The following is a 130135-nucleotide window of genomic DNA, read 5'->3' as shown; positions in this document are numbered from 1 at the left end:
GTGTGTGTGTGTGTGTGTGTGTGTGTGTGTGTGTGTGTATGCTACCTCTTCTTTATCCATTCGTTCGTCGATGCACATTTGGGCTCTTTCCATACTTTGGCTATTGTCGATAGTGCTGCTATAAACATTGGGATGCATGTATCCCTTCGAAACAGCACACCTGTATCCCTTGGATAAATACCTAGTAGTGCAATTGCTGGGTCATAGGGTAGTTCTATGAGGAACCTCCATACTGTTTTCCAGAGTGGCTGCACCCGCTTGAATTCCCAGGTTTTTGTTTTTGTTTTTTACATTACGTCATTTTTCTTTTTCTTGAAGGTAATGTTAATAGGCACTAACATTATTAATAAATATGCCATCTTTTCATAGAGTCTTTGTTTTACTGTGGGCTCAAATTCACATGCTCCAACTTGTTTTAGAAAAGAAATACACATACCATTGTGGGCATTTGCATAACTATAAACATGTAGCTCTAGAATTTACTCTTAAATTTGTGTCTAAATAAATGCATCTATAATGTAACCTACAATGTAACTTAAAAATCTGTGGATGAAAAATATTTACAACTAATATTCTATAAACAGGAATGAAAGATCATGGATCACTTTTGTTTTCACCTTATATTCTGTGGTCCTAAGATTTTGTTTCTCATAAAGGATACAGATGCCCTTAAATAAAGGATATTAACTCTGATGGTAATAATGCAACCTTGGGTAATTGCTCTTTACAGTTAAAAAGGAACTGAAAATACACACTGACATTTGTTCAATAGTTTCTTTTGTTTACTAGAATTTAGTACAATTCAAGGATTACTGCATACCGTCCAAGGAAACACACCCACTGTTGCAGGACTCAAGGGACTCCTTTCTGGGCCTTTAGGCAAATGGAGAAAGGACTACTACATTTTTCCCCCAATCAGCTGTCCTCATTCTGGAGTTGTTTTTCCTCCCCTCCCCTCCTTTAGAGAGAAAGCATGCACACAAGCAGGGGAGGGGCAGAGGGAGAGAGAGGGAGGGAATCTTGAGCAGGCTTCATGGTCAGCTGGTCAGTGTGGAGCCTGATGCAAGGCTTAATCTCATGGTTCATGAGATGAGGCTCATGACCTGAGCCAAAGTCAAGAGTTGGATGCTTAACTGAGCCACCCAGGTGCCCTGGAGTTCTGGCTTATAGAGCCAAGAGTGTGCTGCTCTCTGCATGGGAATATCTTGTCTGATATTCTGAAATCTGAAACTCCTCTGAAATCTGAAACATCCGCACTCATCACTGCCATTTGACCTTTCTTCTACTCTCTCGTTTCCTACTTTTCCCATTAACAACTTCAGCTATCCTCTGCCTCACCACGTCTTCCAGATGGGGGACACCTGCTGGCCTATTGCTTCAGTCTTTGTCCTCCACATCCAGTCATCAGCCCAGCTGAGTCCAACTCAGATCCTCATTCCCTCCGCCTACAGCCTCCATTAAATGCAACCACCTGCAATGCAGCGTTCTCACTATGGAATATTCCTCCAACTCCAAACTCAGTCTGGCCCCTCATGATAGCAAGGATGACACAGGTTTATGCCTGTCTTCTGTCCACCATAGTGCTCATGTCCTCGCTTATGATGACAGATACACAGCTTGGTGCTGTTCCCTGTCCTCTCCCATAGACTAAACCACAGTCTCTTTAAAGTAGAAAGCATTAAGGGAATAATAGCGGCAGGGACTGTGACAGGCACTTTGTATAGACCAGTGATGCTCAGCCAGGAGTCATTTGCCCCCAAGAGGAGAACTGGCAATTTCTGGAGATACTTTTGGTTGCCAGAACCGGAGGGATGGTACTGGTATCTACAATGCATGGAACAGGCCCCACCACGAAGAACTGTGAGGTCCGAATGTCAATAGTGCCAAGGTTGAGAAACCCTTATGGACCCTGTCTAATTTAGTCCTTACAGAAGCCCCAGAAGGATATTATCCTCCTTTTCCATATAAGGAGACTTTTCCTTGTCCTCAGCTCTCCTTTCGGGGAACTGAGGCTGAGAAGAGTTATTTGCCCTAGTTGCGCCCAGTGGTGGAATGAGAGTTTGCACTCTCAGCTTAGAAAAGCTATGGCCTTTTTCTACTCCCTCCTGCAGGGAGCAGGTCTCCACTGCCTGCCAATCAGGAACCGATGGGGCAGGACTGAGAGGGCTCAGGCCAGCGTTGTTCAAACTAATAGGTCCCATCTATTAGTGGGTTGTGCATGAAATCAGTGGTGGCCCGGGACCAGCAAAATAATAATAATTACCATAATAATAAAAGACAAAACAGATCAGAAGACATATATATTATTTTGTGACACTTCAGTTTCAGACGTGTGCAGGTGGGCGTATACAGTACTGTATCCTAATGTAAAATTTATTTCTTACTATGAAATGTTTGACCAACCTGCTCTATGGAGTTGCTGAGTTGTGGGTATAATCCATTAAGAAACCCTTAGCCGTGATCCCTGAGGACACATGATTTTGTGTATTCTGAGGCCAACTCAATCCAAGCCACGGAGGACAGGAAGGAAAAGATAAAACTGGGTTATGTACTGGAGACACTGTCTCCAGTTATCATTCATTAATCAAATATTTACTAAGAATCTGCTCTACCTGGGCCTATTCCAGACAGTCAAGGTTTCGTGGGGGAACAAAACAGTTAAGCTCAAATGGAGCTCACATTCTGGTGAGGTAAGGCCACAACAGTCAGGTAAGTAGACAGAGTGGAAAGTCCCTGCCTGTTGGAGACTGCGGCCACTGACAGGGCTACTGTCTTCATGGGTACTTCCTCCCCAACATTCCAGAGAGCCATCCCATTCACAGGCTACATGGGGTTTCTATTTCATATCTCCCTTCAGAATCAATGCAGCGATCAACCTCAGCACACACAGAACTTACAGACAGGAAAAAATAAAGAAAGAGGGCTGGGAATGAGACAGAGATAGATAATGTAATCCCCAAACCTTACTATTTACTAGAATTTTAAAAATACTGTTGAGATGCTTCAGAACTGCCGTCGGGAGATAAGTCAAAGACCTTTTAGCCCTCCAGCTAAAAATATAATAAATTCAAACAGTATGTCCTTTCTCCTGTTTTTGGATGAGTGGCTTTGTTTATAGCTTTTTGGGCATCCATCTCATGTTCATAGATGACTCTTCCTGAACAATGGATTCTGTATGTGGGAACAAATGAGCTACGAATTATTGATATGGGGTCAATAAATAGAGTAGTGCTTCCTTTGTTGCTATGATACAGTAACACTGTATGATATACATGTTATATTAGAGATATTATTTGGGATTTTACAAGATGTCATATACATACATGAACAAGATGTCATACACATACATCAGGCTAGGCCTGAAAGTGTGTTTTGTGAAGTAAGTCAAATTTCTGCCTAATGGCTGGCAAAGACTTTGCAAAGCATGAACCTATAAACTTAGGTGGAAATGGTCTTTAGGCTCTGGGAGCACACAGATGTGTATGGTGCTTGAATGGGTAACTGACTGAGATTTTATTCAGATTTTTGGCAAATGGTTCATCAGAACCAGGTGGGTGTATGACAGGAATAGAGGCTCAAACGGTGAACAAGACACAGTTCTTGCCCCCCTGGGGCTTGTCATAGGAAGACAGGAAAACGAACTAGCAAATAAAGTATTCTAAGAGGTAGGGGGTGTGATGGGGTAGAGGTAGGAAGCTCATGGCAGGAAGCTTAACTCATAAATGTATATTTGGGGGGGGGGATGTAAATTAGTAGATAGAGGACAACTGAAGGCAGAAAGAAGGAAGTAAGAAATGGGGGAGAGGTTAAGTAAAAGAGGTCACAGAATGGCGGGGCGTGTGCAGCCATTCTGTCAGACTTAAGTGGGGCTGTAGTTCTTTTAGCATCTCTAGCACCTTCTATGCTACAAGTCAGAGTACTGTGACAATCACAGTAACTTTTTTTCTTCTAAATTTAGTTGACCACTTTAGTACAAGGGTCCTTTCAGTGAGCATGAAACGGGGAGCTTTCAGGAAAATTTCTATCAAAGTTTAAGGACTTTTATGGCTTCCAGTCTGCTAACTGGAGCCTTTATTTGTTGCTGCAGAGGAACAAGCTGGTAGTGACTCTTCTTAAAATTCCCCAGCTTGTTTTAGTAATTTATGTCAGGATTTTTCTTTGGGGTACCTTAGATATTGCTTTGCATTTTGGTTTTGGGATTTGTTTTTTGGCAGGGAAGGAGAAAACCACAAAAATCAACCCATAAACAAATAGTGAAAAATGAGTTATTTTTAAATTTTCTGTGGGAAACTTGGCAAGTTTGCCGAAGTCTAGGAATTGTTTGGAAGGTGCAGTTCATCTTGATTTTATGTCTCTTGACTGGCACTCAGGTTTCCAGCCTGTAGGAAATCACTGGAGCCCCAGGATGGTCAGAACAATCTAAAGGGAGCCCCAAAAGATGTAACCTGGAAGTCGTGGTACTGAATACCAGAGTCAGTAGCCAAGGATGTGGTTGTGAATGGGAAACAAAATGGAGTCCTCTTGCTAGCAGCATATGTAACAGCATCTGGGTTCTCTGTGGTCTAGGCTGCCAGACAGCAGACCCTTCATCTTCCCAAGAGTTGACTAGGAAACCTGCCTGTAAGAATTTCCCTCATCCCCAGGTCAGCTTTGTGGAGCCGAGGGTATTCCAAGACTCACGTGTTTACTCCGTTCAGGTCACTGTTGCCAAACACTTTCATAATCATTTTGTTAACTCTGCAAGATGGAGAATATGTCCGTTTTATCATTTTGACATCATACAAGTGTGAGGATGGGACGACCTGGAGGCAAGAGTAGTAGAAGTGAACATTTCAAAGAGGTGACAGAAAATTATGGCATGATCAAATTGGAGAATTTCTGAAGAAGAAAAATAAGAGGCATGATTTTCTTTTTAAATGATTTTTTTTTCAGCTAAGAGCCTTTTGATGCCTCAGCTTTTTCTTTTTAAAAAAAAAATTTTGATTAAAGGGCACCTGGGTGGTTCATTGGGCCAAGCATCCGACTTCGGCTCTGGTCATGATCTCACGGGTTTGTGGGCTCGAGCCCATCAGGCTCTGTGCCGACAGCTTGGAGACTGGAGTCTGCTTTGGATTCTGTGTCTCCCTCTCTCTCAGCCCCTCCCCTGCTCACACTCTGTCTCTCTCAAAAAATAAAAAAAAGTTTTATTGAGATATAATTTACATACCATACAATTCAATCCAAAGTGTACAATTCAATGGCTTTGAATATATTCATAGGTTTGTGTAACCAGAGACATGCCTCTTAAATGTGGCATATTCTTTCTTTGGGCTGCCTGAACAAAGGATCACACAGTCAACCCTTATTGCATAATAATTTCACCATTTTCAATTTGAGCCTGTTTGTTACAAGGAATGGTGGTAATTTCCATCATGGATTTACAGTTCATCGCTGAAAATGAACATGTGTTCCCAATCTCTAGGTTCTTCTCACTTCTCCTCCCTTCCACTCCTTTCAGGTCAAAATAGCAAAACAGGATAATTCTACTACTCTACTTTTCTTGGAATGAATATATATACATATATATACATATATATATGTATATATATGTATATATATATAATTATAATACATATTCCATTATATATATATGTCAGATGGGGAACACATATTTGCTACTAAAGACAAATACATGTTTAGTAAGACAAATGAGAATGGAAGGAGAAATTATCAACAGTTTAGCAAACAAGGATAGGCACAGGGGGCTATTGCAAATTATATGCAGTAAGTTGGGGGTGCCTGGGTGGCTCAGTTGGTTAAGCATCCAACTCTTGATTTCAGCTCAGGTCATGATCTATGATCTCAGGGTCATCAGACCAAGCCCTGCATTAGGCTCTGTGCTGGTCATGGAGCCTGCTTAAGATTCTACTTCTGCCCCTCTCCCCTGGTTGCACGCTCTCTCTCTCTCAAAAAAAAAACAAAACAAAAAAAATTGATCCCCCATGATCCTAGTATCATGACCTGAGCCAAAATCGAGTCAGACACTCAACCGACTGATCCATCCAGGCACCCCCAAGCCCAAATTTAAATCCAGGGCTCTTTCCTTCCTCCATTGCTCTTGTCCTCAAATTGATACCAGGCCCTCTTGTAAGGTGCCAGGGATACACTACTGAAAAAGACAAATACTTGTTCCAATGACCCTTACATTTTAGAAGAGGGAGAAAACAAAGGTTAAGAGTCCTTTTCTGCCCTTATCTGCATCACAAGCACCTGCAGAGAGACGAGTATCCTATTTATTTATGATAAAATAAGAGTGCAGTGTAATTTAAGAATCCTCTCCGATTAGATGTAATGTCTGGTGCTAGAAACTTGCTAAGCCTGACTTTCAGCGGAGAACAAGTGGGATCTCAGGGTAAAACTGAGTTTTCCTTTGTGTCGCCACTCTAAAACTGCAAGAAAGTTAAGCATCCCCACAGCAAAATGTCCAAATGTTTATCCCTTTTCAAAAAGCACATCAGATACGTTTCTATTTCTGTATTCAGAACAATTTCCTAGTGCAGAGGAATCAGATATCTGTGAACAGGAAACAAAGCAACCCAAGGAGTGAGAAAGTATATTGTGACACTATGCTAGAAATGAATTCACTTTAAAGGGAGTCCATCTTGGAATCTATCCAAAGGTGTTCAGTTCCTGAACTACCAACGGGCCTTGTGAAGTGATGGCATGGATCCTGAATGTAATATGTATCTTCTTTGGTTTACTAATCTCACTCTTGAATTCCCCAATGCCCATTTGCATTTAGATTTTCCCCCTGGATATCGGCCCCTCATTTCTCTTCCCATGCTCTACCGTTCTCCATCAAAATGGCTTAGAGCTTTGAGACACCAAAATTGGCTTTGGAGCTCTAAAAATATCAGGTTACTATACCAGAAAAACCAATTCAGGATATCAATTAGGGCGTTGTCGGGATCCAATAAATGCATCAGGGGGAATAGGTAGGAGACGGTGGATACCATTGAGCTTGATCCTTACAGTGGACATTGAAATATGACAAGGAAAAAGGTTACTATGAAACGTCACTAAGTACTAGTTTCCGTGTCATTTTTCTTTTAGGAAGCTAATATGCAGAACTTCTGACTAAGGATAGGCTTCATTTTTAAAAAGTGAAAGTTCTCCTATGCATTCATGGTGGTACAAGAGCAGCTTTAAATATCAATGTCCTTGTTCTGCTCTCCCAAGTCATTATTTTCTCCAACACTCATTTAAGGAAAAGGGCAGATTTCAATCTTCATTTGAAAAAAATTAAAGTTGGTAGAAAGGTCTACGATGTTTCAGGACACCGATACAATTCACATTAGAAGTGTTCTTAAAAGCAAGGACAAAGGGTATTTTAAGGCGGCACTTTTGAGGGGCACCTGGGTGGCTCAGTCGGTTAAGTGCTGACTTTGGTTCAGGTCATGATCTCCTGGTCTGTGGGGTTGAGCTCCATGTCAGGCTCTGTGCTGACAGCTCAGAGCCTGGAGCCTGCCTTGGATCCTGTGTCTCCTCTCTCTGCCCCTCCCCACTTGCACTCTGTCTCTCTCTCAAAAATAAAATAAACATTAAATTTTTTTGTTTTTAAAAGTGCTTTCAGATTGGCTGAAATTCTTTGCATTAGTTACACATTTTGTTTAAATAGTATCCACTTTTTCTGGAAAGTTCCCTTCTGGTGATTGATCCATATTTCTCCACACATCTGGTTACAGTTGACAGTTCCAGGGAGGGCAGCTGACCCAAGCCAACTCAGGCAGATCCTGTAAAGGACTCTCGTTCAGCAGAGAGAAAACCTCAATGTTGCTTTAGAGGCAGGCTTGGGGATTAGGGTGCTGCCAGCCCTTCTGGTTTTTTTGTTTTTAATTTTATTTTTAAAGCTAATTTATTTTGAGAAAGAAAGAGCAGGGGAGGAGCAGGGAGACAGAAAGAATCCCAAGCAGGCTCCTCACTGTCAGCTTGGAGACTGATGTGGGGCTCGAACTCACAAACCATGAGATCATGATCTGAGCCGAAACCAAGAGTGGGACGCTTAACTGACTGAGCCACCCAGGTGCCCCAGCCTTCTGGTTTTGGTTCCAGAGGGGAGAGCCAACAACCAGAGATGGTGAGTCTTGGGATTGTGCCAGTCCAGGGTCCCAGTCATCCTGAGGCTTACATCACATTACATTACGGCTGGCAATGATTTAACTGGTTCTTATGAAGTACCAGACATTCAGCTCTAGGTATTTTTCATGTTTCTCTTTTAACCTGAAAATCCCTTGAGATAAATATCATCACGTCCTCTCAGCTTTATGGAACATTCTGAGGCATAAGGAGGTTAAGTAACTACAAAGCTGAGCTGGGATTCCAACCCATGGGGTCAAACTCTAGAGCCAGTGCTCTGAACTCCATTTTTACTCCATCTCTAAGCTAATAAGCAATTTCCCCCATCAAAGCAAGTTTCAGTTGGGTATCTTGCACTTTCAGCCAAATTATGTACTATGTATTGTAGGTATACTAAGTAATACACTAATGAAAGCAATCAAAGGAATACCTCAATCTGAGTATGTCCAAAGCCATGTTGTTATCTTTCTCAAACTTGTTTCTCTTCCCTTTCTCTCTAAATGACATTTTCATCCATACAAGATGAAATTAAATCTTGGGAATCATTCTGGATCCCTTCTCAGCTTCCACATGACCTCATTTTACATCCCAAGCCTCTTTATTCTACAAACAAAAATTGGGCAGTTGTAATGGACACAACCTGATCCTCAAGCCAGTCCCCTTTTATTTTTTTAATTTTTACTTTCACTTTTTAAAGTAGGCTACACACCCAGTGTAGAGCTTGAACTCACAACCCTGAGATCAGGACCTGAGTTGAGATCGAGTCGGACGCTAAACTGATTAAGTCACCCAGGCATGCCCCCCTTCTTTTCATTCCCACATTTGATGCCCTAATTCATACAAATGGTCTTAACCTTCTTTAACCTTTTAGTGCCCTAGGATCTTCACCAGTAAGAGGGGGTCAATCGTACCTATCCCCTGAGGCATTCGAGGATTAAATAAGATAAAGTGTGAGAACCACTTAGCACAGTATTTGACAACTGTTAAGGTATTTCTTTTAAGAACTAAAAAAGTTTTAATATGTGCTCATGGAGAATTCATTGTTTGCTTTTATAGCAAAAACATGAACTATAATAAATTCATCAAATGAATATGATTTCATATTTTTGCACTTCAAGTGACCTGTATGATTTCCTGCATTTTCCAACATAATATAAATTCTTAGAACACCCACACAAAACCCCACTCCCCAAAACCCAACAACATTCAATCCCCACTCCTTAACTATGCTCTATTAGCAGCTATGTTAGGGATTGCCATGTATCTGATGAGTACAGCACATTCATCAGATATACACATTCAGAATCAACTTCCTTGATTATGTTAAGTCAACTACTAGAGCTTTAAGTTGTTCCCCTTGTTTAGTGAACATTCAAAAAATAAAATATAAATTCACGCATTCACCCGAACACAGAAGGGCCTATGTATCATACAGGTTATATACAATACACATATTATTCATATTCTACTTCATATTAGATTCTTTGGCTTGATACCCAATTTTCATATTGGATTAATAAAGCATAAAAAAGCATACTGTAAGGATCAAATATTTGACACAGCCATTCAGCCTTATCCATTAACATACACACACACACACACACACACACACACACACACACACAGAAATTTTAAGTAAAATTAAGCACTTGTCTTTATTAGCTTTCTAATTAGCCAACATATGAACCCAACTTGGAGCCTATGGGTGGGGTGTTTAAAACAAACAAAACAAACATGAGTTGATTTTTGTGTAAGAGATAGAAAAGGAAAACATAATGATCAAGCTCAAACTTACGATTTCCTTACATTTTTCTCTCCAACATATATCTTCATTGCCTAGTTAAGATTCAAACTTGAAACAGAAGATAGTATTTTTAAATGTCTTTAAGTTACCCTAAAGGACTACTTCCCCTTACTGATTTTCATACCTTTCCATTACTGTCCATGTTGTTTACTACATTAACACCTGAGCAGTATCAGGTCCTGTTAGAATTACCAGGAACCAGATTTCTGGTTTATAAATGAGGGATATATAATTTGTCTTCAAACACAAAAGGAAAGCACTGGGTAGGGGAACGGTAGTGAGTAATCACAGTATTTTTTAAATTTCAGAGGTTTTAGAAGTAGCCTATTGGCAATAAACTCCAGGTCAAAGTTTTCCCTTCTGTTCTGAATGATATGAAACTTGGGAATCTTGCCACACCAATACTTGTTCAGGCATTTGAATAGATTCCAGGCCTTTTTATGAGAAAGAAAAACTTCAGTTGTAACTGTTAACTAACATTTTTGTAGTGGCATAAGGTCTTCTTTGATCCATAGGATTAGGCAAACTTTGTTACCCACACATCTCAGTTCTTCAAAGGTATTGATGTCCATCTTGGGGAGCAGAAAAACCTAAAACCTGCATCACAATATCCAACAAAATCTCGATTAAAAACCTTACTATAAAAATGACAATGTAAATGAGGAAAATTTAAAAGAATATCCACATAATGTCAACTTCAGGATGGGAGTAGTTTTAAACAAGACAGGAAATCCAGAAGACATAAAAACTGGTTAAGAGTGGACCACATTAAAAAAAAAAAAATGGTACAATCAAAATATACCATAAATCATGTCAAAATACAGACAATGGTGAAAAATATTTGCAATCCAAAAAACTTAAGTGTTAATATTCTTACTATTCCTACCAATCAAAAATTTTTGTAAAATTGGCAATTGATTTCAGATGAGGAAATGGAATTATCATTAAGCATGAAAAGAATACTCAAAAAAAAAATCATAGATATGCCAAATTAAAACATGAAGCCATTGGACTGGCTAAAAACACTATTATTAATTTGCAGTACAAGTGAGGATATAAGATAAAAGTGACTGATGGGAAGAGTAAATCACTGTAAGCTTGACTTCACCAATAAATGGGAATCCGTCTTTATCTACTTAAGTGCCACCATCATTTTGTCTAAGAATGTTCACTACAATAGCAAAAACTACAAATAACCTACCTGGGGCAGTTGGTTAAGTTGGGGAACCTTCATACAACAGCCTACTATGCTCCTATTAAAAATACGTAAAAGCCATTTTGATTAATAAGTACAAGGCACTCTTGTGACTCACAAGCATATATTTCTTCTTTACAGAAGCCCATGATTTATCTCTGTATTATAGAAGTAGTAACTGAGACACAGAGAGAAGTAACTCGTTGAGACTATGTCATACTGCTGGTTTTATAGATGGAGGGGGCCAGAAACCAAGAAGTGTAGATGGCTTCTAGAAACAGAAAAAGATAAGGAAAACAGATTTTGACATCAGAGCCTTGAGAAGGAAACAGCCCTGCTGACACCTTTCAGCTCAGTGAGACAAATTTCAGACTTCTGACCTCCCAAACTGGTAAGTTCGTGTTGCTTTAAGCCATTAAGATTGATGCAATTTTTTTACACCGATAAGAAACTAATACAATAAGGGATAATAAAAGTACTATGTGGACAACATTATTTCCAGAAATGCCTTTACTAAAGTTTAATGTAGGGGCCATCACTTTCTGGTATAAACAGTAAGTTCTGTATCATGTATGAACCTATGGCTGAGAACAGTGCTAGATCCATAAAGAGATATGTAATAAACATGAATAAATAACAGCTTAGTATAGATATGACTTTTTTATTGAGGTATAATTTGACATTGAACTAGCAGTTCCGGGTATATGACAGGATTAAATATTTGTATATATTGCAAAACGATTACCTTTTCTCTGTATGGATTTTGGAAATTAGTAGAAAATGTGTCCATCACAACAGGATCAGTCCTATCAGAGTAACTTTTTCAGATAGCAGTTTCAACGAACTACATTCTGAGTTATCAAAATTTCACGTTAATGGTGCAGATTCCTCTTAAGCATCACAAGAAACGAATATTCATTTTTGTGGAAATACATATTCTAGTATGTCTCTAACTCCTAAGCTCAAAAGATCTAAGACATGTACTCTAATGCTTTAATGTTATATTATAAATACACATAAAAGTGATTCAAAGGTATGTGAATGCTCTACTAGAAAAGACAATAAAAAAAAAAGTCTAACCACATAAAGGAATATAAAACTATTTATTGACCACTGTTTACCAGTATTTACAATAAAGTAAATAATATACAGTTGGATAACATTCTGACTACAAAGTTATTGTTTTTCCTGGTTTCTGCTGAACCAGTAACTCAAATACTGAGAAGATTGAGCCTACATGTAAGGAATGAGTTGGGGTAAAGAAAAAACATGCAGGTCAACAATTTAGATTACAGAGGTCTGTCCCCCCATTTATTCCAGCAGGTGCTAAATTGCCAACATCTCTAACCATCTGATTATGATCAGGTTTCCATGAACAAGTTTTAAACATTCCATGAATCATGACCTTTTAGTCAGTGCAGCACAGGGATTTCAACTTCTTCAAAGGGAATGGTTCACCAGAAGGAACCTTTAAATGTCCACTAAGTTTTGCTTACCTAATTAAAACATACCAGGACTTGTCTGGTTTTTTTCATTTGGGTGGGGAGGTTATTGGTAGTGATAAAATTTTCCTTTCAGGAATCTTGCAAACAAACTTGCATTTGTGTGACTGCAGACATGGATTCTGTTACGGCTGCTTTCAAATTGTCCAATTTAAATTGCTTACGTTATATGTAAGCCCAATTAATTACAAAATTTGAAAGGTTAAGGCTTCAGGAAAACTTTCAATTTAAGTGATTTCTTAGGTTGCTAAAAATGATGGCATCCCAGAAACGTGGGCTTATCCATGGTTATAAAATGCTGTTTTTATTTTGGGGAATGTTAAAAAAAAAAAAAAAGAAAGAAAACGATTTACGTATGTATTTTAAGTATATACACAAAAAAACCCCCAAATAAACAAAAAACCCAGAATGGTCCTTAGGCATATAGGAGTTAAACACAAATTCTGATTGAAGAACAACTATGAAGATTTCCCCCAACATTTAGAAAAGGTGTTCTCTAAAGCAGGGGAATAATATACCATGGTCTCAAATATTCTTCTTTGATAAAGGAAGCAACTACAGAAAGCTTTTATTTGTTCAAAGTAACCAGTGCTATAGATGCAAAAAACCCCAACAACTCCCCCAATACTACTTCAAAACAAACATATCAAACTTGATTTTCATTAGAATGTTATTTTTTCACACTAATAAACCAAAAAACCAAGACCCAGATTTTATATATATATATAAATATATATAAAAAGCAACACAAACAATTATTGAGCTTCATCTTCCGGACAAGAATGCCAAGTTAGTCTCTCTTCATAAAAAGCAATTACAATCTGAGGACACTTCATATTTGCCTCTTTTGCCAGCACCAAGTCTGCCTCATCTGAATCTTTCCTGTTGTGAGGAAAAAAAATGTTCAGTCAAAAGTCTCAATGGTTTTTGTCAACTGCAAGTCTTTCACTCAAGTCGTAATTCAATCAAAAGGTGTTTAAGTGCTTCTGAAGGATTATGTGGTACATGTGACTATGTTCCAATACAACCTCATCTTCCAAAACAAGCCACAGTTTGCCAAATTTTGTTTTAAAACATCATAGCAAAAGAAACTAGAATCATCCTTTCAGCAGATAATTACTACCTCATAATGATGAAAACTATAAAACCTTTTCTAGTTAAGGCTTCACAAATTTAAAAAAATCTATTCCTACTTTAAAATAAAACAGCAATCATCTGCACACTTACCATTTCATGAGAAACATTAATTCTCCACTGCTGTCTGTGGCACCAATTATTCGTTCAGGATCAAGACCTCTGGCAAAGCCTCTTGGTTTATCAGCCTGATTAAAAAGATATTGACTATTAAAAAGATATTGACTTTTCATATAGCAAACTAATATTAACTTCCAATGTGTTTACATGAAATATAGCTTTCAAATAAAAATCATCCCATAGTGAAAAAGAAATAGCAAGAGAAAAAACCCTTATTTAGTACTAAAACATAATTTCTGTTAACTTTTCAAGAAGCTACAACAAATGTGGGTATCTAAAAGTATTCTAAATCGCAAGTCAAGGTAACAAATACCTTTCTGTATCCTAATATGTCAAAAGACAGAACTGTATGGGCACACAAAAAAATTAATCCCTTTATTTTGCTAACTCATCCATTAATAATCGTAAATTCTTGGAAGATTTCACTTGTAGGTATTAGTCTAAATTACCCACATATTTTAAAAGCACACACAAAACACAAATAGAAAATAGTAAAAACTTCAAAACTCACACTCATCAGTAATGTAATCAATGTGAATTACAGGAAACCTTATAAAATACTTAGCATAAACCACTGCTTCTAAAAGTGTGGTTTGAGGACCCCTGGATATTCTAGAGACCATTGGTATGTGTCTGTTTATCTGCAAGGTCCCCTCTTTTCATGTATCTCTGACTTCAGATTATCTTCGTATTATCTCCAAACATTGAGAGCAAATCAGATGCAGAAGTAGAACTATCTTAAGCCAGACATCGAAAAGATTTGCAAAGATGTAAAATGACACTCTTCTCGTTTATTTTTCATGAAAAGTTATGAACATGCAATAGGTTCTATCACTGTTAACTGAATACAAGGATTTTAGGAATTTGTTTTATTTCTCATATAGTTAGTATTGATAGTCATAACACACATGAACAAAAGTTTTTGGGGATTCTCAGTAATTTTCTCAAGTATTAAAGGGGTTCTGAGGCAAAAAACGTTTGAGAACTGCCTACGTCAACAAATCCCTTCTCCCTACCAGACTTTATCTATATCCTAGGCTCTGGAGTCACATTACCTGGGTTAGTTAGAATGAAGACTCTAACCTTTACTGTGTGGCTTTGGGCAAGTTAACCTCTGTGGTTCAGGTTTTCTATAAAACAGGAATAATACTATCTGTCTCAGACGTTTTGTAGTATGCAAAGTGCAAATTAAGTTACATAGAACACTGCTGGGCACATTGTAAGAGCTCAAAGTAGGGTTAAGTATTGTTATTAAACAGTGTTTATCAGTATATGGTTGACTTTCTATCTATGCCTATAAATTCTTAACGTGTTACCTTTTTGCTTTGGCTGCTGAAGCATTCAGAACCAAATATGTCGTCAACCTCTGTGTTTCTCATCTGGGAAATGGGGATAATACCTATAATCTTAATAAACTTGCCATGAAGATTTAACAGATTATCTGTGAAGCACTTGGCATCTAGTTCAAATGATAAAATTTTAAATCCAAAGACCTTATCAATGCATCTGTATTTTATGTTTAGTTCCCAAACCTAAATACTAATTCAGAATCAAGACCTTTTCTCAAATTGATGTTAGGTCAGTAGGCACGGTCAGTATGTTTTGGAGTTGAGGGTATAAGCAAGTAGTTACGTGTTTTGCCCGAAGCCACAGAAACATTAGAGAAGCAAAGACTGGATCAAAATATCCATGTAATGAATGAACCAACTATCTCATTTCACACCCTCCCCCCAACCAAACCCCAAAAAACCATAAAAATAACTTCCATCACCAATGATTATATACTTCAAAATCAAAGTGTTATTTGCCAATATCCTTGACAAACAAGGATCTCATGCAGAAGTACTTTCTGGTGGTCAATGCCACTAACAGTCCCTAATCAGGATGTGCCATGTGGATTGTGTTTACTACATTGTAAAGGACAGCAATGATCTAATCTTTGTGTTCGTTCTATTTAAGACTGCCAGTCCCGGATCACAGGAAATGGTTTTACTAAGGCTCAAATCCACGAATCTACTCATAATAACACTAGCATAACAATTTAAGTAGTATAAGCACTTACTGCACATTTATATGAGGCAGGCTAAATCATGTTTATCCTTTTTTGTCCTAAATATTAAGCATTTTAAAAAAGCTTTTCAATGATTTCTAAAGCATTTCAATTTTAAGTATTTTAAATGTACTTTAAAAATCAAGCCATCAACCTTTTACAAAGTTAGTCCAGTGGGCAATATTTTACACTTACAGCATCTCTTTTCTTCTTGGATTTGCTATCATCAGATTCACTGTCAGATAAAGATTTTCTTTTTGTGCCATCTTTTTCTTTACCAGCTTTTTGAGAATTAAGAAACGCTTCAATTAACTCTGGACAATCTAAATTTTCTTCAGGTTCCCAAGTATTGTCAGCACTAGGTTCAGTTAAAAAAAAAAAAAACAGAAAAGAAAAAAATTCAATTAAATACAATTCATCACCATCATCCACATCCATTTAATATTTATCTGAAAAAAGTCTGCTGTACTGCAGATGCTTCTTCCCCATCTCCACATTCTCGAGAAAATCTGCTTATATTTCCTGTGTCTTTCTCAGCCCCCTATTAATCTGCTGTATTACCTCCAAGTTAACTATACCTGACTCTAGCAGAATTAGAGCTAATATTTTTCTAAGTTACACCAATAACCCACTTCAGAATTTCTCTGAAAAGGCTTTAAAAATGTGGATTCCTTATTCCCACCCCAAGTTACTTCACCAGATCAATCAGACTATGCCTCAATTTGGGATCTCCAATACGGTGTTTGAAAACACAATTCCAAGGCATTCTTAAATGTGAGACAGAATTGTCAATTTCTGCTGGGTCCTCAAATTGGGTAATGAAGAACAGAGGTTGGCAACCCAAAAGTCAAATCCAGCTTTTTGTATGTTGGGCAAACTAAGAATGGTTTTCACATTTTTAATTTGTTGGGAAAAAATTTCAAAATGACATTTACGTGAAATTCGAACTTTAGGGCCATACAGTGTCATTAGAACACAGCCATGCTCATTTGTTTAATGTAGTGTCTGCTGCTCCTTTTGTATTATATTTGCAGAGATGAGTAATCATGAGAGACCTATGGTCCACAATGCCTAAAGTATTTACCATATGATTCTTTAAGGAAAAAGTTTGGCAACCCCTGATACAAGGCTGAGATGAGCATTTTCATGTTTTTCAGAAGGACTAGAAGAAAAATGAATAGCAATTACCAATATGAAAAATAATCCTAGTGATAGGCTTGCAACCTTTTTTTTTTTTTGGTAAACGCTATGCCCAATGTGGAGCCAGAACTCAAAACTGCGAGATCATTAGTATGCTTTACAAACGGAACCAGCCAGGCACCCCCTAGTCTTGTTAACTTTGTGTGCTCTGATCCAAAAAGACTTTACAGAACAAGACAGAAAGAAATTAATTTTAGAGATGTTGGAAAACAAAGGTAATGTTAACCTCTGATTGTAACCTGCGTCTTTTGATATGCTGAGACTCTAAAATTGGAAAACCTGAATCTGAGAACAGAGGAGCACAAAAGAGTTGAAGCAGAGCCTCCGTCTAATATAACATAGATCTATGTAACCCTAACCCTTTCTATATGTGGATAATATAGACTTGTGTATTACCTAATACACTGCACAGTTAGTTATCTAGCAGGTCTCAATCATAATAATGGCCTTAAGTTTCGGAGAAAGAGGGAGAAAAGGAGTTAAGTTTCTTAACATTTTGATGGGCTGGGTAGAAACAAACAGCATTTAATGTTTTGAGATTCCAAAACAACAAAAAACCTACCATACGAAGGTAATCAATTCTTTGACACATTGGTTAAATCTAACTTTAAAATAGTTCGGACTTGAGGCACCTGAGTGGCTCAGTCAGTTAAGCCTTCGACTCTGGAGTTCAGTTCAGGTCACGAACTCACGCTTTGTGAGAGCGAGCCCTGTAGCAGACAGCTCCCTCTCTCTCTGCACCTCATCCCCACCCTGCACACATTCTCTCAAAAATGAAAATAAAGTAAAATAAAATATGATAAAATAAAAGTTCAGACTTATTTTGCTTTGTTCTCCTACCTGTTGGAAATTTTTCTAGTGGCAAATTACGAATTTATGATGTACACTTTCGCTCAACTAAGAATACTGAAAAGATAAAATAAGAAACCTTCAATCTTCCATTTAACTCGTAATTCCCAAATTGCTTACGGAGGCAGCTTTAAAGGTAAACGGTGGGGCATGTAGTAGGTATCAGATATCTGAAGCCTAATTATTTAACTAGCACACTTCCCCATGTCCACCCCGTTCAGAAAACTGTTGACTATCTTCACTATCCATTTTTTATAAGTCACTGGCCATGGAACCTTGCTGTTTTTGTGGTATTAGGCAAAAGATTCCAAGGAGATTTAGCACAAGATAAATATAAGAGTAGAATTTCTGCACGAGTTATTCGCAATACGTTATAAAAATTAGGACAACAATTAGCAACGAGGAATATAAAGAACTAAGGAGCTTGAAAAATGCCCTGACTGCTTCTTAGAGATTAGGATACAGTAAACCTAGTATATGGCACAGGTCCTGGATTATGATAAGCACTTCTGTTCAACACCCACCAGTCTACCTTATATAGCTTCACTATAGCACACCCTCCCTATATAAGGAAACGTCAATTAGATACTCTAATTGGTGCAATACTTAACTACCTTAAAATGCATTATACGGTGAACTGCACTCTGTAAATGTGACTCTTCAAGGCAATCGACTAGTTTCAAATATGCTTGGTTACAACTGTAGGCTAAAGACTTGGCTCTTTTTAAACAGCTCTCAATCAAGGTACCCTAGATTAAAGGTATCTTTACATTTTAAGAAATCTATGGAGAAACTGATTTTAAAAACTTCAGACTAAAAGCAAACTTTAAATGTCACTTAACTGCAGTTAAACATCTAATAAAAGCACCAGGTTTCTTACTCTGTAAATCCCTTCCACTTCAGGAAATACTCCACCTTCCCATTCACTACACGTCGGTCCAGTACTTTTTCCACCACAAATTCTTCAGGCTCTGCCTCTTCTACTTTTTTACTCTTTCCATTCTGTTTCTTTCCCATTTTTTGCTAAAATAAAACAAAAAAGAGATTTAAGAGACATTTTTTAAAAATTTTGAGTACATTTTAAAGACTAAAGACTGCATTCGACACCTGTGTTTTTACTTCTATATCCCAGGGGAGACCCTTCTGAAAAGATTAAAGTCAACAAAAGGAATACTTAATTCCATTTTAGCTCAAACCTATCATTTAGCTCAAACCTATCACCCACCCCCTTTCACTGAAATAATACAATCAAAAACACTGGAAAATACTGTTATCTTCTCCGAATCCAATCTCTCATCTAGTCTACAGGACCAAGTTTACTAGAGTTTGCACTCATTTTAACTGCAAAAAGCAACAGACAACTAGAAAAGTACCAGAAGATGACACAAAGAAGAGAGTACTAGTAACAGGTCTTACTGAGCCACAGTCCCATTAAACTATAGCCCCCAAACACTAAAACCCCCTGTATCAATGCAAACACCAACGTTAAGCCTTGATTATACAGAAAAGAGGTAAATGCAGAATGAAAACATGGTTCAGAATCCTGATATCAATTGCAGAGTCAACTAAGGAGACCACGAAGAGGCTAAAAAGGACGCTAGTATTGTTCTGTAATTTCTGTAGATAGTAGTACAGATCACGTGGAACAAAGCTATAATGTTGTCACACGAAGATGCCAAAACGCTGGATCATTTTAATCTCCAATGTGAAAAAATCTTCTTGGTTTCTCAAGAGTCCAAACTGGTAGCCAACAAAATTTACGTAGAGAAGTTTTTAGGTTAGTTTTTTTCTTTACATAATGCTACAAGAGAAGCCAAAAGACCATGCTAAACCCCACATTATTTTCCAATAAGTCAGATGTTATGAGGATTGATAAGAGATAAAACAAAAAACTTAAATGGTTAATTAGAAGAAACTAAGGGAGGGAAACCTCAAATGTTAATTCTAAATTCATTTCAGTGGTGCTATTAAAAAAAAAAATCTTAATTGCTAACACTGAAGTCACCCCTAATACAGCATACAGGCAAAAAAGTTAACCAGCAATACTTCAAGATGGCAAAAAAACATTAAAATTATGGAATTATTCACAAATGTACACACATAGAAGTAATAAAACTCCTCTGGAATTTACAATAACCCAGCAAACACCTGATTTTGTTGGATATCTTCTCTAAGTCAGGCCTTATAATTTTCATTAATTCAGACACTGGGTATCACAACCAGTCAGACAGCTTTTTGTTTCTGTACAGTACAAGGAATGGTAGTGAGAGAAATGAAGAACTGGTGTAGACAAAAGTCTATCAGTGATCCTAAATGATAAAATAGCCATCTTCATGAAGATGAGGTTAACAGAATAAAGAGGAAAGCAAAAATAAGCACAAAAAGTGAGAAGAATAAACACTAATAAAACTTGGCACAAAAAATGAAGTATTTACTTCTATGGCACCCATAAGCTACTTACAAATGTTCATTTTTTTCTTTTCAAACAAAATTCACCCACTTTCCCACATAAATTAAAAGCACACCTCATCTCTTGAAAAGAATTTTCAAGGCTGTCAATTTATGATCCCTTGTCAAAGGATAAAATGCTTCAGTATCATTAAGTTACGGACATTGAAGACTATCAAAACTGTGCCAAAGCAATAGAGGCATCTATGTGTGCTTTCATCCTCCAAGCCTCAGGGATAGCTAGTTCCTTCTCCTTCCAATACTTGAAGGTCACAGGCAACCATACAGCCAATTCAATTATCTATACACTTTGGTTTACTGGTTATGGAAGTTGAAGGGCAGTTCAATCCTGAGGGGGCATGGGAGATGCTTTGTGCTTTTTTCCACTGAGGGCTTTGATGTGAATCTTTTGTGCCACACTTTATATTTCAACATTTGCCAGGATTTGAGTTAAACGTGCAACCTAATGATGGTAAAAATTAAAAATCAGCAACTTGCCTTTTTAGTGTGAAACCCAAGAGAGCAATATACAAACCAAAACCAAATGTTTTACCTTATTTTCGTGTTAGCACTCACCTTTAATATGACTGCAATTATTAATGCAATGTGTTAGAATTACTGTGAGAATCATAACGTTCAATTTTGTGATTTGTATATGAATATTTCAATGTTTTAAAAAACCTGTAACAATATAGCTGAGCATACTACGTCTTTACACATTCATAGAACTTTTAACGAAGTATAGGAATGAATGCAAACTCTGGATTTAAGAAAGCGAAAAAATTTAATTGCTCCAAATTTAATTGCTGCAGATCTAGTCTTCTCTCTTCCCAGGACATATGTATGGTTTTGTTCATTTTGTATTTAAAAAACCACATGGCAATGATGTGATTTTAAGGCCTTAATGTATTTTAGAATAATTAAGCTTGAAATAGGACAGTATGACTAAAGTAATTCCCAAGATCAAATGACTTTTGTCCCAACCTAGGTGTATGAGGAACAACTTCTTTAACCAACACTGAAAATACCTGCTCTCTCTAGAATTCAATATAGGGAGATTTAGGGACCCTTATGCCAACACCTAAGAGCTTTACAGCACTGCCTGTCAATATTCTTCCATGTTGCAAAAGTTTATTTTTATTTCAAGATAAAAATACTCTGTAAAATTCATGTTGCTATCCTCCCAAGATTAGTAGGTTTCTTTAAATGGATTAAGACACTATTAAGCCAAGCCTGTATCTTAATGTAATGATTTCGTTTTTGCCCCTAATTCTCCCCATAACAACACTGCAGGGAGAGGGGACTGGGAAATACATGTGGATGTAAATATCTCAACCACAGAGATGCAAAGTTATAATTTTTGGGGGAAAAAAAATTTGAGTTAGATCCTTACGTATTTTAGGTTTTCATTAACTTACCAATGTAGTTTTATTGGAGGCCATTTTTTATTGCAGACTTGAAGAGCTATTACTAGAAAAATGCATGACAGTTAAAAAGAAGTTTGCACGACACAAAAAAGGTAGGTAAACACAAGTTTTGTTTGGATTCCAACCCCCACTTATGTATCGTATATTTAAAATTTGTACTCAAATCCAGAGATGCAGATTTGAGCTCCTGCCTGAGTTATTAGTGACCTATGCTTGCTGAGTATATCAGTGTTGTAACCAAGTGGATTGAGAAATCCTTATTGGGTACCCTGGTATCTGAGACAGTTTTACAAAGGAAAAAATAGTAGACAAATACTTTTTCCCCAATCTAAATCCCGCTGATATCAATCCTATCCAGAATTTTAAAAAAAGTCAAATAACTTGTTTCAAAATTCGATGTGATAACCCAAACAATCACAATTATTAAACTACCTTCAATTTTCCACTAGACCTTGTAACAGTCCAAAGAGGCACCTACATAACCCCAACTTGGTTTCTTTTTAGAACCCCGGCATTCTAATCACTAGTTTTAAAAGCTGAAGACAGAAAAAAAACATACTGAGATGCGTGAGTCCCATTTCGTGCCACTTTTAAGACAAACCACCTCTTCTGTCTATCCGCCCCCCATAAGCCCCACCCTGCTTAACCAGGCCCAAACACCCGGCCCCCGCCCCCCACCCGGGAGCGCGGGCCTCGTGGTCAGCGCATCCGCGGGGAGAAACAAAGGCCGCGGCCCGGGGGCTCAAGGGCACTGCACCACTGGGCCCGCGTTCGTCCCCACCCGGCGGCAGCCACGTAACGGAACGCCCGCCGCAGCCTCAGGACAGCGAGCCGTGCTGATGCGGGAGAACGCACCGCCCTCACGGGAGGCCCAAGTCGCCGACCGAGGCCGCGAAGGGGAGGAGGGCCCCTCATCTTGATCGCGGGTGGGGGAGGGGGGAAAGGAAATGCGCTTTGTCTAGAAATAAGGCGGCTGTCGCCACGGCTCTCGACCCTCTCGAGGTCTGTCTCGTTCTCCCCCTCCCCCACAACTAACTCCAGGCAGCGGCCCAGCGCCAGGCCAGCCGCTGGGTCTCCGCTCGACTCTCCGCTGCTTCCCGCCAGCTCCTGACTCGGGGTCGGGCGGGGAAGGGCGGGAAGCAAGGAACTGGGGTGCGGGGCGAGAATCCCTGGGGCGCAGGTGGTATCTTAAGCACCACCACCGCGTAGAGAAAGAGAAAGAAAGACACCGACTTCACCGCCTCCGAGCTGCTCCGCGTCCCGGGTCTGCGGCGTCTCCGGCCCTGCGCGCCTCAAGCTCCAGCCACATCCGAGGGGGAGGGGGCTGGGGAGCTGCGCGCCGGGCAGCCGCTGGGGGGGGGGGGGGGGTAGGGGAAATGGCACCGCCCACGCCGGGCGGCCGCGAGGGGCGGGGCGGCCGGGTGCGCGCTCCCGGCGGGGGAGGGGCCGCGCGCCGCGCCCGCTGGGAGCCGGTGCCCGGGGCAGGTGGAGGGCGCCAGCGAAGGGGCACTTACCGTTCGCGGCGTGGCGCCTGGTGGCCCCCGGAGGGGAGGGAGAGGGAAGTAGGGGCGAGGACAGTGACCGAGCTTCTAGACGGAGGCGTTTCTGTTTCGCAGCTGCAGCGCCTGGCGCCAAAACCGGGCTCCGCCCACTTCCTCGTCCCTGGATGTGGGTGCCTCCAAACGCTAGGGGTGAGGGAGTGAAGAAAAACTTGGGCGGGGAGAATCGGAACTAAGCAGGAGTGCCCCTCTCAAACCACTCTCTCCGAAGACCTCTCTTGAACCCAAGGGGTCGACTCCCAAAGACGTTGGACAGGGTTGGTGGCGTGTGAAGTGTAACGTGTTGACTAGAAGTCGCTTCGGGTGTTTCCGGAAGGGGCCGAGTCAGTCCTCAGAGCAGGAGGGGAAAATTGGGGGAGGGAAATCGCTAGGGGGAGGCTACAGATTATTCTGGCGGGAGATGAAGGGCGGGGGAGCGAATTAACAGAAGTTTTGCTGCAGGGACCACCTCCCGGTTTGAGGGGGCTGGGCTTTAGGGCTGCGGATTAAGCTCCTCCCGACAGCGTTAATTTCAAACTGCGCGACCGTTTCTCACCTGCCCTGCGCTAAGACGGGGGCTGGACCCAATTCCATTAGAGAGAACTACGCAGGACTCGAGCCTTCCGCAATTCACTGAGTCCATTTACGCAAGTGACGTCAAGCACTGCTACTGGCTGCTAGGGGGGGAGGAGTACGTATCTGGCGTAAGGAGGGCGTAGAGCGTTCCCGCCATTGGCGGCGGTTAGGGCGTTTACGCAACGGCCTGACGTAGGGGAAGACGCGTTGGTCGGGGGGAAGGTTCTAGAAAAGCGGCGGCAGCGGCTCTAGCGGCAGTAGCAGCAGCGCCGGCTCCCGTGTGGAGGTGCTCTTAGCGGTGTTGTTTCTCGAGCAGCAGCAGCTCTCACTACAGCGCCAGGACGAGTCCGGTTCGTGTTCGTCCGCGGAGATCTCTCTCATCTCGCTCGGCTGCGGGAAATCGGGCTGAGGCGACTGAGTCCGCGATGGAGGTAACGGGTTTGAAATCAATGAGTTATTGAAAAGGGCATAGCGAGGCCGTTGGCGCCTCGGTGGAAGTCGGCCATCCGCCTCCGTGGGAGAGCGGCGGTGAAATTGGGCCACTTCAAAAGCGGCTCGTCTCAGGATATTTTTGAGGAGAGGTCGTTAGCGGAGGCCGGATTGTGAACAGTATCTTCCCCACCCTCAGCCTGCCGGCGCCATTTCCCTTTGCTGGGGGTGGGGGATGGGGAACTTCCACATGGCGGACGCAGTCCTGGTTTGGCGAAAAGTGGGGCGCGGAGGCGGAAATTCTTACTCCCTTTTCAAAGCACGCTGATTTGGGGGCTCTGGCGTCCCCGCGTTTGAGCTTTTCGGCGGGCTTCGGATCCTCCGGAGCGAGGCTGCGGAGCTTCCCCTCCCCCCCCCTCCCGGGAACCGGATTTGGCGGCCGCCATTTTCATTCCTTTCCTTCCTCGCAGCGTTTTTCTTTTCAGTCTTTGGATTCTGCTAGTTTCGTTCCTTTACGGAAGAAGAGAAGTGGTTAACTATTTTTCTTTGTTTTCGGGTTATTCTCATGCCGTTTCGGGGTGGATTCCGAGGGTTTGGGGGAGCTTGGATCTTTAAAGTCCTGCGCAGCTCGTTAGAGGCTCTCTGCTTTCCCCTCGATGAAATGGCGCCATTGCGTTCAGAAGCCACACCGAAGAGCGGGCGGGTGGGGGAGTCGGTTCCCCGGGGCTGGTTCGCACCGGTGTAAGAGGAGGTAAAACGACCTAGGGTGTCGGGCCGAGTTTTAAGGGAAGCCATATTACAAAGAGAACATTTTGTTTTCCAGCCCTCGTTTTTTGGGTAACGGTTTTATCGGAGTCTGCGGTGACTTAAAAGCTAGTTGAATTGCAGGAAACTTTAGACATAAAAAGGGGAGCCATTAAGTTAGTACCGATTGGGGGTGGCAGTGGGGACGGGGGTGGGGGGTTGGTTTCACGATCCCGTAAGGATTCCTTGAATTGTAAGATATTCGTGGTAAATAACATTTTTGCTGGGAAATGTAATCATCTTTCCTGGGTAAGACTAGAGGGTCTTGTGATAAGCGAGAAATTAAGAGGGAACTAAAATAAAAACTTTTGGTCTTCAGTTAAAACGTGGCTCAGTCTTTCATTGCTTTTAACGGTTACGTACAAAACTTGTTTTCAGGCTTGGCCACTATGTATTTGAACTTTGTCATTTGCTTTTCTCATTTATGTTTGCTATGATGGTTGATCATTACATTGATAAGCAAAAGGTCTCCAGCGAAGGGGGCCTGGTTGGGTATTTTCTTTCTTAAGCACGCTTATAAAATAACTTTGTTTGTAATCGATAGTGGACATCGGGTAAGTTTGGAAAAACTGAGGTAAGTAATGAGTTTTTGCCTTTTGTTAGTGATGTGTAAAAGTTGTTGTAAATGTGCTTTTATATTTGCATAATTTATTTGGGTTGTAAAAACTGATTTATAGTAGTTAGACTAAGTTAAGTAAAATTAGGTTAACTTAAATATCAATATGTCAGATAATCATTTAACAGGTCTTTTGAGGGCTTTAGGAGGTAGTTTGAGAATTTGTTGAGCTTTTAAAAATATAATTCTGAGAACAGAGGAAAAAATCTAATTGTATACTTACCACTATTTTTTTGAGCTGTTGGGGAATTTTCGTGCATAGAAGTAGTAACCTCCACTGGCCTGAGCTGTATGTAGTACTAGCTGGTAATAAAGTCTCTTGTATGGAAAATTTTATTTGACCTTTGGTTTGTATTATAGACTCACAGCAGATGTTTCTGGGCACTATGACCTATTCTGGCTTCTGAATACCTGTTTTAAATTTTTATCCTAGTTATCTGAAAACGAAGCATAACAACCCATCTTAATTGAGAGCCGAAGATACCGGCTGTTAATGCAACATATATTTGCTTGGTGGTTTAAAGGGGTTAACGTTTTTTCTGCCCAGGTTTCCCCTCCCCCCCCCCCCCCCCCATGTAAAATTGGAGACACTTGTGCTTTGTAGTCTGCCAGATGGCCGTTAAGGTCGATAACTCGAGTTTTGGGTTTTTTTACTGCATCAGTGAAGTGTAAATTGTGGTAATACAAAAACTAAGTTAACAGTGGTCATTTAAGCTTTTATGGTTCTTGAAAAGTGAGATTACAGCAACATTGTACTGCATTTATATACGGTTCAGTAATATACTGGATTTTTTTGTGTTTTGTAAATACCAAATACAAGCATGCCCACAATCAGTTATGTTAAAAACTTCTAAAGCTCTGAACACTGTTAGTCATAAAAGGTATTTCTCCCTTGGTCAGAAGAGAGAGGCAGATTTTATAGGGATGTTTTGGTAAATACATTGAATGTTTAAGGGTTTTTTTTCTCATGGAGAGTTGGTGTATGGGGGAAGAATGATTTTTACAAGGTTTGGTGGTGTGTGGGGGGGGGTTTGTTTTTTGTTTTTTTGGACTGAAATACATAAGAATCACCACCAGAGGGAGCAGTAAAGGGAAAATAAATGTCAGTTTTAGATACTGAATCCTGAAATGGTAAATTGTGAGTTATAAGAACCAACAGTTCTTTATGTTTTAAAAGAAAAAGTGTTTACAATGAGTATTTAAAAGGCACTTTATTTGTTGTGGACAATAGGATTGAATCTAAAGTTAGTAACAATCCTTTAAACTTTCAATGACCAAGGACTAGGTTTGCTTCTCTCTCTACAGAAATTTTTTTTTAAGATTAAGGCATGTTAAAATAATTTAATGTCAAGTAAATTTGGATCAAGCATTAATGACTTTGAAACTTGTGTAGTAGTTCAGCTGAGGCAATTTTTTTGGTGTAACGCAACTAATATGCAGTTTAACATATGGTTTAAATTTGATGTAAGTTTTTTTTTTCCCCCCCAGAAAACTTTAGAAACTGTTCCTTTGGAGAGGAAAAAGGTACTCTGCCAGCAGGTCACCTCATATTTAAGAATTTAATTTCCTGCATACAAAGAGGAAATGTAAATAAAAATTGAAATGATGTTTTCCTTTGCAGAGAGAAAAGGAACAGTTCCGTAAACTTTTTATTGGTGGCTTGAGCTTTGAAACCACAGAAGAAAGTTTGAGGAACTACTACGAGCAATGGGGGAAACTTACAGACTGTGTGGTACGTTAAATGTAAAAATGTCTATAGATGCTAGTCTTTCAACTTTTGGACTCCTAAGTTTAATGTGTTGAGTAAGTTATTTTTAAAGCCATGTTCATGAAAATTGCTCGTCATTCAAACTGCTTTTTCATAACACAAGTAATAAGAAATGCTAAAGTCCCCCCCCCCCCTTTTTTTTTTTAAGGTCATGAGAGATCCTGCAAGCAAAAGATCAAGAGGATTTGGTTTTGTAACTTTTTCGTCCATGGCTGAGGTTGATGCTGCCATGGCTGCAAGACCTCATTCAATTGATGGGAGAGTGGTTGAGCCAAAACGTGCTGTTGCAAGAGAGGTGAGCAAAATAGAACTTTGTCAGTAAATATGAAAGTAAGTTTTATACATAACTTAAATCTTGCCACTTTAAAGCTCTGTCAGTCTTGTGTCTCTTGATTTTCCTAGATTTGCCTACTTTTCTGAAACTAGTTTTTAGGTTATAAGCTATTGCTTTAGGTGGTATTTTATCATAGAATAGAAACTACTTTTGGTACCTAGATATTATGCTTTAAATCATGTTTTGGTTTGTTTTGTTAAGGTAGTTTTTCTCCTTTTTCAGGAATCTGGAAAGCCAGGGGCTCACGTAACTGTGAAGAAGCTGTTTGTTGGTGGAATTAAAGAAGATACTGAGGAACATCATCTTAGAGATTACTTCGAAGAGTATGGAAAGATTGATACCATTGAGATAATTACTGATAGGCAGTCTGGAAAGAAAAGAGGCTTTGGATTTGTTACCTTTGATGATCATGATCCCGTGGATAAGATTGTGTGTAAGTGTCTATAAACTCTAGGTGCATGGCTCTTTTCATTAATTTTTGGGTTTGTTTATTAAAAGGTAAATTGTACAAGTTGTTGGTAAAGAACATTGAGGTAATAGACTACGAACTTTTCATTCCAGTGCAGAAATATCATACCATCAATGGTCATAATGCAGAAGTAAGAAAGGCTTTGTCTAGACAAGAAATGCAGGAAGTCCAGAGTTCTAGAAGTGGAAGAGGAGGTAACGTCTAACTCGTTTATTTTACTGTATTTTATTTTATTTTTTTAAGATTTGTTTAATAAAATACCTGTTACTAACCTGGTTGTTTATTGCAGGCAACTTCGGTTTTGGAGATTCTCGTGGTGGTGGTGGAAATTTTGGACCAGGCCCGGGAAGTAACTTTAGAGGAGGATCTGGTAAGTTTACCTTCTGCGTGAATAGAAAGGTGCATATGCTTGTTTAAAAACTTAATTTTAATTAGATTCAGGAAATCCAGTGTTTTTAAAGTTACCTTGAAGGGTTAAGTAGGTTGTATTACGCTGGGATGTTCTGAATTGGTCAGGTAAGAGGTTATAGCTAAAAGCATAATTTTCTAAATTCTAATCCAGAGCAATCCATTGCAGAGATCTTTTTAAGGTAGTCAACTTTTTAAAAAAATTAGGTGCTACTAGTTATTTTAGAAAATGAGGGACCCCCTGAATCAGGATTGAAAATATTGTGGAGGCTTTGTGTATTTGTTGTTGTTTTTGGCTTTAGGTTTCAGATTTGTTTGGCTTGGCTTACTAATGTGATGAGGTGCCAACAGAAAACCAGTTGTTTCTCTCACCCAACTTCATTCTTTATAGATAAATGGAATCTCTTAAATTGAGACTTGCCAAGTCTGAGCCTCTTGTTTAGGCAGTTATTCTCATGAGATCTAATTACGCAATTTGTGTTTTAAGAATAAACCAGTAAACACCAGTGTTCTGGCACAAGGAGGTTGGTTCCTGATAATTTTCATTGAGAGGTACTAATAAAGAGGGTGGAGGAAAGCAGGAAGAGAAATTAAATAGGGTGGACAGGATTTAATAACGTTTTTCCTGTTTCTAACAGATGGATATGGAAGTGGTCGCGGATTTGGGGATGGCTATAATGGGTATGGAGGAGGACCTGGAGGTCAGTTTCTTTCACATACGGTTTTTGTGACTTAAAGATTTAAACCCTATTTGTGTTTGTCCAGTTAAGTGTGTACATAAAATTTTAAGTGTTTTGCATTTTATGTTTTGTAAAGGGCTTAGGTGATAGTGTTTCAATTATTTGGCTATTCCTTCATAATTTGCATTTTTTATGGAAAGGATATTTTTGCTTGTAGGTGTTTACAGGTTGCAAATTATTTCAGTGGATTTTAAATTAGGATTTATAGATGCTGTCATACTATATCCCATTGTTTCTCAAGCAAAATAATTAGATATGTATTTCATGTGCTCTTTTCCTGAAAAACTACAAACCAATAGACGTGATCATGGTTAACATGTCAAAGGAAGTATATGTAAGCAGTTGTGTTTTTTTAGTCTCTTACCAAGGTTAAGTCCCATAAGATAACTTGTAAAAAGTCACCAAAAGAATTTCTAAAATACACAACATTCTTCCTGGGTTTAGCTAAGTTGTGAATTCCTGTTACGTAATAAATGTATTAGATATATGTTCTGTTGGAGTACAGGAAAGTTAATATTTGCTGACAAATATCCTATTAAGAAAGGGATATTATAAACTGAGCTAGTAGTAGACGCGATTGCTGGTTTTGCCACTCCTTAAGCGTAACTAAGTTACTCCAACATCTCAACTGTTTCAATTCTGCTTTGAAGTCCAGATATTAATTGGTATTAAGAGAAAGAGGAGTTCTTGTACCTCAATAATTTGAGACTTCCATTGTAAGTTTTTGAATTAGATGCAAGTTTGCTAATTTCTGGTCCTCCCCCCATTTCTACTCAGAAGGGTGTCGTGGGTATATTATTTAAGAGACAACGGTTATTTATCAGGAAGCATGTTTGGAACTTAATATTTTGGACCAGTAGAGGTGTGTGGCTTTTTTATCCCGCTTGCCTATGCTTCTTGTCTGCCCCCACCCCCCAATCCTTACACAAAATACAAACCTTTGAAAGTACCCGTACGAATCTTTAGTATCTTTAGTGTTAGGGGAGAACAGCTATGGCATTGCAAGTATTGGTCTCTGTAAAGGTTTTTATCCCGTTGGTTGTGAGGAGGTGTTCCCTGCCTCTAAATGTTTATCAAGCATACGTACTCTATTCTGCCCTTGAGGCTGTTACGGAAGAGGTTTTGTAGAACAAATATTTTGCTTATAAGAATGTGTTTTGGAAAGTTGGAAATCGGTGTGATAAGACAGTTCAAATGGTATTGAAAATATTAAGTAATTACTTAAAGGCTTATTTTATAATAGGTGGCAATTTTGGAGGTAGCCCTGGTTATGGAGGAGGAAGAGGAGGATATGGTGGTGGAGGACCTGGATATGGCAACCAGGGTGGGGGCTACGGAGGTGGTTATGACAACTATGGAGGAGGTAATAACTTCACCTGCAACCTTTATGTGGGAATTTGGATTGGAATTAAAATGATTTAACAAGTGAGATTTTTATTTCAATGTTGTCAATAGTTGCCTTAAACTGTAGAGTTGTAGATAGGTGTTTTGCATTTATTCTGATTGTTTTTATGGGAGATTTTGTCCTAAATATTTAGCATATGTCGCTAGTTGAATGTTGGAATATGTTATTTTGAAAGTCATGATGCAAAACCTATTCTTCCGATTTTTTCACAGGAAATTACGGAAGTGGAAATTACAATGATTTTGGAAATTATAACCAGCAACCTTCTAACTATGGTCCAATGAAGAGTGGAAACTTTGGTGGTAGCAGGAACATGGGGGGACCATATGGTGGAGGTAATTTATAAGATTCTTTAAATTATTTTGTGTGATTAAAGGATTAGCCTTAAGACACTTTAATTGCTAGTTTGAGTAACATTTCCATTATGATGTTAACTAAAACGATGGGATTGGATATTCAGTGGTATAGAATATTTAGGCCTTACAAAAGTAGGTTAGACACTTCAGGTGGGGCTCTTTTTCTTTGGCTGATTACTTTTTAAAAAGCCAAATAAAATTGAGCACATTGCAAGCTATATTAAATTCTGTGTTTCTCTTTGAAAGTTAAATCACAAACCTTTATTTCACAGTATTAAGCTCTTAAAGTTTTCAGTAGAACCAAACCGATTTTTTGTCCTTTTTTTTTTTTTTTTTTAATCTTACTCCAAATGATTGTGGTAGAATAGCGGCATTATAATGTTCTCAATTGTAAAGGGCAAATTAACCTTTTTGTGAGTCTGGATAAATCATTTCCCGGGTAATAGGTTGACTAGAAGCAGGTAACAGGTTATGAGCTGCTTGTTTCAAGGAGTGTATGTCTATAAAATAGAAATCGATTATAGATACTGTTAGGCTAATTGCAGAAAATGGGAGTAAATTTGTTTTCTCTTGCTGTTTTTTAACAATTCTAGGAAACTATGGTCCTGGAGGCAGTGGAGGAAGTGGGGGTTATGGAGGGAGAAGCCGATATTGAGCTTCTTCCTATTTGCCATGGGTAAGTAGCTTTTGAGTTTTACCTTATTATTGTCTTGGGAGATCTAGCTGCCAGGAGTAAAAGCTTTTTAGGATCATGTTATCTTTCCTTAAAATCTGGTTAGATGGATAATTTCATAACCTATTTTTTTTTTACTCTTTACTTCTGTTGAAACAGGCTTCACTGTATAAATAGGAGAGGATGAGAGCCCAGAGGTAACAGAACAGCTTCAGGTTATCGAAATAACAATGTTAAGGAAACTCTTATCTCAGTCATGCATAAATATGCAGTGATATGGCAGAAGACACCAGAGCAGATGCAGAGAGCCATTTTGTGAATGGATTGGATTATTTAATAACATTACCTTACTGTGGAGGAAGGATTGTAAAAAAAAAAAATGCCTTTGAGACAGTTTCTTAGCTTTTTAATTGTTGTTTCTTTCTAGTGGTCTTTGTAAGAGTGTAGAAGCATTCCTTCTTTGATAATGTTAAATTTGTAAGTTTCAGGTGACATGTGAAACCTTTTTTAAGATTTTTCTCAAAGTTTTGAAAAGCTATTAGCCAGGATCATGGTGTAATAAGACATAACGTTTTTCCTTTAAAAAAATTTAAGTGCGTGTGTAGAGTTAAGAAGCTGTTGTACATTTATGATTTAATAAAATAATTCTAAAGGAAATTGTGTAATTATAGACTTTTTATTTTAAATAAGTTAAGGAGTGGGTAGTATAATTAAGGTCCTTTGCAAAGTTGTTGTTATATTTGTGTAAGATAAATGCTGGTCAGATATAAGTGTGTTGTCTGCAATTCATCAGGATTAAATTATCTAGATAACTTAAGGGATATCTCTGCAAAGAGAAACACCTTTTTAGATCTTTTAGATGCTGCTTCTTCAATGCAAGGAAAGGAAATAACCCCAGCGAGGTACTCTTCAGGGATACAGGTCTAGTACAAGAGAACTCTTGACGGCTACTAAGTTCAGCCAGTCTTAAAAAACTGTGCTGTTTCTACAAAGCTTTAACTACAGTAGTTTATAAGGATGACAACGAAAGCTGAGGGTGTAGAGCAAAATAGTTCTAAGCTTCAGTTAAACTTCTTTAGGTAAGATCTTATTTACTTTTCCTTTCTTAATTTTCCTCCCCAAAAGATAAACTAATACTACTCTTCAATGGTCTTTCAGTATAGTGGTTCTTATGTAGTTTAACATAGCTATAAATTTGAGTTTAACAATTTATAAACTCAAGAGAATCTTATGAACCCTGTTTTCCAATCTGTCATTTACTTAAATTATTTTGGTTGTTTTTTTCCCCCCTTTTTTCCCTTCTTTCCCACCCCCTCCTCCCTCTATGAAGATTCAGGTGCTTAACATATCATTTTTTTCCCTGCTGGAATTTAGCATTGATATGAACCATGGACAAGTATATTCTGCTGCCACAAAGACTGTAAAGTGCTTCATTTCAACAGCTGAGGCGCAAGCCAAGTGATCATTAATAAAGCTTTTCTTGGTTCCTTCAGTGGTGTTGGTAGTAAAATGGTAGGTAAAAGTTAGGCTGCAAGTTCAATAAATCATGAAATTACCCATCATTACACCCTTGTGTATTCACATTTCTTGGATCAAGCATTTTGAGTGAACTAGTGGTTTTTATTAAAAATAAAGAATTTTGTTCTTCTGTTATATGGTTGTTCCTAGTTGTACATGCTTATCAGGGTCAGGCTCAGGAGAAGGTAGGGTAAAATGGTTGAAACTTTGCAGATGATAGTTTATATTTATGAATAAAGTGTCTACGTTATAAATCCTGTATGTATCAAGTACTAAATACTTAGGTTTAAATGTGGTAATTCTTTCCAATCCCCTACCTTATAGGAGAGATGTAGGTTGGCTGCTGAAATTCATTTAAGTGTCAACAGTTTGATTTGCCTGGCTTTATTGCCTTTTCAGGAATGTGATTATCAGGGCTTATTCTACTGTATGCACCAGTGAGTCTTCTTTGATCCTAAGACCACCACTGAAGTTATTTAGGTTCTTTGGACAAACATGATAAACTTCTTCAGATACTTTTTTTTTCCTTTGGCAGGAAGGTGTCTTGCTGCAGGTAACTAATGAAGAAGTGGTCAACCACAGAGTCTTCAAGAAATAAGAAATACTGTACCATCTGAAAGTAGTTCTTGTTGGTGCCTTCATTTAAAAAAAAGCACTTTAAGATTAAAGGGAAATGTTTTCTGATAAAATACATCATTTAGTACAGGTTCTTAATATAAAACCATTACAAATTGAGTACTGTTTGTAAAAGAGTAACATCAAGTAAGCTAGAGAGAGAAATGTATCATGTTTTAAATTAGGTTTTGTGAGTAGACAGATTAAAATTCTATTTTAAATATAAAGTTTATAAAATAAACACTTTTGTATTCAAATACTTGGTGTAATGTTTACACATAAAATGTGTGAATCTTGTTCTATCAACTTACAGTTGTCTAAAAGATTGCCCTCCCCTAGAGTTTTAAAGCAGTTTCACAAAGCTATGCATATTGCCATTTTTATTTCAATATTAATAGTCAAGAAAAGCATTGTGGACATTATTGGCTGTCCCTAATAAAATGCCATTCTTTTTATACTGTACATTCAGTGTTTGAATACTGCTCTAGTTTTCTCGCTTTACCTTGTTATGTTTAACATTGCTGGTGGCGTTTTTGCAAATATTTTAAACAACTAGAGTGGTCCCAATTAAGGGCAAAGCACTGAGACACCATCTCATACCAGTTTCTCAGATGTCAAGTAGCTTTATATGCATCTCAAACTTAGTTTCAGTGGTTGTCTTTTTTAAGGGTTAAACATGGTGGACGGAGTTTTAATAAGCAGTGCCTTGGATGTTTACCTGAAATAATGAAAGATCCATAGGAAGGTTGATTTAACTTTTTGTTTTGGTTTTGATGAGGTATCTCACAGGTAAGTTAAACTAATGGCCAAAAGATGAACTGTTTTGTTTCAAACAGTAGCTGCGTCCATCAACTGTGAACTTGTGAGAATGCTTCAAAGTTAGGTAAATTTTTTGAAGGTTTTAGAAATGCCCAACTCTACCAAGAAGTTGAACTTGAAAGGTAAATCAAGTTGGTATGCTAACACAACGTTAAGTACCTAACCCTTAATCTGCACAAATAGGGGGGAAAATGCACATCAAGCTCACTGGCTTACTGCAACTGAGTAGGTAATGTTGAATACTCCACAGGCATTTTCCCCATGTGTATGTTGTATATTGAGCTGTTTAAGAACTTGAGATAAGTGTGGTTTTTGTGGAAGTTTTCTACCAGAAGGAAATCAGAACCTTTGATACATGTGTAGTATTTCTAAAACCGGCTTTAATTAATTAACCCTTAACCTTAATACTTAGTTCAGAGCAACAATGAACTCATCACTTTGCAGGTAAACAACTTAAACTGCAAACTGCAGCTGTGACTCTGCGGAAGCTCAAGGTTGCAGTTAGGAAAAATTTGATTAGGGCATACTGACAGGACTGGCAAGTTGATGCTGGCCGTTCCCTCCCCAGTAGTGAGCTATCCCAAGAGCAACCCAAAGCCTCCAAATAGGATCAATGTTTGGAAGTGATGCTACCTTGTGTATTGGTCATGTTCTGCAGATTGAAGGGTTTTACTTACAAGATTACTGAGAAGCTAGCATCATTGGGAGCCAAATTGAGGGCTGCCTCCCACACTAGAGTGTTACTCACTGAAAAAGTTTTTGAAACTTGATCTTTCTATTGTGTTTTAAAGTTTTCATTAGTCTGGTGTATGAAGGCAAGCTAAGACCTAAAAGTGATTAGAAATTATTTGTACTAAGTTAGACTACGGGGTTAATTCAAGGAAACGTTAAAAGAATCTTAATCTTGGTACCTTAGTAATGACGGTTAACCAGCTCACAAGTATGGGTTCCTTGCCAAGTAGAAAACATGAATCTATACCAAAAAGCACATGCACATTCTTGGCAACATGTTATGTATGTGTGTGATCTTTGGAATGAATGCCTAGATGGTTGATACTCCCCAACCAGCTTCAATGCCATACCACTGTGACTGCAACAATAACTTGTTAGCTGAAACGGGTCTTTTGGTGACAGGTCAAATTAGGTGAGTAGGCTCACTACCCAAGAAAGGGGCAAATTCAGGAGGAAGACGGATCAAGAAGGATAAAAGCACTTGCATTCTCCATTCTGGGCCTTGGGTGTGTGCAAATTGTGTCCTGAGTTCCACTGGTCGCTGTTGGAACGAACCAGCCTTGACGGGGGACCCAAATCCAGACATTCTTGTTTACCATGTTACATGGAGATTTTGTACAGTGGAGAATCTAATTTCACCTTCTCTAAGACTTTGTTCAACATTGCAGCCTATTGAGGCTACTTTTGAAATGGGATGGCTTTATCTGGAAAACAAAGATGAGAATCTGTTAAGATTTCTTGTAACTTTATAATTGAAGGAATGGCTTACAGGAGTAAGTTTTTTTTCCCCATAGGTGAAGAAGGTAAGACTAATTTCATGTTGGGTCCAACTCAAACTGGGATGGGAGTTGGCCCTTAAGCACAAAGGTGTTCACCAAAACGTGTATTTCATAGCAGCCAAAGGTAAACTATATAAACTACAAGATGTTTGAGTAGATATTACTCGTCTCAACTGTGTAGATCTTAGTGATCCCCTTACAGTTTGCATTTGTAAACCCTGTACCAAATACTTGGGAACACATTAGAGATACGAAGTTCACGTAACTCTCCCCTTAAAATCTTACTTTGATGTAGTCTCCAAAAAGGTGCTGTCTCCTGAGCCATGGTTTGTTCAGATTGACTGGAGTGATAAACAGGAAATGGGTCAGGTAATTGGGTATAACTTAACTTGAATCAAGTTATACCCAGTAAAATACATAGTTTCAATTAGGTTTTGATATTTAAAGTAATTAGGTCAGATTGCTCCTTTTCTCCAACATTCACCAATTCTCTGAACTCCAGGCTAACACCATTTTAAGACTACTTCCTAGCTAGCAAGAACATTTTAGTCAATCTGGGTATCCAGGTCAATCTGCAAGAGTGTTTAGGCTGAAATTTTGGTGTGGGATTTCCATTGCCGAAACTGGCATATTGTGGGAAAGTAAGCTCCCATTTATGTGCTTTGAAGCCATTGTGATTTTTGAGGCCATTGGAAACTCGTGAAAAGGTTAGATGATAAAACTTCGGAAGCTTGATGGATTTCTTTTCGGGTCACAATGGACCAAATACCTTCCAGACAGTTCTAAGTTTTTAGTTACTGTGACTGTCTTGAGTCCATGTTACCTTTAGGTGCCTTATTTACCTGCATTTGATGCTTTGAGTGTAGTTGGTCATGGTGCTTGTGCTTTCAAGGATTAGAGGACCATGCCTAGTCTGTTAATACAGTGTATGATGGTACTTGTAGTTTGAAGACCCACAAGTAAATTGGTAATACAGAAGCTCAAATTGAAGATTTGACGTAACTTCTGGGGGAATGTGCCTTGCTAAAATCAAGGATCAAGTTACAATTGGAGGTGTGCTCCCTTGCAAAACCAGTCTAAACAGATTTTAAGTTACTGTACAAAACTGACCAGATCTGGAAGCATTTCTACAAACCAAAGTAGTACTCTGATTTGTGATACTTACTCTGTGGTAGACAACTAGGGCAGAAATTGACCACCTTTTTTTTTTTTTTTTTTAACCATCTTACTGCTGAAATAAGTTCATTGAGCTTTATCTCAAATGCCACTTAAATTTCTAGGATGGGGGTGCCTGAAATTGATTTCAGCTCAGGTCCTGGTTGTGATCTCCCTGTTTGTGAGCTATATGGCCCCTTGGGCTCTGTGCTTAATGTAGGCTGCTTGGTAGTCTCTCCCCCTCCCCCATATGTGCTCTTAATTTTAAGTTTTGTGATTCTAGTATTTCCAGTTCTTTTGGTTATAAAGTCCATACTCGTCTACTGATGTACCTTTCTTCTACAATTGGTTTGTATCCTTGCGTGACTTAACGTTTTCATGTTATGTGAGCCTTTTGCAGGGGGGCATCCATATTCTAGATGTGCAGCCTATTCTATGGGCTGGCCTAACTTGCCCAGGTAGTTCTCTTTCCCAATATGCAGGTACTTATGTTCTACTTAAAGGAAGCATAAACCCTTCTGTAACTATAAAGGTCTTTGTCCTTAGGTATTGAACCCTAACATACTTTAATATTTTGAAGCTCTATTTTTGTTCTTGGCATGTTGGTTTAGAGATTGTGGCTGTTAGGTTGGAGTGACTTCCCTGAATGAGTTTAGCTGGTATACTACAATTTGGCTAGATTCTGATCAGTTTGTGCAAATTTTAAAAATACAGATGCTCTGTTTACTAGATCTGTCACCTGTATTCCTAAATGTGGATAATTTGCTTAGAACTTCTGTATAAAAGGGGAGAGTTAATTCAACTGTAAGATTTATTTCCACAATAGGTTGCATTCATAAAAGTCCAGTTAAAATAGCTTTTGTAGAACTGTAGGTCAGCGCTACCTAAATAAAAACATTAAGGCTACTTTGCATTTCAAGTCCTTTATAAAAACCAAAATACATTTAAAATTAATTACATCCACATCCAGTGTTAGCTCAAAGACTGGACTGTCTTAATCCAGTTTTTCATGTCACCCTGTTCATAACTTAAGAATCATGCATACAATGCAGTAGGACTTCGTGAAAAAAGTTGTGGCTTCTCCCAAATTTCTCACAAACTTCTCCATAAAAGCTTCAAAATGTAGCCCTGTCAAGTAGCAGTACTTAAGATATTTAGAACACTTGTGCTAAACTTTGAAGCAGTTTTCAATGGTTTGTGACCATGTATCAGTTTCTGATACCTCATGCATAAGGTATATTAATGGATCCGCCTTCAATTTCTTCACTTTGTTTTTCCCTTTTGGTTTTCTTTTTTGTGGCCCGGGGTCATCAGTTCCTTGGGTACAATCAAAACACTTCCATCTTGGCTGCACTGAAGAGTGTAGTGGTTCGGATTGACTGGCCTACCTTCATCATCTCTTAGCCTACTAAAAATATCACGATACAGGTTATGCAGTTTCTGTTTCAGTATGTTAATAGCTTTGTTATACTGGGCTCGTTCTCTCTTAAGGATTTCCTTCTTTGCTTGCAAGTTACATATGTCATCTTCAAGATTCAAAATTATGTCCAGTTTGCGCTTACGACAGTTCTGAGCAGCAACTTTATTTTTCCCTCTTCTTCTAATATCACGGATGAGTGACATTTGTAAATCTGTCAAATAGTGCCTGCTGAGCATGTTGTTGAAAGACTCAACAGGCATACGGACAATTTCATCTACAGAAAAAGGGATATGCAAAGCCTTAGCACGCCGCTCATCACGGCTTAAGTTTCTGTCTGTGTCATTGAGGCATCTACCCCGTATTTTCTGTGACTTCCCATACCGTGAGAAAGAATTAGAAGTGGATTCTAAACCACTTGGCTGTAAGTGGTAAGTGTGGTTATGAAATAGGTGTTGAAATGCAAGATCCCCATGAAAACCAGAATCACTCCTATGATCCACGTGACAAAGCTTATTGGGTTCTGGGTAGTAGCCTCCCACAGCCCCTTCCAAGTCATGGTGGGAGAGAGATTCAAGGTCACTACTAGAACCTGTAGCACCTCCTTCACACATAGAATGGGAAGAATTAGATTTGGTGACAGAGGTACTATTGTGGCTTGAATTTAAGGAAAGCCCAGAATCGGAATCTGGTTCTTGAAAAAGCTGAGGAACTTCCATTGGATCAAGACCACCTTCTGTGGCCAAAGACATTAAACTTATCTCATCAAATATATTTATATCAAGGTCATGTAGAAGATCCTCACTTGTTAGATGAATCTGATTGCCAACAAGGGGAAGAAATCCTGTCCAATTAGTCCCAGGAAGGGTCTGCTCAGAATTGGTATGAGAATTTAAGTGCAGAAATGGTTCTTGTGGTGGTTGTGAAGTCCTTGCTACTGGATCTCTTCTAAATGTATTGTCAGGACACAGCAACATGGCCTCATGTAGATTCACATCATGACTTATAGCCTGGCTAAAATTTACATTATATGTTGAATTCATGCCATCGTTGATACTTACTGGAGGAGTATCTCCAAGTAAGAGGCCCTGAAAAGGGAAAGAAAAAACCTTTTAAATACACATAACCCTATTTCAATAGCAGTTCTAGTACCTAATTTAGCACTTTTCTCTATTACAAACATGCTATTAGCTATGAATCACTTTAAATTCAGGCAAATACAACGTGCAATGTGAGCTCAAATGTGAACGATGTTATTTTTGGGGAAAGTTTGATTCGATTAGTATTAAAAGCTGGTCTTGATGTTAAAACAATTACTGTAATTTGCTGCTTTATAGATGCAACAGTCAACATCAACAGTTATAAGTTTTTTTTTAAGGTAAATTATGCTAGTATGAAGTATGCCTTGGTACGTCTGATGTTTACTGCCATTCTGATTCAATATGCTTGTGATCATTTAGAAGGAGGAACAGTATATATAATTTAGCAAATTCTCCAAAATTCAAGTATTTCTATAAAAAGCACTAATCCTAAACCTGCATTTAATACACCACCAGTAGATCCTATTGTACAAGCTAAACCATGTCATTCAGCTTAAAGAAGTTAAATGCATTCACAGATCAGTACAGATTTTCCTACAAGGATAAAAGTCAAGTTTCCAATTACCTCCAGTGAATTTTCAGGCTGTGATGAAAGCAACTGAAACAAGTCTTCCAGAGAGAAAGCAGTGTCTGTCCCATTTAGAGATCTCTAGAAAAAAACGTAAGGTGCACCATTCATTTAGGAAGGTTGCTTGGGGGCTCTCTCCACTGGATTTTCATCCCTATTGGAATTTTTAGATCTCTTTCAGTACTCAAAATTTTAATATCCCTCCTTAAAATAAGAATCTTGAACTCCAAACATCTCCCCCATTCTTGCCCTAACCACATTCCATATAATTTTTGCCTAGTATTGTTCTGCCTTGTTTTTACCTTCTAAATTGGTTACCAAATTCTGTAATTTTTGCAAGCCAAATACATATTTAGACTTCTCCAAAATGTTTTGCCAATTTCACTCACTGCTTCATCCTCAGCCTCCAGGTTAATTGAAATAACTCCTTTGATAGTTCTTTTTAGAGTGGCTCCACCGGTGGCAGATTCATTTTTGGAACCTGGAGTTACTTTGCTTTCATGCTTAAACAGTGATTTATCTGTTAAGATGATCAGGTTTAATGTTTTCCCTTAGTGCTTTGCATTAAGGCATGCATCACTATTGATGTTTGCTATCGGTCTGTTGTTATGCCAATCTTTTTTCCTCCAGTAATTTACAGATTTTTTTTTCCCCTTTAAAATTGCTGTCCTATTTCAGCTGGATGTATTTGGGGACTTAATTCATTTAAAAAAAAATTTTTTTTAACGTTTATTTTTGAGACAGAGACAGAGCATGAATGGGGGAGGGGCAGAGAGAGAGGGAGACACAGAATCTGAAGCGGGCTCCAGGCTCCAAGCCATCAGCCCAGAGCCCGACGCGGGGCTCGAACTCACGGACCGCGAGATAGTGACCTGAGCTGAAGTCGGACGCTTAACCGACTGAGCCACCCAGGCGCCCCTACTCTACTTGGTATTTAATCTGAGTGTCCTAAGATCATTTTAATTTTCAAAATATTTTGCCATAAACACTCTGAACCGTGCTTCACCTTCATACTTCTAGTCTTTACTGAGAGCCTTTTTTTTATTAAAAAGTTTTTTAAATGTTTGAGAGACTTTGAGAGAAATGGAGAGACAGTGGGGGGGGGGGGGCAGAGAGGGAGAGCGAATCCCAAGTAGTCCATACTACCGAGGCAGAGCCTGAGGTAGGGCTCAAACCCATGAACTGAGATCGTGACCTGAGCTGGAATCAAGAGTCCAATGCTTAACTGACTGAGCCTCCCAGGTGCCCCTTTTATATTTAAAGGTGAGTTCATCTTTGTTGGGAACGGTTTCCATGGGAATCACACACCAAGGGTTACCAACTTACTATTAAATTTTATTTTTCTCTGCAAGGACCATTTTTTATATCATCTTTGTAGACTTTGCCTTCTTGGCTCAGGATTCCTGGTAACAATGGTAGTGCAGATTGAGACTCCAAATCGAACCTTGGGGCCCATTTGGACTTCTGATTTCTAAGGACGAATGGACTTCTTTGCTGTCTTCTTGGTGGTGGCTAGGGTTGCCCTAGTCCCTACCTCCTGAACAAAGAGAATTTATAAATTCTAAGCTTTAGGTGGGGAACTTAGGTACCCACCCCCCCCATGTATGGACTTGAGACCTCACTTCTCATCTATTCAACCCCAGTCATGAAATTTGTATCCAATACCTCCTTGGGGCTTCTTCAGCTTTGGGGTCAGTCTAACTCTCGATTTGAGTCCCCTCTTTGCTGCATACTATCTTGAGTTCCTTTTCCTGCTTTTGAGTTCTGCTATGCACTTAAAATCTGGATTTCCATTTTTGTTCTATCCTAGGGGTTTTAAGTGTTAGCAAGTTCACATTCCTGACTCCCCTCCCTTCACTTTTTACTTTCAGGTTTCCCTTTTTGAGGGTTCAGACCAGTGTAAAGTATTCTAAGTCTATACAAATACTTGACTTCATTTCCTCTTCTACCAAATTCCTTGTTTTTGAGGCCCATAACATATAACAAATAGAAGGCTTTCTGTGTCTTTCTATGGATGCTATATGACCACTTCTTAGTGGGGAGAAGACTTATTTGCTAACGTGACTATTAAGAAATGAAGAATCATTTTAAGTTAAGAAATTTTAGTAGTGTCCTATTCTGTTAATGACCCCAAACTTGGGCCATTAGTCCTGCCCAGCCACTAACCAAAATTTGCAGATGGTCACGAGTGTGTGAGAATGAGTATCAGCACAAATCTGGAATCCTGTGAAAATCCTTAATGGTGAGTAAATAATGCTATTTGCAGAAAAGAAAGCCTTAATATTTACAACAGTGAGGGAAGGGTATAAAGCCCATTCTGCTTCAAATGAATTCTGGACTGATCCTTCAGGCTAGTCAGATAGGTTTCTGTACACCTTTGCTTGTTCCCTCGTCTTCAGTGCCCCCAGAGATGGAACACAGGAGCTAACCCGTACTGGATCCACAGGGGAGAAAGGTCTGAGATGGAAGGAGAGACAAATGTGCCTTAGAGACAACTGAGCTCTCTTTCTCCCCAGGTTCCCTTCTGCTCTGATGGGGATAATGGTTTCATGTGGCTTCATGTTGCTATTCATCCTTGGGAGTTTCCCTATTCTTCGGTGTTTCCCTTAAACCTGCTCTCACCTCTTAAAAACAAGAAACCCTCACTTCTCTTCAGAATCTTATCAGATGGGCTAATACATGCTTCCTGTGAGCACCTTAAATCTGTTTGCAGTCCCTGCAACAGAGTTCTCCTGTCTACAACACTTAAGAAATTATAAAGAGCAATTTTGAGACCTTTGGTCTCAAAGGATTTGGTTGATCCATTACTTAATTGCTTTATTTATTTTTTTTTGTTTAGCTGGGTATAGATCTCGCACGAAAACAGACAACTGAGCCATTCTTACAAGACACATTCCATACCTGAGGTGCGAAATGGTCAGCCTAATCATTCTTCCTAAACCTTCATGTTAAATACAAACACATGGTTCCTTGTCTGGGGCAAGTCATGGCTGAGAGCACCATCAGGGCAAGACCTACAAGGATGCACCTTCTAAGTGGAAGTGCCGAGTGGTCTGGGGTCTGTGGAACCTCCAGGCCTGTGTTTGGAGTATTTGTTTGCCAGGCTTGTGGAGCAGAACCCCGGCAGGGCTGAGTAGAAACCAGAGTATGGTCCAATTGAAAGGAGGAGGGGAAGCACAGGCTGCAGAAAGAATCCAGCTCTCAGCCTGGCCTCTCTCACAGCAAAAGGGTATGGTTAAAAATAGCAGAAAGGGGGGGGGGGGGCACCTGGGTGGCTCAGTCAGTTAAGCGTCCGACCTTGGCTCAGGTCATGATCTCATGGTTTAGGAGTTTGAGCCCCACGTCAGGCTTTTTGCTGACGGATTCTGTCTCTGTCTCTGTCTCTCTCTCTCTTAAAGAGGCTGTCCCACTGGGCCAGGCTAGAGGTACAAAGTAGACAGGCTCCTGAATTCAGCACGGCCTACAGGGACACTGAGGATTTGAGCTCAAGACCTAGTTGGTATTGAGGGGTGATTTGCCTTCAAGTTCTGGCTCACCAGTTTGGGTGCCTCTGCAGATGGCTGGTTGAGGATTCCTGGGTTTAGCATGCTAGTCCTCTATTCCTTGCCATGGCAAACACAAAACCTGCTAGCAACCTCCTGGATGGGGTGTGTGTGTGTGTGTGTGTGTGTGTGTGAATACATATATACCCATCCCCGCCCCCCCAATCTGGAGTTTAACCGGAGATTACTAATTCTATGGGCTGATTCCTTTGTGAATCATAACCACTTCCACAATTAAAATATCTTTTCATATATCTGATTTGCTTATAGTAGGGCACCCTTACATGCACACACACACTGTCAAAGCCATAAAATATACCTTCTAGCCAAAACAGGCTTGGATATTCTGATACGCTTACCTCATTTCTAGATTCAGTGGTCTTTTCTGCCTCCCAGTCAGGTTTATCTGCTGCTTCGCGTGCATCCTCATTCTTATGCTGTAGTTTTTTCTCTTGGGCTGATACTCTTTGCTCATTTTCCTCGTTCTGGGAGCTGTGACCCACTTCTTGATGTCTCTCTCCTAGTACCTCATTCTCCTATAAAAATAGCCAAAAATGTGCTAAGCAGAAATGTGTATTTCATCAAATAAGTCGAACCTTTAAAACTGCGTAACACTGCTCAGTGATCATTAAAAAAAACAGGTCAAAAGGTAAGACTGGCGTTACATTATTTCAGTATCAAAGAAATAACTTTTTTTAAGTTTATTTATTTTGAGAGGGGGAGGAGGGGCAGCGACGGGGACGCCCAAGCTGACTCCACGCTCAGCAGACAGCCTGATACACGGCTCGAATCCACCAACCGTGAGATCATGACCTGAGCTGAAATCAGGAGTGGGACTCTTAACTGACTGGGCCACCTAGGTGCCCCACAACAAATGTTCTTTCTTTTAAAACCAGGAAAACGTTAACAGACGTTAACAAAGCTCAGACTAACATCTCCATAGATATTTTTATGTTAATTCAATGAGACATCGGCATTGTTCATTACATCTCTCCTGCCCTAATACAGCAGGCACTACTTACACCTTTCTATAGAACTTGCAGAGATTAAATTTTAAAAAAATTTTTTAGATCATGACCTGAGCTGAAACCAACCAAGCCACCCAAGTGCCCCTCCAAAGAGATTTTCAAATATGCTTGCTTATATGAGTCCTACTACTTTTCAATTTAATTGGGAGACATAAGAGTCGACCATTAACATACACTGTATATACTGATACTTTTAATTGTATTAAAGGCTTACAATTCTCCCCCCAACATAAGATCAAAGCTTCTCAAACGCTTTCAAAGGATCTATTTTTTTTTTAATTTATTTTTACTTCTGTTTGAGAAAGAGTGTGACTAAGGGCGCAGCAGAGAGAGAGGGAGAATCTCAAGCAGGTTCTGTGCTATCATCGCAGAGCCTGATGTGGGGCTCGAACGCACGAAACTGAGATCATGACCCGAGGTGAAATCAAGAGTGGAACCCTTAACCGACTGAAGCCACCCAGGTGCCCCCGTTTTTAAAGTGTATTTATTTTGAGGGAGAGGGAGAGCGAGAGCATGCTCGCATGCGAGAAGGGGAGGGACAGAGAGGAGAGGATCCCAAGCAGGCTTCTGGCTCTCAGCAGCCTGACAATTCGCAGGGCTCCTGAGCCAAGATCAAGAACAGGACGCTTAACCAACTGAGCCACCCAGCTGCCCCATCAAAGGATCTATTTGTAATTTTTCTCTTTCAGCAGGGATAGTGCACTGGGCTAACTCCAGGACATCAGCACCACACCCATACTCTTAATGCAGAGAAATGCTCATTTTAAAAAACAAGCAAATAAAAACACACGAAGGTCAAAGGAATGTAAAATCTACAGATGCCAGAAGCAAGGAAAGAAATCAAGACGAGCAGAAAGAAGAAGAACGCGTGCTAGTGGCCCACTTGGTTTACTGGTTTCTCTGTCCGCTGGACTGAACTCTGACCTTCTCAGCTTCCCTCCTGACCCGGGGTCGGTCTTGTTCCTGTCTCAGTCGGTCTCTCTCTGCACGACCCCACTCTTGTGCTCAAGGACACTGCTTCTGCTACTCTGTCCTCTTCTGCGTCAATTATTTCCTGTCTTTTGGATTATTCCCACCAGCCTACGAATCTACACCACCTCTCATCTTTAAAAATCCCTCCCTTGGTGTCCCATGTTACTCTCTGGATCCCATCCCATTCTTCTGGTCCCTTTTAGAGCACAATCCTCCGAAGAGTCCTCTGGTCTCCATGCATTTTCTCTTGGACCTACTCCTGTGGGAATTTTGAAACACCTCACCAGGGTCTCCCCAAGTCGGACAGTTCTCCGCACTCACCTTACCGGACCCCGTCAACATTTCCCTTAGATACTCCCTCCTTCTGGAAACAGGTTCTTCACCTGGCATCCGAGTACCTTCTCTATCATCTTGCCTCACCAGCTACCTCTCTCTGGCTGAAGCTTCATGTTCACCACCTCTAAACAAGGCAGTACCCCCAAGGCTCAGTCTCAGGCACCAGACACCATCCCATCTCCCAGCTCATGTTTGCTGTTCCTTCTGCTTGTAGGGCTCTCCCTCTGCTCACTCCTCCACTCCCCACCCCGTGGCTCTGAAGTTCAGGTCTCTAGTCAAAATCACCATGTTACTATTATTTAAAACAAATAAATAAAAAGGCACCTCTCCTCTCCCATCAATATCTATTTCCCTTGCTTCATAATTTTTTTTTTCATAGCATTTAGCACCAGCCACATAGTAGACCCTTAGTAGCTACTTGTGGAATAGACGAATTCCTAGACACAACATCTGAAGACTCTGGTAGGGACCCGCTTCCAACTGGTGAGCTGCTATTGTCTTGCTCTTTCCTGCAATTATGTGCTGATTCCTACCTAAATTTGGGGAAGGAAGAAAAAGGTGATGGGTCATCATTCTTTTAATGGCTCTCCTGCCAAAGCAAGGTTTCTTTTCCTTTCCTTTCCTTTCTTTTCTTAAGGTTTGTTTATTTATTTTGAGGGAGAGTTAAGCCTGAAGATAAACAAATTCAAAATTCTGGGTTCCTGAGGCAGCTTACTTTGTTTACAAATTTGCTGTTTGGGCTTAGGAGCTTCTAAATTCTAAATTGCATGACCTGTTTTAGAGCCATGAAGCGAGGTCCTTTTCATTAATCTGTAGTATGTGAGTTAATACAACATGTATAGATACATGTGGACTTGGAAACAGAGGAATATGTTGTCTAAAGTTATACAAACAAAACAGAGGGAACAGGTAGCTAATACAGGCCTGGGTGAAGCCGATAAAGAAACCAAGCAGACTTTAGTCTGGAAAGGCTTTTGGGGGGCGGGGGGTGGGGAGTACTTAAGAGCGGTAATGGCCTGCCTAAAAACTCCGGAAGAGAAAAACTGAAGGTAGAGAAGTTCTGTATGACCACTGTTCACGTTACAAGAAGCAGAAAAAAATCCTTTAATGATGAATAACTCATTAAATGAGTTAAACAGAAGAATCAGAGTCCATTTGAATATAAACAAGTAAATGAGGGGAAAAGGAAATCTCTTACAGTAGAATGCAATTAAAATCATCAAGGGATGCTAAAACTAGGGAGTAAAAGTTTGACAAGAAACAAGGTAGTTTAATAGTCTCAAGTATCACTTCACAGATAACTTAATTACAAAGAGAAAAATAACACAACAGGAGACACATGGCCAACACCACCTAAGCCTAATGGTAGATTCCAGCATCACAAAATGGAAATAAACTGACATCATGTGCCTTCTGATACGATATGGAGAAGTATAAATGACCACTTCTGTGATATTCCTGCCAAAAACTCATAATCTCAACATAGTCACGAGGAAATATCAAATAAAAATTGGGGCCATTTTACAAAATAACTGTCTGATGCGCTTCCAAAATCTAGAGTTTAAGAAATCCAAGACAGGAACTTTTCCAGATGGAAGGTGCCTAAGAGACTTGGCAACTGAATACAATGTGTGACCCTGGGTTAGATGCTGATCCAGGAGGAAAAAGTATTATATAGGACATTTCTGTGATCATAGATAAAATGTGAATATGGACAGATTAGACAACGGTCTTAGATTTAGGTTCATTTCGTAATTTTGATAATTTTGATAAATATACACTTTAAGTATTTGGGTACCGAGGGACAAAACAGCTTCAACTCACTCTTAAATGTCTCACGACCAAAAGAATTCTGTAGAGATAGCTAGCAATAATTATAAAACAGGGAAGTCATGGGGCAAAATGCAAACAACAGGTAAACCCGAGTAAAGGATATATGCTATTCTTGTGACTTTTTTTAAAGTTTGAGATTCTACCTCACTAAAGAGTGACCCTAAAAATCCATACATGGCAGAGTCACTTTGGTCAATGCAACAGCAAAGGGTTGACCCAGAAGTATTCTTCCATTAAATTTTCTGCTAGTCTGTTATTTTCTTCCTGAAGTGTACAATAGCTGTATCAATTGCTTTATTATTTTCCCCTCATCCTTTCCACTATTTAGACTCATATTTTCATCTTCTTGCCTAATTGCTTTGGGTATGCTTCCGGTATGCTTAATAATAACGGTGACCCTTGATTCCAGGAAAGCACTCAGTGCGTCTCCTCTGGATACTCTTTACTAACTACGGCACTATTTCATTTGCCGCCAGATGTAGGTTTCCACACACGAAGCGATTCTGCAACACAGCGGGCGTCCTCCCATTTTAACTCAATTCTGATGCTACCTAACCGAGGAGAGCGCCAGATGCCACAGGTTGAGCGCTTGCTCTCACAAGCCTGCCCATGCCCCTTCCTTTGGATGTCCAGTGCCAGTCCAGGTTGTCACCTGTGTGTGCTTCGGAACCACCCACGACCCCCTCCTCGGGGTCACAGATTAATTCGCTGGAGTGGCTCACAGATCTCAGGAAAAAAAAATTGTACTTACGAGGTTCCCATTTCATTATAAAAGAATACAACTCAGGAACCACCAGGGGCACCAGGGGCGAGGTATGCGGGAAGGGGCAAGGAGGTTCCACCCCCAGGGCGTGCCACTCTTCCACATCCTCACCAACTTGGAAGGTCTCTGAACGCCACACCTCGGGGCTTCTCTTAATGGGGGCTTCTCTTAATGGCGGCTTCACTTGGCAGGCACGACTGATTAAATCATTGACCGCTGGTCACAACTGAGCTGCCAGATGGCAGCTTCCCCAGAGGTCTGAGAGGTAAGGGGGGTGGTGGCCTTGGCACCCCACCCCTGGGGACTTTACAAAGGCCACCTCATTGACATAAATCGAGAGTGGTTGCAAGGGGCTTGTTGTAAATAACAAGACTTTCCTTTTACCTTTACGGCTCTAGAACTATTTTGCTCTAGAACTATTTTACTCTAGAACTATTTTAAGAACTGAGGGCCAAAGACCAAATATTATAGCAAAAGATGCTCCCACTGCTCTTAACTTTTAGGAAACCAAGAGTTTGGGGAGCCCTGGGCTAGAAAGGGGGATGAGGATCAAATACACATTTGAACCAGACCATCATACCTGACGTTCTCATCCTGCTCATGACTTTAATAGGAATGCCTTTTTTTTTTTAAAGTAGGCTTCATGGCCAGCATGGATCCCGACGCGGGGCTTGAACTCACAACCCTGAGATCAAGACGTGAGCTGAGATCACGAGTCAGACACTTAACCGACTGAGCCACCCAGGCACCTCTAATGGGAATACTTTTAATGATTCACCACCAGCAAGGATAACACATGGACTTTTATTCGAGATTCGGCGATCAGTTTTTAGTCATTCGTTCAATCAATACATACTAGATGCTGGGGGATGCAAGAGTGAAAAATTCAGACTGCCCCTTCAGAGTTCACATTCAAAGGCAGGGAGCCGAAAATACAAGTGAACTAACAAAATAACTGCAAACGACGGCAAGTGAAAGAGGAAAGAGGAGACCCCCTTTAGTGTGTGGCCAGGGAAGGGCTCTCAGGGGAGGTGGTATTTGAGCCGAGATCTAAAGAGACAGAAAGAGGAATACATCAAAGGCAACGGCAGCGGGTAACATCCCAAGAGCGCGCTCACGTGCCTGTTACCATAACGTGTTTCATTAGCTTCTAAATGATGGATATTCACTTGTTTCCAACATTTCCTCCTAACAAACAATATTAAAACGTCCTCATCCATACTTCTTTGCAGACGTGTGCAAGCGCAACAAATTCCTGGAACCTCTGCTAGGTCAATGGAGATGCACATTTTTTATTTGACAGATTCTACCCAACTGCCCTTCAGAAATGTTTGTGGTAATTCAAATCCCTGCCAACAATGGATAAAAGTGCCAACTTGATAGATGAAAACTGGTATCTCATTGTAATTTTACTTGGTCTTATCGAGTGAGGTTGAGAGCCTTTGTGTTTCCTTTTCTGCGAACTGTTTATGGCCTTTGCCCATTTTGCCATCAGGGTGTTGGTCTTTTTCCTATTGATCATTAATGGCATAGGGTTGTTTTTACTCCCCCGCCTCCCATCCAGTCTCTGCAGAAGTGCAAGAGCAGAAGTGGGGACACAGACCAGTGGGGAGGCTACTACAATAATTTAAGGGACAGTAGATGACAATATGGAAGAAGGTGGTGGTAAGAAAGAGAAAATCCATGCTATATTGTAGAGAGAGAATATGCAGGGCTTGTTGATGGACTGGAAATGGGAGATCAAGAAAAGAGAAGAATTAAGAATGACCCCTAGGGGCGCTTGGGCGGCTCAGTCAGCCGGTTAAGCATCTGACTTCTGCTCAGGTCATGATCTCAAGGTTTGTAAGTTGGAGCATCGCATCAGGCTCACTGCGGGGCTCGCTGTGAAACCGCTTCAGATCCCTTTCTCTCTGTGCCTCCCCTGCTCATGTGCACTCTCTCACTCTCAGAAATAAAAACATTAAAAAAAAAAAATGACTCCTAGATTTCTGGCTTGAATAACTTGGTGGGCAGTTATGGAGAGAACAGAGGAAAGACAGTGAGTGAGTTGTTTAATTTGGACATGTTAAATTTGAGACGTGAAAAGTCAGGCAGAAATGCCTTATTACACTGGTGAGATGAGAATCCGGAATTTACAGCAAAGGTGTGAACTGGAGGTATAAACTGGGAACACCTCAACAATGGCAGCAGCGACAAAACCCTACGGGAACCAGCAAGATTCCAGCAAGAGAGGACAAAGCAAGGGGAAGGGGCTCAGCACTGGGTCCTGAGGAACTGCAACATCCCGTGGTCAGGCAGAGGAGCCGGCAAAGACGCTGAGGAGGACAGAAAGCGAGATGCAGGGCAGCCAAAGGAGATCAATGCCTCAGAATCCGAGAGCGTTTCAAGAAGAATGGAGTGGTTGATGGTGTTGAGTGCTCCTTAGGGGTTGCACATGGTAAAGACAGAAAAGTAGTAGTAATTTTAGCAATAAGAAAGTTGGCGGCGGCCTGAAAACAATCAACTTAGGGGGTGCCTGGGTGGCTCAGTCGGTTAAGCATCAGACTCTTAATTTTGGCTCAGGTCATGATCTCACGGTTCGTGAGTTCAAGCCCTGAGTCGGGCTCTGTGTTGACAGCACAGAGCCTGCTTGAGATTCTCTCTCTCTCCCTCCCTCTCTCTCTCTCAATAAATAAACTTTAAAAAAAAAAAATCAATTTAGGGTCAAAGCCAGTGATACCGTATAGAAGAATAAATGGGAACTGACAAATTAGAAACAGCATCCAGACAATTCTTCAGGAATGTTGGCTATGAAGTGAGTGGAGAAATGGACAGAGCAGTGTTTTGTTCGGTTTTAGAGACGACAGAAACCACAGTACCTTTGTAAGGGAATGGTTCAGGAGACAGAGTAACGGTAAAGCAAGGTCCCACAGAAGGCAACAGAGGACAAATTGCAAAGTACAAGTGGTGCGGCTGATTCAGAAAGAGGTGAAATTAGAGCTTTTATTTCAAGATCAGGAGGAAGTAGATGGAAGAACGTATTTGAGGATTTAGTGGTGGGAAGGTCTATCCTTATTTCTGAAGGTATTTTTTAAAAAGTAGAAATGGATATTGAGGATTAAAGGGATTTAAAGGTCAACCGATTTTTGACAAAGCAGGAAAGAATATCCAATGGAAAAAGACAGTCTCTTCAGCAAGTGGTGCTGGGAAAACTGGACAGCGACATGCAGAAGAATGAACCTGGACCCCTTTCTTACACCATACACAAAAATAAACTCAAAATGGATGAAAGTTCTCAATGTAAGACAGGAAGCCATCAAAATCCTCGAGGAGAAAGCAGGCAAAAACCTCTTTGATCTTGGCCACAGCAACTTCTTACTCAACACGTCTCCGGAGGCAAGGGAAACCAAAGCAAAAATGAACTACTGGGACCTCATCAAAATAAAAAGTTTCTGCACAGTGAAGGAAACAATCAGCAAAACTAAAAGGCAACCGACAGAATGGGAGAAGATATTTGCAAATGACCTATCAGATAAAGGGTTAGTATCCAAAATCTATAAAGAACTCATCAAACTCAACACCCAAAAAACAAATAATCCAGTGAAGAAATGGGCAAAAGACGTGAACAGACACCTCTCCAAAGAAGACATCCAGACGGCCAACCGACAAATAAAAAAATGCTCAACGTCACTCACCATCAGGGAAATACAAATCAAAACCACAATGAGATACCACCTCACACCTGTCAGAATGGCTAACATTAACAATTCAGGCAACGACAGATGTTAGTGAGGACGTGGAGAAAGAGGATCTCTTTTGCACTGCTGGTGGGAATGCAAGCTGGCACAGCCACTCTGGGAAACAGTATGGAGGCTGCTCAAAACATTAAAAATAGAACTACCTTATGACCCAGCAATTGCACTACTAGGTATTTATCCAAGGGATACAGGGATGCTGTTTCAAAGGGGCACATGCACCCCCATGTTTATAGCAGCACTATCAACAATAGCCAAAGTATAGAAAGAGCCCAAATGCCCATCGATGGATGAATGGATAAAGAAGATGTGGTGTGTGTGTGTGTGTGTATACACACACACACACACACACACACACACACACACACACACACACAATGGAGTATTACTCAGCAATCAAAAAGAATGATATCTTGCCATTTGCAACTATGTGGATGGAACTGGAGGGTATTATGCTAAGTGAAATTAGTCGGAGAAAGACCAATATCATATGACTTCACTCATGAGGACTTTAAGCGACAAAACAGATGAACAGAAGGGAAGGGAAACAAAAATAATATAAAAACAGGGAGGGGGACAAAACAGAAGAGACTCTTAAATATGGAGAACAAACTGAGGGTTACTGGAGGGGGTGTGGGAGGGGGGATGGGCTAAATGGGTAAGGGGCACTGAGGAATCTACTCCTGAAACCATTGTTGCACTAGATGCTAACTTGGATGTAAGTTAAAAAATAAATAATTAATAAAAAAATAAAATAAAATGAAATAAAAGGATTTAAAAATTATGCCCAGAAATTATTGGACACTCTTTCCTCCAAGAGGTAAAGCTTAATTCCCCTCAGCTTGTGTGGGGGCTGGACCTAGTGAATTGCTTCGAACAAGCAAGGTGGAAGGGATGATTATGGCACTGGCTTCTTCCTTGCTCTCTATCACTTGCTCTGGTGAAAGCCATCACGCGAGCTGGAAGATCAAGCTCTCTATGGCGAGGAACTGAGGCTTCTCGCCACAGCCATGACTGATCCATCTCGGAAGGGTATTCTACAGCTTCAGTCAAGCCTTCACATAAATACAACCCAACTAACACCTCGATTAAGGCTTCATGACACCCTGAATGCGAACCAGCCAGCCAAGGGGCCCAAGAATTTCTAACCCATAGACACCATGGGATAATAAATATTTGTTGTGTTAAGCCATTAAACTTGGGACAATTTGTTAATGCAACAATGGATAAGTAACATAAACATTTAAAAAATGCTTTTTGCATCCACATTTCTTGTATCTCTTGCTAATATTTTACTTAATACTCTGCATGAACATGCGTAAGAGTAATTCTTAGATTTCTTTGAAGTATTTTTTTAGGTCTTGGTATCACTGTTGTTTGTGCTGGTTCTGAAAAAAGAGATTTGGGAAGCTTTATGTAATAGAATTCCCTATTGGAAAGTTTGAAAGAATTCTTGAAATCTACCCACACCAGTTAATATTTTTTAACTTTTTTTAAACTTTATTTATTTTGAGAGGGAGAGAGAGAGGAAGAAAGAGAATCCCAAGTAGGGGTGCACCCCTGTATTTTTTAACTTTTTAAATAAATCGTGCCAATGATGTTTTCAACTTCTTTCATGGGGTATGCCAAACAACCCTCCCAAAAGGGCTGATTTACATCATCATCGGTGGTATTTGAACATATCCACTTTCTTAATGCTTTGCTCATTAAAAGGTGGCTGAGTCGGTTAAGCGTCAGATTCTTGATTTCAGCTCAGGTCATGATCTCGTGGTTCATGAGAGGGAGCCCCACGTCGGGCTCTGAACTCACGGCACAGAGCCTGCCTGGGATTCTCTCTTCCTCTCTCTCTTTCTCTCTCTCTCTCCTCCTCCCCTGCTCGCGTTCTTGCTTTCTCTCTCTCCCAAAATAAATAAACGTTAAAAACATATTTTGCTAATTAAAAGGTCAAAAACGCAGCTCCTTAGCAGCAATGATCTTGGGGCTCTCAATGTACCCACGAAGCAGGTGGTGACGCGAAGACAGTGGAGGCGGGGCTCTAGATTCAAATTGGGGGCGGAATCTATGTGTGAGAGGATTTGCAAATACTCCTAAGGATGGAGGCGTTTGGAGCTAGCCAGGGGAGCCAAGGGAGGAAAGTCAAGGTCGGAGCAGGAATTTGAGCTGTGCTGCCTGCAGGTACTGTCTCTCCTCCTCTCTGGCCACATCGAGGGAGGCGGGAGAGGCAGGCGGTGAGACGTGGAGGGCTTGCTTCACTTCAGTGCTGAGTACCACCTAGTCTCTGGAGAGGGCCCTTTCCAGTTCTGCCTCTCCGAGGGTCTATCCGTAAGTGGACAGACAATTTAGCACCCAAACCAGTCCATTTTTGAAAGGGTAGGAGGGTGCTATTAACAAGCTGGACAACAGGCACAAAGACTGTCCCAAATGGTCACCCTCTCTGTGAGGATGACAGAGGACGACAGAGGAGACTGCTAACTATCAAGAATCTTGATGGCAAATAGGATTCCAAAGACCCAGGGAAGAGACACACTTGAACCCGCACAGCCTCGGGCACTCAGTATTTTCTTAGCTGCTCCTTCACTTACACATTCAAGTGCCAGCTGCTGCGAGCTATTAGAAAGTGAACAGAAACGTGCTATGAGAAGTGACGAATGAGAAGAATCTTCCCTGGGTCAGTGTGTAACCCAGTTGTGTAACCCAGGCTGACCAGGGAGAGTATAAAGGCCTGGCCAACTGTGACGAGCCGTGTCAGCCCGGAAGCTGCTAGTTTCCTGAGGCTGCACCAAGCTTGACTTCTGCCCCGTCGCTTTCTTGTCCCCCTTCCCTAGTTGTAGCGCCCACAGTCACTCCCTTGTAATCACCCTGCACACTAAACTTGGGTCTCAGAGTCCCCTCCCCAGAGAACCCAATTTGTGACAGCACAGTTAGCAATTTTCTCTTGGCAGGAAGAAAGGGGAGGCCAGATCTCTAGACAGGGATGGGTAGAGGATGTGATATGACATTTCTATTTAGAAAGTAAAAAACGCCTATGGCACTTGAAATATAATTTGCACAGCCTGCAAGGCACCTCAAAAGCCCAAAGGAGGGCTCAGATCCAAAAATGGCCGAGTAAAAAGGCTCATCCTACTCCTATCAGCTGTGTGACCTTGGGCCACTATGACCCTCAGTTTCCTTGTCTGTGAAGTGGAAGGATATTTTCTAACACACATTTTAAGGGATTCGTTGAGAAAAAGCACTTTGTACATTAAGATGTTATACTAATTACGACTCCTTTCTACCGCTTTTTCATTCTCAAGAGTTGCAATTACTAACTGCTGGCAACTCCATCAGAATGTCAAGAGAAAGCCATACCTGACCCTGGTACCAGTAATTATCATCTTGGCTCTCTTCTCTTCCTGTTTTTCTCAACTCAGTGACATGGGGCTGAGACACAGAGCATATGTGTTTTACGAGTACTGTTGTATACACTGGAGATTTATGGTCCATGCTCTTAATTTAAAGAGTGGGTAAGTCAAACCCATCATTAAGTTACTTTTTATTTGTGTGTAGGTGATTTTTACTCTTGTGGGGCTGGGACTCAATTAAGGAAAAAAAAAAAAAGTCTCCACACTTGCCATAGGAAGCCACCGTAATCTTGTGAGCTGGAGCACTTCAACACTTCTACAAGTCCAATGACTTGGACTGAACCGGCACCTGCTAGAAACGTTCTCTCCACCACAGTCCTCTGCTAGGAGGGGACTTGTCTCTTCCTCCCTATGGATCCACAACCTTATGACTTTGGGCCCCTAAGCTAAAACTCAAGTCTTTCTGTCTCTAAAACGCCATGGCTTCTGGGCTTTCTCTTATGACACTTATCTTATTCTATCTAAAAATTATAATTCTTTGGGTCTTTTCTTTCCTGATGGGCTGTAAACTTACAACACCTGTCCTCCAGCTGTAATTCACCTGTGCCACCAATGTTTCTTTTTTTTTTTAATGTTTATTTTTGAGAGAGAGAGAGACACTGTGTGCGAACGGGGGAGGGGCAGAGAGAGAGGGAGACACAGAATCTAAAGCAGGCTCCAGGCTCTGAGCTGTCTGCACAGAGCCGGATGTGGGGCTCAAACCCACTAACTGCGAGATCATGACCATGGCCAAAGTCGGACGCTTAACCGACTGAGCAACACAGACGCGCCACCCCGCCCCCGCCAACAATGTTAAGGTGCAGAGTCTTGCAAATTTTCTGAGGCAGTGGAGGTAATGGGAAGGGGAAGAGAGGAGCAAAGCTGGGCTTTTCTCTTCTTGCTAAATCCCTGAAGTTCCTGATAACTGGCACCATGATTTCCAAGCCTGTACTTATTATAATGTATTGGGACCTCAATACTGTGATGCAGAGCTTGACCCTGAAAAAAGTCTTTGTGAACAGTCCCAGCTGGCTTAGCTGGGCCTTTCATTTATGCTTCTGGAGGAGGAACGACTGAGACCTGCTTTGACCTTTAGGGCTGGATGGACCTTCAAAGACAAAGAACAGTGTGCTGCCTACGAGAAGGATGACATCAGAGGGAGAGGGGTGAAGGCCAAAGAATTCTGAGGCCTGTCTCTATGCTGGAGGCAAGCTGGAGTCATCAGGTCTAGAGAGAAACGAGGAGCCAGATAAAGAGAGGCTGTGTTCTATTTGGCCTGGGTGGTTTTTAATAGCAGTTTATAATAATTATAGCTCACATTTATTGAGCACTCGCTGTGGGCCAGGCACCACATATGTGATCTCATTTAAGTTGCTCAGAGGTAGGTACTCTTGTTATCTCCTGTTACAGAGGAGGAAGCTGAGGCCCAGAGAGGTTAAGCAACTTGCCTGAAGTCACACAGCTTTTAAGTGACAGAACCAGGATTTGGCTGCAGGCATTTGTCCTTCATGGCCGGATCTTAGCCACTGCACGAGTTCTTGTTTGTCCCTCCAGATCTGTGTGTGCCCACAGAAGCTGTCCCCTGCTAACTCTGGGCAGGCTGGCTTCCAGCTGGGTTCAACAGTGGGATGGCAGAAGCAGGAAGTCTGGACAGCGAACAAAGGAAAGGCCAGAGCACTTCTCCGCTTTGATCGTCGATGACGGCCCCCTCCTCATTCAGCTTCGGAAACTTTCAACCCTTCCCCTTTGGAAGTCTCTGGGTCCTCTAACATCCCCATCTGTTCCCATAAGAAATCATTCATTAAGTCCCTTCCTCTGAGCCACCTAGGGTAGATTGTGCTTCCTGCCAGAGCCCCGGCCGCAACACCACTGCCCACGCTGGCGTCCACTTGCTTCGCTCCGCGCCACGCAGATGAGAGCAGCAGCCGTGGGGAGGGCTGACTCCAGACCAGGAAGCGATGTTCTGTCTGTCTATCACCTTCCCGTGCAAATACGGCCGGCTGGCTACAATGCGAGGTGTGGGAGGTGTGGATCTCGTCTGGTTCGTGAGTCCAACAAACCAACTGTGGAAAAACTACTCGTGAGACGTTTGGGGGAGCCTGAATACCGACTGGAAATTTGGTGATTATTGAAGAATTACAGTTGATTTTTTTAGGTGTGCTAATGGTGATGCACCGGTGATGTTTAGAAGGGTCCTTATATTTTAGGGATATATGCGGAAATATTTACAGAAGGTTTTCTGAGTCAGCGAAGGTAGTGGGAAAGAGTCAGACAGGAACAAAGATGGGCTGTTTCTCTTCTCTTGAGAAGTCTCTGCAGGGAACTGGCCGGGGAATCATAAGAAATGAAGTCTGGGGGTAGGGTGGGGGCTGTAATAGACAAAACAAGACCGGCCATGAACTGTAACTGTTAAAGCCAGATAACAGAGACAGGAAGTCCCATTACCCTGGGTCCTGGTAGCCATTCTCTCTCCACGTGTAATATATGCTTGAAATTTTCCCATAATAACACAAGATAGAAGCTAAACTCATTTCTGAAGCCCCTGGACATGGCAGGGAGGCAGCTAAGCAGCTGGCAGGAATGCTCCCCAAGGCTGAAACGAAGTTATTTGATGTGACTGCCCACTAGAAGTCAGGTGTAAAAATAACAGTGTTTCTAAATAGGAGCCTCCACACTTATGACACAGGGTATGAGCTCCAGCACACAGGCTCTGATTTTAAAAGGAGCTGTTTCCCATACAAGCAGCCCCTCTGTGCAGGCTGAGGGGCTGGGGGGAGTGGTGAGGTAGGCAGTAGGAATTCATTTAGAGGCGCCTGGGTACTCAGTCGGCTGAGCGTCTGACTCCTGATTTTGGCTCAGGTCATGATCTCACGTGGTTTGTGGGTTTGAGCCCCGCATCGGGCTCTGTGCTGGCAGAGCGGAGCCTGCTTGGGATTCTTTCTTTTCTTTTTTCTTTTCTTTTCTTTTCTTTTCTTTTCTTTTCTTTTCTTTTCTTTCTCTCTCTCTCTCTCTCCCTCTGCCTCCCCCACCCCCCTCAATAAATAAACAAACATTAGAAAAAAAATTCATTTACGATTCATTTATTTAATGAATAAATAAATGATTACCCCAGCAGGCAAGACAGGCCAAGTGGGCCTCAAAATGCATAATGTGTTTGTATTTCTTTACTGTTGAAAATTTCAAACACATAAAATAAGCAGAAAACAGAACATAGTAATGTACCCTTCATCCATTTCAGCCACTATCAGCACTCTGTCATTCTTCTCTCATCAGTATCTCCATCCCTCCATGCAAAACTATTCTAGCACAGTATTTAGGTAGGATTTACATAGGCAGGAATGCATAAACCTTAGCTGTACAATTTCGATAAATGGAGGCACCCACTTAACTCACATCTTAACTGCAACACAGAACGTTTTCACCTGCCCAGAAAGTTCTCTCCTGTTCTGGTATTTCTACCTTGGCTTTGTCTGCTTTAGAACTTAAGCACAAGCTTTCAACGGCATTCATGCATGAGCTATATTTGACCCTTGAACAACACAGCCTTCAACTGCGCACGTCCACTGATACGTGGAGTTTTTAACAGCATTGTACCGTAAACAGTTTTTTTTTCTCTTCCCCATGATTTTCTTAACATTTTGCTCCAGCTTCTTTTACTGTAAGAATACAGAATGTCATGAACATAACTTACAGACTATGTCGTCAACTCTTCATGTTATCAGTAGCCCATCAGCAGTTCAGTTTGGGGGGAGTCAAAAGTTACACATGGCATTTCGCCTGTGTGTGGCATCAGAACCCTGAACCTGATTGCTCAAGGGTCAACTGTAGTTCTGCATTCATTATTAGTTTTTTGCCAAGCTAGTCCCCCACCCTTCATCAAGGAACTAGAGAGATCTGGCTTCAGCTTTAAAACACCAGGCACGTCTTCCATTTGGGAGTGGGGGGGGGGGCGGAGGGGGGATATTGGGAGGCCATGGGAAAGAAACCTAAGAATCATCGGGAGGTCCCATAAACTGGAGATTCCCAGGCCCCACTTGAGAAGCTCTAATTCAGCCCATCAGGGGTGGGCCCCCAAATCTACATTTTAACAAGCAACTTAGTAAATGATGCAGTCACTGGATGACCCTGGGAGAAACTCCACTCTAAAGAAAGTCTAAGAGGGGAGCCTGGGTGGCTCAGTCGGTTAAGCATCTGACTTCGGCTCAGGTCATGATCTTGCGGTCTGTGAGTTCGAGCCCCGCGTCAGGCTCTGTGCTGACCGCTCAGAGCCTGGAGCCTGTTTCAGATTCTGTGTCTCCCTCTCTCTGACCCTCCCCCGTTCATACTGTCTCTCCCTGTCTCAAAAATAAATAAATGTTAAAAAAAAATAAAAAAATTTAAAAAATAAAGAAAGGCTAAGAAAAGTGTGCCGGGTTGGCTTAGTTGGTAGAGCACGTGACTCTTAATCTCAGGGTTGTGAGTCCAAGCCTCACATGGAGCATGGAGCCTACCTGAAAACAAACAAAAGTTATTCCTTTATTTATTTATTTTTAAATGTTTATATATTTATTTTTGAGAGAGAGAGAGAGAGAGAGTGAGGGGCAGAGAGAAAAGGGGAGAGAGAATCCCAAGCAGGCTTCATGCTGTCAGCACAGAGCCCAGTGCAGGGCTTGATCTCACGAACCATGAGATCCTGACCTGAGCCGAAACCAAGAGTCAGACGCTTAACCAACTGAGCCACCCAGACACACTCAAAAGTTCTTCCTTTGGATGAGCCTTCACGTTCAGGGTCTGGCTCCTCCACAATTTCCAGGCCTCCCTTACATAACAGCTCTTCAAATATCTGAGTTGCCTATCATGTTCCTCCCTCAGTCTGATCTTCTCAGCATGGCACATCCCCAATCCATTCAGCCATTTCCAGCAAAGCAGGTCCCAGCATGTCCTAGCAGTCTGATACTTTCCTCCAGAGGACAGGGGTTTCCTGGAGATCGGACCCCCAGCTCAGGGGCGATAAGAGCAAATCTTCTGCTAGACATCTATTAGCATACCAGGAACTATACTAGCCTTTTAACATACAGTGTTCTTTAACCATCATAAGAACTCTCCCCAAAAGACGTTAATATTCCCCTTCTACAATCTGGGAACTAAGGCTCACAGAAGTTGCCCAGGAAGAGCCAGAGCTGGAACGGTGTGATGGTTAGTTTCAGGTGTCAAAGTGGCTATACTCTTGTACTCAGTTATGCAATTATACACTAACCGAGGTGGTGCTGTCAGGATATTTTGTACTTGTGGTTACAGCTACAGTCAACCAAGTGACTTTAAGTAAAAGATTACCTTGCTAATGAGTGAGACTCATCCAACCAGCTGAAGGACCTTAAGAGCAAACCTGAGGTTTCACTGAGGCAGAAGACATTCTGCCTCGAGCCTGCAGCATCAGTGCCTGCCCCGAGTGTCCAGCTACCCCAGAGTTGGGACTTGCCAGCCTCCACAACTGCATCAGCCAATTGAAACAAATCTCTAAAACAGATATATAGGGGCACCTGGGCAGCTCAGTCGGTTAAGCGTCTGACTCTTGATTTCAGCTCAGGTCGTAATCTCACGGCTCATGGGTTCAAGTCCCGCATGGGGCTCTGTGCTGACAGTGTGGAGCCTGCTTGGGATTCTCTCTTTCTCTCTGCCCCTCCCCTCCTCAAAATAAATCAATGAACATAAAAAAAAAAATAAACTAGATGTATACACATGTATACATGTATTTATCATACTGGTTCTGTTCTCCGAAGAACCCTGATGCCAATGGGAAGCCAGTTCTATCCAACCTCAAAAGGCCATGCCTTGCCTCTACGTCACTGTCCATACTCTGCCAACCACTATCTGCAACTCAACCCAAACCAACCCAGGTGTGTGTCTGAGCCTCAGCCAGCTTCTGCTGCCCAGAGGTGTACTGGAATATTAACACAGATCCTTAACAACTAGATTTTGAGAATAAGCTACTCATATCAAAAAAACTGCCGTAGATGGGGGAAGCGTGTTTCCCCCAAGTTTGAAGTTTTGTAGTGTGTGGGAGGTATGGTTTACTCGGTGCTTAACAGTGGTGATTTGTTCTATTCCGGGCAAGGTCACTAACTTGCTATATCACTTTAGGCAATCCTAAATTTCACCACCTGATTAATGATCATGCCAACCTGAAAGTCGGCTTTCCATGGCCCCCATCCACTCAAACTGGCATTAAATGGTCAGACGGCCTATCAGGATTTCAGATCTGACCTACTTTCCAGCCGGGGCACTATCTAGCCTTGAATGACCCAAGACCCGTTCAAGCTCATGGCATTCTGGAAGTTCTGGCAAGGCAACGTGACGGATGGGTGAGGAGTGCTCAGCAGAGGTGGGCTGCACCGGCCTCTGCCCTTGACCCTGGCCTTGGTGCTACTTGCAGGTTCAAGTGAAGACTCAGTTTCCAAGCTCAAGACACTGCAGTCCCAAGGAGAGGATGCCAAGGCCCACCTATGAAACATTACACAGTGCAGCCGGGCTCAAAGGAAAGAACAGGAAATGCTTATCGCAGAGGTGATGATAGTTGAGAGGAGTCTGAGAATTTAGCAGTAAAAGACTTGGAAGGGATGAAAGGACACATTCTGGGCCAAGGTGACAGAGTGAGGTGCAGGAGAGCACGGGGCGGTCTGGGGAAAAGGAAGGGAGAAAGTTTTAGGTGGAAAGTAGGCCACAGGTAGAACCTAAGTGGGAGATGAGCTCAGCTTGGGCAGCTGGGGAGTTGGGTCATACTAGCCTAATGGGGTGCCTCAAATGACAAAAGATTGAATTGGTAGGTAGGTCATGAGCTGGTGGACGCTCCCCAGATGAAAGTAAAGAGATGACTGTGAGCTTTGGAAACCTGTGCCGGGCAAGAGAAGGAATAAGGAATAAATCGGGGCAGGGGTGTCACAGCCCCAGCTGAATTAACAGCAGTAGCAGATGTGACTGAGGGCTTACCGTGTACCAACCCTAATTTGTATGATCTCATTTAACCCTCACAACTCCCTAAAGCACTCCTACCATCCCACTTTATGGATAAGGGAACCAAGGAACAGAGAGGTTAAAAAGTGTGCCCCAGATCACACAACCTGTCAACAGTGAGCCGAGATCTACAGCTACCCCTGCCTCGGGTCTGACTCCAGCGTCAAGTAAACTTGACCACTGGCCCAGCCTGCCTCGGGAGTCCCAGCCCGGGCCCTGCGCTCTGATTTCTGAGCTGAGAAGCAGGGAAACGATACAAGGGACACTGCAGAGGGTGATATTTCTATAAACCGCATATTGAGGTGAAAAACTGACTGGAAGAAGTCTGAAGTAAGGTTCCTTGGGGTTGGCTGCACATGAAGCCAGCAAAAAACACCCCAGGTTTGCTCATGGGCTTACACCAAGTCCTGCAGCAAATGATCGTACACATAGACCAGCTGCTTCCAGAAACTGTTGCGGCCTACTTGCTCAACAAGCTGAACGCCCCAAGAGTTGCCAGGAAAAGGGAGATGGTGACTGCGTAATGGATTGAACCGTGTCCCTCAAAATTCCCGTGTTGAAGTCATAACCCTCAGTATCTAAGAGTGTGCCCTTGTTTGGAAATGGGGTCAATGCAGATGCAATCAGTTGAGTCGGGTGGGCCCCGATCCTGTACGACCAGTGTCCTTACAAAAGGGGAAGTTTGGCTACAGGTGTGCACACAGGGAGAGTGTCTTGTGAAGATGAAGGCAGAGATTGGGGCGACACAGTAGAAACCAAGAGTCACCAAATATGGTCAGCAAACCACCAGAAGTTAGCAGAGAGGCCTGGAACAGACTCTCCCTCTCAGCCTCATAATGAACCAGGCCTTGACCTCCAACTTTTCACCTCCAGAACTGGGAGACAAATTTCCGCTGTGCAGGCCACCCAGTTGGTGGCACTTTGTTAGAGCCGCCCTGGGACACTGATACAGTGACCCTATGCCATCTTCTCCTGTGTAAGACCATAGGTGAATGTTCACTGCGTCCTTAAGCAAAGAGCCTCCTCTGAAACTTGGTTACACTACGATGTATGAAGGTATAAGACTATTTTTGTATCATGGGCGTGAGTTAAAAACAAGCAAGTGTTTGAGATTTCATCTATCTCCAACTGCCCAGGCACCAGTGACTGATTAACTTTGCTTTTGAAATGAAAAACCAATTTTACTGTAACAATTAAGGAGCTTCTTTCTCTTCCTTTACGCTTAGATTCTTCCTGTGACCCAAAGAAACCCAGTCTAACCCACGAGGTCCTGCTGGACCCCTCACCCAGCACAGGGTCCCTCTCCTGGGGGCTTGAAACCATTATCGAGATGACCACAAGCCTCTCAGCTTCAAAGGGGAGACAGCTCTCTGAAATGCTGACGGCTGGCTATAGGCCAACATATGCTCACACATTCAATTCTGCAAAAACTGTTCAATTCTTTGTTTAACCTGTGCGTTACTTTGAAAACACGTGCATCATCGGTCATGAGTGAATGGCTGTGGTTATGAAGGGAAGCAGGTCTACCCTGGGGAATTCCGGGTTCTGTTTTCAGATGATGATTGGCCCCGCTAAGAAGTGAAACCAAAGCAGTATTTCTTCTGATACTTGGAAAATCCCCCTACTCCGAAACAGTTTTGCATATGTACAAAAATTATGGAAAATTATACCGTTAAGACCAGAATCTCCTACAGCTCAAATAAGCCACTGAAATTATCTATTTAAAGACAAACGAAACTGGGCACCTGGGTAGCTCAGTTGGTTAAGCATCCAACTCTTGATTTTGGCTCAAGTCACGATCTAACGGTTCGTGAGTTCAAGCCCCACATCGGGCTCTATGCACTGACCGAGGGAAGCCTGCTTGGTATTCTTTTTCCCTGTCTCTCTCAAAAATAAATAAACTTTAAAAAACAATAAAAACAAACAAAACAAACCTACGCTGTTCCTGTAGGACAAAACACTCTCTCTTGTCGAAGTTAACAGTAGCCACCTTGCAAGAGCAGGGGAGGGGCAGAGAGAGGACAGAGGATCTAAAGCGGGTTCCACGCTGACAGCAGTGAGCCCAATGTGGGGCTCGATCTCATGGACCAGAAATCATGACCCGAGCCAAAGTTGGACGCTCAACCAACTGAGCCAACCAGGCACCCCCACACTTCTAAGCCAACTACACGGAATGAACTGATTCTCACAATCCTGTGTGGTGGGCACCTTTATCACTCCCATTGCGCAGGTGAGGAAAATGAAGCACAGGCAGGCAAGGAAACTGGCCCAAGGTCACAGAGCTGTAAGTGGTAGAGGGCTGGGATTCAAAACCAGGCAGTTTGGCTGCAAGACACCACACCCAACCCCCTAACAAGCAAACAACCAGCTCAGACTTACAAACAGGACAAAAGGAAACAAAGTGAGTGGGGACTGGTTAAGTAGCGTGGGTTGAGAACCGAGGCAGAAAGAAGAGAACAGCAATTATATTCCAAGCACGGGGCTGGCACTTCACACATGCTGTTCCCATTTAATTCGCACAAACCTTGAAGTCAGTGTTACTCTCCCACTTGAGAGGTGAAACACTGAGGCTTGGAATGATTAAAGGAACCTGTATGAGGGCACATTAGTAAGTGATATCCCTAAACCCAGGTTTGCAGATTGCAAAAACCCGCGCTGTTTTCCCAGCCCATTTTCTGCAGAGTCATGGTTTCAAATTGTAACCTCAGTATTACGGATTATTGCTTTTAAAAGCCAACCCGGGAGGCGCCTGGGTGGCTCAGTCGGTTGGGCGTCCGACTTCGGCTCAGGTCGTAATCTCACGGTCTGTGAGTTCGAGCCCCGCGTCGGGCTCTGTGCTGACAGCTCAGGGCCTGGAGCCTGTTTCAGATTCTGTGTCTCCCTCTCTCTGACCCTCCCCCGTTCATGCTCTGTCTCTGTCTCAAAAATAAATAAACGTTAAAAAAAAAAATTAAAAAAAAAAAAAAAAAAGCCAACCCGGGGCTGCCCGGGTGGCTCAGCTAGTTAAGCATTGACTCTTGATTGCAGTTCAGGTCACGATCTCGAGGTGCATGGGATAGAGCCCTGCACTGGGCTCTGCGCGGACAGTGAGGAGCCTGCTTGGGATTCTCTCTCTCCCTCTCTCTTTCTGCCCTCCCGGGCTTGCGCTCTCTCTCAAAATAAATAAATAAACATTGGGAAAAAAAAAAGAGTCAATCCAGCACTGGAGAGTGGTGGTGCTGAGGTCAGGAGTGGGAGTCATCACCCCCATCCCAGCTGCATGCTGGTTCAGAGAACCTGGGTACAGACACAAGTGCTTAATTAAAGTGCTAGCTTGGGGGGTGCCCGAGTGGCTCAGTCGGTTAAGCATCCGACTTCGGCTGAGGTCATGATCTTGCGGTCCGTGAGTTTGAGCCCCGCCTCAGGCTCTGTGCTGACAGCTCAGAGCCCGGAGCCTGTTTCAGATTCTGTGTCTCCCTCTCTCTCTGACCCTCCCCCGTTCAAGCTCTCCCCCTCTCTCTGTCCCCAAAATAAACGTTAAAAAAAATGTTTAAAAAAAAATAAAGTGCTAGCCTGGGAGTCAGGAAGCTCAGGTTCTAGTTGCACCTCTAGCACCAATTAACTGCGTGGCTTTACCGAAGTCCCCTAACATCGCTGGTCCTCTATTTTCTTTTAGTACAAATTGTTTAGAAGGATGCCCGGCCTGCCTACCTCACAAGATTGCTTTAAAAAAAAAAAAAAAAAGGTATTGCCAAACACATACAAACTTACAACCAAACTTCCTTATATTTTCTTTGTTTTTGCGAATCAAGGTGAATTGGCTGTGAAAATGTAGGGTGTTCAGCACCTGATCATCACCAGGATGCATATCACCGGGGCACCCCAGCAGCTGCCGCGGTCCAGCCGTGCTAGCTGAGGAAGGCAACACCAGGAGAACGGCCCCGTAGGAACTTCATTCTCCCCGCTAGGAAAGCTGGGCTCAAGGCCTCCATGCAGGTGCGGCCAAGCCTTGGCCCCCAGAGCTTCCCCGAATGCAGGTTTGCAGAGACTAAATAAGGTAATGCTGGGAAGGGGAGGGAACAGCTTCACCTCTCCCCAGGTCCGGGTTTGCTTTGCAAGGCGGGTGACATTAAGCTGGGGGGGGGAGGGGGAGGGTGCCATCTGCTACAGCATGGAGCATTGGGTTTCTCTCCCCACCCCCACTCCCCTGCTGCAGAATCCGGGAAAGGTTGCAGTGCCCCAGGCACCACCCCTTAGGAGGCAGAAGATTCAGGTGAAGGCCGAGACTGGATGAGTGAGTGGGAAGAGCCTTCCACTTTTTGTTTTCGACAGGAGCCCACCCAGACTCGCACTAACCCCCATCCCATTAGTTCCGGCCTCAGGAAGAGGAAGGGATCGGATCTGCATAACAGTGAATCACAAGCACTTCAGCACAATGACCCCTCCAGGAGAGGGTGGAGAAGCTCGTCTGGCAACTGCCTACACAAACGGGGCAATTCTGAAGAGCAGCAAACAAACCTGTCTACCCCAGTTCCCATTGTGCATGAGATTGTGCTCCACAAAAACAACGTCCAAGGAACACCTGTTGATCGATACCAAACGTTAACACTCAGACTTGGGCCAAGAGACAATTAAAAAGGTCACTGTGAAGGAACTTTGGGCAAGATGGTTTTGTGAAAATTGGAATTAAGTGTCCTTAGACTCCAGCAGCTAGTGGGAGCACCACATAGATACTTCCATCAGTCCATCTCGGCGAGCTCTGTTTCAAAAGGAAGTTAACCCAAGGGATTTGAACCCGTAAGCCAAAGGGCACTTAAGTCACTAGGTGACCGTCAGGGCACATGCTTGCTTTATGCTAATTAAAAGTTACATAGGTTCCAGGAGGGAGGAGGGTTTCTAGGAGCCAGGGATGGTTAGGTCAGCGGACCGTCCACCAACTGGCCTCAGACTCAACACTGACCATGGCTCTTTAATCCAGGCAAGCAGCAAAACGAACTGCAACTGGGTTAAAATCCGGGAAGGGGCCATCACGTTAGGCGGGAGAGTGAGTTCTTAAAGAGAAACGTGTCCTCCTGGTGGCCAAGGCCACTTTTGGATTCCCCGGTTCGGACACATGTTCCGGAAAAACACATCTCAGTGTGCACGACGTACTGAACAAAAACCGTAGGCGAGAAAATCACCAGTTACCCTTCCCTCCACTGCCCCGAACTAGCCTTGACAGCCATCAAACACAGGAAAAAGGTACCCCCTACGGACAAACGGATGATTTCACCCACTTCTTTCTCAAACACCCAAAAGCCACAGCGACAGCACTAACAGCTTTTGTTTGGATTCACAAAAAAAGGGAGGCGAGAGTGATCCCGAAACTGCAACCACCCAGGGACTGAGGGTGGAAGAAGGGCGGGTGTGCTCCCTCCCGGGTCCGTCACAACACTCCAGGGCTCCTGGCCAGCTCCCCCAGCACCGTGCTCGAGTCCCAGCTCTCCGGTTACCTGGCTCGCTGCGGCGTCCAGCACTTGAGCCGTCGGTTCTGCAGGTGCCTTCTCCTCTTCCCCAGCGTCCAAGGGGCTACTCGCAGCCGCTCGGGGGTCCCCGCCATCCCCCGGCGCAGCCTGGCTACTGTCGTCCACGCTGGCGCCGACTCCCCCGGCGGAGGAGGCGGCGGCGGCGGCGGCGCCGAGCAGTCCGTGGGCTCCGTCGGCGTCCCCTGCCGCCACGCTGTGCACCAGCCACGCATCCACTCGGGTGCGGGGGATGAAGGGGACCCCCAGCGCGCGCACCTCCCGGAGCAGCCGGCCTGCGGACTCCGCCGCGGGGTCCGGCTCGCGGCCTTTGGGGTGAAACTGGTCCGCGCGCCCCCACACTCCCGAGGCCGGGAAGGGGCTGAGTGCATAGGCAGAGCTCGTCGGGCCGCTGGCTAGCAGCAGCTCATCCCAGAGCCGGGTGGGCGGCGGGAGCAGCAGGTAGAGGTCCAGGTCAAGGTCCAGGTGGAGCCCCGCCAAGCTCAGCAGGATGGTGAGGTGCAGGAGGCCGCCGCCGTCCGACCACCACGGCTTCAGGTACTTCATCTCCCGCCGCGCGCCCCGGGACGCCCCTGCTGGCGCCCGCGGGTCCCTGCGCTGCTGCGGCCGCCGCTTTGGCACGTGCGGGCCCGGCGCTCTGCGGGCACCTGCCCGGAAGAGACCGAGAAGCGAAACAATGGACCCGGGCGCGCAGGGGCCGTCGCGGGCTCCGGGACCGGTCACAAAGACGCTCCCTCGGCAGCCGGCGCTGTGCCAGGGGCTCAGGAGAGGCGGAAGAGGAGCCACCTGCCCGGAGAGCCAACCCGCCCGCCTTCCCCGCAGCCCAGCGCTGAGAGCAGGCCCCGCCCCTCCAGCTAGGCTCCGCCCCGGGCCGCGGGCGCTGCCGCCGGGGACACGCCCACGACCGCCCCCAGGCTCGCGCCCGTGGGAGGGGCCCGCATGGGGCGGGGCTCCCCAGCTCAAAGGTTCTTTATTCGGGGGGAACGCAAAGCTTTCTGGGAGCAGAGGTTGTTCTGGGCACCAGGTGGGCCCCAGCCCAGTGCCCGGGGGCCTGGCTGCTGTAGCTGAAGGCGCGGGGTGGGGGGTAGGGGGTGAGGGTTAGAGGTGGGTGCGAAGGGACAGGATATGTAAACTAGGGGAAAGCAGACACCCTGGGCAGCATGCAAAGGGCTTCCGCCCACCTGAGAACACTGGGCTGGCGCAGTGGGTTTGGGAGTATGACCTTTGACTTCGTATCCTGGCCCCACCATCAGCCAGTCGTGTGACCTTGACTAAATTGCTTAACTTGTCTGTACCTCAGTTCTCTTACCTGTAAAATGGGGATAATAGTACCTGTCCAATAGGGATGTGGTGAAGTCAGATGAAATACTCTTTGTAAAGCCCGGAGTTTGACATATAGATTCCACAGCTGCCATTGAGATCAAGCAGCACCCCACCCAAACCCTTGTTCTTCCCCACCCCCCACCTCACCCCTCCAGGCCCTGTGCTCCAGCCTCTACAACTCCTCACTGTTTCCTGAGCAAGCCCTGCACACTGCTAGACCTTCCCACGTGGTCCCCTTTGTTCCTTAAGTGAGGGTTAAGAGCACCAGCCCTAGAATTACCCTGTATGAGTTCAAATCCTCCCCTCCACCGCTTACTAGCCTGGCTTGGACAAATTTCTCCCTCTGTCTGTGGCTCAGTTTCCTCCCTGTAAAGTGGTTTTAATAATAGCACTTCCCCAGCAGAGTTGTGAACCCTAAATGAGATGCATGCAGACCACTAACCACAGCACTTGGCATAGAAAGTGTTCTGTGTTACTCATTATTTATGTCACCCGTTCTCCGAGGCTTACCCCAAAAATACATCCTCTGAATTTTCACCATTTGGAATTAATCTCTCCATCCCCCCCCCCCACCATATTCTCCCACAGTGCAACACTTGGCCCATTCCACTTTGTATTATAGTGGAGGATGCGTCTCATTTGCCCATTGTAAATTATTGAGGATAAAAAAAACAAAAAAACAAAAACAAAGAAACCCTGTTTGGCTCACTTCTGTGCCCCCATGGTACTCAGTACGGGGCATTGCAAAAGTAGCTTTTACTAACCCTCACTCCCTTCCTTGGAGCAGGGAGAGAATAGAAGGGGATGACCAACTGAGGTTTGGCAATTGTGTGAGGAGCTGAGCAAGAAAGACTTGTTTTTAAAAGCCCCTTTCTCAACATAGTTCTCTCCTCTGGGCCCAGAGTGAAAAGTTCACACTAGATTTCATTTTCCCCACTGAGAACCAGGGGGGCAGAAGCAGACTTCTTAAAGTTGCCTCTGCTTTAAGCCTTGAAGGATGGGTTAAGGGGTGACAAAGAGGCAAGAAGAGGGATGATCGCCAGCCTAGTGAGGTTTGGGACAGAAGCCTTGTTCACAGCACTTAGTGCCTGGGCTGGGGATTCAGGCTCTGGGCTCAGTGAATGTCCACCGAATTCCGGTTTTTACAAGGACCTACTAAATTGCCTGATGCTGTTGCCGAAGACCGAAGGACATGAAATGGGTACTTTTGCTTGGTGAGTTTATGATTTCATTAGGGAGATTAGATATAGATATGTGACACACTTAGAAACAAGAGAAAGGATGTACTCACGTGGGAAAATATTGAGATGTACGTGACCATTAAGGAAGTGCTGTAAACCAGGTGAGAACAGGGATGGGGCTCTCTTCAAGGTCTTATCTTCCAGAACCTTGCACAGAGTTGGTGCTCCAGAAAGATTGTTTTCAGTTGAATTGAGGAATTTACACTTGAGAAGCGTTTTCAGGGATCTGAGTAACAGACTAGCATCAGGAAGGGCCCTCAAACTTCCTAACATTAGTTGGGAAAGGGGTTGGTCCCTCATCTTCAAAAATGTGCATGGAGGGGCACTTGGCTGGCTCAGTCGGTGGAGCATGCAACTCTTGATCTTGGGGTTCTGAGTCTGAGGCCCACGTTGGGTGTAGAGATTATTTAATTAAAAAAAAATCTTTAAATATAAAGAAAGAAAGAATAAATAAATAAGCACGTGGATAATCATATTATTTGTCAGACTGCTTCATTCCAAAGTGCCTTAATTCTAGCTCACAGATTGGTGACGAGGAGGGCCTATAAAGGACCTTGCAGCAAAATCTTAAACAGGAGACTCAGGACCAGTCCCACACACTCTTGACTTTAATCAAAACAAAAGACCCCAGTTTTAGGTTTGCAGAGAGAGTGGAGTGCAAACAGAAGGAATGACTTCTACTCCGGTTTTTTAAAATTTCTGGAATCCCACCATCCAGAAGTAGCCAAGTGAAAAGTACAAATGATTGTCTTGTAACAGCCTTGAAAAGTAACCTGCATTTATTAAAATCCTTAAATTGTTGCTACTCAAAGGATGGTCCGAGACTGGTGCCAATCCACAAAACTATTTGTTTCTGGTCCGCATGAGGTAAATAATAGAATCAAAAGTGTTTAGAAGTTTTTATAGCAGTTTGACATTATGCGACATCCAGTGGGTTTGCTTTTATATGCCTTTTTTTTTTTAGAAATGAATATTTATTTTAAAAAAGTATGGACGTTCAACAGATGGCGGGGGGGGGGGGGGGGAAGAAAAGGGCTCCTTCATCAGAATTACTTTGCAAAGCACGGCTTTAAATGGCATTCCTGTGAGGTACGTGGGTTCTAAGATGACTTCCTGGGCTCCCCTTGCCCTGTGTGTGGGCGGAGCCTAGTGATTTACTTCTAACATATAGACTATGGCAAAAGTGATGGGATGTCATCCTCGAGGTTAGGTTACAAAAAGACTCAGTGGCTTCTTTTTTGCTTGCTGAATTTGTTCTGGCTGCTATAAAAAAATAACATAGGACTGGGTGGCTCATAAGTCTATTGTTCTGGAGCCTGGGAATCCAAGATCAATGTGCCACTCTGGGTGGGTTTTGGTGGGAACCCTCTTCCGGGCTGCAGAATGCCGACATCCGGTTGTATCCTTACCTGGTGGAAGGGGCAAGGGAGCTTTCTCAGCGGCTTTTATAAGGGCACTAATCTCATTCACGATAGTTCCATCCTCATGACCTACCTACCTCCCAAAGGTCATGCCTCCTAATAACATCATCTTGGGGGATAGGTTTCAGTACATGAATTTTGGGGGCACACAAGAATTCAGACCATAGCGCTCACCTCCTCTCTCCATCTCTTACTCTCGCCTTCTTGGAGAGGGCCACTGTGTTGCAAATACCCTATGAACAAGCTCATGTGGCAAGGCACTCATGTCTTCAGCCAATAGCCAGTGAGACCCTGAGGCCTGCCAACGGTCTCTTGAGTGAGCTTTGAAGCACATTTTATCCCAGTTGAGGTCTGAGATGACTGTAGCCCACTCTAGTTCCTCGATTACACCTTGCAGAAGACCCTCAAGCCAGAGGATGTATCTAAGTGGCACATTGTGACCCAGAAAAAAACTCTAAGATAACAAATGTTCTTTCCAACCACTAAATCTTGGGGTAATTTGTTACACAGCCTAGATGACTAACACACCCTGTGTCAGAAGAGGACATCAGACAAGTGGAAAGAAACACTGAAAATGCAACTGTAATTGTGCTGTGTGGTTAGTGATATAGTCAATGAATAATTTATAACTACCAAGTAGCATTGCAGCAGCACATCCTGGTCCTTAGATACAATAATCTAGTTTACCCCAAACATAAATATAAGATTGTAACTTGGCGTGAAGGATAGTTACTATGAAAACATAGCCATCAAGAGCTGCTGTGAATTGAGCTCCCGTGCTTTCTTCTGTGGCAACTCCTTGTAAGTATCTATCCAAAATCAGCAAAAAAGAAAACACGTTAGAACTTTGCAATCCTTCTTTTGAAAGTTTCACTAATATTAGCCACAGAAAAATTTAAATTTGTAGTAGAAATTCCAGTATTGAGCAAAATAGCCTATTAAAAGTCCAAGACATGAATTAAGGCAGAAGTCATTTTATCTTGGAGGAAGAATTAAGCATCGCTAGTTTCCAAACAGATATTAGTCACTAGAATTTAAATGACTCTGCAGTTGTTAAGACATTTTACCAAAGGCTTCTGCAAAATAGATTTAAGAATGGCCTCATTTGCTATCTGGTACCAGTCTTGGTGATGATGAATCAACTGTTACCTAATTGTATTGTGCTCTTCCTTTTTGATCTATTACACAAAAATAACCAATCCTGTATTTAGGGCACAGTTTTGATTTCTACCTTACAGTCTTGTTAGGATGAAACACACACCACTGATTGGGGAGCCTCAGACTCCTTATGTGAGAAATAGGTTTGTTTAAGGCTAGGCCAATGCCAAGGAACTCACAATCTAAAGGGTTTTGCTTCCTCCCACCTGGTCTCTGTAGTATGAATAAGAATTCTTATATTCAGGTTAAAGTTCCAGAGTTTGATCGTTGTGTGTGTGTGTATGTGTGTGTGTTTAAGACACACAGACAACAGAAAGGGAATTATGAAGAGAGGCATGGGAGACAGAGTGAGGCTGATCAGCAGGGAATGAGAAATCTACGAGTCTGCACCATCCACGTTTGGGAACAAAAGAAATTAGCATTGCCAACCTTGGTCCTGTCCATCACAACTGAAGTGCCTACCACCTAAAATATTGTGGGGCTCGTTCTGGTTAACCACCCACACAAACTGAATCAGAGTGGCTAACCACTACAGTAAATGACCCCCAAATCTCAGTGGCTTAACCCAGTGAAAGTTGACTTCTTATTTCACTGTTCAAAAAAGTGTTTTGGATAAGGGGAGTCTGCACTTTTTTGGGTCATTTGAGGACACAGGCCGTTTCCTTATTGTGGCTCTGTCTTCTTCCCCGTCCTCAGCATCTTCTCCGTTGGCTGGTGATGAAGAAAGAGAGACCAAACATGGGAGGAGGGTTTGATGGGCCGGGCCTGAAAGTGGCACCCATGACTTCTACTCACATTCCATTGGCCAGAACTCGGCCACGTGGCCACACTTAGCAGCAAAGGAAGCTGGAAGGTGGGGACTCGTGGTGTTTCCAAGACAAGAGGAGAGCCTGAATATCTGTCTTTGGCACATCTGGGGAGCCACTGTCCTTTGGTCTTATTCTGCATTCCATTCATTTAGAAACCACTCATTCAGCACCTACTCTTTTCGACTGAGGATATTATTTTAGCACTCACAGTGACTTAATATACTAATGCAAACCTAGAGTGGCATGTTCAAAGTAGGTCAACACTTTACCCATTTACACTCTAGGTGTTTAAGAAATGCTGGAGTGCCTGGGTGGCTCAGTCAGTTAAGTGTCCGACTTCAGCTCAGGTCACGATCTTGCGGTTGGTGGGTTCGAGCCCCGCGTTGGGCTGTGTGCTGACAGCTCAGAGCCTGGAGCCTGCTTTGGATTCTGTGTCTCCCTCTCTCTCTGCCCCTCCCCCGCTCATGCTCTGTCTCTCTCTCAAAAATGATTAAGTGTTAAAAAAAATTAAAAAAAGAAATGCTGCTTGGTGAGAATGTTCAAAGCATATCATGAAGAAAGCTTGGGACTCCTGACTCTAATCCTAGTTTCACCTAAACAAGTCATTTTGGAAGGGGGACCCTACATATCTGGACCTTGGGCCTCTTACCTGCACAGAGAGAACTTGAACCTGACAGGTTTCTAAGTTCCCTTCTTGCCGTCAATGTCTCTGAAAGTCTTGGCAATGAATGAGGAACCATGTTTGATTGCTACCAAACTCGTGTTCTCAGTTGACTGTGAGGCCTTTGGTCCTAAAAAAGCACCACCACATAGCTCTGGAGAAGAAAACACACTCTCCTCTTGGTTAAATCTCCAACTGGAAGGGGAACATGTACGGGTCTCCCCCTGACTTTCTGATGTGTCTTCCTTACTTTTTTTGTTAGTACATCTACCTGGGTGATGACATCTGGAAAGGCTAACACGTTGATCTCTATTCTGCAATGTCACACTATTTGACGATAGGGAAGCTGCACATAACTTGGGTTGTGGGGAAAGTCATTGATCATCCAGAGCGAAGAAAACCTAAGAATCCTTGAGTGGGGATCAATGTAAGTCCAGTTTCTAGAGGCCCCACTTAGTGCCCCTTTACACTAAGAAACTAGTTTCAAGGCCAACGACCCTGACCATTATTTAGTAAAGTTGACGGGTATTTTATTCTTTGAACTGATGGTTAGTTTAGCACCTGAAGTCTCTTACTTACTTGATCATCTCCTTCAAGCATATTTATATTTTTGATAGCAGCTATAATGTTCTCTTTGGTAATGCACATCATTAACCATTCCTGCTTAACTCTTTCTTTGTCCTTGCTAGTTTCCTCTAATTCCTAGTTTTGTTGTCCTGTACTCCAGAATCTCTATCAGATCTTAATTCCAAGGCAGCGCTCTGTCAAACTACACGACAGAGGCAGGGCTTTCTGGGCCATGGAGAACTGATTCTGAGCCTCCTGCCGATCCCTACCTGCCTTCCGCCTCCTTTTGTAAAAAGGTAAATTCTTAATTTCTTTAATGTTTATTTATTTTTGAGAGAGACAGAGTGCGAGCAGGGGAGGGGCAGAGAAAGAGAGGGAGACCCAGAATCCCAAGCAGCCTCCAGGCTCTGAGCTGTCAGCCCCGAGCCTGACGTGAGGCTCGAACTCACAAACCGTGAGATCATGACCTGAGCTGAAGTTGGACGCTTAACCGACTGAGTGACGCAGGCGCTCCTTAAAAAGGTAAATTCTAGTCAGAGTTGTTGCTTGCTGAACAAATGTTGTGTCTATGATATTAGAGTAGGCCGAATAGTCCCCCCAAAATTCACATCCACCCCAAACCTCAGGCTGTGACCTAAATTGGAAATAGGGTCTCTGCAGATATAATAAAGTGAGGATTGAGATGAGATCATACCAGATTAGGGTGGGCCCTGAATCCACTGAGAGTGTCCTTATAAGAGACAGAAAAGGACACAGACACACAGAGAAGAAGGCGGTGTGAAGACAGAGGCAGAGATCAGAGCAATGCCACCACAAGCCATGGAGCGCCAGGAGCCACTGGAAGCCAGAAGAGGCAACAAGGATTCTCCCCTAGAACCTTCCGGGGGAGCACAGCCCTCCCAGGACCTTGGTTTTGCACATGTCACCTCCAAACCACATGTGACAGATACATTTCTGTTTCAAGTCACCAAGCTTTTTGTGTGGTAATTTGCCATGGCAGTTCTAGAAAACTAATGCAGTCAAGTTTACTATTTCCCTTCATCTTGGCATTGTTCTTGTTATTATATAGGAAGTAATTTTTCCTGAGTAAAGATCAGGATACTCTGGGTATCACTGAGTTCATGGCACCCTCAGAACTGGGGTATGGAAGGGGTGATGCTGAAACAGAGAGTTTTGATGTTGGCTCTCGAGAGGCCTGTTCCGGTAAGGACAGATGGGTGGGAGGCTTGGTTCGGAAGCCATTTGAACCTTTTTTTACCCTGTCCCCATGTCTTACCTGCAAGGCTCCCTCTGCCCTGACTCTTGTTTTGTTCTTTCCCTCAGTCTTGCAGCAAGGCCCCCAGCAAAAGCCTCAGGCAATGTCCCCCACCGCCCCCCCCTCTCTCTGACACACACACACACACACACACACACACACACTTTTTATAAAAATAATTTTTATAATGTATATAGCATATTAAACAAATACAGGTCCATACTGTCATCTTCATAGGCTGCAATATATCCTATAATATGGATGTATCTTGATTTAGTCAAACAGTTTGCTGCTGATGAAGGTTTAGGTTGTTGTTATATTTTCACTTTTATAACTCCACGATACACTCTTTTTTATACATATTTTGGGGATCTTAAAACCACTTCCTACAGTAATGGGAATTTTTTTGGAGAGGCTTTTCCTTCACGTGGTCCCCTCTCCCCACCTGTCCTCTCTCATTGCTATTCGAAAGTGATTGGTGATCACAGAATACTGCTTACTAGTTTGTGACTTTTGCGAGCATCAATCAACCATGACCATTACCCTCCTTGCTATATGACTTTTGTAATTGTGGCAAGTGCACTGTCCCGATTCTATGGAACTATCTCTCTCCAAACCTTCAGGATTGCCAAGATGAGTTAGGAAGAAAGAGGATCTGGATCTGTTTCCTACAAAAGTGTCAATATTTGCTAAAACAAAGAGCTGGGAGTACCCCCAACGGAATGCCATCTGTCCTTGTCTCTGAGAGCCTGCCAGAAAATCTTTTCACAGCCAAGAGATGTTATTTGGCGTAGCTGACACTGAAATTCAGCGAGGTGGCTTACAGATCAGAAACTGGCTGATGTCAAGAGATGCTTTGCCATGTAGGAACTGGAAGTACAGAAATGTGTTTCATTTTTGAAACTGTACATTAAGGATTATTTATTCTACCAAAATGTTTCCTATAGGAATCCTGTACTCAGCAGGACCACCTTGTTGATTTAAATATTCAGATCGTTAACACGCTATTTTGCCATACAGCTTTCTAGGAAGTGAGCAGCTGAGAAGACACGGGTCCCTCTCCCCACTCTGTGGCTTCAACCGGGCTGTTTCTCAAGGAGATAGGCTCACGACTCTCTACGACATATGGAAATTCAGTTTCTTTGCAGTTTTAGGGTGCAGGCATACATAACCCACAAAGCCCAGCTTCTGAAGTGTGAGTTGTCTGACCTGGGTGCTAAAGGGGGGTATTAGCTACCTGGATTCCTTTAGAAAAAAACCCAGATTCCTTTGGACAGCAACCTGAAGAGGAGCTCAAGAGGTCATCTCGGGCAGGAGTGAAATTCTTCCAAATACATTCAACAGCTATCAGGGCCCAATTCTCCTCCCACACATTGTTGCTTGTCCAATATTTACCACTCGGAATCGCTTATTCATCTGTGAATTGGTGTGCTCTCCCCGGAAACAAATTCACCGAAGCACCTGGAACCATCTGTAGACTCTGAGTCCATTGCATTCTTGTGACCCCTAAACACTCCGTCCGCTTGTGTCATTTCTCCCAAGTTTTTTTTCCCCAGCAGACGCTGCCGCTCCTTAGCTGGGCCTTCATCTAATTTTACTCTTGTCAAGAAAAGAAGAGTCACCCCAGCCTCAGCAGAGTTCTAGAACACTTCCTCCAGATCCCTGATGTATGCTGGAATGGACTGAGTCTCCTTCCACTGCAAAGCATTTGCATACCCTGCAGACATCTCGGCCCAGTTTAACTAGATCCAGCTAATCCAGGAGGGACTTGGCCAGTATGAAACACATTTCAGCCACAGCCATCCCCCGCCCCCCTCCTGAATACATGGGCATGTTTACCTACACAGTTTTGGGTGCGCACTAAATTAATTAATTCCATAAATATTTAATGAGCACCTACTGTGTGTCAGGCATTGTTTTGTGAATAAAACAAAGCCCAGGTCTATTGGAGTTTGCCGTCCACTGGGGGCAGACAGATAATCAACAAGTAATTTGTCGGGGGGGTGGGGGGAGGGTGATAAATGCTAAAAGACATAAATAAAGCAGGGGGAAAGAGATAAAGGAGAGGCAAGTGATGGTATGTGTACGGGAGCACACGCCTGTGTTACCTAAGGAAGTGCCTAGGGAAAGTCTGACTTGAAGGAGATAAAGGAGAGAACCATGCAGTTAGCTGGGGGAAAGGGTACTCCAGGTGGTGAGAATAGTGAGTGCAAAGGCCCTGAGGCAGGAGAATACCAACTGTTTTCAAAAAATAGCAGGAGGCCTATGCAAGAGGAAGGGAGAATGGTATTCGGTGCGAAATCATACTGGACATCATGGACCATGGTAAAGAATTTATATTTAATCTTAGTGGGATGGGAAGCTATTAGAGGATAGTGAATAAGAAATTAATACATGCAGGGGTGCCTGGGTGACTCAGTTGGTTAGGCTGCCAACTCTTGATCTCGGCTCAGGTCATGATCTCACTGTTGGTGAGTTCGAGCCCCGCATCGGGTTCTGTGCTGACAGCACTGAGCCTGCTTGGAACTCTCTCTCTCTGCCCCTGCCCCACTCATGCTCTCTCTCTCAAAATAATACATTTCTATTTGTTGGTTTGTTTGTTTGTTTGTTTACATAGAGAGGGAGAGAGAGAGAATCCTAAGCAGGCTCAGCACTGTCAGCACAGAACCCAACGCAGGGCTCGAACTCACCAACAGTGAGATTATGAATCAAGAGTTGGCTGCTTAAGGGGCACCTGGGTGGCTCAGTTGGTTGGGCAACCGACTTCAGCTCAGGTCATGATCTCACCGTCTCTGGGTTTGTGCCCAGCGTCGGGCTCTATGCTGACAGCTCAGAACCTGGAGCCTGCTTCGGATTCTGTGTCTCCCTCTCTCTTCTCCTCCCCCATTGTGTTCTATCAAAAATAATTAAACAAAAACAAAAACAAAAATAAAAATAAAAAAAGACTTAGCCTCTTAACCAACTGAGCCACCCAGGTGCCCCTAAAACACTTAAAAAAAAAAAAAAGAAATTAATACATGCATGCAGCAAACATTCAAAAAATGCTTTTATTTTTGCTCTCCTTGACACGACCCTGCCTTACAAGAATGGTTATCTTCTTTCTCAAACATGGCAGGAAGGATGGAAAGCAAATATAAAAATCCCAGGCTTACAATTTCTGGGTCTATTCTGAACATCCCACATCTACCAGAGATGTGATCATTAGAAAATTACCCCCGGGGGCACCTGGGTGGCTCAGTCGGTTAAGTGTCCGACTTTGGCTCAGGTCATGATCTTGCGGTTTGTGGGTTCAAGCCCGCATCGGGCTCTGTGCTGATAGCTTGGAGCCTGGAGCCTGCTTCAGATTCTGTCTCCCTCTCTCTCTGCCCCTCCCCTGCTCATGCTCTGTCTCTCAAAAATAAATGAATGTTAAAAAAAAAAAAAAAGAAAAGACAAAAGAAAATTACCCCACGTCCAAGACTTAGGTCCTTCTTTTCATTTCTCGTCATGGCTGAATCACGTTCCATTGCGCAGATACGCCATATTGCATTTATTCATCAGTCAGTTGATGGACGTTTGGGTTGTTTTCACCTTTTGACTTTTGTGAATAGTGATGCAATGAACATTCGTGTACCAATTTTTGCTTGAACACCTGTGTTATTTCTTTGGTGTACACACCTAGGAGTGCCTCTCTTTTTGTGATATGAGGGTGCATCAGTGGGTTCAGTTGGCATCAGCCTGATCCATACACGGTGACATTCCCTGTGGGCTTTCACCTTTATGGAATTTAGGCACCACTGATGATCACGGCCTATTCCATTAGGGTTCCAACAGCATGCTTTCAAGGTGGTCTAATCCTTTATTTTCAGTTAATACTAAAGCAACGCTGTTCTGGGCAACTGAGGTCATGTGGTTCTCTGAGGGGAAGAAGGTGGGGGAGGGAGGGATTGATGGCCAAGAAGGGTGGGAAAGGCTACACACAACAGACCCCCTTGCTGCAGATTCCAGCACCCGCTCACATGGCGAGCCCCCCCCCCCCCCCGGAAATTCTGCGGCAAAGAAGACTGTTTACTTTTGTTTAGCTCTGTATTTCCCAAGTTGATGAGACTACAAACATTTTTTTTCTCGTATGATTCTTCGTACTGAATACATGTTTCAGAGAATGCTGTCTTAGTGTCTAGGTTACTTGGAGTAATGTGTTCCTTAGCTGTCTGGAAGCAGCCTGACAGTCTCCCTCAGTGGCCATAAGCTGATGGCATACTTGTGAAAGCCCCGGATGGCAGAACTGGCAAGATTTCTAGCAGAACTTCCCATGGAAACTCTAAATTGAGATTATGTTCCTGGGAATGAAAGCTAAAATCAAGCAAGAAAATATCGATGTCACTATCACCTCAGCCCTAGAGTGTTTGCCGGATGCCTTGGGATGCCTCCCGTCAGGATAAACCTTAGGACAATGCTGCACTGATGTGGCCCGAGGATTCCAGAGCCACCCCAGTCCCTCTCTCTGCCCCTCATGGCTTCACTCCACATGGCCCCAGACCCCATGCAGGGTGGTCCCCTATTGTATTTTCCCGGGTCGCACTGCCATGGGTGCTGTCTCACCGTTGACACGGTCAGAATGGTTAGATGATGGTAAACATGGAAGACATATGGAGGGGAGATCTAGAAGGTTCCTTGAATGACTTTCTGAGGGTCAGAGGTTTGACAGTATTTCCTTCATGTGGCCTTTAGGAAGAACTGTCCCCTTTAATACATCTCACCCATCCATTTGCTTTTAAAAGATTCTTACCGGTCAACGAGCCACACAGGGTACTGACCACGTGCTCTGCACTTTCGAGGCCACACGCAGAAGATGATGCCTGCCTTCACCAGACACCCCAGCAGTTTCCAATAGGGAGGGTTACAGCTCCCCCTTCCATGGCAATTGGCCCAGTCGTGGTTTGCTGCCGTCTTGGTTCTAAGGGGGATAGTGGCCAAGTTCACATCAACCGTGTACCTGGGTTACCTGATTGCCCCTCCTGCTCTCCATCTCTAGTGGGTCTCAGGTGTCTCTCACCTGTTTTCTTTAGAATAATCACTATGGTTTCAACTAAGTATAAAATTATAACTTTTTTCTGATGACTCAGCTTGTTTTTCCTTTCTTTAAAAAAATTTTTTTTTCTGGTTCTCGTATTTTATTTTAAAAACATTTTTTTTAATGTTTATTTTTGAGAGAGAGAGAGAGACAGAGTATGAGTGGGGGAGGGGCAGAGAGAGAGGAACACGCAGAATCCGAAGCAGGCTCCAGGCTCTGAGCTGTCAGCACAGAGCTCAATGTGGGGCTCCAACTCACAAACCACAAGATCATGTCCTAAGCCAAAGTCAGACGCTTAACCGACTGAGCCACCCAAGCGCCCCATCGGCTTGTTTTTTCTTTTTCTTTTCTACATGAGAAGAGAAAATTTGGCTCATTCTAGAGAAAACCTTCTCTCGGATCATTAAACATATTTTTCCTTTCTCTTGATAATAGGTTGGTGAAGGTGGGGTGGGGAGAGTGCCGGAAATTGCCAGGCATAGGGAGCTGAGTGTCCACACATCACGAGTCCAGAGGCGTCCAGGCCAACTGGCTTGCCTGGCTTTCTGCGGCCAGGGGCTTTTCCCTGGTCCCAGCTTCCCCGGGAGAGAAAACCGGCCCTTCAGCTCCCACCCTCCCCAGCCTGCCCACCCCAGTGCTCCAGCTCTGTACCCTCATGATCGCTTGGGGATCTATTTAATCTCCTTATAGAATTGGTTAATACCAGACCAAGACTCCTTTGCCTCCTTCATCTACCGATCCCCATTTTGTTTGTTTCGGAAGAAACAAAAGTACTTTCCACTTTGGGCTGCAGAAATACACTTTTGTTTTTTGTTGAAAAAAAATTATTTTGAGACTGTCAGTGCAACTGCCTTCCTCTCTAACTCTGCCAGTGCTCATCCTTCTCACCTTGGCCATATCCTCTCTAGGGCACGTCCTCAGTCCTGTGCTTGTGTATGAGAGTGTTCTGGATATTGGGCATCTAGTTCTTTCTGCCTCTCACCTCTGATTATGTAACTCTGCCTTCTCTCAGCACCACCTCCGGACCCTTCTGGTAGATCCCAGCCCTAGGCTCAGACATCTCTGTTGTGAGGTCAGAGAAGCTGTTTGTGTGTTAAAGGCGAACGTCACTGGCATCTAGGAGACCTTGACGTCTCTAATAAACTGCTTTGACTTTCCTCATCGGCAGCAACCTCAGCCCATGTCAGTCTGCAAGCCAGCCCCTCATTCGTAATCCCTATTAACCTTAAAAAGTAGGTATGCATGTGGAACTGCCCACTTGGAAAGCACGAAATGCTGAAGACCTCCCTTTTCGTTGCTAAGTTCTTTGTGAATCTGAGTCAGCTTCTCATTTCCCTTCCTGGGTCCCTAAGGGAGGCCGGGGCTTCTTCCTTCTCTGTGCTTCCTTCCACTCTGGAAGAAAGAAAGGTGGAGAGACACTCCTATGGCCAAACACATGACTGCCTCCCTTCTACCACAGTCTCCGGTCATAAGCTCAGGGCCATGTCTCGGCAGGGCCCAGGGCCCTTTGCTCTGAAGGGAGAAATGATTCCCCAGCAGAAAGAAGTTGCCTCTTACGAACGAAAAGGCAGCTTCAAACATGCTGTCAGTAATTCAGTCAGATGACAAGGATGAAGCAACCTGTTCAGGTCATGCTGGGCAGACAACCGGTCCTGGGCTGAGCAAACGGGTGGCAGATGAAAGGAGGAAGCACACCTGAGCCAGCTTGCTCATGAGCTGAAATATTCAAATGTGGATACAAAGTGGTTACTTCATCCCTGCACCTGTTCTGACTCAGCACACACTGAAGTGTTGAACCAGGTTTGACACGATGCCAGTGCTGGCAGCAGAAGCAGAAAATTTCACAGGGACACCACACGGTGCCAGCGAAGGGACAAAGAGAGCCCACTGGGCCCTGACGTCAGCTCTGGAGGACTTTCTGGAACTGTTCTCCTACCGGCAGGGGGAGGCTTGGGCTGAGACCTGGCTTTCCTGGAGTGGCTTGCAAAATAAATTAGCGTGGATCTGACATTTCAAAATTTGCCAATCGCAGACGTGTAAAGTGTATCGGTAGGGTTTTGGTTTCGTGATGGCCGCTAAAAAGATTTGAGCAACTCACATAAATCTATATCATTTTCACTGATTTAATTACTGCTTAGAAAAGAAGTCGCCAGATTTAGGAAAAGACATCGGCATCATACCTCGCATTTCTCATGGGGTTCAAGTTGGAGTCAGTATTGATTAGAACCTTTCAGCGGCCTTTAGTCTACATTCAGTGGTTTTAAAGTGACATGCAATCAGCTGACTTATTTGTGGTCCCTTCTTCATGACCGTGCGTTGTATGGTATCGAAAGACAACCGCCTGTGGCTGTTTATACAAATCCTTAAGTTCAGTGTCTTGTGGGTTTCCATAAAAGGTGATTGAAACACTTATTGCAGAATATGGAAATGCTTTAAAAAGCATGTGGGGGATTCACCATGGAGGCGGAGGTCGATAAGCTGGAACTGATGTTCCAGAAAGCTCTGATCTGGATTACATTCAATACAGGCTGGAATATGAAATCAAGACTAATCATCCTGATACAGCAGGCAAGAGAAATCCAGTTACCCTCTTAAAGGAATTGTCAGCAATAAAGTCTCGATATCAAACTTTGGTATAGAACAGAAAGAGAGTAAGAACGGCATTTGTGCTGTCAATAAGACGATGACCATGATACAAGAACTACAAAAGCAAACAGATGTGGAGCTGTCACCACTGACTAAAGAAGAGAAAGCTGCAGCAGAGCAATTAAAATCTTTTGTTCAGACTGATGAAGAAGTGGGCTTGCAAAAGGGAATTCTAATGGAGAGGAGATCCATTCCAGAAAGATTTAAGAAGATGTCTTGTTAGCACTCAGTGACTAGAGGTGGGGGGATGGAGAAGAAGGAGATTTGGCTTGGGTAACTGGATAGTGATGCCTTTCACAAGAGAAGAGATAGAGATGCCTTTCATAAGAAGGGCAGATATTATATGAATAAAGTTCAGCCAAAAACATGGAATGGGAATAAAGGGATTTAAATGTATGTATGTACACACAGTCTTATCATTTCAGGCAAGGGAGTCACGTAACACTATTTTGCATTTGTTTTTGTATAATTGGGAGAAAATGGATGTCCTGGCCTATCATAAAAGGATATTTGTGTACTATTGGTCAGTCAGATATGAATGAGCATGCTTTGGAAATTAACGGATAGAAAAAATATTTGTATTATATTATACATTATATATATGTATATAATTTTATTTCTGAAAAGTTTTGATTATAGGTAATGGTCACATTATTGATGAGACTGCTAATAAGTGACCTAAAATCCTCCACAAAAGCTAACATTAGTAATAATAAATTGGCTTTTCTGTGAAAAAAATAAAAATAAAAAGCATGTGGGCAAAAAACTTGAAAAGATGGTGGGCTGTTTATAGGGGAGGTAGCACCTATGACCGGTCTGCAAAATAGAATAAACTAGATGCATCTGCTTTAAACTGCTTTTTATTAGTGGAATGCATGGCTTGCTTTATCAATAGTAAAACCTAAGCCTGGGCAGAAGTTTTAATTCTCCAGGGACCGCAACTTTTGTTAAAAGGGCTAATCTAGCACATGGTACAATCAGAATGGTTTATGGAAGAATTAGACAGAAAATCCAACTCCAATATTGACTGAGTGGATCTAAAACCAAATGCTGTTACTGGCGGGCAGGGTGCCTAGCATTTGGATGCATTTGAATCATTAGCATAAAGCAGGAGAGGACACACTGTCATCTTCTTTGGCCTCCCCAGCCTTTAGTTCTGGAATCTCTCCCAATCTAGATGGTTGGACATGCCCAAGACCTCACAGGGAGCCCATCTCGCAGGTGCTTACCCAGCTCTGTTTATACAGTTCCCCTGTGGCCTCTAACCTACTCTGGAACTTCCCAGAATGAATCCATGTCTATAAGACAGGTTTTCTGGTAGTTGGTGGTAGGTTTCTTGTGTCCCCTACCCTTGCCCTTTCCTTTTTCCAGGCTGATTCTGTGGATCCGGCTCCTTCTGAGGTTACTCGCTTAATCAAAGAGGATGAATTTCCCAGAGAGAACAGAACAGTGGTTTAGCCAAGCAAAGAGCTGGACTTCTCAATTACACTCTCCAACAAGCCCATGGGCGCTTTCCAGACCAGCACCCCTCTCATTCAACCTTTCCTCGTTGTCAAAGTTTCCAGACCTCTTGCCAGCCTGGTGACAGGCCACCACCAACCAGCCAGCATCAATCAGCCAATGGTCTTAAAAGGGATACCCAGCAAAGGCGTAAAATATGGCACGGGTAGTCTGGTCAGAGCCCCCTTTTCTGGGCAGTATACTTCTAAAATTTTTTTTTAATGTTGATTCATTTTTGAGAGAGAGAGAGAGAGAGAGAGAGGAACAGAGTGTGAGTGGGGGAGGGGCAGAGAGAGAGAGAGAGGAACAGAGTGTGAGTGGGGGAGGGGCAGAGAGAGAGGAACAGAGTGTGAGTGGGGGAGGGGCAGAGAGAGAGGGAGACACAGAGTCTGAAGCAGGCTCCAGGCTCTGAGCTGTCAGCACAGAGCCCAACACGGGGCTCAAACCCATGAACCGAAAGATCGTGACCTGAACAGAAGTCGGACGCCCAACTGACTGAGCCACTCAGGCACCCCAGAATTTCTTCCTTTTTAAAGCTAAATCATATCCGCTGATCCATAGGCACACACCACATTCTGTGCAGCATACTTATCCATTCATCCATCCACTGATGGATCCTTGAGTTGCTTCCACCTTTTGGCTCTCGGGAAAAATGCTGCTGTGAACATGGGTGTGCCAATATCTCTTCAAATATATGCCCCCAAATGGAATTGCTGCATCATATGGTAATTCCATGTTTTGAGGAATTGTTATACTGCTTTCCACAGTGGCCGCACCAGCTTATCCATATTTCACTACGTGCACTGTGCTATAGTATAAGTATAATGTAATGGATTAGATATTGCCAACCTTTTTCCTAAAATGATTTGCTAATATATATGCCTACCAGCCGTGTATTAGGAATTCCTAGTGATCCACATCTCCACCAACACTATTATCAGTCTTCTGATTTTTTTTTCTGATTTGAAGGTGTTTAAATGATTATCTTATCATCATCTTAATTATCCCCATCACCATTTGCAATTATTCAAAGTGTGTGGTATTGTGGCTGAGAGCTGCGTTGTAGATGTAGACAAAGCCATATTTGAATCCAAGGGTCCCCGCTTATTAGCTGTGTGACTGACAAATTCTTGAGTCTCACTGAACCTCAGCTTCCTTATCTGTTCAAAAGGGGTAATAATAATACCTACCTCAGAAGGTTGTCGAGAAGATTAAAACAGACCCGGTATCAGTAGCACTTAGCCCAGAGCCTGACAACATTGAAAATAGTCAATAAATTCATTCATTCATTCATTCATTCAACAATATTAAAATTGAGTACCTACTATGTGCCAGACATTGTAACAGGTTATAAATACAAGGATGGGCAAAGCAAATGATCTCTGCCTTCATGCAGCCTTCAGTCAAGTAGGATGCATAGATGTGCACGAAATAAACACGAAATACATCACTGCAGATTTTGATGAGTGCTGTAAAGGGAAATTACAGCAAGGTAGGACAGAATAAGAGGGGCAAAACGAATTTATGATTACTATTTTGATGGTCACTACTTCTGAGCTGGGATGAATAGGATGTGTATGGGTGTGGCAGGCAGGGAAGGTCTCTCGAGGCATGCTGAACTTCAAAGGAAATGTATGGAGATGTAAAGTTTTTTCCAAAGTCAGGGGCAAGGGAACGGGCACCCCCTCACTGCCCTGAGGCTTTGGAGGGATTTCTCTTGCCCACCTTTCCCAGAGGATGAGCAGGAGGAGGTTGAGTGACTGCCTGTGGCCCTCAAATATGTCTTGTGGCTCATGAACCCTGGGCTTCGGTCAGTGTGAAAAATTTATTCTCAGTGCCACTGACCAGCTCCTTGGTAATGACAGACCGAAAATAAGTGGTGAAAATGGCTCAGATGAGCTGTATTACAACGAAGCCCTTTGATGTGAGGGCTGGTCCAGAACGTATTTGGGACTGACTTCAGTTTGGCACGCCAAAGCTCAAAGATAAAAAGAAGTGCTCAGAGAAAGGAAAGTTAGGTGATTAAAGGGTTTTCTAGGACATATGTGAAACTGATGGTGAATGCTATTTTCCAGTAGATATGGCAAATAGTTATATTTGCAAAAAGGGAAAAGTAGATGATTGTGAGAAATTTTTCTGGAACAAGTATAATTCAATGGTTCTCAAATTACAAAGGCATATCAGAAACCCCTGGGAGCTTGTTAAAAATTTAGACTCCTTGGCCATCTCCAAGACTCAGTACGTGTTCCCCGGGCCCAGGGCTCTGTATTTCTAACAAGTTCCCCAGGGGATTCTGATGGTAGAGGACAGCCTTTGAAAAACCTTGTTGACTTGTCCTATCTCTTTCCTTTCTTTTGTCTTTTGTTTGCGAAGTCTTCTTTGAGAAGAGTCTCAAGAACAGGCTTTTTTTCCATTGCCCCTTCCCCTGCCTCAGTGTCAGCCCAAGATCCCAAGCACAGTTGCCTGGCGAGGTCTCATAAATGTGTGAAGCAAGGAGAGGAGGAGAATAGAAATTAGGCTGGTTGGGCAGCCAGGCTGTCTGGTCACTTTGCTTTTCTAAACCCTGTGCAGGTCAAGAACACATACCTGAGAGCTTTATGAGACTCGGTGCTGCCCATCACCCGACCCCTGGTGTATACAATTGGGTAGAAGTTAGTGGTACAGGCTCTGGACTCAGCCAATGTCATTTGGGGTCCTATGACTTTGGACAAGTTATGGATACCCTTTGAGCCATTCCATTTTTGGTTCGTGGGGCTTTTTTGGGGGTGTAAAAGGGTAATACATGGATATGTTGAGGCAATTTGGGTGATTAAGTTAAGCGATTAAGGGGCTGGCAATTTGGGGGATTAAGATTAAGCAAGGGAGATTAATTTAAATGATGAAGTAGAGGGAGCAGGTAACTTGGGGGATATTCTTGTCATTGTCACAGATTATGGAGAGCAACAGACAGACATCTATCTCATTGTCCCATGCACAGCCCCTCTCATCCTGCTTCTGTACTTTCTCTTTAAATTGAGGTATAATTGACATATGATATTATGGTAATTTCTGACACACGATATTATGGTAATTTCAGATGTGCAACATAATGATTTTATATTTGTATATATTGCAACACAATTGCCATAAGAAGTCGAGTCAACATCTGTCATCATACATAGTTACAGAACTTTTTTTCTTGTGATGAGAACTTTTAAATCAATTCTTTTAGCAATTTTCAATTATGCAATGCAGTATTATCAACTATAGTCACCACGTTGTACATTTATTTTATAAGTTAAAGTTTGTGCATTTTGATTCCCTTCACCCATTTGGCTCACCCACAACCGCCCATTCTGACAACCACAAATCTATGTGCTCGTTTTTTTTTTTTTTTTTTAAGATTCCACATATAAGGGTTGTGTGGGTGGCTCAGTCGGTGGTTAAGTGGCTGACTCTTGATTTCGGCTGATGTCATGATTTCATGGTTTACGAGATAGAGCCCCGCCTTGGGCTTTGTGCTAATAGCTCAGGGCCTGCTTGGGATTCTCTGTCTCCTTCTCTTTCTGTGCCTCCCCTGCTCATGCTCTGCTTTCCTCTCTCAAAATAAATAAATAAACATGAAAAAAAAAAAGATTCCACATATAAATGAGATCATTCAAGATTTGTCTTCCTCTGTTTGACTGCTTTCACTTAGCACAATGCCCTTGAGGTCTGTGATGTTGCAAATGCCAAGATTTCACTTTTTTTTTTTTTTTAATGGTTGAGTAACATTGCTTTATATATATGTATACCACATTTTCTTTATCCATTCATCCACTGACGGACACGTAGGTTATTTCCCTATCTTGGCAATTGTAAAGAATGCTCCTATGAACGTGAGGGTGCATATGTGTTTTAGAATTAGTGCTATTGTTTTCTCCAGATAAATACTCAGGAATGGAATTGCTGGATCATAGGGTGGTTTTATTTAAAAATTTTTAAGGAACCTCCATACTGTGCGCTCTGTACTTTTGTGGTTGCTTCTCCAACAACCTTCCTTCATCTCCACTCCCATATACACTTAACCAAATTATTTTCAGAGTTCAGCTGGAGTCCTGCTTCTTTACAAAACCTTTTACTGGAGCAGAAACCCCCGCTCCCACTGACGCTTTCCTTCTCTAGATCACTGTCCTGATTTTCATCCACCTCTGCGCTAGTTAGGTTCTAATTCTGTTCTGCCTCATATTGATCTTAAATTATTAGATGGGTGTGTTTTATCGTCTCGTCTAAAATAAAACGCTTGGAGGTCAGTGTAAATATTTTACTTCCAATAACTGCACTGAAAACCTGTCTATGTGAAAGGGAGGTATACGTTGCATTGACCAACTTGAAGTAATGTTTTTTGCTGAATAAAGAGCCAACCAAGGCTGTAAATTTTCATATGGTTTTCACATAATTTGCACGCAAGAATTCTCATATAATTCTCAAAGAATCATGCATTCTTTGTATCCAATTTATTCAGCCATGTATTCCTGTGTGTTATAAATACAGAAATATGAGAAATGCATTAGCAACCTATATCTACCCCTTCTCCTCGATACCCCCTGAGGAGGGGACAAAGGAGAGACAATTGAGGACCAAGATCATCATAATAAAGACACTGGTACCGAGGCGCTGATTCAGCAGTTCCCACCCCTGGCTGGTTTCCTTTCTCTTAGGTGCAAATGTGCTGAGCAGGGCGTCGTAGCCCTCTGTCCCAACCCGTTCCTGGTTGGTGGCGGGTGGGTCTGAAGGCCGCTTGACTTTTCACGTCACGGCCCTCCTCTGGCTCCACTCAGAGACCCAGCTTCCTCACCCTGTTCTTAGAGTGCTTAGAGACCCTTCTCTTTTCACCCCCCAAACGAAAGACACGCTCTTTAAGCCACAGCGCTCTAGCCAGCAGGGGACAGTCTGCCCTGGGTGGGGGTTGGGGGTGGCAGAGTGAGGGTGGGCTGGGGGCCGTGGCCGTGGCGGGACACATCCCTGCGCAGTTGCCTTCACCTTCCAGTTTTGTCTTGAAATAAAGCACACGGCTCTCCAATCTTTTGTACCTTAGTTTCCTCTCTTTTGGGGACACTCTCTCCAAAAGGGTGGTTTTCAGGGGGCTTAACCTGGGGGTCTGGAGCTTCGATCACCAACTCTCTTCCCCTTGCCTCCGGGGAAAGCCCAAGTTCTTTTAGGAAATGCGACCTCTAGAGGCCGGCTGTGGCATCCCAGTTAAATCCCGCGGAGGTTCTCGTTAGTCTGGACACCAAACCCATCAGCCAATGCGAGCAGCCCGCAGTGACGTGGGGCCAGGCAATGGGGGAAACGTTCAAGTTATGCTTTCCCTTAGAAGACAAATCTCAGCTTTAACTCTGATGACCAGTTTCCCTAGTACATTTTCACGTGAAGTTGGACTGCCCTGTCCTGCAACTCTCTGAGACCCGGAAACACCTAAGTTTCACAGACTCCATTCCTTGTTTGTAATCGAGAGAATCTCTCCATATGTTTGTCAAACCCTGAAGGCCTTCTAGGCTGGCTTGATTTTATCCTTTACAAAACACCTTACTCATTAGGAGGGGAAATGTAGGGTGAGAAAAAAACAAAAACAAAAACAAAAACAAAACCTAGACCAACTTTCACCCTCCGTGCATGCGAACCCACAAGCTCACTCACTGTTAGCAGGCACGTTTGTTGTGGTTCAGTCCGTTGATGAATGAAAAGAACCTGAGGTTTTGCAAGGTTCTCAGCAGGAGGAAGTCAAGGAGGACCAGGACCCGGTCTTGCAGGCACCAGAAAACCGCTGGAGAGCAGGGAGGTTTCTCCCCACCACTATCCAGCAAAAGATGGCTCACAGATCCGCAGTTCAGACCCAGAGCCGAAAAGACCACGTGAAGTGACAGAAAGTGACCAGGTGTTTTTCAGTTATGAGGTTGCTAATACTCAGCTTGAGGGAGAAATTCACATTAGTTTAACTAACCCTGTATGCTTCCAATTCAATTTTAAAAATCTGATGTTGCCAAACAGCATCATAGGCCCTTACTCATTTCTCAAGTAGAATGAAATAAAATTGATTGTCTATAAAATATTTATCAGATCTAGGCTAGTGTTTGAATTATATCTCCTGCAGGCTTTAAAATGTCCTCTCTCTGCTTATTTCATTATTGATTAGGCAGACAAAATTTTTACTGAATGCAGTAACTACAATGTGTTTACTGGGGTTAATTTACTTACTCCTGAGGATTACTTTAATTCTTTTACGAAAACAATTTGTCTTGGGACTTTTTTCCCCGAAAGGGTCACATCAAAATTTATTAGACTGTTATACGATTCACAGTAATCTGGGTGTAACTGAATAATTTATATCTGTGTTTGCCAAGCCTGGCTGCCCATCAGAATGACATGGGGAGTATCTTAAAAATACAGATTCCCAGGTCTCACCCCAGACCCGGTGAAGCAGAATTCCTGAGGGTGTGGCCTGGGAATTTTCCCATTGAAAGGTGTGACCCATCTTCTTGCTGCGGACTGGGGTTTGAGAACTGATCAATATAGTTTAGTCTTGGGTAATTTTAAGGTTAAAATGTTATTGCCATTGAAGGTACAATTTTCTGTTGCAAACACCACATGTCCTTAAATCTTTGCCTCCTCTCCCTACATTAGAAGTGAACTTCAGAGGAGAAGGACAAATGAAGTGATGGAGGTCCCAGTGGAACCATGTCATCACTGTGAATTAAGGAGCCAGCTAGAGCAAGCGAACAGCCACCTGATGAGCTCCCCCCGCCTACCCCCGCTGGCCTGGTCTGGACTAAGTTCTTTGGGTCATGTCACTCCATTTGGCTGGGTCCCTGAAGACCTTCAGGAAAACTGGGTCGGTCCTGGGTCATGTGCCAGCAGAATCAGCATGTTCAGTGATGTGAATTGGTACCTGGACACGGGGCTTGAGGAATACTGACCTGTAAGATCCCTCGAGTAGGGACACAATCCTACCATTTGAAAGCTATCAACACTAAAACCCTCAATTATGGGGGCTCCTGGATGGTTCAATTGGTTGAGCATCCGACTTCAGCTCAGGTTGTGATCTCCCGGTTTGTGAGTTTGAGCCCCGCATCAGGCTCTGTGCTGACAGCTCAGAGCCTGGAGCCTGCTTCGGATTCTGTGTCTCCCTCTCTCTCTGCTCCTCCCCTGCTCGCACTCTGTCTCTCTCAAAAATAAATAAACGTTAAAAAAAAATAAAAAAAAACCCTCAATTATATATCCACAAAAAAATTTAAACATGACAAGTGCAACCCCAACAATGACAACAAAACAACAAAACACTAAAAAACTAAAGTGTGTTTCCCTTCCCCTCATGTCAACAAGTACATGTTCTTTCTTTTTAAAAAAATTTTTTTTTTTAACGTTTATTTATTTTTGAGACAGAGAGAGACAGAGCATGAACGGGGGAGGGGCAGAGAGAGAGGGAGACACAGAATCGGAAGCAGGCTCCAGGCTCTGAGCCATCAGCCCAGAGCCCGACGCGGGGCTCGAACTCACAGACCGCGAGTTCGTGACCTGAGCTGAAGTCGGACGCTTAACCGACTGAGCCACCCAGGCGCCCCACGAGTACATGTTCTTAATTGAACAAAAGCCATCCATTTGAACTAGAAATCAGTCTCTGGGTTTTGATCAAGGATTTCATGAAAATAAACGTATCTACTAGAAAAGCCTTACACATAGTACAAAAAGTAAATCATTTAAAGGTGTACATTTGGGGGGCACATGGCAAATTCCAAGCATACAAAAGGCATGTGATGAAAAATAAAGCTGTCTTATCCTTTCTAGGTTTTGCTCCTTAGAGATATTCACTGAGACCAATTTCTTGGCTATTCTTTGAAGAGTATTTTATGCTTATATCATATACCACCTCCTACATGTATAGGCAGCTTCTTGAAAAGCAAGTCGTTTCTGGCCTTTTTGCTATTGTGAAAAATACACTAATAAAATATCCAATTTTATACATACCTGTGCCATCAGTCTCTCAGTCCTTGGGGGTAGTGTATTTGAAGGGTGCATTTCTGGAAGTGAAATTAGCAGACTCAGTGATTAGGTGCACACTTAGTTTTTATAGAAGGTCCAGATCCCCGCTCCCCTCCCCCCCATTCCCCCACCAGGGGTTGAACCATTTACCAGTCACCAAGAGTGTATGAGAGTCATCTTACTGAATACTCTTATTATTTCTAATAGTTCTTCTGTTGATTTTCTGTGTGCTTTTCTAGTTTTATAATACATCATTGCAGATAAAGATAATTTTACTTCCTTCTTTCCAATTTTAGTACTTCTATATTTCTTTTACATTGACTAGTAATTCTAAAGTAATGCTAAAGAACAGTGGGGAGAGTGGGGATCTTTGTCTTTTTCCTGACTCTAGTGGGAATGCTTCTATTATCTCCTTATTAAATAGGAAAATACTTTGTTTTTCTTTTCTGAGAATTAAAAAAAAATCAGAAATAAAATGTTACATTTTATCAAATACTTTTCTGGAATCTATACAAATTATTTTAATTTATATGAAAATCTTTATATGAAAATAATTTATTATATTCAATTAAGATTGCTCAGGATATCAAAGACTTCTGGGTGCCCCAAAACTATCAAAAAGCATTATGGTTACAACGTTATTTGTAATAGAAAGCAGAAACAAAAATCTAGAAACTATGAAAATGTTTTTCAACAGGGAAATGGTTAAATAAATTATAGCACTTTCATATAATGGGAAGCTATTCAGCTCTTTAAAAAGTAATGAAATAGGGGCGCCTGGGTGGCGCAGTCGGTTAAGCGTCCGTCCGACTTCAGCCAGGTCGCGATCTCGCGGTCCGTGAGTTCGAGCCCCGCGTCGGGCTCTGGGCTGATGGCTCAGAGCCTGGAGCCTGCTTCTGATTCTGTGCCTCCCTCTCTCTCTGACCCTCCCCCGTTCATGCTCTGTCTCTCTCTGTCCCAAAAATAAATAAAAAACGTTGAAAAAAAAAATTTAAAAAAAGTAATGAAATAGATTATATATGCCCAGATGCATCAGTCTGAGATCCAAGGTCAAGTAAAACTAGCAAGAGCAATATAGTATGTGTCCTCATTTGTGTAAATAATAAACAGGGACATGCACAAGTAAATACAAAGAAAAATTCTGGAAGGACACAGGAGAGACTATTGGTAATGTTTGCTTCTTTCTTTTTTTTTTTTAAATTTTCATGTTTATTTTTGAGAGAGAGATAGAGAGAGAGAGACAGAACACAAGCGGGGGAGGGGCAGAGGGATAGGGAGGCACAAATTGTGAGATCATGACCTGAACTGAAGTCAGACGCTTAACCAACTGAGCCACCCAGGCGCCCCAGGAGTGCTTGCTTCTTGATGAAGGATAGCTGTCTGGTGATATGAGATACTCTACTCTGTTTTGGATTAAAAAAAAAACATACATATATTCCTTTTTCAGAGAAAAAAAAAAGAATAACAAAAAGTAATGATTAAAGTTATTTTAAAAGAAGAACTTGTGTTCATGTTAAAGGTTTAAATGTGAAAGGGCGAAAGACCGGCAGCATTAACCACAACTAATTATGGGTCACATTTGTCATAGAGGTTTTTGTTTTTTGGGTTTTTGGTGCTGTTGTTTTGCTTTGGTTTTGCACCTGAGCTGGATACCTTACTCCTCACACCCTAATCTCAGTTTTACGATAAAGCTTCAGGTTCTGGAATTTTCCACAAGTCCCTATTCTCCTCTGCAGTGGGAGTTTAATCCAGCTGAGTTGGCCCACTCTTACATCTGGGGAGTCATATACAGCTTGTACAGTAACTATTCTCCAAATAGAGTTTACAACTCCATTCTTAATGGTGAATGGAAACTTCTTTGGTTTTGTCCTGGTAGGGACTCTTTCCACCTGGATGAACAATAGGGGAATGAGTTAGTAAATTAAAGTCAACAATATGATGGCCTATCCTTTTGTTAAAAATAATGCTTCTGCAACTTGAAATAGCGGGAAATGCTTGCCATAATAATAAATGAAAAAAGTAGATGAACAGATCACATATACACAATGGTTTTAACTTTGCAGAAATAAAAGGAGGGGATATAAATTGATAAGGTAGCTTTAGTAGAGTGATTTGGTAATGTGATGAGTTTTCCCCCAATATCTTCTTTAAAAATTTTTTTAAATGGGGCGCCTGGGTGGCGCAGTCGGTTAAGCGTCCGACTTCAGCCAGGTCACGATCTCGCGGTCTGTGAGTTCGAGCCCCGCATCAGGCTCTGGGCTGATGGCTCGGAGCCTGGAGCCTGTTTCCGATTCTGTGTCTCCCTCTCTCTCTGCCCCTCCCCCGTTCATGCTCTGTCTCTCTCTGTCCCAAAAATAAATAAAAAACGTTGAAAAAAAAATTAAAAAAAAAAAAAAATTTTTAAAAATGTTTTTATTTATTTTTGAGAGAGAGAGAGAGAGAGACAGAGAGTGGGGGAGGAGCAGAGAGAGAGGGAGACACAGAATCTGAAGCAGGCTCCAGGCTCTGACCTGTCAGCACAGAACGCTACATGGGGCTCGAACTTGTAAACCGTGAGATCATGACATAAGCCAAAGTCAGATGCTTAACTGACTGAGCCACCCAGGCGCCCCGTCCCCAATATCTTCTTAAATTAGCATTACATCAGTGTCATTCATTAAAAAATAAAAAAGAGGTGGTAGGATAAATTGTTTTGTGGCTCCTGATATGAAAAGAGGAAGTAATATCTTCCCGTTTCCTTTGAATATCTGATATGGAGAAGGAAAGTGACCAGGCTCAAGGTCACCCACAGTTACGAAATTCACCCGGCACCTGCGTTCAGGTAAGACTTCTTTTTGGCACTTTCAAGCAAAAGATCTGAGCTTCTGCCGTGGCGGAGCTGGGTATGACTCTGAGGATGAAATCCCATTAAGAAAGTGTTCGACTTGAGAGCTGCGCTAGCCATGGCCGCCACCATGGTTATGGTTTACATCAGTGTGACCGTTTCTGCTGCTCATCTGTCATTTGTAAGTCATCTGTCTCACCACGTCTTGATGCAGGTCCCTACTGTCCTCTCGGTTGATGTAAATTATTTGCTCCACGGAGATGACTGTTCAGCAGTTCACGGAAAGCTTGAGAAAATCCTCCTTGAATGTTCAGAGAGCTTTGACTCTTGGTGACCTGATTGTTCACACTTGTCCGAGATGGTTTTTGCTTCCTTTCGTTCCCCTACACATTTTCTGTCTCAGCTGATATGGTGAACAGTGCTGATTTCTGCCCATTGAATACCAGGCATATCAGGCGAGACCCAACCTTCCTGAAATTCTGTCTATTCTAAAAGAAGAAAGAATGCCCAGGGGTTCATATGTTTCTGCTTCTTCCCTGGGTATGACTTTATCCACACAGGTAAGCGAAAACGTCAGCTCAGCATCCTTTTGGCTGGTGACAAAGTGTGGCTCTGCTGAAGGCTGCAGGAGGCTGGCCTCAACGAGAGCAAATCCACTTCCTCTTTCTAGACCTGTGGTCTGGATCATTGGGAAAGGTGGTCTTCATAAAATGATGCCTGAGACCTTCTTACTATGGTCAGTTCAGGGAATGACCAGATGGGGAGGGAAGTCTCCACCACTGAGGTTTAGGAATTTATAACTGGGAGAGGGCTTATATTGTAGGGAAAAGTAAAAACACGAAGTTTGGGCTAGGAGAAGGGTAGAGCTTTGGGAAAAGGTTATATTCAGGGATATGTTTTTGTAACCATCTCTCAGCTACATAATCAACCTTCAGCAAAAAGCAGGGAGTAGCTAACGATGGGAAGCAATCAGTGGAGAAATCCCAGGGAATGATGGACAAGGGAAAAGCAGCAAAGGATGCCTGCCCGGGGTTTCCTTTTTATCTTGGGAGCAAGGGATTATAAAATCTACCAGTTAGGGATTTACCTGAGATAGTAGTATATATCTATACAAGAGACAGAGAGGAGAGAGGGAAGGAGGCAGGGAAAGAGAGAGAAAAAGAAAAAGGGGCTTTTTATTTTGGAAGTTCCGGAAAAAAAAATCTCTGAACAATGACTCAAAAATACTGAATCAGAGGTGCCAGAGACACTCAAGTGTACCATGACGTATATCTCTGAAATCAAATTACAAATCTCCAGGAAATGGAGGGAGCCACCAATTGCCCAGAAAAACATTCTGAATTGGGAACTGGGGCATCAGGTTCTCATTCGGCAAACAGACTGTTTCAGGGCACCTCTAAGGCCTTTTCAGTCATAGCACAAGGATATCGTCCAGCTGGTCTCCCTGATAGTGTGCGAAGGGCCACCACTGAGCTCTGCAGAGCTTTGGCCAGAGCGTCCCAGAAGTCCTGTCTGAGGTGGGGGTGGGGGTGGGCGCGAGGCGGGCTGAGTGTGGCCCCCAGTCATCACACTCCCACAGTCATCTCTCTTCAATCTTTCTTTCCAGAATATCTGTCTTCGTTCCATGGCAGCTTTGAGGCCATGCCTACGTGATTCACAAAAGTCTTTACATTTCATGAGTGGTTTGCAAGGTCCATATGGGACTATTTAACAACTGAACAAAGGCCAAGTTTCCACCTAACATCTGGGCATTTTTTGGTCTATTTTTTCCACGCCACTTTTGAGCAATGACCAGAGTCAGATCCGTTTTGGTACTTGTGGTGGACATCTGTTGTTTTGGTCCGGCCAGCATCCCTTTTCCTGTCCTTGGGAAATGGCAGCCAGACTCTCTTTTGGTGGAAATACTGTATTTCACTGCACGCAGTTGTTGATGGCACTCTCAGTGTGGGACAGATGGGGGGACCTGAGACCTGAATTGGGCCAGTCAGACTCTTCTGGGAATTTGAATCCCCAGTGGAATAACATCCAGTCGCAAAAATAATTCAAGTCCAGTGGGGCGCCATGAATTCCTCGTACTTAACGTAGCATACTGAGGGTGCAGTGTAGCCTTTGGAGTATGGGCTGTGGGGCCCGATTGCTTGAGTTAGAAACCCAGCTCTGCCACTCCCTAATAGGACGTTGGACACGCTAATTAACCTCCTTATGCCTCAGTTTCCTCAGATTGTAAATAGGGGATAATAAAATTTCCCTTGTAGGGTTGTTGTTGGCATTACATGAATCAATACAAGTGTATCAGGCTGAGCTCTGGTCAAGAAAAAGGAACCACTGTGAGTAGTTAAAGCAGAAAAGGAGGGGTGCCAGGGTAACTCGGTTGAGTGTCTGACACTTCATTTTGGCTCAGGTCATGATCCCAGGGTCGTGGGATCAAGCCCAATGTTGGACTCTGTGCTGAGCATGGAGCCTGCTTAAGATTCTCTCTCTCTCTGTCTCTCTCTCTCTCTCTCTCTCTCTCCACACCTCTTCCTTGCTTACATTCTCTCTCTAAAAATATAAAGAAAGAAAGAAAGAAAGAAAGAAAGAAAGAAAGAAGAAAAGGAATTTGATGCATGGAATTAGGAACATGACAACCAATGAAAGGCTAGAAAAGCAGGCTCCAGGCTGCCAGAATGCCTTCTGGAACACGCTTCCAAACTTGTCTGCCAGGGGAGTTGCCTCTTTTGCGGCCAGCAGGAAGGTAGACCACTAGGAGACCATCACAGGGACAACTGACTTCAAGAACACAAGGCCACAGCTATGACCCAGGGACCAGGAAGGCACTTGGCTGCTTCTTCGACCACCTTTCATCACTCATGGAGCTGGGACGGAACAGTGGACAAGATGCAACCCAAGGGCGGCGAGATCACCGAGGTTCAACTGTTAAGGCAGAAATCACTGCTGCTAGGCAAAGTGCTTGCATTAGTAAACAAGCAATGTGACTTGTAACTGAACCATCTAACTCCAAGTATGCTCTCAGCGCTCTAATTTCTAATCCCCACGTCACATGCAAAAATGTTTCATTAACTTGTAATTATGCTTCACATCTTCCGTGATTGCAAAGAGGGAGGATGGTAATTCATGGGCCCTCCAGCAGAACAGAAGCCTTATTGCTTGCATTTTCCTGGCTCCCTTGAAATGCAGTTTTAATAGCGTAATTTCACTTTTGTAATACTGGCCTGGAGAGCTGCAGACTTCAGCGGTGCAGTCAGATATGCTACTGAGGCTTCAGCTGAGCCAAAGGGGAAGCATCTGGGCTGCATGCAGTGACAAGAGACTGGCAGGGAGGAGGGTGAGGAAGCTGATCTTGATAGAGACCCCACAGTCAGGTGCCAGCTCTGGGAGGTGGCAGGGGGGAACTTACCTGCCCTGCAGTGTGTGCAGATGTGGGAGGGGAGGGCTGAGCAATACATTGGGTTGAGTGCTGTAACTCAGAGTCAGTTGTGATTCAGGCTTCCATGCATACTGGATCTAACCTAATAGCAGTTTAGGTTAATGTTCAGCAGAACCTTTCACGGGAACCCAGGGCTTCAGCCTGGGCCCCAGTTATCCTGAGCAGAAACCACTACACCTGCATTTCATTCACTGGAATAGACTACAAACCTTTCTATTTGTTTGCTTAATCAGGAAAGAAATTCTATGTTAACTAGACTTATTGTGGTGATTATTTCAACCTATATACAAATATAGAATCATTATTTTGTACACCAAAAACCAAAATAATGTTACCTGTCAGTTATACCTCATTAAAAAAGAAATTCTTACAGCTGAATATTGAATTAAATGTTTTTTTAAATTAAAAATTTTTTTTAATTTTATTTTTTTATTTAAGTCCAAATTAGCATATAGTGCTAATTGTTTTCATGTTTATTTATTTTGGGGAGAGAAAGAGAGACAGAGTGTGAGTAAGGGAGAGGCAGAGAGAGGGAGACACAGAATCTGAAGCAGGCTCCAGGCTCTGAGCTGTCAGCACAGAGCATGATACGGGGCTCAAACTCACGAACCATGAGATCATGTCCTGAGCCGGAGTCAGACACTTAACCGACTGAGCCACCCAGGTGCCCCTGGATTAAATAAAATTTATTATAGCTACTTAAGAATGTATAAATCAAAGCTATATAAATTTTGGCACATAGTATTTATGTAATTCCATATTTCCATTTTTATATATGGAATATATATCTATATTCCATGCCATGCCAGTCCCTACACACACACACACACACACACACACGTACGCACATATGTGTGTGTGTGTATATATATATATATATATATAATGATATAAGGATGTATATATGTGTGTATATAAAATAATATAAGTATAAAACAGTACAGTGTTGTGGTCAAGAATGTGTGTTCTGGAACCCAATCTGTTTGGGTTCAAACACTAGAACTGCCATCCCCGTGGTATGGAACCTTAGGCAAGTTAATCTCTTTGTGCTTCAGTTCACTTACTGGCAAAGTGCAGGTAATAGTACCTATTTCACAGAGGTGTGAGGATTTGATGAGCTAATCCATGTAAAGTGCTTAGCATAGTTCCTGGCACATAAGAAGCTCTCAATAAGTACTAAGCTATTATATCATCATCATAACAAAGCCAGTGCATGAATGAAACCCAAACACATCTGCAAAACCAGTATTGTTCAAGCAAGCCACGTTAATTTAATGTGATAGATGCTGCTTTTGTTCTGAAACTAACAGGTCATGTTGAGTTTGACATGGTGGTCTCAGGTCTCCTTCGGTATTTACTTTGGCCTTTGGGTTCAATGTTAATGGAGAGAATGCCCGTTAGTCTGGCCCTATTTTCTAGTTCCGAATAATCAGACCTTATAGTTAATTAAAACTCCACCCTGGAGCATTCCAGAATTGCCTGTTTTAATGAAATGCCAGCTGATAACTCTATGGAGTTGTCTTGTTCATTCAAAAGTAAGGTTAGCATCGCCACATCCCGGAAATCTGCATTAAGTGACTGTCTAATTGCATGATGGCTAGAATGACACACAGAAAGGTTCTTTATTGTTCACTTATTGCAACGTTCACCATACATGAACTTGTACAAGCTGGTACGTACAAAATAGGCTTTTTGAAGAGGATGAAAATGTGGTTCTGGTTACTACAAGGTTCCTCTGCGTTTGGATCCCAGTATGCTTGGCATTCTAAATGCTTAGTTCACTCAGATTATTTTGGACCTTGACTGTTCATCATAACATGATATCACATGGCCTTCACTTTGTGAGAATGTATTCATGAATATAAATACAAACTCTAGATTGTATGGTGGTGAGATTTTTAAAAAGGATTATCATTAAAATGAAAACGTAACATTAAAGGACAAGAACCCCCAACACTCTTTTGGAGAACTGAAGACCCTGTGAGTTGGAGAACTCTTGCTTTGCTTACTCAGGGTCCGGGGTACAGTGGGTGCTCAATAGATATTTGTGCCTGAGGGAGACAAGAAGCAAGTAAGGGAAATGAAGGCGATAGCATTTCTGTGTTCTGGGGAGATAGGGTAAGGGCAGGGAAGATGCTGGTACTTGAAGATCTGTTGGCCCATAGGGCTCACCTTCCATGCTCTGGCTCCGTGTACCTTTAGGGAACAATTAGGAGCAGGGTTGGTTGGTCCCAGGGTGTCAGGTCGGGAAAGGATGACCTCATTATCAGCCAAGTGGGTGGAGGGTGGAGCTGAGATCCTGCCCCTGGGATTGCCACAGAAACTGGAACTGCCTGGCCCTGGAGCTGGTGCCTGTGAATAAAACAGTGTGGGAAAACCGGAACAGTGTGCAGGAGGGTGCGAGAAAACCTCCACCCAGGAACCACATCTCACCGCACAGTGGGGACTGGTCACACCAGCTATGTTGGTGTGAATACTGCCAGTGCCTCCATTTTGTTCAACTGGAGAAAGATTCATTTTAACCTGAAGTGCAGGGCAAGCAATCAAATACAACCACAGTTTCCCCAGGAGAGCAAGATGGCCCACATCTACGGCGGTGTAGCCCACAGTGAGGTACAGATTCCTGGGCCCCACCCCTCCAGCTCAGGAGTTTTTGTGGCTCTTTTGGAACCTGGTATCTGCATTTGGAGCAGGCTCCCCACGGGATTCTGAAGCAGCAGAGGCCGCAGCCCCGACTTAACTTGCTCATCCGGGTTTTCCTCAAAGGCAAAGACGCCCTGGTTTGCTAAGTAAGGTGCTGAGTTTCTTGCTTAAACAGCGAGATGATCTTTGTTGATTCCCTACCACGTGCACGACTCCATGGCCGGGTCCCCACAAGAGAAGCAATTGTTCCAACGGGTCTCCCGTCCTTTCCTCACCGTGCGCCCCACGGTCAGCCACCACTCTCTTTTCCCTGTAATGAGGGTCCCCTGTTGTGCCCTAGTTTTCCTCTCTGGGTACCTGTATTGTTCTCCTGGACCAGCATCCGCGTGGGTGTTTGTCTCTTCGTTCATCCAGGATTGGACTTCCTGCAGCCGCAGGGGTCGCTTGGGTTTGGGGAAACTGCCTGCCCTGAGCTCTGCTGTCTGGGGAGTCAGGCTGCTCTCGCGGGGCTCCCTTCTGCTCCCCAGCCACAGCTGACCACATGAGTGGCCCAGAGGCAACCATCCAGCCCCCCTAGATGGACGCAGGCCTGCAGGCGGCCGTTGCTGGGAGTGACGAGCTGGCCCCTCTCCTGGGAATTTGGGGATCTGGAGTCAAGTGAGGAGACCGGAAAGGCCGTGAAGCACTTAGGTGCCCATTTAGTAGCTTTGTTGGATTCCTTTTGAAGTTTCACTTGTAACCCACTTTTAAGGAACTTAGTAAACTGACGGCAGAGGAGAAAGTGGCCAGTTAGTGTGCCCGGTTCACCCTTGCTGAGATCTGGCCACCTTGCTCCTCCGGACCTTCCAGGCATGGTTGTCCTTTCTGTGACCCTTGTTTTGCCAGGGCCACAAGCCCTGACTAGAGCAGTCCGCCTGCCGGCTTCCGGGAACCCGTGCAGCTCTACTGTGTCTACACTCCATGTCCTTCCTCACCTGCCTGGACAGCCCGTAACCCCTGTCAACTCACTCCCTGAAACATTATTTCTCTAACAGGGATGGACTTCCCTCAGCAGCGTGTGATGTGGGCCCAGGGTCTCGGGCGCCCTCCTTTGGGGGTGAGCCCATCCCATGACCAGCCGCGCTTCTGATGTGGCCTAATGTTTAGGCTTTGATGTAGGATTAAACAAAAATAATAATTAATTAACTTACTTATTTTTGAAAAAGAGAGAGAGAGAGTGAACGCGAGCAGGGGAGGGGCAGAGGGGGGTCTGAATGGGGCTCTGTACTGACAGCAGAGAGCCTGATATGGGGCTCAAGCTCACTAACCGTGAGGTCGTGACCTGAGCCGAAGGGAGGCATTTAACCGACTGAGCCACCCAGGTGCCCCCAAATGTTAAGTTTTTATTTCTGCTCTGTTTTTGTATTTTGGAAAAGAAATAGCACTTCCTAATTTTTAAAAGACTGGGCCTTCTCCATTTCCATCTTTTTAACTAACATTGGAGTGACCGAATGTGATTTAAAAGGAAGTGACATAAAGAAAAAAACAAAAGGAAATGACATTTTTCTTTCGGGAAGCTGATATTTTTGCTTGAAGACCTGTTTCTCTGGAAAGTCTTACACCACTTCTTTCGGGGGGGTGGTGGCGCTTTGAGAACAAATGGCTTCCCTAATTGTGGGTCCTGATGTAAAAATTGCCAACCTTGGTGTTTTCTTTATCCTGCTATTGAAAAGTGGCAATCCATAAAATTATACTTCTTGCTCTTTTCTTTAGCCATTTGCCAGCAGTACCTGTCATGTTTCAAGCTTCTAGAAGTCATTGGTGATGTGTAGCTGGTATCTGTTTTTCAATCCTGGGATGTATCTGTTCCCTTTTCTCTCCCTTCTGCTTTTCCCTTGCTAGAGGGTTCATCTCTCCAGCAAGTGAACCAGATTGTTCCCGGACCCAGCATCTCACCTCAGTGTCAAAGTTTGTATCTGCAGAGGCTGCTGCCCACCTGGTTGTGGCTTTTACCAGGCTTCTGAGTTCTCTCAGGCTGAAAGACAACGATGGGCAAGAGGCCATTTTCCCACTGACTGGGACCACCACCCGGCCCTAGGACTTCTGCTTTTGCTGGAGCTGAAAGATGGCGCCAGTGATCATGCTGGAGTATGTTCTTGTGGGGGCGTTGGAATATAAGAAACGTTTATTGAGAGTGAACTAACTGTAAGGCCCTGTGCTGGGTGCCGCAAATAAGACAACAGTAACTTTTATTCCAGGAACTTTTACAACAGAAGAGAAAAACATTTACAAAAATGACTTCTGTAGGACTGTAAAATTTCAGAGCCAGATTATCTAATCTGTTGGCTTTCAATGTTTGACTGAAACCCACACTAAGCAGTGAGTTTGACACTGAGACCCAGTACATGCAGACATGAATATGTAATTGAAGTATGCTTTACAAACAATACTTCCTTACCATGAGTGTTGTCCTCAGTGTTCTCTACTTGTATTGTTCTATTTTATTTCATCAGTTACAAATGCTGTTTGTAATTCGGTAAATTAATTTCATGACCCATGAATGTCAGACTATTGTCTGAAGTTTGAAAATACTGACGTGTAAGCCCCTTACTGATACAGGATGGCCCACGTATCGTTCTGAAGTTGGGGCCCAGATCTCGCCTTCATACTCTTCTCTTGCTAGGTCACAAGGTTGGGAAAGTCAGTTCTTGGAGGTGAGCACCAGCCAAACAGACAAAATGACCTGATGGATGATGTCAGGAGAGCTGACTTCTACTCCCCTCGGGCAGCTCTAATATATCTGAGAGCCTCACTTGGGCACCTGTTCCTGTGATCAATGATTTGTACTAGTTTGCCTGGAACCGAGGGGTTTCTTGGGATGTGGGACTTGCAGTGCTAAAACCAGGACAGTTTTGGGCAAACTGGGACAGTTAGTCACCCTAGGAAACATTTATATTCTACTGCTCATGGGAAATGAATAAATGCCATTTAAAAAAAATTAATGTTTATTTATTCTTGAGGGAGAGAGAGAGACAGAGTGTGAATGGGGGAGAGGCAGAGAGAGAGGGAGACACAGAATCTGAAACAGGCTCCAGGCTCTGAGCTGTCAGCACAGAGCCTGACACGGGGCCCGAACTCAGGAGCCATGAGATCATGACCTGAGCTGAAGTCGGACGCTTAACCAACTGAGCCACCCGGGCGCCTTGAATAAGTGCCATTTAAACTCCATGTGCAAACAGCTACAGGCACAGAGAGCCATTATTTTGATCTTTGATATGCATTCTGACAACCACGGAGGAATGACTTATCTTTGCGAGACAGCGCAAACCCAGTGACACAGACTTTTCCACGTGCACCACTGCACCCTATGCTGCCAGAAAACACAGCTCAAATCCTCACCTCCACATTTTCCAAAATTGGCCTAGGGGAGCATTTGGTGGCCTGGAAAATCTTCTGGCTGCTTCCAAGTGTATTCAAGGTTGTGGATATTCTGACGCAATGATTATATCTGGGTGAAAAGGATTGGAGGTAAGAAATATTAAGAAATGTTGACTATAAAGGTAATAATAAAGATACTTTGTTTGGAATTAGGCTTTTACATTTCTTGTGGTCTTTTAACTTCCCGTTTTCCCCCTTTGTTATGTTGGTTTAGCCTTTGTATAGGATGAGGAAGTTTCACCCATCACCTAGTTGAAAGATCACTTTCCTGTTCCTGATACTGAGTTGGCACCTTTCCTTCTAAGTCTCTACTTTATTTTGAGACCCTTGTGGATCTGGGCAGACTCACTTGACTACTAGAGAGACTTGAGGACCATTGGGTAAATTTGCATTATTATTTGAAAATATATCTTATTAATTGTAGAACACTATGAAAAAAGTCTCAATGTTGTATTTTGTAGATTTTTAAAAATAATTTTTTAAAGTCTATTTATTTATTTTGAGAGGGGGAAGAGGAGGGGAGACATAGGGAGAGAGAGAACCCCAGGCAGGCTCTGCACTGTCAGCACAGACACTGATGTGGGGCTCGAACTCACAAACGGTGCGATCATGACCTAAGCTGAAATCAAGAGTCAGACGCTTAACCAACTGAGCCACCCAGGCGCCCCTTTGCAGATGTTTTTTGAGGCTACATACATCATGGGTCTGTACTCAGACTCGGGACAGGGCGGTTGTGAAGGGCAAAGGTGGGCCTATTATGCTGAAGCACGTTGTAAATGGCAAATCCTAACACGCCAGCATTCCGTATAATGACAGCCGCGAAGCATTCTTCATGCTGGGTTTGTCCCCTGTCTGGGAGTGAGTAGATTTACCACATCAGCCCTTGAGAACCATTTCTGGAACTGCTCCTTTGGATTTGCTTTTAGGACCTGTTTATCAGCTATGTGAGAAAATTAATTCTCACTACATCATAATCACATTCCCTTTTTGGTTTATCATGTAGAGTACTCAATCACCCATCTGTTCCTAATGCCTTTTAGCCGTCTAAAAGGATCAAATTTACCCTCCAAATATGAAGACGTGCCACTGTAACAGATTTAAAAAAGAATAGGCCTCAGGCCTGTCTAAAGTTTCTAAAGAGGAATTTAAGATGTCGTGAGCAGTGGCATCGTTGTTAGAACAAGACGGTAAACCTCTTCAGGTTTGCACTCAGAGAGACATGTGTAAGTTTTAAATATTCGTGTCAAAATCTGCCGCATTACTCTGGAGTTTCTCTCTTTCTCTCTAGACTCAAATAATAATTTGAGCCATGTCTCACTTTGCTGTTGTTTGCATGCTCAAACTTCAGCTTGAAGGAACATACGTGTGGCTTTCTGAATTATTCTTAATGGAGTGTAAACATTTCCTGTAACTCAAAATAATTGTGTCATATAATTTTCTGAGATTTTTCATCTTTTTGTGATTTGAAATTGTTATGCTAACATCGTTCTTGGGGACTGTCTCGTGGACATTAGGACAGATTTGAGCAAATAAAGTAATTTATTGGACCATGTACTCGGTGTGTGGCTATGTGGAAGGAATGATTTGGATGCCCTATCTATGGTTCTAATGAGTTGTTATTTCCCTTTGTGTTTGAGGACTTCCTCTAACCTCAGACTTGAAGTGAAGTCCAAGGATTCTAAACCCTATTCAAACAAGAACAAAAAGTCCCCCCATAAGTCTTCTGAAAAGTGAAACCTTGCTTCTCTGAGCAGGCAGGATACTTCTCAGATGACATGGGATATATTTTTCTTCCTTAGACTCCACTGATCAAAGCATTAGCTCGTCTTGGACAAACTCTGGCACCTTTCATCTAAGATGCTGACGTTCTCTATAAACAGCAATTATGTCTCATAACACCCTTGTTGGCCCCATTTGATGGAGAAGTAAAGTGAGGTGGGGCAATCTCTCATTGATTACAGAGGAGCCACCAGGGAGTCTGGCTCCGTCTGTGGGTAATAGACAAACCCCAGGTAGCTCATGCTACTCTTGTGTAACAGCTCAGTAAATGGAATACTCTGGCTCCTTGGTTTGATTTTATGACCAGCTGGGTTCCCAAAGTGGTCTTTTTAACATCCACCCAGGGGGGTGGTGGGGGGACTGTGATGTGGTTCTGGAAGTCCATCCTTAAACAGTCCCCTTTTCTTTGGGTGCAGCATATGAGTTCTTTTTTGGAATGGGAATAGAAATATAGGCCATCTTTTCAGAACACAAAGTTGGGGTACATAGTGTGAAAATATGAGTGAGTTTACAGAAATGATGGAAGAAAGATTCAACATTGGGGTTATACTGAAAAATCCTGAGCATATGGCAACTCTAGGCACAGGAAATGTGAATGCCTTTAAGGGGGTTATAAATACAGATAAAATTTTGGATCTGCCAGAATGAATAATATCACATCCCAGCCAAAGTTGGCGGTGAGGTGGGGTGGGGAATAGAAGTGTGGCGACCTTCAAAGTTCAGGCAAAAGAGAAGGAGTTTGATTAAAAATTCATGATGCTCAACAACTGAAGAGGGGAGGAGGTGTGATAATCCAGGTTATGTATGCAATGATTCATTTAAGCAAATATGTATATTAAGCTCCATTTAGCTGTGGATAATAAAAAATTTTCTGGGTTTCAGGTGTCATCAACGCTCAAAAGTAACTTAATCATCACTTTTTTCCTACTTGCTGATGTTTTAAGATGTGTTAAGAATCAGGGTAACAGGGTGGCTGGGGAAGCAAGTGTCGGGTTAGTCATGCTGCATTGTAAGCTTATTTTGATGTGTGCACATGCCCTGGGAAGGCAGCCTGAGGAGACTTTCCATCAATATGGAGACAGGAGGATATCATGGCACCTGGGACTTCTCTTCAATTCCCCTCTCACAGAATTCCCTCTCCCCTTTGCAGCTTGAGCCCAGAGAGGGGGGGAAGTCAGGACAGAACTGAACTACTTGTCTTCCTTCCTCTGTCACCCCTTTCCTCCCTTTAATCTCGATTTATTAGTGGGGATATATAGATGGGGGCTAATGGAATTTAGAAATCAACCATATCTCAACTGTATCTGGCTTTCATGAACATTGTCTTATTTTATAAACATAAAAATAAGAGATTTTAAATTCAAAGTTGCTTATTGGCCTTTGTGTTGTAGGTAGTTCCTGCCATGTTTTCTGCAGTAAAAAATCCATGGTGAAATGCCCAGAAGAGGCAGACCTATAGAAACAGAGATAGACTGTGCATTGATGGTTAGGGGGCAGGTGGCTGGGCAGACTGCTTATAGGACACATCTTTCTTTTGGGGGTGATGAAAATGGTCTCAAGATGGGGTGATTGTTACACGACTCAATGAATATGCCTAAAGCCATTGAATTGTACACTTTAAAGGGATTAATTATACGGTATGGGAATTATATCTTCATAAAACTGTTATTAAAAAAGAAGCCACATGGCTTGGCCTTGGAGGAAGCAGGCTGCAAAGGAATAGATTTAAGTGGGTTTAAAAAACTATGGTATGTTCATACAATGGAATATTATACAACAGCGAGGAGGGATCTGCTTTTCACAACAACATGCATTATTTCTCAGAGAAATACCACACTCAGTGAAAAATGCCAGATATAAAGAGTACATCCTGGATGATCCCATTCATGTAAAGTTCAGAATCAGGCAGAGCTAGTCTATGGTGTTAGATGTCAAGGTCGTGGCCATTTTGGGGAGGGAGTGAGGTGCTGATTATGTGGTTTCTTTTTTTTTTTTCATTTTTTTAAAATTGAGGTGGAATTCACATAACATAAAGCTAGCCATTTAAAAAGGTACAATTCAGTGGCATTTAGTAGACTTACAATATTGTGCAATCACTACCTCTATCAAACTCCGAAACATATTCCCCATCCCAGAAGGAAACCCCATATTCATTGGGGAGTCACTACTCTTTGTCCCCTGCCCTGCCCCCTGTGCTTTCTGTCTCTATAGACTTATCTACTCTGAATATTTAAAATAAAATGAACCATATGATATGTGATGTTTTGCATCTTTTTTTCCACTTAACAAAATGTTTTCTAGGTTCATCCTCATTTTCATACATATCAGTACTTCATTCTTTCTATGGCTGAAAAATTTGCTGTTACATGTATATATCCTGTTTTGTTTACCCTATCATATACTGATGGATGTTTGGGTTGTTTCTACCTTTTGGCTGTTGTTTCTTTGTAACTTTAAAAAAAAAAAGCTTATTTGTTTTTGAGAGCACAAGTTGGGGAGGAGCAAAGAGAGGGGGACGAAAGATCCCAAGCAGGCTCCACGCTGACAGCAGCAAGCCCTGATGCCAGGCTCGAACTCATGAACTGCGAGATCATGACCTGAGCTGAAGTCAGACGCTCAACTGACTGAGCCAGGCTCCCCTTATCTGTTGTTTCTTGGTCTGGGTGTGTTTGCTTTGTGAACATTCATTGAGTTTATCATTGTGCAACTTTTCTATACATATATTTCATTAAAATGTTTGCTAAAAAAGTATGTTTACTTTTTGCAGAAAAGTATCCCATTATACCTGTAAGGTGGATTTTGGGATTCCCATTTTGCAAACTGAGGTCTGAGGGTTTCAGTGACTTGTGGAAGACCATATTGCTACATGGGACAGAGCCAGGCTGTGAGTAAGCCTGCCGGGCCATCGAGACCTCAGCTTCACAGCCTTCCCCTGGACTCCTCCCTGCCAGGCCTTTAGGCCCAAGCCCTTTTCCCTTAGGCCATGAGTAGAGTTTTCTGTGGAGAAACTTGTTCCTTTTATACAACAGCTACAGAGCTACAAGACCTTCCATTTCCCTTCCCTTCCCTAAGAGTATAGACAGGGAGGGTCTGCAGTGACCAGTCCTTTGAGACCTGTCCTAACGCTGTGACCGCTCCACTATGGGAGCTGTGGCCTTCTCTATTGCCTGCACCTTTTACCAGCTCTAATTCCCCCAAAAGCTTCAATAAGGGGAGTAGCACTCGAAATAGATGGATGGTATTCACCTGTCCCTTAACAGCTAAAAATAAAGGGAGGTGATAGTGATTTGCCATTGGTGGCATAATGCCAGCAGATTGACACATTCTCAGTGTGATTTCTAGTGCAAGGAAATATCTAAAGCACAGCTGACATATCATCCAACCTGGCAGTAAATTCGGGTCACACGTTAATACAGTGTGAGCCAGAACAGGGGGTATGTGGCATCTCCTTTGAACACAAAAGACAATGATACTTAGTGCAAAAGTGAGATCTACAGATGCTTAGCATAGGCTCGTTGGATCAAAGCCATGTCCACGGATGACTTTCTCTTCCGCACACAGGAGAGGTAGGTAATGAAACGTTCAGGCCAAGATTCTGCTGGGAAAACACAGAATGTCTGGGCTGAGACTCCTGATGTACCTTTCATTTGAAATCTTCTGAATAATTACTGGGAAGTTCTTGAGGCTTTATTTCCATTAAGGTCAAGTCTATTCCTAACACGTTCCTTTTTATGTAGATGTGTGTTGTTAAGGGGTGAAATAAGAATCCAAACTTGGCTTAGTGGTCAGGAAATAAAAAGATGTCACCATAGAAACCCGAATCTTGACTTGAACAGTTTGCTGGGGCAGGTTTTGAGTTTCTGGCATTTGACCTTGAGAGGTTCTGGATGAGAAGGTTTTCCTGCCTTCCCAGGGTCATGTTTACTGAGAAGTGTTCCAACAGGACTCACCTTGGACATGGGGAAAGCCACTTCTCAAGGCCAACAATGGGTATATTGAAGGCGGAACTCTAATTTGTTCAGGAGAAAAAAATAAGGAAATGTTAGTTATTATTTTTTATGTAATTTTAAAATTCAAATGTCTTGAGGGCAAAAGGCATAACAGGAAGAAAATAATAGAACTTTTCTAAGAAAAAGATTTTAGTTTTAAGTTATCTCTACACCCAGCATGGGGCTTGAACTCATAACCCTGAGATCAAGAGTCACATGCTCTTCCAACAGAGCCAGCATGGCTGGCTGGCTTCTGATTTTTTGCAAATGTTTTAAATGAAGAGTTACTTTCACCATAAGGTTAAATTCTTTTTCAGCATCTTTTCTATCATAGAAACTTCCAAACCAGGGTGTTCCCTGTCTGCTCAGTATGGGCTTGCTGAATTATTAACCTTAGATGGTCCATTCAGAAACTTACTTAAGCACCCAGAATTTAAAATTTTATCCTTGAGATGAGTCTCCTTTCCTCAAGCTACTTCTGCCAATTGTAGCAAAATTTGTCAATGAGTAGGATTTATGGTACGGGTTAAAGATGAGGGTAGTATATTCTTTAGTATAAGCTTGGTTTTAGAAGATTTACTAGAAGTGGGTACATGAAACTTGAACACTGATTTTTTTTAGGAGATATAGAAATGATCTCATTCTATTTCTCCATTTAGAAATCAAGGAGGAAGGGAATTTTTTGATTTTAGACAAATGTGTTTTGGGATCTCTGGGGACAAGTTGAGAAAGGCGTTCTTTAATTGGATCTGAAACAAAGTGGCTGAGAACAGGGAGCGCGTTATTCATTTAGGAAAAACAGAGACATCTGCTGGTGGATTGGCAGACTTTCTTTTCCAGATGCTCCAAAGGCCCCTGAACGGGTAATATTTGCAAGACAGGGACAAATCTGTTACAATTTATGCTGTCCTTTTTAAAAGAGCTGTTGTATAATCATGGAATAGGAATGTTCAATTAAAAAAAACCCTTAAAAATACACTTTACTGAGTTATGCTGCTTTGGTACGACTTTCTCTTGACTACACCTGGATCAGAAGGCCAGAATGCTTTCAGAAAAGGTTGTGTTCTGTGTTCTGACCCTTTTAGTCCGAAGCCTTCAGTGAACAGCCCTAAAGGAGTAGGTTTGTGAGAAGGGTCACTCATTCCTCATCCAGCCAATGGATATCTTGATGTATGCTGCTTCTGGAATAGGAAGTGTTTGGGGTCTAACCAATGTCCACTGGCTAGTTCCTTAACCTTCAGTGTGTTATCTTTCAGGGGCAATACCCACTTGTAGGACTGTTATATGGATTAAACAAGATTTTTGGATGCAAAGGTCAAGCACAGTTGAGAAAGGCTTCCTGGTAACCACAGTCACCGTCTTTGAGCGGGACAGGAGCCTCCAAACTTAGAGATAAGCTCTGTTCTTCATCTAGTATCTTCATCTCCCTGTACAAACACATGGTCAACTCAGACTCAACGAACTCCAAACAGAACTCATCGCCCCCAACTGCCTCTGTGCCCTCAAGTGGCTTAGAAGCCTTTCAAAGGATCCATTCTGGAGAAGAAATGGAGGCATCCCGTTCATTGCCAGAGCCTGTTCATGTCACTGAGACCCTAAGCTCTGGAGCTCAGTCGTCTCTTCTTTAGAATGGGGACCACACAACCCTCCCAGGGTTGCTGTGATGATGCAAGAGGATGAGTTCCCCGGGTCCTAGCACAGGGCCTGGCCATTGGAGGACTCAGCATGGGTACTTATTTTTTAATTACATGGTCTGGCAGGTAAGTCTTTTTTCCCTCATGCCTATTGCCTCCAGGCCTGGATTAACGCAGCCACGGCCATATTGGTCTCTGGGCCTTCAAGCTGATGCCTCCTCCTGTTCTTCTCACAGGATGTTACTAAGCTAATGCCCTTTATGTTTAGCTCTTTGGGGCTATTTCCTAGTCAAGAACAGAGACAGGTTTCTTAAGTAAGCAGCCAAACTCCCTCTTCTGGGTGTAAGTCCCTTATAATCTGACTCCACATTATCCAAATGGACTTCTCATCAATCCCCAACACAGGTCTCTGTCCCAGGCAGGAAGGCCCCCTGTGCATACCTTCTTTATTCTGGTCCCCGCGCCCTGGTTTACACTGTTTCCTTTATTCCTGATGCCTCACTCTCCCACATCTCAGTCTTGCCTGGATTTTAAGATGCAGCTAAAATCCCACTTGTGCCATAAACTTTTCTCCAGTCCTACGGCCTATGATGGTTTTTCCTATAGGACTAACTCCTAATGCCCTAACGATTCTCCACTCCTGTTGCATGGATAAATCCCATCCAGCAGCCATTAGTTAGAATTTTCTTGTTCTCAAATTTTGCTTATAAGTTCTGTGCAGTAAGGGCCTGTGTTAATTCACCTTTCTGTGCCTCAGTTTCCTGCTCTGTAAAATGGTGATCATGGCAGTTCCTTCTTGGTAGGATAGTTGTAAAGATTAAATAAGCCAAGGGACGGAAAGCAAGTGCCTAGCACCTAGAAAGTATTCAGTGAGTGTTAGCTATTATTATTGTTCTGGGAACATGAGTAAGGGATCAATAACAACTTGTTTGATTATCAGCCATGTTTTATTTTTTTTTAATTAATTCATTTTTTTAAATGTTTATCTACTTTTGAGAGAGAGACAGAGAGTGAGTGAGGGAGGGCCAGAGAGAGAGAGGGAGACACAGAATCCGAAGCAGGCTCCAGGCTCTGAGCTGTCAGCACAGAGCCTGACGCAGGGCTCAAACTCATGGACTGTGAGATCATGACCTGAGCTGAAGTCGGACGCTTAACCGACTGAGCCGCCCAGGAGCACCCAGCCATGTTTTATAGAGAAGCTGTCAGGTGCTAGGCTTCAGCTCTTCACAGCCATCTGACCCAACATTGTGTATCTTTTAAACAAGACATTAACTCATTTGACAAATGTTTGTTGAGTGCCTGCCAGGTATACATGACACCGTCAGTTCCGTCCTTGGCTTTGTTTTTACCTGTGTGGCCAGCCAGCCATTCACATCCAGAACAACAGATGAAATATATTCACCAAAGAAGCTCTGAGTTAAATTCTTGGTTCCGAACATACAGCCTTGAGCAAATAATTGGCTGTATCCGATCTTTAGTCCCTCTATCATATAATGAACTCTAAAGTACGTTTCTCTATTTCATAATCTGTCAAAAGAACCAACTGTAGTTTAAATCACACATCAGGCAACAAGGAAAACAAAACAAACAAACAAAATGTCCCATCAGGCAGATACTGGCCCTCTCTTTTCTCGTGTTCACATCAGACCTGGATGTGTGATCTCCCTCTCCTGATCTGACACTCCACTGGCTCGTTCTGTGACTGTCATTATTCCACCTCCTGCTATTTAGAAAGGGCCCCCAAGGAACTCCCTGACCTCATTCATATCACTACCCTTTTCAAATTTTAGGGAAATACAGGAGCTTGGATCTTGTTCCCCAAATGTTAGAGGAAGAGAAGGGAAGGGCATACCTTTTCCATTTGTCGTCTTCTTCTTCCTAGTCCCCTATTTTCCTGCCCTTCCTTAATTAAATTACACATGTGCACATGCACACACATCTACACACAGTTCATTTATATACTTCTTCATTTATATACTTCTTAATACAAGAGCCTAAGAGATACTTTTAAGAACCATCAGTGCCTAGCAGCCTCCTAGTCCTGTACACTTGCTTAATTCTGCTTGCCAACAGGTGGATATTGACCTAACTGCCATCATGGGAATGGAATGCTTTGCTTCTCCAGTGGTTTCCAAGTGTGGGTTGGCTGTGAACTCCATGATCTCCCCCTCTGAGTCAGAATTTCTGGTGATAGGGGTTGGGGATCAGGATGTTTGACATCCTGGTAATGCCCCTGCTCACTAATATTGGAGGCCTGCTGAGTCTGGCCCACCTGTGTCCATTTCAATCGATGCACACGGGCTAGGTAAGACCCATTCACTGTTGGTTCAGAACCACAGCGTCACCGGAAGGGGCAATAGTTGTCATTCAGTTCTGGCTTGTCAGATGGCCTGAATTACCAATGCTGACTTATTATATGCCAGCTTCCTGTGACTCAATCCTGAAGCATGGTGTTCCCAAACACTCTCAGTGGTTTTAGTCACCAATGGTGTCTTCACCCTCTGTTCTTGGCCTTTGTAATGTGTGGCTTTCCTAATGAGGTTGAACTTCCTTCGGATATGAGATCTGCACATCTAGGCATGGTCCAGTTGCTTGGATTCCTCAGGAATATGTTGCTGAATTCGGGGAGGTAGAATATTCTAGAGCAGATTACAGATTTCAAATGTTTTGGACCATGACTTAGTGTAAGAAATCCATTTGATGCTGAGACTCAGAGTCCATACAAACACACACACACACATATAAATATGCCCAGTGAACAAATATATCTATATGCCTTTTAATATTTTCTATTCTATTTCGTTGGAAAGATAGTCTTTAGATACAAAATCCAGGAAGGTCTAGAGTCTTTATCAAGAATCCGATAGAAGTGGGAGTTCTACCCTTCATCATTTCCAAATGATTTCAGAGTCTACAATCTCCCTACACCATCCAGATGATGCAGGTTCTCACTTGCACTCAAGAAAGCCCACCACACCACTAGAGAGGCAGGGTGACATCAGGATAGACTTCTGGGGGTTAGACGTGGAATTGCTTTTAAAGTTTACTGCTCCAGGGCACCTGGGTGGCTCAGGTTGGGCTCAGGTTGGGTGCCAGACTTTGGCTCAGGTCATGATCTCACAGTTCATGAGTTTGAGCCCCGTGTTGGGCTCTGTGCTGACCGCTTAGAGCCTGGAGCCTGCTTCGGATTCTGCGTCTCGCTCTCCGTCTCTCTCTCAGAAATAAATAAACATTGAAAAAAAAAAGTATACTGCTCCTTCTCAACACACCTTTAGAATATCTGGTGGCAAGTCTTGGGAAGAGTAGTTGAAAAGCTTCTCAAATTACTTCCACCCTCCTTACCTGGGCAGGGCAGAAACCTGCTGAAAATCACCGTAGCTGTGAACCACCTTCGTATTTTCAAAGTAAACACTGAGAAGCTGAGAAGCTTTCCACTATTAACAGCAAAGTACTTGCAGTACATATCACAGTCAACAGCATGTGATCACACCACGGCTGAAAAGCAGGCTCCGCTTGACCCGCTTGACTTCCCTGTGGGCCCTCCACGCCTGTCCCCCAGCCACCAGCCTCCCCCTCCTCATGCCATTTCCTTTCCCCTCTGAGCTTTCTCTCTTCCTTCCTGAACGCTTCTCACCTTCCACTGAAACCCACTGGCATTTTCTGTCTGTGCTGGGTAATCCCTGCTTACATGCTTGGTCGTAGGCGTATGCAATTTAACTCCAAATGAACAGAGGGAAAAACTAGGTCTTGCTGTTCTTTGGATTTACTGCCATGTCCTAGAAACAGCAAATGCTCAATGAGAATTTCTCCCCACGAGCCAGACTCTGAGGGTAGCACTCTCGCCTCCTGCTTCCCTCCTCACCGGTACACAAGAGGCAATGTGGCAAAATGGTCATCAGCACAGATTTGGGGGCTGGGTGGTCTGGTTCAAGTCCCAGAGTTATGTATTCCAATACAGAAAGTTCTTAAAAGGTATTACTAAGGGTTGAGGGGTGGAAACAAGCCACAGGGCAGTGTGTTTACTTCGCTACACTTGTGAGTGAAGGAACATGTGCACACATGTTCGCTAATGCATGGAATTTCTTAGAGTGAGTCCAAAAGAAACCAGCATTAGCACCTTCCTCTATGGAGGGAGAGAAGAAAGGAAACTTACTAGCTTGTTTTTTACTACACACCTTTTGAATACATGAGTTACATATGCACATATTGCTAAGTCAACAAGTCCAAAAATTCAAAAAAATTCCAGTTCTGCTGCTTACTAGCTGCACGGTTTTCCAGCAAGTTGTTTGCTTTTCCGAATCTTCAGTTTCCTCATCTGTAAAATGGAGCCAAGCAAGCCTATCTAACTGGATTGAGTGGCTTAAATGTGATAATGCGTACAAAACACTCAGCAGACTGTTTGGCACATCTGTTGTGAGACTTCACAAAATGGTAGCTATTCTTGTTACCCGACCCAGGGACTTAGAATCTGTCCCTTGCTCCCTTATTTTAACTCAAAGTCTAGAAGGATGGAAATAACGGCCATCTGCCTGCCTTTCCTACCTCTATTGTAGCAGTTGCTGGCTCCTAGAAGGTCAGTGCCTGCCTGAGAGGCTGACTCGCTTCATTTCACACCCTCAAGAATTCTTCCCTTCTCTTTTTACCCTCAAGCTACTTGGGGCTTTATTTATTCTTCCAATGTTTGCTCTCTAACTTAATCCCTCATAGATGCCTCAGATGACTAATGAGCATTATAACAACAACAACAACAACAACAACAACAACAACCAAAACGAAACAAAACAAAACAAAAACCAACCAACCTGGAAATTCTTGAGTTAAAGCAAAGAGATTCTACCCCAAGGTACCTAACTTCTAACTGGTTGCTTTTTTTCCCCCCAACTGGTGAGAGAGTGCTTCAAGCAGTGATTCATTTCACCTCATGTTGCCCCAACTCCGTGTAGCTTCCGTCAGAGGTATTTGTGAGTCAAATCACCTCTCTGCTTTAATTAAATCTTATTTTTGTTAAAGTGGTTATAAGATGATTTATTTGCTTTACCATAAGTCATGGGAAATAAATAGAAGTTTGGGTTTCAAGGGATTAGAGGTTGGTGCAAAACGATTGTCCTCTCCTGTTGTGCAATTATTTCCCCTGAAAGCTTTGGGTTGTGGTGGCTATACTGAAGCAGATTACTTTTTTTTTTTTAATTTTTTTTAATGTTTATTTATTTTTGAGAGAGAGAGAGAGAGAGCGAGCATGAGTAGGGAAGGGGCAGAGAGAGAGGGAGACACGGAATCCGAAGCCAGCTCCAGGCTCTGAGCTGTCAGCACAGGGCCCGAAGCGGGGCTCGAACTCACAAACCACGAGATCGTGACCTGAGCCGAAGTCAGACGCTCAACCAACCGAGCCACCCAGGAGCCCCTGAAGCAAATTGCTTTCCAAAGTCTTCCAAAGTCAAGTACGTCTTATTCTAGCACAAGATGAATTCTAACTTGGAATGGAGGACAGGGAGATGTGGAAGAATAACAAAATGTGCTGGTACCTCATCACATTAAAATACAATTATGGCTAACACTTATTGAACGCTTATGAGGCAGCAGATTGTGGGCTGTGCCCTTAGTTCAGTTCGTACCCTCAATCTATAAGAATTTGTCCCCATTTTACAGATAAGGAAATTAAGTGACTTGCCTGAGAAGTTAAGAAGTGCCAGGACATCTACCCTGACCACTGGCCACAGAGCACATGCTCTTAACCACTATCTAGATCAGGGATTCAAAAACCTTTTCTATGAAGAGCTACATGATAAATATTTTAGGCTTTGAGAGTGGAAAGCAGTCATAGATAATATGTAAACAAATGAGTGTGGTGGCCGTGTTTCAATACAATTTTATTTATGAGTAGTGAAATCTGAGTTTCATATAATTTACATATGTCAGGAAGTATTCTTCTTTTGATTTTATCCCCCACCATTAAAAAATGTAAAAACCTGGGGCGCCTGGGTGGCTCAGTCGGTTAAGCGTCGGACTTCAGCTCAGGTCACGATCTCGTGGTATGTGAGTTCGAGCCCCGCGTCGGGCTCTGTGCTGACTGCTCAGAGCCTGGAGCCTGTTTCGGATTCTGTGTCTCCCTCTCTCTCTGACCCTCCCCCGTTCATGCTCTGTCTCTCTCTGTCTCAAAAATAAATAAACGTTAAAAAAAAAATTAAAAAAAAAATGTAAAAACCATTTTTCGCTCATAGGTGCAGAATAGGGGGTGGGCTGAATTTGGCCTGTGGGCCCTGGTTTACCAACTCTTATATAAAAAAAATTTTTTTTAATGTTTATTTATTTTTTAGAGAGATAGAGTGTGAGTGGGGGAGGGGCAGAGAGAGAGGGAGACACAGAATCTGAAGCAGGCTCCAGACTCTGAGCTGTCAGCACAGAGCCCAATGCAGGGCTTGAACTCACAAATCGCAAGGTCATGACCTGAACCGAAGTCGGATGCTCAACCAACTGAACCACCCAGGTGCCCCATACCAACTCTTATTTTAGATCGTTGAAAACAGGACCAGGTGTGGGAGAATGAAAAATCTCTATTAACAGTCCAAACTATTCTAGATCCTTTGGGACTTTAGCCAGGGCCCAAATGAAGAGATGAGAAGTGTGGCCTCCTTCATCTGCCTTCATTTTCATGCTTCCAGTTGTTTCTTGTCACTTTTCACCCGAAGCTGCTCTTTCAGCACCCAGAGCTTCCCTGCTCTCCTGGGGTGCTCAGAGCCCCTCCCAGGGTCCCCCCCCTAGACCCCCCCCCCCCCCCCAGATACTTTTCCTGCCTCCCTGTCCTCCACCTCCCATATCCTGAGGGACCTGGCATAAGCTAAATTGCTTTTTAAAAATGTACCTTATTGCATTTGCATTTTAAAGGAAGCTTCTTTCTGGACAGGGCAATTCAAAGATAGGACACTGAAGCATTCAGCCTGGGAAGATGGGTGAGGTGCATTGGGGGTGAGGAAGGGAATGTTTCAAGAAAGAGATTCTTATTATACTTAAAATCACACCTGGACAGAGCCACAGGTGAGGTGGGCCCTGATCAGAGAATCCCAGTGCTTCCCAGGCCCCTGGACTAAGTTTGGATGTGGATAAATGATGGGCTATGGGGGGACATCCTGTGAAAACCCTCAGGGTCTCTTTACCAGACCGTCTGAAGCAGCTGAGTTGGTTCAGAATTCATGGTTCTGACTGATTGATGTGACCAATGAGCTGATGGCCAGACGCAGGAGGCTGTGACTTGCTTCCTTGGCCCCCTTAGTCAGATTTCCTCCATGGTAATGGCCACTCCAGGTACCCCCTCTGTGGCCATCAGCCCATGGGAAGATGTTGCATCAGCTTTGTGGTCCTTTCAATTGCATCTGGTGGTTCTTTTTTTTTTTTTTTTTTTTTTTTTTTTTTTTTTTTTTTTTTTTTTTCAACGTTTTTTTTTTTTTTTTTTTTTTTTATTTTTATTTTTGGGACAGAGAGAGACAGAGCATGAACGGGGGAGGGGCAGAGAGAGAGGGAGACACAGAATCGGAAACAGGCTCCAGGCTCCGAGCCATCAGCCCAGAGCCTGACGCGGGGCTCGAACTCACGGACCGTGAGATCGTGACCTGGCTGAAGTCGGACGCTTAACCGACTGCGCCACCCAGGCGCCCCTCATCTGGTGGTTCTTAAGTACCGTATGTGGTGGAGGCTGTCTGAACCCTTGGACAGAGCAGGGTAGCAGCACGCCTCTTCTCAAAGGGAGGCAGGCTTCCCTGGCTGGTCTGTGTTTCCCCACCTTTCTTGTAACTGTCCGCACCACCACCCCTGACTCCTGCCAAATAGGAGTTATGACATTTACTCCTGTGTTAATTACAAATACATTTCTGAGCCTACCAGATTCATCTGCATCTCTTTTAGCCCATGTCAACCTCACAAGAACAAATACAGATCCTTGTCCTAAGTCTTCCTGGGAAGGTGAGATGATACCTTTTATGATGGATCCGTCTTAAACACTAGGGCCATACAGAGCTTTTTCTGTAGTATTCCTGTGGTGATTTCAACTAGGGAAATAAAATATTTGGCAGGCCCATGTTTAAGGAATAGCAAGGTAAGAAGAAATGCTTCAACATTATTCTCGCAGTGGTAGAGTTTTTCCCGGGTAATGCTTTTTTTTTTTTTTCTATCAAAAGGCTAATTATTTTTTTTATCAGCTAAGTGTATATGTGCATTTGTGTGGTGTATGTGTGTGCTTGGAACTGGAGAAACAATGGAACACACTGTTGATGCTTTTTTTCCTAGTTTTTTTTTCCTCTTCTTAGATGAGGTCAGTTTGTAGGTAGTCTTTGTAATTCCAGAAATTTTCTTTTATGGGGAGGAAACAAAGTAAAATCAATAGTTAACCTGGATATTATTTGGTATTCCCATATAGCTTCAGAAAGCAATTTGTATAGTAAATATCTATCTTTAATCCCTTTCACCTCCAGGGTCAAGTCTGGCTTTCAGATGTGGCCTACAGTTTCTTTATATTAATACACTGCATTTGAAACTCATCAATATTTGAACAACATTCCAAAGCAGATAGTTTGTGGGGACTACATATGGCTTTTGTGTCTGCCTCAGAGGTGTGGATTTAGGATGAATTGATTAATTCAGAATGTTAAAGCTAATAATGACATTTTGGATTCTGAGTTGGGAGCTCTATGTATAGACTTTTTGCTGCTGAAATTTGATGGCTCCATTCACTCCATGTAGCTTTTTAAAGACCTGTGCTCTTTTACTACACCCACAGATCGGAATTTCTCTTCTTGTCTGAATAGAGGAAGGGAACAGTGAATACACAGGCAAGATAGAGCACGTGAACAGGCAACCCACTCACACTAATCCACTTTCAGACAGCCCAGATTCTAGAAGAATGTCTAAAAGAGGTGTGGGTATTATTTAAATTTGTTTCAATTTAGTTTTCTACATAATCAGTCTAAGGACAGCCATGTTGCTATGGTGATGTACCTTACACATTTGGGATGATGATCAGAGCTATAATGGTATATGATAATGAATACCATTTATTGAGCACCTACCACATCCTAGGATGCTACATATGTTTTCTCTTCAGTCTCCACAATAGCTCTACTAGGTGGTATTTTCTTCATTTGCGGCCGTGGAGACTGAGGCTAAGAGAGAAAATGCCACTTGCCTCGACCCACAGAGCTAGTGAGTACCGGAGCAGCATTTTTGCCCAGCGCTGGTGTCTGCAGCCTGTCGGTGCTCTTTCCACTTCATTACCCCGCGCCATCTGATCCCGCTAGCAGGGCGCATGCGCAAGGCTCCCTGCACCCTGAGAGCCGCGGTCCTCCTTTGTCTGCAGCCGGGGGTCTGGAGTCCTGGTGTGAACCAGCGCGGCTTTGTTTTCCTGTCCGTTGCATTGTTTGCGAGACCTTTACTCGCGCTCCCCGAGTGGTTTCTCCGGCGCACAGTTAAGAGATGTTTAGTGTTATCGAAATTTATGTTCACAGTCTTGTGACATGAAATGGTTCATGGGGCTAAGACAAAAAAGCTGGGTAACATAGCAGCGGAATTGTTTGCAAGGACTAACATTTAATAGATCGTTACAGAAGCACTTCAAAACTTAGTGAGTTATGTGAGAGGAAAGAACCAAATACGTGGATTTGGGCAACGTAAAGGCCTCTTAGAGGTTGTAACAACAGTAAGGTGATGATAGCACAAAGCCCTTGACTCTTTCCTGCCTCTGAGTTTTATTTTACAATGCATTCTTTGACATCTTACTATTTTTAATAATGTCCTACTCTATTAAAAATGATTCTTTTCCTATCCTACATGATTGTCTTTAAATTGCTCTTAAAAGGAACTGGGAAGGAATACTATACCATGACAGCATTTCTTGCTAATAAATACTGTTGAGGAAGTTGGAGGCACCCCTTTAGACTCTCAAATTAGAGTCCTAAACAAAGTGATTAAAAATGACTTGTGAGAGAGATGATATATGAAGAAGAAGGAATTTTGAAATTGTGTGGTCATTTTATTTTTAAAGATACATTTAAATGCTAAAGCTTCTGTATCTGGTTATCTCCTTTTGTTTTTGACACTTATTCAAATTTCCTAAATGCTGTAATAGAAGCTGGCATCCTAAATACTGTAAGTTTGAGTCCTTCCTCCCTTCTTTTCCTTTCCCTCCTTTCCCTTTGTCTCTTTTTCTTCCTCCTTCTAATCACAAGGCACCATTCTCTGGTGGGAATGAGACAAGCATTCAAAAATATATATATTAATCTTTTTATTTGTTTAGAGATGTCATTTAAAGTGAAGTTACCATACTTTTATTCCTTTATACCAAAAAATAAAATGTTTATCTTGAAGCGAGTCTTGCTGACGTCTAAAAGACAGACATACCATAAGGTGTTTTTATAGAGACTCTGATAGCAAATGAATTGAGGGAAATGCTAATTGATGCACTGTGGAAATGTAATGTTATTGTCTTGCTGTCAATGCAACCTGGAGTGATATATAGCCACCTCTCCCTGGCTTGGGAGATTAATGAAATGACTCTAATTTCGGCACCCCTTGCACATGGAGAGTGGGTAACATAACTCTAAGTTGATTTGTGCAAAGGGCGGAGCCGACTTGAAACAGCACATCATAGCTTCCAGTCAGTTGGGTGACATTTGTGGTGCTGTCCAGTGCGGGCTGTCCCCAACCTCCTCTGCCTCTTTCCCTGCCTGCACCAAGATGGCACCGACTATAGTCAAACTCACATCCCCCATCAGATGACAGATCTCTTCAATGATTGTGTTTGCCAGTTAATAAACAGTTACTTGGTACTTTGACCTACTTTAAAAGAATAAATTCATACGGGGTTTTGTGAAGATTCAAACATTTTTTGGCTACCAGTTTCACCTCCCCCTCTCAAGGTGCTTTGTTTCTGCGGTGGCTAAGACAATGGGCTTTGGAGGGAGACCGACTGGGGGTTCAGATTCTCCTCTAGCAACACTTCATAGAAGTGTTATCGTGATGACACGAGGCATTGTGTGCTGCAGAACACAGTGCCTAGTGCAGAGGAAAATTATTTTTATTCATCTTTTTAAAGAAAAACCTTCTGAATGTTGTGGTTCAATGCTTTTCTCTAAACGGCCTGTATTAACAGAGACCATCGATCATCGGTGGCCACCAACATCACAGAAGGAGACAACCAGACACCATGACGCTTCTGATGGAAGCGCATGACACCTCTAATAAAGTGGTCTTGTCAAAAAAATCAAACCTGAATCTAATCAGTGCTCCATCTAACCATCACTTCTCAGAAAATAATAGGGCGCAGAGGGCAAAACCCAGAATGTGGGAAAGTCTGGGACAAATGGCTCTATGTCTCCAGTAACCGAATGGCCAGGAAAATTAAACTGGAGGAGGGGGACCCATAGACTAAAAAAGACTCAAGAGTCATGACAACCAGTTGCAACATGTGGACCTTATTTGGACGATTTGAACGAACTGTCAAAAAAAAAAAACCCAAAAAAACAAAAAAACAACCCAGTTAGGAGACAGGTAGGAAAAATGAACACTGTGTGGACACTTGGTGAAATTAGAGCATTACTGTTAATTTTTTAGTGGTGGTAATAGTTTCGGATTCTTACTTTTTTTAAGTTTATTTTCAGAAATGTGTACTTAAATCATTTAGAAATAGCACTTAAGTATTTACTTAAAATTTATGGGTGAAATGATATGATGCCCAAAACAAGAGTGGCCCTGAGGTGGTAGTTACTGAAGCTCTATGACGGGTAGAGACAGGGCTATATTATACTGTTCTGTCTACATTTATTTATTTATTTATTTATAAAAGTTTGTTTATTTTTGAGAGAGAGAGAGGAGCAGAGAGAGGGGGAGAAAGAACCCCAAGCAGACTCTGCGCTGTCAGCACGGAGCCCGATGTGGGGCCAGAACTCAAGAACCGTGAGATCATGACCTGAGCCGAAACCAAGAGTGGGATGCTTGCCCGGCTGAGCCACCCAGGCTCCCCCTCTCTACTTTTATGTATGTTGAAATTTTCCTCGAGAAGAATCAAAAATGAATCAAAAGAAAGCAAAACAGTAACAATCCAAAAACCCCAGAAACTCTGCCAAAATCTAGTATGCATTCAATCTAAAGCAACAAATTCCCAGAATCCGTTAGCAGCTGATACTTTCCACCTAAATCATGATGCCTGTTTCTAGGTCATTGATTACAAGAGGCTTCCTTACTCAGGTGGGTGATTTCTTCCAACATGGTTTATTATCTTTAACTGAATTTGAGAAAATGGCTGTTTCAGGTTGGTTTCTGTCACCTGCCTCTGAGGTCAAATACTGCTATCAGGAGTTGACAGTTGCTATTTGGCTCAAAGTACTTGAGGTCATGGTCATTCCATTATCTTTCTAAGACTGCAATTTTTGAACATGCCTTTACTGGATATCAGGTGCTCAGTTGACCATTTTTTAAATAGATGACATCAATATCAAGTGGCATAGAAAAGCTTTCCCAAACTGTGATTGCCTTATTAATCAATTCATAAAAGTGATTGGGAAAATGTTAAGGGACCTGTTAATGGAATAATGAGGAAATCAAAATCTAAAACCTACCTTTGTTGGATAAGTAGACTTTTGAAAAGATATGATGATAAAATTCCAACAAATAAATGCATCCGATTATTTAATTTACTCTCCTCTCCCTTGACCTATAGCTTTTGCTCCATGGCAGTGTCTCCAGTTAGCAAATAAAAATATTTCTCTTTTCTGAGTAAGGCTAGCCATAATTTGACAGCCCAGTTTCCTTTTGTTGTTATTTTCTTCTGTCTTAGAGAATCTGAGCATAAGATTTCAAGGTTATTAAACGAAATCCAGAGCTGAAAGATGAGATATATATTTTGAATTTTTAAAAATCAATTCATTTCACATAAATATGATTCTTTCTTTATTCTATCACGTTTAATCAAGATGGGCAACACGAGTCTTTCAGAAATAATAATCAGTTTATCAGGACTCTGAACCAAACCATTTACTGTTAGATGAAAGAAAAATATTTATCTTATTAAAATCACTATATTGAAGAATTTGAATTAGTTATTAAAACTCCATGGGCCCATTAAAAGTTGAAAAGAATTATATTTGATCAGAGAAAGAATGGGGTGAGCAAAATTGCTATAATTCACTGGCAGTTCCACGTGTTTTATGAAGGATATTAAATTTCAAAATGAGGTTGGAATTTAAGTAAGAGTTTCTGAACCCTGCCAGCTTTGAAAATTCCTAGATCTGCAGAACATTGTGACCCTATCCTCCACAAAGCGTGCTGTGTGTGTGTTCCTGGTTCCTGATATCAAACGAAATGCATGTTGGTAATTTCCTTCCCCTTCTCACAGTAATCCCAGGGCCAGCGCGGTCAAACATGGGGAGGGACTGGGAGCCTCCTTTCTTTCTTTGTCTAATTACCCTACGTTGTGCAAGAGCTGAATGTTTAAATGTTATTTCTTCTGTGAAGTTTTCTACTTTGCTAACCAACACACCTCTCCATCCCCCACCTCCCCAGCTGGATTACTCTCATCCTCTACACTTAATCTGTTGTATAAACACTGCAAAATTGAGATAATCCCCAAACTCAGCCCTGAGCTCCCCCAAGGCCTTGTGAGTTGCTCTTCTTGGTAACTCTAAGGGCCTTCACGGATGTTTATTGAACGAAGGTGTTTCCTGTTTCCTCTCTGGCCTCTATTTCTCTTCTGAGCCTCTTTATCTGCATTTGGATGTTGCCCTTTGCTTTACACAGGGCTTTCCTTTCAATGATCCCTTTAGCACCTCGTATCAACCCTGAGGAATGGATAAAGACTCTGTAGCCCCAAGTTTACAGTCATGGACAATTTATCCAAGGTCCTACACTCAATTTGTGGAAGAAATATGACTGCTACCCATGTCTCTCTGTTCTCCTAGGTGTTTTGTTTTTTTTTGTTTGTACTGAGCAGCTGTCAAAATAATTTAAATATTGATAATGTCTCTTATGTCTTCTCCACTTGTGAGAGATAATGGCTTATTCCTCCGTGGCAGTCCTCTGGCTGACTTCAGAGGAGCTATGCACGAAACCTTAGGGATGCACTGGGCCTCAGCTCTATCTGCGGGATCCTGAGGCTTCCAGAAGGGGGAAGCAATCTGAGGCATGGGTGAATCGCCTCTGAGCACTCATCACAGTTTCTTGCATTTCTCTGTCTGATTCGCTGTACTTTTGAGTCATGAACATTTTCCCCAAAGTGTGTCACTAAAATGTGACAAATGGGTAATCTCCATTTCATAAGTCGGTTGCTGTGACCCGCACCGACTGGCCGAATCCTTTACAACAGCGAATTACTCAGGCGGGCAGTCGCTGACTCAGGTCCGAAATCAGCAGCTGGCCTTGCCTTTTTTGGGGGTACTGATGGGACTGAGATTTCAAGGCTGAAGTTGGATGCATTTTCTAGGAACACACTCCCATCTGACTCTAAAGGATTAGAGCAAGGATTCATGTGTGATTCGCACATGACTCTGCATACTGGTTTCCAATAATCATGTAATAAAAATTGCTTAGCCGAGAGTTGCTATGCAGCACTGTTTAGCAGCTTGCTTCCAATATTGCATTTACAAAAATTACATATTTCATATAATCAGGCCTGTCTCTTACTTAATCATCCCACACATCATATAAATCTTTAAAATGGACAGGTCTATAAATCACTAGCATTTTTCATTTACCACTTATTCTAAGCCAGGCAGTTTCTTATTTAAATTGCCATACGAATAAATCTAATAATCCTTATTCACTTACATCATCTCAAACTTTAAATCTTATTCCGGCTGAGGTCATAAGTGAAATCAGTATTGAGGGCAAAACTAGCAGCTGTAACAACTATAATAGCTTGCCAAATTATATTAAAGGGCCCAAATAACATTAAAAAAATGAGGCAGAATTGAATTACATTATGAAAGTGTGATCTGCTGAATCAGGCAACTGCGGGGCCGAAGCAGGGCTCCTGCCTGGGGTGCGGCTTCCGCGCAGGGCTTTGTGCCAATTGGAAGAGGGAAAGGCTTGCCTAAATCCTCTTATTTACACACCTCGATTACAATCTAGAGCAGTTTCGCAACCTTGACACCGTCGTCCTTTTGGTCCAGACACGTTCTTTGCGGAGGGGGCGTGGCCCGCGCACAGCCGGCTGTGTAGCCGCGTGGCCTATCTACCTACTAGATGTCAGGAGCACACTCTCTACTCCCCGGGCGTGACAGCCAAAAAACCTCTCCAGAGACTGCTAAAAGTCCCCTGGGGGAAGAATCACCCCTGTTGAGAACTGCTGGTCTAGCCGCTCAGGCAGGATTGAATCTGGGTCTCTCGCAGGGAGAACCCAGGGACGTTCTGAGGGCTCCGGTTCTTGCAGGGAGACTGTGCCACACGGTGCTCCCTTCCTTAGCTGCTGCCGACCGTAATGGAGGAGCAGAGAGTCCAATGTCGCTCTCAGACAAACTGAAGGGTGGTCAGGGAGACGGGGCAGGGGAGAAAGAACCGCGACAGGGAGAGTAGAGAGAAGGAACATTCAGTGGACAGGAAAACTCTCAGAACTCTCAAGTTCGAGACAGACTCTTTCCTCCCCTTTCCCCATCAAATTACAGCTGGCATCCCCACTCTTTATGAGGCATCCCAGACCCCACGTTTACAGCAGCTGTGTCTGCGTGGCTATAGGATAAACATTATTTTTGTATGCATCTTAAATGGTTCAGAAGGTTGTGGGCTTTTGTAGTGATCAAAAGAAAACGGCGTCTGTTTGTAGAGGGGATGTTCAAATTTCAATGACTGGCTTAGGAGAAACTTAGCATTACCAGGCCTGTACGAGGTTGAGAATGAGGAATCTGGTTTCCTCTCTTCTTATGGTTGGCAGATTGTATCTTATGATAGCTGGCAGAGATGCCCATAGTTCATCTTCAAGCAGGGGAAGGAACTGGCTGCAATTAGTTTTCCCAGAAAGATTCTGCCAGGTCTTTGACAGACGAAGGAGTTATTCCCTATATAAATCATTCTTGCT

The 130135-nt window shown here is 42.8% G+C and overlaps 3 protein-coding genes and 1 pseudogene across 11 annotated transcripts; 2 read left to right on the top strand and 2 right to left on the bottom strand.

The window, feature by feature from the left end:
* Positions 1–12198: 12198 nt before the first annotated feature.
* CBX3 (chromobox 3) lies at positions 12199–23852 on the bottom strand. 4 transcript variants are annotated; one of them, XM_049641627.1, is made up of 6 exons: positions 23359–23852; positions 21836–21887; positions 18850–18992; positions 16116–16278; positions 13844–13938; positions 12199–13498 (listed from the first exon to the last, which is right to left on the bottom strand). In XM_049641627.1, exons 2-6 carry the CDS (start codon positions 21857–21859, stop codon positions 13372–13374), a joined length of 552 nt encoding a protein of 183 aa, XP_049497584.1. In that variant the 5' UTR covers positions 21860–21887; positions 23359–23852; the 3' UTR covers positions 12199–13371. The 4 variants fall into 4 exon arrangements, with proteins under 4 accessions (XP_049497584.1, XP_049497583.1, XP_049497586.1 ...); XM_049641626.1 differs by lacking the exon at positions 23359–23852 and adding an exon at positions 23078–23190; XM_049641629.1 differs by lacking the exon at positions 21836–21887.
* Positions 23853–24166: 314 nt separating this feature from the next.
* HNRNPA2B1 (heterogeneous nuclear ribonucleoprotein A2/B1) lies at positions 24167–34548 on the top strand. 6 transcript variants are annotated; one of them, XM_049641616.1, is made up of 12 exons: positions 24167–24389; positions 27296–27331; positions 27429–27539; positions 27724–27870; positions 28132–28342; positions 28471–28572; positions 28668–28748; positions 29425–29487; positions 30770–30889; positions 31144–31266; positions 31881–31963; positions 32120–32617. In XM_049641616.1, exons 1-11 carry the CDS (start codon positions 24384–24386, stop codon positions 31940–31942), a joined length of 1062 nt encoding a protein of 353 aa, XP_049497573.1. In that variant the 5' UTR covers positions 24167–24383; the 3' UTR covers positions 31943–31963; positions 32120–32617. The 6 variants fall into 6 exon arrangements, with proteins under 6 accessions (XP_049497573.1, XP_049497577.1, XP_049497578.1 ...); XM_049641618.1 differs by lacking the exon at positions 32120–32617 and adding an exon at positions 34014–34548 and having other exon boundaries at positions 24227–24389; XM_049641617.1 differs by lacking the exon at positions 32120–32617 and adding an exon at positions 33335–33452 and having other exon boundaries at positions 24227–24389.
* A 4289-nt stretch (positions 34549–38837) lies between these two features.
* NFE2L3 (NFE2 like bZIP transcription factor 3) lies at positions 38838–69315 on the bottom strand. The gene is made up of 4 exons (XM_049641615.1): positions 68713–69315; positions 44565–44741; positions 40661–40744; positions 38838–40083 (listed from the first exon to the last, which is right to left on the bottom strand). The coding sequence occupies exons 1-4, from the start codon at positions 69286–69288 to the stop codon at positions 38842–38844; spliced, it is 2079 nt and encodes a 692-aa protein (XP_049497572.1). The 5' UTR covers positions 69289–69315; the 3' UTR covers positions 38838–38841.
* Positions 69316–84687: 15372 nt separating this feature from the next.
* LOC125930004 (spindle and kinetochore-associated protein 2-like) lies at positions 84688–85442 on the top strand (annotated as a pseudogene).
* Positions 85443–130135: the final 44693 nt, after the last annotated feature.

This window comes from Panthera uncia, chromosome A2 (assembly GCF_023721935.1).
Source record: "Panthera uncia isolate 11264 chromosome A2, Puncia_PCG_1.0, whole genome shotgun sequence".
In the NCBI taxonomy this organism is placed as follows: Eukaryota; Metazoa; Chordata; class Mammalia; order Carnivora; family Felidae; genus Panthera; species Panthera uncia.
The sequence above is the reverse complement of the archived record's forward strand: the minus strand, read 5'-3'. Positions and strand labels throughout refer to the sequence as shown.

What these genes read in the sequence shown, in the direction of transcription:
- NFE2L3 (XM_049641615.1), bottom strand. Translation starts at nt 69,288, where the DNA reads ATGAAGTACCTGAAGCCGTGGTGGTCGGACGGCGGCGGCCTCCTGCAC. An exon ending in TGGACGCCGCAGCGAGCCAG is followed by an intron (nt 44,742 to 68,712) that starts GTAACCGGAGAG and finishes CTATTTTTATAG; the next exon opens with GAGAATGAGGTACTAGGAGA. An exon ending in CCACTGAATCTAGAAATGAG is followed by an intron (nt 40,745 to 44,564) that starts GTAAGCGTATCA and finishes GTTTTTTTCTAG; the next exon opens with AGATCTCTAAATGGGACAGA.
- CBX3 (XM_049641627.1), bottom strand. Translation starts at nt 21,859, where the DNA reads ATGGCCTCCAATAAAACTACATTG. An exon ending in CCTCCAATAAAACTACATTG is followed by an intron (nt 18,993 to 21,835) that starts GTAAGTTAATGA and finishes GTTTTATTTTAG; the next exon opens with CAAAAAATGGGAAAGAAACA. An exon ending in CCAAGAAGAAAAGAGATGCT is followed by an intron (nt 13,939 to 16,115) that starts GTAAGTGTAAAA and finishes CTTTTTAATCAG; the next exon opens with GCTGATAAACCAAGAGGCTT.
- HNRNPA2B1 (XM_049641618.1), top strand. An exon ending in TCCCGTGGATAAGATTGTGT is followed by an intron (nt 28,343 to 28,470) that starts GTAAGTGTCTAT and finishes TTTTCATTCCAG; the next exon opens with TGCAGAAATATCATACCATC. An exon ending in TTCTAGAAGTGGAAGAGGAG is followed by an intron (nt 28,573 to 28,667) that starts GTAACGTCTAAC and finishes TGTTTATTGCAG; the next exon opens with GCAACTTCGGTTTTGGAGAT.